The sequence below is a fragment of the Amia ocellicauda genome, chromosome 6, assembly GCF_036373705.1.
Source record: "Amia ocellicauda isolate fAmiCal2 chromosome 6, fAmiCal2.hap1, whole genome shotgun sequence".
Lineage (NCBI taxonomy): Eukaryota > Metazoa > Chordata > Actinopteri > Amiiformes > Amiidae > Amia > Amia ocellicauda.
The window spans coordinates 49,425,265-49,562,920 of NC_089855.1; the positions used below are offsets into that span (position 1 = coordinate 49,425,265).

The following is a 137,656-nucleotide window of genomic DNA, read 5'->3' on the forward strand; positions in this document are numbered from 1 at the left end:
AAATGTGTTATTCAAATCAATATAATCCTCGCCATTGCCTGCTATAAAAAACTCCAGAGTGGCCGTGTCTGAAATTGCTGAAAGAGGGGGAATCTCTACATATATGCTCTTATCTATACTCGTTTGAGTGTATGGAACTGTAAACAGATCCAGTTCTGATTTTATGCATTCTTCTGATAGACTGTGGACAAAAGACATGTTTAAAAGATGTATCCTGAGGCTCTATTTGTCTTTCTTTGAGACTTTCTTTTTGCAGGTTTTTTCTTGTGCTGCTTCCTTCTCCGAGTGTTTCCACGATATGTTGGAGAATGAGCAATTCTTCGTTTTTTGTTAGCCACGGATCTTCGTCGCCCTGGTGGACACCTGCTGTTTCTTCTTTTACCCCCACTCCTCGCCATTACCATGAGACCCGAACCCTCCTGATGCTCAGCTGCCCGGTTCAGCCGCTGATTTCGAGTGGGGTCTGGCTATAGCAAAGCCTCTCTTAAGCAGGGGTACGGCCATTCTAAAGAGACCACGAAAGAGCCCTCCTAGACCGGCACCATACATTGTGGGGGCTCCTACAAAACCGGGCAAGCCGTTCCCGGCTTGCATCTTGAAATAATCCACATAGGCACTAGGATCGACATAACCCCTCGAGGTATCCATTTTAATAATGTACACACTGTTTCAGGGGTCGAAAATGTAGTTTGACAATAACTGTACCGTAGCGATTTTACTTCGATCGTGATGTTGTCAAAGTGGGTCTTTGAGACTAGTACGTAGTGCGGCTTGTCATAAGTAATTGTGACCGTGTCATTGCTTTTACCTTTAATAAGTACTTTTCTCAAAAGGGGGACATAACTATCTCCGTCCCTCTGGTGGGTTATGATATCCGTATACACATAAAGAGTGTAAAAGCCGCCCCTGATGTCAGCCGGGAAGGGGGCCACCACTTCTGAGAACATGCTCTCTGTGTCAGAATAGAACCCTAATATACGGCCCTGTTGGCCGCTGGTTTGAATGCTAATATCCGGTTTTGACACCTTGTACACTCTGTTTTTAATAGGCTTGTAATATAGCTTGAGGTTGGGGGTGCCTTCTGAGAACTGTTTATGCATCTCATCTAATATTTTATCCACATTGTCATAATCTCCTTGTAACGTGAATGTCCATTGACTCTTTTTAACATCATCAAAAATGGCGAAGGTGGCATCCTTATCTTGTAAAACAGACCAATTGTAAGGATACTGTATTTCCGCCAACCCCACTTCCCACGACCCCCTTAGATCTATAGATTTTCCAAATTGTACCGTGTAACTGGATATTTCATTTTTAGGATATTTTTAGGAGAGAGGCGTTACTGGGTAGAGTCACGTAGAAGCCTCCTGATTCCATCTTGAGTATCAAAAGTAATGCCCCCAACACACCCGCGGTCATGTTGTTATAAGGATTGAATATCGCAAACCTGTTGTTCCAGGACCCAACTATTGAACTTTTCAGGCCATCCATGCCATTTCACCAACACATATTTTTTCCGGTTCTGGGTTTTTTCAGCTAATATCTTTTCAACTCTGTATACACTGTCTTTACCAACAATAATTTTTTGTAACTCGGCTTCGTAAAACGTTCATTCTATATCCTCCCCGTCATAGTCTTTTAACCGGTACACGGGGGGGTCTCTAGCCAGCTGTTCGGTAACTGTAAAATATTCGTCAGAAAATGTTTGTTCATAACCTTTGGCAAAAGTACTCCGTAGCTTTGAAACGCAAACCACATCACCGATGTTGAACTTATAAGTAGTTTTTCCCTTCTTAATAAATGGTCCGTATGATTTTTTATAGACCTTAAAATAATTACTTTGATCAACATCTATAGGCTTCATTTTAATACTGGTGTGATACCCTTTGTTGTAAGCATCGATAAAATCCTGAACTTTATCAAAATACTTGAACGTGTTGACCGCTGTAAAATATCTCCACATTTTTGTCTTTATGGTGCGGTTAAACCTCATCACTACCGATGCCTTAAGCTCATTACCGATGGTGAAATGATGTATTTTGTGTCTCTTCAGTAGATTCTGAAATTCTCTGTTGAGAAACTCTTCCTTTATCAGTCTGCAGTTTTTTAAGGACATCGACCCTGTCCCAATATATCCTCAAAGGCCCTTGTCACCGCCCGACCTGTTTTATTATGTAGAATGCGAGCCCAGGCATATTTTGATAACACGTCGATACACATCAACATAAATTTGTGACCATTGTTATGTTTTGATAAATTTGACATATCAACTAGATCCATTTGCCATTGTGAGTCTATGTCAGTTGCATATATGCAGTTTCTGTTAAAGTTAATCCTAAGAGGTTTATGTAAGGTATAGGCGTCTTGTTCCCGTAACCATTCTGAAACAACCACATCATTAGCCTTCACTCCGGCCTCCGCGAGTCCTCTTTGAAAACCCTTCTTACCCGCCAAATCCCCAATCTTGGATGGGTTGTAGTATAGTTCCTGCATTTGGGGAGCTTGCTGAGTCATTCTGTCAAATAACAACACAGACCCACACTATGCGCAAAGTTTTTATACAAGGTTTTTTATTCAACTTCAGGAGAGCAGATACCCCTTTTTAGACAATTTTCTCTACGGTCCAGACAAAAATAAATCAGATGATTGGTTACTTGATCTATATCAACAAATACCTGTTTCTTTATCTTGTAGGCACATACCTCAGTTACATATGTAAATAAAACAACAATATGGCCTATTTTAAAAGTAAACAGAGGTGTATTAAACATGCTCAGTAAAATGTCATACAGATGTTGATGAAATGGCCTAATATCATTCTTGGCCCCCTTGAGCGCTTCATCCCAGTGTTCCTACCACCCGGTCTTTGTTACAGCAGCCATTAACTTTTCCAGGTTTGAAAGTTGATCTTCATCGATGGTTAAATCTGTAGAGAAAAGGCTCGCGTTGGCTACTTTTTTGTCAAGCACATGGTGTAATAGCGCTCTCAGGTTAGCTGCAGAGTGTTGATGACAGAACCAGTTGCAGAAGCAGTCCAGAACATTCCCTTTAGATGTCGAATTCTTCGTCGCCACCCCCAGCTTTAACTTCTTTACGGAAGAATTAAGCTTTTAGCTTGCCAGTGGTTTTTCTACTCGGCTCATCCAGGTCATTGAGCAGCTGCCCAAGTTTCTCTATTATAAACGGCTCCTTTTTCAGCTCCAGCAAAATCTCATCGGTGACATGTATGTGGGAGTAAGACAGCGCCTTGATTAGCGCCGGTTTCAGCCATGGTTTGTTCAGTCTTCTGTAAAACACGTTGAAATAGAACAGGAAATAGTAGCGGTATGGTTCAAACAAACAGCTGTGTCTCAACTGACTGGGGTGATTCACTTCACAGCCCAGACAGACTTCTTTCAGAGCTCGGTCGATGAGAGCACTCAGAATATACACCAGGGTGCTTTTAACCACTCTGCTTACTTGGTCACATACCCCGGGCACAAATCCTGCGTCTTCATCACGCCCCCGGGACAGTCCGATGCTCATTGGGTCGCCTGGTGGTTTGTGGGGTGTTTCTACATCCGACCCCCTCCTGAAACGCACAGACGGTAGACAGTTCGGCAAAATCGAGGCCCTCCATGAGCTCCAGAGGCTGGGGCTCACCCAGACTCATTTGGACATCCATCGCACAGCATGCTGTTTCGTCCTGAGGGACCGGGGACTGAGGTCTTGGAGGGTAGCCGCAGTCAGAGCGTTCCGGAGTGTATACAAAATCTGGGGAATAGAACCAGGGGAAATCCCAGATTTGAAGGTAAGACATTCTCTTTAATTTTAAACCATGCATGAATTGTTGCACCTTTTATTCTATCTCTTCACTACGTCACAACACACCGCCCTCTTAGAAGAGAGTAGCCCCTGAGCCGTCAGACCCCCCTCCAAACCCCCACTGGTCGTCTGTTTTATCATCGTCGTCGTCCTTCAAGGGGGATATATAATCCATAATCCAGCATATTCTCCTTCTAACAGAATCCAGTTGCGAACATTTGATTAAGATGTCAAAACCGACATTTATACAGGTTATGACCTCTTTCAAGAATGGCCAGTCCAAGTCGTCAAACATGATTTAAGTAACCTGTTTTTCTGGCTCCTCCACAACCCGTTCAATAGGGTTTGTAATCAGGGAACTGCTAAACAAAACCTTGCGATCGGTAGTTATCGATAGACTCACCACTCTACCGTAATTCTGCAAGCTTTCCCATTCACACCTTTCAAAACCCGGAGTCGGAGAGCCCATTTCGCATTCTCTTGGGCCCTCTTGCAAGTCTTCTAGAGTCTAATCCACAAGACCCAGATCTCTCCAGGCCATCACCTTCAACCAGTCCTCATAAGAGTATTCAATTACCGTCTCAAAAGGTTCCAACATACCCTCCTTCTCTCCCAAAGCAAAAAGCTACACTCCAACATAGCTGGGGTCACCCTGTCGAGCCCCCCAGAACAGAACCCAGGTGCGTTCAATCTTCAAATTGGTAAGTACAGGAACCCTTGCCCGGGCTTGCTTCTTGCGGGGTTTCATGTTGATGTCGCTGGACATGTTGAAGAAGCTGGATGTTTCAGATGCTGAGAATTAAAGAGGTATTGCCTTAAAGCAGCGCGGGTTCTTAAATAGAGAGGAGAGTTTCGGGGCGGTGCCTTCAGAGGGGTGGGGGTATTTATGGGTGGCCTTGTTGTTCAGGGTTTTATGGGTGTACACTTTCTGACGGATATGGCGTATGAATAATTAAGGAAATAACTCTACCTAAAATTACCCCCCCCAATTATGACGTAGGAATATTAATAAGGCTAGGTCATACGTCATAACAAAATAGGCCGCGCCCATAGGACCCTACTATCTACTAAACATTTTAATGCAACACACATTTATATTTAAGCAAAACTAAATGATATTACACATTCTAGAGTTATGAAACACAGATTAACATTTCTAATTGATTTCTCAAATGTCATGAAAGATGAACTCCAAACTGTTAAAGTTATCTGAACTTCGTCACAGAGAGGCCTCTCTGGCTTCGTGCTCAGATAACAGCACATGGCACGAGGTCCGTGTGGTTTGGAACAAAGGCAGTCCGGTTCGGCTTTGTCCAAGAACTTCCACTCAGTCGATGCACCTGGAAGTTGGGGGTCTTTTCCAAACAGATTTTCCACTGGTTTGAAGGCTCCAAGGTTGTGCACAAAATCTTCTTTGTAAGCAGGGTTTCCACCGTAGTTACTTGAAGACAAAGTCTTTTAGGAAAGCAGGGCCCTGTTCGTTTCCAAGGGTCAAGTTTCTTAAGACTCAATAGCTATTTAAATGACTGACACTTTCGCATTCAGTTGACTTGTCAATTGTCCAGCTGTAAAACTCCACTGATCAGGTGGGTACAGGTGGGCATGCACAGTCTGTAAAGTTCCTTATTTAATAAAGTCCTTTAAAATAATTCTTCGTACAGCTCAATCTCCTTCTCCCAGTTTAACTCTTCTGTTGCAGGTAAAGACTGGTGTCTGGTTCCGGTTCTGGCAACAGAGCTACAGGTTGAGCTGTGGCAGCGAGTTACTGGTTCAGGTGAGAGAGAGGGAGAGAGAGAGAGAGAGATGCCGTGCGCTACCCTTTACCCTTTACCTGTCAGATCAATAGATAATTGGTTCTTGAGTTTGTGAGTTGGATTTCGGTTTCAGCCCCCAGTATCCTATTGGAGGGGGGCTTGATTTGTGACTGATGTCAATCCATGCCATCTTTTGGAAATGCCGCTTGGCCCGGGTTCGTAGCTCTGTGTCGGGATTTCGGCTCTCGTCCACTTCAAAGAGTTTTTATTACCTACAGGCCCCCCTTCCCCAGACATCTCATACCAGGGATTCCAAGCTAATTGGCCTATTCTCGGTGCCATCCTCCCAAGACTGTCACTTTGATGTAAACCATTCCCATGCTTTAAGGAAATCTGATAACTTTGGGGGGGAGAGATCTTCTTTAGATCAGTGCTTCAGCTCAGAGCTAAAATGCTCTTATCAAAATACACCCAACATAACGCTACACAGGCCATAGAGGAGTACATCAAGGAGGCTTTAGCACAAGGCATAATTCAGCCATCCACTTCACCTGTTGCGGCAAGCTTCTTCTTCATGGCAAAGAAGGATGGAGGTTTAAGACCCTGTATTGATTATAGGGGACTTAATGCAATTACAGTCAAATATAGATATCCTTTACCTTTAGTTCCTGCTGCCTTGGCACAGGTAAGAGGAACTCGATACTTTACTAAACTTGATCTGCGTAGTGCTTACAACCTAATCCAAATTCAAAAAGGAGACGAATGAAAGCATTTATTACTAACTCTGGACACTATGAATATTTAGTCATGCCCTTTGGTCTGGTCTACGCACCTTCAGTCTTTCAAGCTTTCGTGAATGAGGTGTTATGTCCTTATTTTCATTGCTTTGTGATAGCCTACATTGATGACATTCTGGTTTACTCCTCTACTCTCTCAGAACACATCTCCCCGGTTCGACAGGTGCTGCAATGTCTGTTGCAAAATGGACTCTATGTCAAAGCTGAGAAATGTGAATTTCATCGACAGCGAGTGGCCTTTCTGGGATACATCATCGATGCCAATGGAGTTCACATGGATCCTGAGAAGGTGAGATCAGTAACTGAGTGGCCTCAGCCTCAAACAATTAAGGAGTTGCAATGCTTCTTGGATTTTGCTAACTTTTATCGTCGCTTCATCTGTAACTTCAGTTCAGTCGCATCTCCTTTAACCTCTTTATTAAAAGGCTCTGCTCGTTGTTTATTATGGACGGATTCTGCTGAGGTCGCCTTCGAGAAACTCAAGTCCCTGTTCATCACTGCTCCAGCCCTCAAGCACCTCCCTTTTATGGTGGAAGTAGATGCTGAAAACGGCGTCGGGGCAGTGCTTTTTCAAAGACACGGTCAACCACCAAAGCTCCATCCCTGTGCGTTATTCTCTAAGAAATTATCACCTGCAGAGAGGAATTATGACATTGGTAACAGGGAACTCTTGGCAGTAAAGTTGGCTTTGAGGAGTGGAGGCATTGGCTGGAAGGATCCAAACATCCATTTCTAGTACTCACGGATCATCGAAATCTGGAATACATTCGAGCAGCAAAACGTCTCAACCCCCGTCAAGCGCACTGGGCATTATTTTTCACCCGTTTCCAATTCATTATGACTTATCGCCCAGGATCCAAAAACATCAAAGCAGACACTCTCTCTCGTCAGTTTGACTCGGTTCATGAACCCCTATCTGATGATCCAATTCTACCCTCTACCTGTATTGTCGCCAAAATGAAATGGAATTTCTTGGATCAACTTCAAAGGGAACTTTCCACTAATCCTACCCCTTCCAATAAAATGTATGTACCTACATCCATACATGTACCTACACTTCTTCAATGGATTTATTCTAATCCCACTTCTGGACATCCAGGAAACCATCGCACCATTGCCTTGATAAAACGGAAATTCTGGTGGCCCATTCTGGCACAAGATACTACCGTTTGTTAACATCTGCTCCATCTGTGCCCAGTCTAAATCTTCACGACATCCCCTCTCTGGTCTCCTGGAACCTCTTCGAATTCCACGGCATCCCTGGTCTCATATTTCTATTGATTTTGTTACTGACCTTCCCAGCTCTCAGGGTTATACTACCATTCTAGTAGCAATAGATTTTTTTCTAAATCATGTCAGCTTATACCGTTACAGAAGCTTCCCACTGCTCTTGAAACTGCAGAAGTTCTGTTCCATCACGTGTTCCGCATTTATGGGATTCCTGAATACATTGTTTCCGACCGAGGCCCTCAATTCACCTCCCGCGTCTGGTCTGCTTTCTTCAAGGCTCTGAATATTAAGGTCAGTCTCACCTCTGGTTACCAGCCACAATCTAATGGTCAAACAGAACATCTTTGCCATGGGCTGAGTACACCAAGAATTCCCTAACCAGTTCTTTCACAGGCCTCACCCCCTTTCAGTGTGTCTTAGGATACCAACCGCCTCTGTTTCCTTGAAATGAGGAGTCTACCAACATCCCAGCAGTCGATTGGTTCTGTCGCAGTGCAGATGTCTGGAATGCTACACACGTCTGTCTCCAAAGAGCTATCTGCCATCAAAAGCTCATCCGACCTTGACTGACCGAAATCGACAACCTGCTCCGTAATTCCACCCAGGATAGTTGGTTTGGCTATCTACTAAAGATATTAAACTTAAACTCCCATCCAAGAAATTGAGCCCTCGCTTTATCGGTCCCTTTCCTGTCCTCCGCCAAATCAATCCAGTTACCTCCTCACTACAAGATAGCTTTATCATTTCATGTTTTCTTTGTTAAAACCTGTATGCCCCGATCCCTCCTCAGGACTCTTCTTCTTCTCCTCCGCCTCCCTTGAATCTAGACGACGGTCCGGCATATGCTGTCAGAACCCTGTTACGGTCTCGTCGCCACAGAGGACGCCTGCAGTACTTGGTCGACTGGGAGGGGTATGGTCCAGAGGAACGTTCTTGGGTTCAGGCCTCGGATATCCTAGATCCGTCTCTCATTCCGGACTTTCACAGGGCTCATCCCACTGCTCCTGCTCCTCGGCCTCGTGGCTGTCCTCACCGCCATCTTCACTACTCTGCAGAGGCCAATTCTGGTCCCTCTCTCCTTCACAGTACTTAAACCCCTCGCCACCGGGGGGCCCCAGCCCTTGGTGTTTCAGGAAGGCGAACGCACCACACCAACCCGGAGGTTTCGCCAATTCGTCTCCAATCCTCCCAAGAGGGATCATAAACAGGCCTTATTCGCAGACACAGGCCCTCACGCAGGGAGACCACCGCTTCCCTGCCACTGCCCCTGCCAAGGGCCCCAGGCCCCACCGAGACTTGAACTCAGATCACTGGATTCAGAGTCCAGAGTGCTAACCATTACACCATGGAACCAAGCCCACTGCCCACCTCTTGCCCGTGACGAAGGTTTCTGCTCTACGCACACGTCTCGCTCTGTCGCACGGCCAAGTCCAGAGTGAGCCAAGTTGCGCCCAGAGTGCTGCGTGTGGCGGGTCACTTTCAGAGCCGTCCCTGGTGGTCTAGTGGTTAGGATTTGGCGCTCTCACCGCCGGGGCCTGGGTTCGATTACCGGTCAGGGAAAGTGGATTTGTTGCTCTTCCCCTAGGACCTGTGTGGTGCATTCTCTATATCTATCTGTGATTAAATCCTTACTTATATACATATGTCCATGAATGTTTCTGGAGCTCATGTAAATCACATCACACGACGGCCCGTGATCTTTTCGGTCACTTTGAAAGTTTTGCTCCTGACAATCCTTTTCTATTGCGGCACGATCGCTGCCACCAAGGAAGGAAATTCGCCCGCAGTTGGCTGCAAGCTTGCCTGAAGCGCAGGAAAGGACTTACTCGCGACGTGCCAGTTAAAGACTGAAGAAGTGGGGGTCAGCCTCACCGAGAGCCGTGGGGATTAGCTCAGGTGGTAGAGCGCTCGCTTAGCATATGAGAGGCAGCAGGATCGATGCCCGCATTCTCCAAGGCCTCAGGTGCTCGTGCCCCAGTTTCAGGGGAGAGTCGCTCACTTTTCTTGCCGCAGACACAGGCGCAAGGCATTGCCTGTTTGCCATAAGGTTATCAGACGCAACGCGCCGGCAACGGCAGCAGCATTAGCACGCCGGCTGGCCCTTCCGAAGTTCCCCAAAAACTACCGAGATGCCGCTTCGACGTCGTAACCCCAGGAACGACCGCAAAGGCACTCCAACCCTCAATCTTCCGATCCGAAGTCAGACCCAAGAGACTGTATGATGTTTTAGATTAAAGATAGTATGCAGACCGAGCAAGTTAGATTTATCGAGCTAGCAAACAGCCATTGAGGCACCTGTTCGGGACGTACCCTGTAGAAATTCCTGTCAACGATAAAAGGATCAAACGGTGGAGAAAAAGCCTGCAGGCTGTTTGTCAAAACTCTGTTTGTGGACTGAATGGCTTTCCCAGATTGGCAGGGACTGTTTTTGGTATTGACTGAGGGACAGTTGTAAAAGACAACCTCTCACCGGACCTCTGGCATACACCACAGAAAGCCACCTCACCTCTCCCCCGGATCTCGCAAAAATAGCTATGAAGTGAAGTTTCATAACAAACAACACCTTTGTGTCTTTATGTCTTCATGTATTTATGACAAAGCCTGCATTTCTTCTAACTATTTTTTTTGCATCCATCTTATCTATCAAGGAAATAGTTATATTTTACTCTGCACCTACAATTTTCTCAGTAATTTCCTTCCTAGTGATAGCACTACCTGGAATAGAATGTCATCATTATACTGAAAATAGTACACTTTTAACATAAGATCTTATGTAGTCCAAAATATTCATAACTTTTTCTTTGAGTCTTCCTCTTTACTAAAAAGCCACACACAAAAAAAAACACATACAGGTATCTATGATTTGTTGTGCATCCTGAGACATGTCAAATTGCCCTAATATATGTGTTTCTCTTTTTCCACGGTACAATCTTCAATAACTTACTTAACTCGACTTACCCATGTAACAAGTTCTTGCCTACAAAAAAAGGACCCTCATGGCTTCATCTTGAAATCAGTTATTCATATATATATATTGCTTAAATAACAGAAGAAGTTTATTTTTCTTGGTTAGCAATTTAAGCTTCATATAACATGGTGACTTCCGTTATCCTTTAGTAAAATCCCCATTTTATTTGTAGTCTTATTTACATGCACACTGTAGACTCATTCATTGTTTTTCCACACGTTGACCTTTCTACTTCTGTGCAATCTGTTCTTGAACATGTAGGAGGATACAGAATTCGTTACAAAACAGTCTTGTGGAAAAAAACACACCTAAGGAACTGCAAGAAGACTTTGCAATTCCAGGAGTAAAATAAAAACAACCGGATTACAAGACAGCCAGTTCTTCCGACATGTACATGTGTTATGCTTTATGTAAAGTTTTGTTGTTTTTGATTGCAGTTTCAGATTAGTAACACAATGAATATTAGACTACTATTTGATCATATATTTATTTTCTTTATATATATGGTGTTGAACTTAATTTTTACTTGGTCTACTACTTTGATAATGCAACTGATAACTGTCTGCTATAATAATAATCATAATAATAATAATATTAATAATAATACAAGACACTGCTCTGATTTGTATGTCGTTATTAGAGAAGCTGTTCATGTATGTCTATTTTAATTCATCATGCATGCTCACAAGTACGTGTAGATATAGTACTGTAATTACACATTTTTTTATTTTCTTCCAATTATTATTTATTATCTTTAAGCCTAATTATAATAATAATAATAATAATAATACAATTTTTAATGTATGTAAAAAGCGGTACATTGTATTTTACTTTTTCATAATAAGTGACTATTGTGAAATTATGACATTGTCCCAATATGTATTGTGTATTCTGCATTTAATTTGACTTTACAGAATTTTCTGAATTTGTCCATAACATGATTTTTAACAAACAAAAAGTTATTATTATTATTATTATTATTATTATTAATAATAATAATAATAATAATAATAATAATAATAATAATCTATTTATTTAGTGTAAATTTTGTATTACATTATTCTTATAATAGAATATATTATTTATTTCTTATTTCTAATGCCTTATGCACTCTATATAGTTAAAGGTTTAGATTCTCATTAATCTGTTGTTAAAACATCAATAACTGTAATTTTAAATATAATTCTGAAAGTATTGGTTACTTCCGTTCTCAGTCTTATTCTGGATTATGCACAATATTAAAAATACAATGCTTACAAAACATAGATGTTTACATGACATAACCTTCATATATATAAAATTATAATATATTGTAGAGCCATTATTAATATATTTATTAATAATAATATGCAGACCAAGCAAAGTAAATGTATTATGCTAGCAACAACCACTTTGCAAGTTGTTCAGGGCATATCCTCTAGACATTCCTGTCAATAATACAAGGATCAAACAGGAGAGAGAGAGAGGGCCCACAACTGTTTGTTAGAAGTCTGTTTGTGGACTTGAACTGTCTTTGTTAATGATTGATTGACAGTTGTTAAAATAAGATCTGTGGGATCGGACCTTTCCAACTATATCAAAGGAAGACATCTGTTCTTTGGATCCCACACCTCTCCCGAGGAAGACTACCATGAACATTACAGGGGTCAGAAATCTGACCTCAAGATAACTGGGAAACAAGTGACTGTAAAATATTTGGACAATATTTTGCACAATGTTCAATATCTTTAAATATGACCAAAATAAATATTCATTGTTTTTTCAGAAAACTGTATTCTGTACAGGGTGGAAAAGCCTCTGAAGCTGCATACTACATTAAGTAGTCTACTAACTGTTTAACTTGCTTCTGAAACCTGGCATCTCTTAGCCTTCACAAGTACATCAATATTAGGTGTCAAATCCTGAGCAGTTGCCAACTTCAGAATTTCATTTAAGTGCTTGTGTGTGAGCCTGGAACTCAGTTTTGTTTTATTGATGCTCATTACAGAAAAAGCTTGCTCACAAAGGTACAGTAAGTAGTCCCAAACATGCACAAAACTTTTGCAGCTAGGGCTGCCAATTTATGGTACCCTGGTAAGAGATACTGATACAATGTGGATGTCCATGGGCAGATCAGAAGCCTTGACTGTGAATGGTGAGCACAATACTAAATTCTGTCTCAAGTACTAGTACTAGTACTTAGCATTGACTGTAGGGAAACGGGTTTAAACAGGGAGCTGAGTGAAGCAGGGAACAGAGATGTGAAGTGCAGTGCCAATGAGGGAGGAGGCTGAAGACTGCATGTGCACATGGTGGTGTGGAATGTAATGGAATGAGTGGAGCTGATGAATGGGAAGGACAGGCTAGAACTCGGGGGATGACATCCTCTTGTGACAAACAGTGGGATGGTGGAGTGAGGATGACACTAATATTCATGTTTACACTTGTTTCATTCCCCTATTGTATGCCTTTTTTTTAGCTTTTTGCTTATTGTAGGCTATATAGTTATTTATATTTTGACTGCAGTGCTCACGTTTAGAAAAAAAAGTGTGTTGTTATTTATAGCAATAATATGAATGTTTTATGATCATATTTCAATTTAAATACTACCTTTTTTGCTATGTAAATGTTGGATTTGATGTTCATTAATAAAACGTCTGAGTTGTACATGATGTTTTGTCTTTGAATATCATATCACAGCTGTTTAAGAGCTATTGGTTACAATGACCAGCTTAGGCGCTTGTAGGTAGTTCGAAATGTCAGTGCTTCTAGTGCTAAACAATGCATATGACAAAGACTTAGCAAGTCTCAGTGTATTAAAGCAAGTAGCTGCAACAGGCATTTGCAGATTGTGGGCTTGTTCTTATGGAGAAGTTGGGGACAAATCTCCTGTACCATCCAACTAGTCCAATGAAGGATTTAACGTCAGTCTTAGTGCGGGGCCGAGGACAATTCCTCACGGCCTATACTTGGTCTTTTTGAGGCAGAATAACTCCATGGCCTAATAGGTAGCCCAAGTATTTAGCCTCTTGTTTAGGAAGAGAACACTTTTTGGCTGAACAGTCAAGCCTGCCTTGTAGAGACTTTGCAACACCTTTAGAGGAAACTGCCGAACCCTTTTCTGACTGGTCAACTGGCACTCGGGGCAGGTCTTATGATACTCCTGCACATCAGTGTATAACCCTGGCCAGTAAAAGTGTTTAACAATGCGGTCTACGTGACCTGCCCAGGGAATGCTATGGCTTAAATACAATAATGGGGCACTACAAGCTGCTCTGAAGCACCCCCCTCTAGCTGATTATATAACAACCCTTCCCGCACTGCGTAACTCTCCCCAGACAAAGTGGGGGCTACATCAGTATTCCCACCGTCTATCTCGGTGACTGTACTAAATGCATTTTGTAAAGTGTGGTCATCTTTCTGTAGCTGGCCTAGATCTCCTGGTACCTTGCACCGATCATCCCCATCTGACTGCACTGGCTCAGGCTCATAGGGATCTAACTCTTTCCCAGCCCTGTCGGTACAGAGTAGCCTCTCTCGTTGCCTCTGACTCCGGCTCTTCTTTGGTCTAGCCCTAGACTCAAGATCAAAGGGAATCTCAGTCTGGTTAAAGGAACTACTGCTGGGGTGACAGACTTGGAGCCTGCCTAACCAGCTGTCTAGCTTGGGATCACCAGCTCTGGGAGGACCAGCACATCTTACCCCAACACCACGGGATGGCTTAGGCCAGCCCCACTGTAAGGAAGTAGGTCTGTCCCACCATTAAATACACCTCAGTTGTGGGGTACTCATGCTCATCTCCATTAACACACCACACCTTTAAACTTCAAACCCCTCTCTGGCCAGACTCAGACCCAGACTCTCTACCAAATAAGGCTTCACTAAAGTCTGAGTACTACCGGTGTCTAGCAAGGCTGTGGTGAGTATATCATTGACCGTGACTGGTAGAATCTGCATCCTATCCAGAATCTCCCTAGTTTCCTCCTCATGGGTGGCTGGCCTGGGAACACAACATAAACTGGTGCCTTTGGCCTTAAGGACAGAACATTCTGGCTTAATGTGGCCCACCTTTCCACAAAAGTAACATATAGGTGGCCCTTGATCTGTTCTACTTGTGGGGATCTCTCTTGCTTTAACTGGCACTAAACATTCTAGAATCAAAATGTCCTCGCCTACAGGACCACTTCCCCCACCAAACACCACAGACAAACCCCTCCCCCTCATCAGAGATGGCTTGGAGATCCTTTCATAGAGGAAGTTCTTTGGACCCCGACGAGCAGAGAGGAATGACTCCACCAGCTCAGCAGCTTGCTGGCTAGTCTGTGGGCTGTGCTCTTTTACCCACACTCTCACTTCAGGAGATGGAGCAGTTTCTCCGCACTCTAAAATCAAAACCTCTCCAACCTGCTACACTGTTTTTCCTGCTGGTTTTAGCCATTTCTGAGTCCTTGAGATGACTGTAAAGTTCACGGGCAGCCAACCCTGGCCGAGTGTCTGGTTCACGGAACCTTTGGCGGTATTCTTCTTCATTAATTTCTTATTTAATCAAGATGGCTTCCTGTAGCAGTCCCTTGTGAGCAGGATGTGGCAAAACAAGGATGTCCCGATCAACTTGAGTTTTTGTAAATAATCAAACAGTTTATTTGAAACAAACACACAAAAAACAAAACAAAACAAAGGAAACAGGATCCCAAAAAAACAAATGATTGGGGCTTCTTTATCTCTCACAGTTTCTGCAGCAAGCTGTCTGCAGGCCCTCACTCTCCGCACATCTGAGGAGACCCATCCATTTACCCATAATTTTCTGCACCTGCAGTTAATACAACAGGCTTCTAATCTTACTGCTATGTAATATTACCATGACAATATCCATTATGTCTTTGAATAACACACAAACCAAAACATGAAAACTGTAGAACCTGTCTCGGAAATAACTGAAAAAGTCGTTGAGATAAAGTAAATAGAACTTTAATCAAGCCGGCTTGGAAGCACCACGTCAGGAAATTCCTTCAGTGAGAACTTAATGTTTACAAACATGAGTGAAGCTTTATAGAAAAATTACGTAGAATCTTGTGGCCATTCATCCAATCAGAAGCTGCAAAAGATGCAAGCACTGGAAAGTTTGTAGGCTGCCCTTCCCAAGGGAGGAGGTCATCATAGAGGCAGATGGCTGGTCTTGTTACAGCATACAAATGGTACAATCTTGTGGTTTTCTTAACAACGAGGTAACATCTTTAATTTTGAGAGGAGAAACAGGAAATACACACATAGACAAACCCATGGGTGGATACATTCGGAAAAAACCCATGGATGATACATTTGGACAAACCCATTTCTCTTATCATACAAAAACAGAAATGGTAAGAGAATTTAAGAAAGGGTATATCGTTAACTGCTTTATTTGGCCTCCCACTAATAAATCCAATTTGCAAAGTCTGCACAAAATGTCAGGTTGCTTTGTGGAGTAGTAGGCGATGTGACGTTAGGGCACTCTTTTAGGTGGGTTGTGGGGGATTTGACCTTTTGACCTTGAACTTGAGTTGAACTCGAGGGCCCCTTCCTAGGGGGAGTGCCCCGTGTCACTAAATATTTTGTGGGCGGAGTTGACAGGGCACTGACATTATAATATTTGTGGGTGGAGCTGACAGGGCCCCGAAGGAATGTACAGGGGGTGGGGTTCTTCAACTGTTTTTCAAACCCTCCAAAAGAGTTGTCTTTAAGCCAGACTGATTCTGTAGTAAATTACATTACCCTGAATGCCTACAGCTTCCAATTTGAGCATCAGTCTTTGGTGTGGAACCTTATCAAAAGCTTTTTGGAAATCTAAGTATATCATATCATATGCTTTCACGTGATCTACAGCTGCAGTTGCATGTTCAAAAAAATTTAGTAAGTTAGTAAGACATGATCTGCCTCATCTAAACCCATGTTGACTATCTCCAAGAATAAGGTTTTCATTGAGATGCTCCTCTATTTTCAGTCTAATCATTTTTTCCAACATTTTACAGGTGATGTAGGTGAGACTGATTGGTCTGTAATTTTCTGGCTCAGTTTTGTCCCCTTTCTTGTGGATTGGTATGACATTTGCTGTCTTCCAGGCAGTGGGCACATCCCCTGTTCTATGTGTCATTTGGAATAATCGAGTTAGCGGCTTATAAATAATTTCCCTCATTTCTTAAGTACTGTTGGAAATATCCCATCTGGCCCAGGTGATTTGTTTGTTTTTAATTCTGCTAGTCCCTTTAGTACCTCCTCCTCATTTATCCTGATCTCTCTTAGGGTTTGACTGGACTGATTGTCAACCTGTGGCATGTCATCTGTTTCTCTTTTGTAAAAACCTCTGTGAAATACTCATTTAGAATATTTGCCACATCTTGTTTGTTTTCCAATATACCTCAATTTTTGCGCTTTATCTGTTTCACCTCCTCCTTTATTAACCGCTTGCTGTTGTAATATTGAATAAAGCTCTTTGCATTGGTTTTAGCTCCAAGAGCTATGTTTCTTTCTATTTCCCTCTTTGCTTTCCTGATCCCTTTCTTAAGATCTCTTTGCAGCTCAACATATTCTATGTATTTTGTTTTGTCACCTTCCCTTTTGTATGCGCTATACAACATTTTCTTCCTGTTTATATTTTTTTGCATACCTCTATTAAATCATTTTGGCCAGTGTTTTTTGTTCCTCAATTTGCTAAGTTTTGGTACAAATTGCTCCTGAGCATCAAGTAGTATATTCTTAAAATATACCCATCCATTTTGTACTGACTCTGTATCCAGTGTACTCCAGTCTACCTCTTCTAAGTGCCGTCTCATACCTTCAAGGTTTGCTTTTCTAAAATTGTAGACCATTGTTTTAGACTTGGACCTTGTTTTTTGAAAGAATGCCTCAAAGCTAACCATATTGTGATCACAGTTTGCCATTGGTTCTCTAACTACTGTCCCCCTGACTCTATCTTGGTCAAGTCAATACATGCGCTCTCTCTGGTTGGTTCCCTGACAAATTGAGTTAGAAAGCAGTCATTTACCATCTCAACCATTTCTATTTCTGCTTCTGTAGTCCCCACTGGGATTTCCCAGTCTAAGTTTGGGAAATTGAAATCCCCCATTATAACAGCCACATCCTTGCTACATGCAGTCCTGATTACACTGTACAATGCAGCATCTTTCTGAATATCTGAGTTTGGTGGCCTGTAACACACACCTACCGCTAATCCTCCAGATCTCTTGTTCAAAAGTTTCACCCACAAAGATTCTGTTCTGCTACTGGGATCTAATACAAGTTCTTCTGCCTCACTGTCATTTTTCACATATAATGCTACCCCACCCCCTCTTCGATTTTGCCTGTCTCTCCTAAACTGTGTGCTCCCTTCCAACTTGTATTCATCCCCATCATTTTCTGTAAGCCATGTTTCTGTCACTCCTACAACATCATAGTCACACGCCAACACTGTGGCTTCCAAGTCTAACATCTTGTTCCTTATACTCCTGGCATTGAGGTACAAACATTTCAGGACTTTCCTACTGGCAGTTTCCCTTGGTTTTCTTTCCTTGGTGGAACATCTCCCATTGTCAGAGCTCCCTGCCCCCCTGGTTCCTAGTTTAAATGATTCTCAATTTCACTGCACATACGCTCTACCAATGCATTAGCCCCCCTTCTGTTTAGATGTAGACCGTCCAGTTTGTACAGGTCCCATCTATCCCAGAATAAAGACCAATGCTCCATAAACCTAAACCCCTCTTCCCTACACCAAGCTTTCAACCACGTGTTAAACTTTCTAATCTCTGCCTGCCTCCCTGGCCTGGCACGTAGTACCGGAAGTATTTCAGAGAAAACTACCATGGAGGTTCTGCTCTTTAGTTTTGTTCCTAACTCTTTAAATTTGTCTTGCAGAACCTCTGTCCTACCTTTTCCTATGTCATTGGTTCCAATGTGTACCATGACCAGTGGATTCCCCCCGGCTTTGGCCAGTAGCCCGTCTACTAGTTTAGGGAGATCTGCAACCTGAGCACCAGGCAGGCAAGATATCATGCGGGTCTCCTTGTCACTAGAACACACTGTGTGATCTACACCTCTAAGAATTGAGTCTCCTACTATAACTACCTCCTTCTTCTGGGGGGGAGTGGGCACCATGGTGCTCTGGTGCTCAACTGCCCCCCCATCACCCTCTGAGCTGTCACTGTCCAAATCGGTGTCCAGCAGTTGGAACCTGTTGGGCAATTCAAGCTCTTGGGGTGTCTCTAGGGGTTGTACACGCCCTTTTCTGTGGTTACGAGCTACTGTAACCCAGCAGTTCTCTATGCTGTCCTTAAGTTCTCAACTCTCTTAGGTTTTGGCATGCACACCATCTCTCTCATGGGCTGATTGACCAATTCTTCTATATCCCTAATACAGCGCAGATCGACAAGCTGAGCCTCAAGATCACGAACCTTGATCTCTAGGATTTCAACCTGCTGACAACGTTCACAAATGAAGCCTTCTTGAATGAGTTCATCCAGGAAGGCAATCATTCTGCAAACCTGACACTGTAGTGGCCACATGCTTCTAGATGTTACTTTTTTTTATTGTCTCTTTATACTTCTCTTGGTTCCTGCTGCTAGTCAACTGTTTAACTTTTGTCAGCGAGAAACAGCACAGCTCTTTCTCAACAGCTGCTTTAAGTAGCTTTTGTCTACCTACCCCCAATTCACACCTAACTGGCCCCACCTGACTCCTCCTGCAACAGAATTCCTGCGAGTCCTAGACAGAAACTCCCTTCTACAACCTGTTTACTTTCACCAACTCAGCAGCTGAACTGAATTGACTTCAATTTAGGAAAACTACAGACAATGCTAACATCAATTTAAGGCAAACTTAAAACACAATGAGCAATGCTAAGACTATTCTGAAACTAGTCAAACAAGATGGCTACCTCTCACCTGTACTCTCCTGTCTCTCTCTGTGGCAACTTGTAAATACTTCTGTTGGTAGTTTGAAAAGCACAAGTAATTTTCCCCAAACAGATTGTATTAGGAACATCTTGTTAAAATAATAAGAAATAACAACATCTATAAAGCATGGAAAAGAAAGAAAGAAACAAAGAATGAAATAAAAGAGAAACTGTATTAAATAAGTAATTTCTTCACACGGCACTACTTAGTCATAATGAGAAATGTCTAGAGATCTCGATTGTTTTAGAAGCGGTCTTCTCCCCAAGAGATGTTGTAAAACATGGGTGACCAGAAATTGAAAGAGAAATAAACAATATAATCAACATAATCTACTGCTCACGATAGCGTACATTTCCAGAAATCACCAGAAATCCTGTACAAATCCAGCAGTCAGGCACTTCTACCGTGTCTGAGTAACATAATTCAGTGACATCTCTAAATGATATTCTGTATAAATTCTATGAAGTTCTTATCTGGGTGTCTGACTTTAAGTTTTCATTTTTATGGTTTTAAACCATTTTTGCAAATAAGTGACTCTTCTAATACAAGTGTGAGAAACAATTCTGATTTTCCAAATCTTTAAAAGACCATTTTTGAACCTTCAAATACAGAGTTCAAAAAATCTTCTTTGTAAGCAGGGTTTCCACCATAGTTACTTGAAGACAAAGTCTTTGAGGAAAGCAGGGCCCTGTTCGTTTCCAAGGGTCAAGTTTCTTAAGACTCAATAGCTATTTAAATGACTGACACTTTCGTATTCAGTCGACTTGTCAATTGTCCAGCTGTAAAACTCCACTGATCAGGTAGGTACAGGTGGGCATGTGCAGTCTGTAAAGTTCCTTATTTAATAAAGTTCTTTAAAATAATTATTCGTACGGCTCAATCTCCTTCTCCCAGTTTAACTCATCTGTTGCCGGCAAAGACTCTATGACTGATGTCAATCCATGCCATCTTTTGGAAATGCTGGTTGGCCCGGGTTCGTAGCTCTATGTCATGCCTACAAAAGTTTTCTTGTTTCAAAACTTTGGAATCTGGATTTCTGGACAAGCTATCCAATAACCATTACAGAAATTACTTATTTTCAGTCTGATTCCTCACACAGGGCACCAATTATATAGCGTAAGGGACAAGTGAATTTATAGTATCACCTTATCACGAATCCTGGAATCTTGTAGAACTTAATTTCCGTAATAATTGGACGCAGACACCAATTCCAAAGATATAAATTGTCAAATGTATTCAAAACAAAGACTAAATGTAGCACTACACTAATTATACAAAAGGGAAAAACTAATTAATATTCAACTCTAGATCAACAAATCAAAGACAAATCACTTCCGTGACCAAATCAAAGACCATGGGATTGCATATGATATCACACAAATCGTTAAACAAAAAAGGTTATAAACACATTGACTACAATACCGGTTAGTAAGACGAAGGTGAGTCTCTCATTAGTATTGTTAGTTGGACATTAAATAACTACGCAGGTTAGTATTTATGTCAGGTAACTTCTCGTTATATATATATCAGTCTCATTTACGTTTAGTTGCCAAGAAAGATCCTATCATTACTTGTTACCATAATTTCCCTTAACTGATTATTATCCAATGATTAAGGATAGGCAGGCCCACCAATAATCTAATGTCTATTAACGAGTGTCAATTTCAGACTAAAAAGTTAAACAGGAATGAAAAGATATTTCTCGGCGTTGACAGATTTTATTTCTAAAATGATCAACAAAAAACAGAATAGATAGTAGGGTCCTATGGGCGTGGTCTATTTTGCTATGACGTATGACCTAACCTTATTAATATTCCTATGTCATAATTGGGGGGCGTGGTTTTAGGTAGAGTTATTTCCTTAATTATTCCTACGTCATATCCGTCAGAAAGTTTACACCCATAAAACCCTGAACAACAAGGCCACCCATAACCTGTTGTTCTGAGTGTGAATGGGTCAGATCCTCCTGTAGTGGTTGGGGGTCTTTTTTAAATATACATGTAATGGTTTAGGAAATCTAAACCATTATAAGATCAACAAGTTCTGTTGTCTGTAATGGTCCCAGGTCCTAACAATGCCTGTTTTGCATAGGGTACTTATGTTATCCACACTGTCTCTGTCTCTGTCTCTCCCCACCAATCTCTGGAAACATCTGAGGATGTTCAGTTTGTTTAAGAATTAGACAAATTTAATTAAAAAATAAAATTAAAAAAGCGTGTGTGTGTGTGTGTCTGTATAGGTTAATTGTTTTTGAAAAAAAAAAAAAGCTGCGGTTATATTTTATTTTATATTATCTCTCACATAATGTGTTCATTCGTTTTACTTAAATACATTCTAGGGTCTTAAAACTCGTAAGAGTTAGACTTAAGATAATGATATGCTTTTTATGTATTTTAGCTGTCTCAATACCTAATGATAAGGAATCATTTAAAAAATAAAAACAACTGATCACTCAATACTAAATAGCTCACATCACTCAATGCTAAATAGATCACATCACTCAAGGCTAAATCACTCACACCGTGAATTAGAACACAGGATGTTGGCAGAAGCCGCTGTCTCTATTGAGGAGGATCTTGACATTAACTGGTTGGATATCTTTGAAGGGCTTTTACAGGCTTTAAATGAGACTCCTCAAAAGGGGGGTTTTGTAGATGGCGGCGGTGGTGGTGTTCGGGATGTGGAGGGTTCTGAGACTGATAAGGCTGTGGAGGACATGCTCTGTGAGAATGTGGGGGGTGACGGTTTTGTTCAAAATGATGATGTGTCCAAGAGTTCCAGTGATCCCGTGATTATAGATAGACCGGCCTATAACAATTTTGAAATTATTCAGCGTTTTAATTTTGCAGAACTTTTAAATTGTGACAATTATGTGGAAATATTTACGAAATACAGGAGGCCTTGCAAAACATGCTTGAACAGGTTGCTGAAAGGGTCAGACCTCGAGATATTGTACAGTTAGAACTCAGAGGGGATGATTTGTTTAGCAACCTGTCTGTAATGCTGAGTGGTGATAATTTAGATGTTGATGAATTTCTGGCTAAAATCGAAGCGTTGTTGCAAAGTAACGCGGCCATCTTAGCTGATGAAAGTCTGTCTCTGGTAATGAATGTGGTTCGTAACCCTGAGGGTGGGGCGCTTAGAAGACTGTCGAAATGCTTGAAGAACGACATAATTAGGACCAAGCTCAGGCAATTAGTGGTGAGTTCCAGTGGGGACAATAAGCTCTGTTTTGCTTACAGTTTAATAAAACTACTCACCCCCGACATGCCTGAACCCCAAGCTCTGCAAGAGGCTTTAATGCTTCATCAGAGTGCCGGCTTAAACTCTCAACAGATGTTTGCCTTTTCAGACATTACCATGTTTGAGGAGTTGTTGTCTTTAAAAATTGTGGTGTGGTATCGTTGTGAGGTAAAGGAAGTATTTGTGAAATTTCAGACACATCCTGAAACCCATACACAGACTCTGTTTCTCTTCCTAAGTGATAGTCATTACTTTGGAATAAAGAGTTTGACGGCTTTTTTGGGTTGTTCGTACATTTGTCCTTGGTGTTATAAGGCCTTCAATGATAAGCTTAAGCACCGCTGTGATGGTTACTGTAACGTCTGTTTCAATCCGCAATGTCGTAAGGGTTTGGCACCCACCATCCGCTGTAAAGATTGCTTAAGGATTTGTCTCTCGGCGTTCTGTTTTTCCGAGCATAAGGTACAGAGGGCAGCTGCTGAGGGGGTTAAAAAATTGAGTTATTGTGATCAAACTAAATATTGCCCGCAGTGTTGCCTCCAGTACCGTTTTCATGAGGTTAAACCACACAAATGTCTGGAGCTGAGATGCAGGATCTGTAATGCTGATTTAACCCCGGGGTCCGAACACCTGTGCTTTATTCAGCCGGTTAAAACGTAGTCGGCGCACAACTGGTATGTCTTTTTAGATTTTGAATGTCGGCAAGAAAACGGGGTCCACATTGATAATTATATCCACTGTATTGATATGTTGGATTGTGAGTGGTCAGCCAGCGGTGAGAGTTGTGTCAGGGATTTCTTTACACGGTATCGCGGTCCAAAATACCTCAATTACACATTTATTGCACACAATGCTAAGGGTTATGATTCTTACATTTTGATGAAGTATCTAGTGGAAAATAGGGTGACCCCAAAAATAATAGCTTAGGGGAGCAAGATCATGTGTTTCACTGACGAAGCTTTCAACCAACGTTACATAGACTCGTTAAATTTCCTCCCCATGAAATTGAGTGCTTTGCCTAAAGCTCTGGGTTTTGAGGCTCAGAAGAAAGGTTGGTTCTGCCATTTTTTTTAAATACCAAGGACACTCAAAATTATCGAGGGTCCTACCCGCCCGCCTCTTATTACGGGGTTGATACTATGATGTCTCATAAGAGGGTGGAATTCTTTAAATGGTACAATACGATTAAGGGAGGTGTTTTTGATTTCAGAGAAGAGTTGGCCGCTTATTGTAAAAATGATGTGGTGATCCTTAAAGAAGCCTGTGTGCGTTTCCACGCTGAGGTTATCAACACCTCAGGTCTCGACCCTTTGCAAAGTGTGACCATAGCGTCTCTCTGCAAGAAAATGTATCGGGCCAATTTCTTGCAGAAAAACACTATTTCTGACAACTATCATGCTAAACAAAAGAACTTTTCGACTGTCTCCATACAGTGGCTGGAATACCTGAGTGTCAGGGATAACATATTCATCAGACATGCTTTAAATCAAGGGGAAGTCAAAATGGGACCTTACTACTTAGACGGTTTTAGCGACGTGTCCGGGAAGCGTACCGCTTATGAGTTTGCTGGTTGTATTTACCATGGCTGTCCGCAGTGCTTCGACCCAAACACCTTTAACCCAGTAACACAAAAACTCTGCGGTGATGTACTATGATTTCCAGGAACGAATTGAAACTTTAAAAAACACCTATGGTTTGAACGTACTGGTGATTTGGGAACACGAGTGGACAGCCCTGAAGCACCAGGATGCGGGGGTACAACGGTTTATGGAAAAATGGATGTGTTATTTGTTATTTGTGTTATCTGTATACATTATGAGGTAAAGGAGGGGGAGAGAGTAGATTACTATGATTTCACCAGTCTGTACCCTTTAGTGAACAAGACCAAAATGTACCCGGTGGGGCATCCAACCATCATTAATCGTGACTTTCTCGAACTCGGTCATTACTTTGGTTTGATCAAGGTCACCATGTACCCTCCTCGCGAGCTGTTCTTACCCATGTTGCCTTACAGGTGTTCGGGAAAATTGATGTTCCCTCTGTGTAGAATGTGTGTGGAAACTGAAAATCAGACTACCTCTTGTCTGCACAGTGATGAAGAGAGAGCGCTGACGGGTGTCTGGTGTAGCATTGAGCTTGACAAGGCGGTGGAGAAAGGTTACAGAGTCGGTAAGGTGTATGAGGGTTGGCATTTTTCTGAAAAATCTGATACTCTTTTTGCTGATTACATTATGACCCATCTGAAAGGGAAACAGGAGGCATCAGGCTATCCCTCATGGTGTGTTGACGCCGTGGCCAAAGAGCGATACGTTCAGCAATATTTTGAAAAGGAAGTGATCCGTCTAGAACCAGGGAACATAACTGTAAACCCCGCCAAGAGACAAATGTACAAACTGATTTTAAACAGTCTATGGGGTAAGTTTGGGGAAAGAAATAACTGTCTAAACACAACCTTGATTAAAACCCCTGAACAGTTTATAGAATTTATGTTTTCCAAACAACATGCTGTATCACACTTTCAATTCTTAAATGACCACGTGGCACATGTCCTGTGGAGGGCCCCTAAAGATTTCCCCACCAAACAGGGCAACATTAAGGGTTTCACTCTGAACCATTGTAACAACAAGCTCATTAACATCAAGTTTCTGACGACCCTGGTACAAAGTTTTGAAACCGAGAAAGACGCACCTCCTCGTGAGGTTATTACTCCCGGAAATCAGATCTATGGCAATAAAAAGGGGTACACGTTGGAAAATAGATCACTAATCAAATGGTTCAGGGTGGTGTACAATAAAAGAGTGTTGAAGACTGATTATAACACTCTGCCTTATGGATATTAGCGGCGGTTTTGATAACAGATTTCAACACCCTTTCTCCTGTATTATAGCCAGTCCCTCCAATTCGGGTAAGAGCTATCTTATAAAGAACATCATAGAAGATGTGGAAGCAACCGTGTCCCAAGCTCTCGACAACATAGTGTGGTGTTACTCTTGCTGGCAACCTCTCTACGATGATTTGGCTTCGAAAAAAAATTATCTGAAATTTGTGCAAGGTCTCCCTGCCTCGTTGTGTGACGATGACTTGTTCCCACCCGGTCAAACTAATCTAGTGATCCTTGATGACCTGATGGAGCAGGCCAGTGACAACAGTGAAGTGGAAAAAGCTTTCGCAAAGTACACTCATCATAGGAATTTAAGTATTATTTATTTAGTTCAAAATTTATCAAGGTAAAAAAAGCCGCACTATTAATTTAAACGCCAATTATATAATTCTTTTTAAAAACCCCAGAGATAAACTACAGGTCACCGTCTTGGCTCGTCAAATGTACCCTAACCAGACCAAGTTCTGTTTGGAGGCATTTGAGGATGCCACCAAAAAACCCTACGGGTACTTGATTGTGGACTTAAAAGCACAAACCCCAGAAGACTTTCGCCTCAGAACAGGTTTGTGCCCGCCCGATTGGCCGGCAGTGTATGTGCTAAAGAAAAGGAAATAAATAAGAATGTCTGTTCGGATTAAAAGAAATCTGCCGCTTTTGCAAATGTTATTTGAGGGGAGCCCGTGCCATAGGAAAGCTGTGCTGGCAGCGGCCCCCTCGGATTTGATCGAGACCCTGTGTGAAATAGCTTTAAACATCTTACGCGGTAATATACCCCTAACCCCTTCTCAACATTCTAAACTCAAAAAACAAAAAGCTGTTATCAAGATCATCGCTAATAAGAAGTATTCTATTAAAAGAAAAAGAAAGAAGATTAATCAAACTGGGGGTTTTATTGGCCCGCTGTTGAGCATAGCTGTGCCTTTCCTAACCAGTCTTCTAGCTTCCAGAGTGGGTTAATAATGGAATATGCTCAGAAAATGTTTTTGATAACTCAGGAGCAGCTTGAGAAACTGAGAAAAAATGTTGTCGGGCCAGAGCCCATTAGACAAATGGCCGAAAACAACCTGGACTCTGAAATGAAAGCTATACTGGCCAGGGCCGATTTAAATCAGTATTCCAAAGCCCAGTTGTATAGCAACACATTACAGCGCTACCTCCGTCTGGTTAGACAGGGTGAAAAAGATCAAAACACTTTAACTTTAACCATGGCCTCTCAAGAAAATGGTTCTTGGGCTGATGCGGGGGCTACGGTTGATAAAGATGTTGCGGTGACCGAACCTGTTGAGAGTTCAGAGGGAGATGTTGTAACTGATGTTTTGAGAAACATGCCTGCCAGAAGCAAAAGACATGCGGAATATATCCTGCACAAAATGGTTCAGAAACCGTGGGTAACGGCTTGGACTGAACAGGGTGAATTTGTTTTTAAAGGACAACTGATCAAAGGTTCACACGTTTGATTTGTTGAAGAGTGTCACTAGCACTAATCAGGTACCCGATAGTCGCCGACCTGTAGGCTGGAATGCTTTCCTACATGTGATGGCCTGTCTGAACATGCCCCAATCAACAGTTCCTAACCAGGAAATGCGACAAAAAATCTGTCTGTGTAAAGAGGGGGAGACTGATGTGACCCCGACATCTCATTACTCTGACCGTGCTGAGCGACTATCCTCAGGATCTATCCACCGTTGGGAAGCTTATTAATCTTGTGTTTTTATTTGTCCCCCCTGTAAATTATGACCCGACAAACAATTTTTTTTAATTTATTTTTTTTATTTTATTTCTTCAAATGTTGTACATTTACTTATAACATAACCCCTGCTTTGTATAAGAATTGTGTTAAATAAAAACAAAACTAATGATTCAAAGGCTGTTTTCATTATTTTTTCACCTTAACACGCATGACATCTTTTAAAATCCTCGCAAGAACACCCCATCTGTATACATGGTTGGCTAGGGCCGTAAGTCAATATGTTATAAGGGGGGGTCCACAGTGTCCTGACAAACTCTGCCACTTTTTTATAATTTTGGCCTAAATCCTCACTGTACAAGGCCATAATATCGGGGTATGGCCTTCTTTAAGATCTATGATATAAGAAAAACACACAGTGTTGACCACAAGTGAAGGTCTGTAGACTTTTTACTTGACAACCGCTGTAAATGGTTTCTTGACAGTTGTTGAGAAGAAAGTTATTGATCTTCCGAGGGAAAGGTCTGAAATCCGGGGGGTTTCCATAGGAATCAAAAAATTCACGACGGTGGTCCTCCCTTAGATAAATAGCCAGCCAATGTTCTCCGGGCATATTTTTAGGGTGTGTGTTGATTATGTACATTGCGGGTAAATTCTTGAATTTAAATTTAGGCAGCTGGTCGCAGGCGTAGACTCCTTGAAACAGTTTCTGTGAGCAGGCCATGGCATTCATGATGTGGTTGAGCTCTCTGGTGTTCATTTTAATAATAATCATACAGAACGTTTCTCCTCTGGTTCACCTCAATAATGTTGTCAAACACAGCGTACACGACCATATTTACAGTGCGTGGTAGAGGCTGCTTGAAACGCATCTCCAAACGTAATATTGCCTGTCTTCATCAGTGAAAAATGTTGTCCACACTCTCCGTCAGGGGTCAGGTTGAAGCCGTACAGGGTGTAACAGCTGCAGTATTCCCGGCGATCGATCAGCAGACGTTGATCCTTGAGATGGCGACCCGTAGCCAATACTAGACTGTAATATTCACGAACAGCATTGCTGTTTTCAAAGTCAGGTTGAAAAGGTCTGGATGGAACCTGCACCCCATCGATGTACAACGCTATAAATTCTGCGTTATAATGTTTAAAGTTAAAGGGATTCTTGTTGTAAACCCCGGTAAATGCATCATTATCCACGAGCCCTATAATAACCTGTTTTGGGAGCTGTCCTAGAAACAGATTTTCCTGGTTCATCACCCGCGTCCCTGCGGGGATACTGTGGACTTTCATATAGACTCTTTCGATCGGGTACTTGGCGTTTGCCATCATTAACGCCTGCGCATGTCCTAGTTTAACTGCCGGGGAGACGGACACTTTTTTCACAAACAGCGAGGCCGATAATATGGTCAGTTTATATTTTTCAGTATCAGGGGTCATCAGACAAAAAGCATTTTTACTACGGATCATTTTAATTTTAATGTCTACCCCGTTGAGCATGAGTTTTTCTTGGAAAAATATGTCTGTATGAATATGCCCCATTAGCTCAAAGGTCCGCCCTTCTGTTGAAAAGGCCGTTCTTTTTTGCAAACCCTTATTGAGTCCCTCTGGATTCTTGTCGTCCATAGCTCCCGGGGTGTCTTTGAAGAAAAGGCTGGGGCTGAACTGTTTGCTTAGGATCTCCTCACTATAATTAAGGATACACTCCATCATGGCTCTATAGGGGTAAGTATTTCTGCTTTGACTAATGAGCCAATCTCCCAGGGTCACATCCACCTGTGAAAACATGGTGGCCACCGGGTAATTGATGACCCCAACGTTGGTCGTCTTCTCGATTGCATCGCCATCCTCATCAGCCACTTTACAGTTCATTAAAATAAATGTGTTATTCAAATCAATATAATCCTCGCCATTGCCTGCTATGAAAAACTCCAGAGGGGCCGTGTCTGAAATTGCTGAAAGAGGGGGAATCTCTACATATATGCTCTTATCTATACTCGTTTGAGTGTATGGAACCGTAAACAGATCCAGTTCTGATTTGACGCATTCTTCCGATAGACTGTGGACAAAAGACATGTTTAAAAGATGTATCCTGAGGCTCTATTTGTCTTTCTTTGAGACTTTTTTGTTGCAGGTTTTTTCTTGTGCTGCTTCCTTCTCCGAGTGTTTCCACGATATGTTGGAGAATGAGCGATTCTTCGTTTTTTGTTAGCCACGGATCTTCCGTCTTGTTACGTCTTGTTCCCGTAACCATTCTGAAACAACCACATCATTAGCCTTCACTCCGGCCTCCGCGAGTGAAAACCCTTCTTACCCGCCAAACCCCCAATCTTGGATGGGTTGTAGTATAGTTCCTGCATTTGGGGAGCTTGCTGAGTCATTCTGTCAAATAACAACACAGACCAACACTATGCGCAAAGTTTTTATACAAGGTTTTTTATTCAACTTCAGCAGAGCAGATACCCCTTTTTAGACATTTGAGAAAAGTATGACATACACAACAATTTTCTCTACGGTCCAGACAAAAATAAATCAGATGATTGGTTACTTGATCTATATCAACAAATACCTGTTTCTTTATCTTGTAGGCACACACCTCAGTTACATATGTAAATAAAACAACAATATGGCCTATTTTAAAAGTAAACAGAGGTGTATTAAACATGCTCAGTAAAAGGTCATACAGATGTTGATGAAATGGCCTAATATCATTCTTGGCCCCCTTGAGCGCTTCATCCCAGTGTTCGTACCCCCGGTCTTTGTTACAGCAGCCATTAACTTTTCCATGTTTGAAAGTTGATCCTCATCGATGGTTAAATCTGTAGAGAAAAGGCTCGCGTTTTTTTTGTCAAACACATGGTGTAATAGCGCTCTCAGGTTAGCTGCAGAGTGTTGATGACAGAACCAGTTGCAGAAGCAGTCCAGAACCTTCCCCATATTCAAAGTCCCTTAGTTCAGGTCAGAGTCTGAATCAGTGGCGTAGATGTCGAATTCTCCGTCGCCGTCGCCAGCTTTAACTTCTTTACGGAAGAAATAAGCTTTTGGCTTGCCAGCGGTTTTTCTACTCGGCTCATCCAGGTCATTGAGCAGCTGACCAAGTTTCTCTATTATAAACGGCTCCTTTTTCAGCTCCAGCAAAATCTCATCTATGATTTTCTGGACTTGCCCCGGGGTGACATGTATGTGGGAGTAAGACAGTGCCTTGATTAGCGCAGGTTTCAGCCACGGTTTGTTCAGTCCTCTGAATTATGACGTAGGAATATTAATAAGGTTAGGTCATACGTCATAACAAAATAGGCCGCGCCCATAGGACCCTACTATCTACTAAACAGTTTAATGCAACACACATTTATATTTAAGCAAAACTAAATGATATTACACATTCTAGAGTTATGAAACACTGATTAACATTTCTAATTGATTTCTCAAATGTCATGAAAGACGAACTCCAAACTGTTAAAGTTATCTGAACTTCGTCACAGAGAGGCCTCTCTGGCTTCGTGCTCAGATAACAGCACATGGCACGAGGTCCATGTGGTTTGGAACAAAGGCAGTCCGGTTCGGCTTTGTCCAAGAACTTCCACTCAGTCGATGCACCTGGAAGTTGGGGGTCTTTTCCAAACAGATTTTCCACTGGTTTGAAGGCTCCAAGGTTGTGCACAAAATCTTCTTTGTAAGCAGGGTTTCCACCATAGTTACTTGAAGACAAAGTCTTTTAGGAAAGCAGGGCCCTGTTCGTTTCCAAGGGTCAAGTTTCTTAAGACTCAATAGCTATTTAAATGACTGACACTTTCGCATTCAGTTGACTTGTCAATTGTCCAGCTGTAAAACTCCACTGATCAGGTGGGTACAGGTGGGCATGCACAGTCTGTAAAGTTCCTTATTTAGTAAAGTCCTTTAAAATAATTCTTCGTACAGCTCAATCTCCTTCTCCCAGTTTAACTCTTCTGTTGCAGGTAAAGACTGGTTTCTGGTTCCGGTTCTGGCAACAGAGCTACAGGTTGAGCTGTGGCAGCGAGTTACTGGTTCAGGTGAGAGAGAGGGAGAGAGAGAGAGAGAGATGCCGTGCGCTACCCTTTATACACCTGTCAGATCAATAGATAATTGGTTCTTGAGTTTGTGAGTTGGATTTCGGTTTCAGTATCCTATTGGAGGGGGGCTTGATTTGTGACTGATGTCAATCCATGCCATCTTTTGGAAATGCCGCATGGCCCGGGTTCGTAGCTCTGTGTCGGGATTTCGGCTCTCGTCCACTTCAAAGAGTTTTTATTACCTACAGGCCCCCCTTCCCCAGACATCTCATACCAGGGATTCCAAGCTATTTGGCCTATTCTCGGTGCCATCCTCCCAAGACTGTCGCTTTGATGTAAACCATTCCCATGCGTTAAGGAAATCTGATAACTTTGGGGGGGAGAGATCTTCTTTAGATCAGTGCTTCAGCTCAGAGCTAAAATGCTCTTATCAAAATACACCCAACATAACACTACACAGGCCATGGAGGAGTACATCAAGGAAGCTTTAGCACAAGGCATAATTCAGCCATCCACTTCACCTGTTGCGGCAAGCTTCTTCTTCGTGGCAAAGAAGGATGGAGGTTTAAGACCCTGTATTGATTATAGGGGACTTTATGCAATTACGGTCAAATATAGATATCCTTTACCTTTAGTTCCTGCTGCCTTGGCACAGGTAAGAGGAGCTCGATACTTTACTAAACTTGATCTGCGTAGTGCTTACAACCTAATCCAAATTCAAAAAGGAGACGAATGAAAGCATTTATTACTAACTTTGGACACTATGAATATTTAGTCATGCCCTTTGGTCTGGTCTACGCACCTTCAGTCTTTCAAGCTTTTGTGAATGAGGTGTTATGTCCTTATTTTCATCGCTTTGTGATAGCCTACATTGATGACATTCTGGTTTACTCCTCTACTCTCTCAGAACACATCTCCCAGGTTCGACTGGTGCTGCAATGTCTGTTGCAAAATGGACTCTATGTCAAAGCTGAGAAATGTGAATTTCATCGACAGCGAGTGGCCTTTCTGGGATACATCATCGATGCCAGTGGAGTTCACATGGATCCTGAGAAGATGAGATCAGTAACTGAGTGGCCTCAGCCTCAAACAATTAAGGAGTTGCAATGCTTCTTGGATTTTGCTAACTTTTATCGTCGCTTCATCTGTAACTTCAGTTCAGTCGCATCTCCTTTAACATCTTTATTAAAAGGCTCTGCTCGTTGTTTATTATGGACGGATTCTGCTGAGGTCGCCTTCGAGAAACTCAAGTCCCTGTTCATCACTGCTCCAGCCCTCAAGCACCTCCCTTTCATGGTGGAAGTAGATGCTGAAAACGGCGTCGGGGCAGTGCTTTCTCAAAGACACGGTCAACCACCAAAGCTCCATCCCTGTGCGTTATTCTCTAAGAAATTATCACCTGCAGAGAGGAATTATGACATTGGTAACAGGGAACTCTTGGCAGTAAAGTTGGCTTTGAGGAGTGGAGGCATTGGCTGGAAGGATCCAAACATCCATTTCTAGTACTCACGGATCATCGAAATCTGGAATACATTCGAGCAGCAAAACGTCTCAACCCCCGTCAAGCGCACTGGGCATTATTTTTCACCCGTTTCCAATTCATCAAAGAATTCATCAAAAAACATCAAAGCAGACACTCTCTCTCATCAGTTTGACTCGGTTCATGAACCCCTATCTGATGATCCAATTCTACCCTCTACCTGTATTGTCGCCCCAATGAAATGGAATTTCTTGGATCAACTTCAAAGGGAACTTTCCACTAATCCTGCCCCTTCCAATAAAATGTATGTACCTACATCCATACATGTACCTACACTTCTTCAATGGATTTATTCTAATCCCACTTCTGGACATCCAGGAAACCATCGCACCATTGCCTTGATAAAACAGAAATTCTGGTGGCCCATTCTGGCACAAGATACTACCGTTTGTTAACATCTGCTCCATCTGTGCCCAGTCTAAATCTTCACGACATCCCCTCTCTGGTCTCCTGGAACCTCTTCGAATTCCACGGCATCCCTGGTCTCATATTTCTATTGATTTTGTTACTGACCTTCCCAGCTCTCAGGGTTATACTACCATTCTAGTAGCAATAGATCTTTTTTCTAAATCATGTCAACTTATACCGTTACAGAAGCTTCCCACTGCTCTTGAAACTGCAGAAGTTCTGTTCCATCACGTGTTCCGCATTTATGGGATTCCTGAAGACATTGTTTCCGACAGAGGCGCTCAGTTCACCTCCCGCGTCTGGTCTGCTTTCTTCAAGGCTCTGAATATTAAGGTCAGTCTCACCTCTGGTTACCGGCCACAATCTAATGGTCAAACAGAACATCTTTGCCATGGGCTGAGTACGCCAAGAATTCCCTAACCAGTTCTTTCACAGGCCTCACCCCCTTTCAGTGTGTCTTAGGATACCAACCGCCTCTGTTTCCTTGGAATGAGGAGTCTACCGACATCCCAGCAGTCGGTTCCGTCGCAGTGCAGATGTCTGGAATGCTACACACGTCTGTCTCCAAAGAGCTATCTGCCATCAAAAGCTCATCCGACCTTGACTGACCGAAATCGACAACCTGCTCCGTAATTCCACCCAGGACAGTTGGTTTGGCTATCTACTAAAGATATTAAACTTAAACTCCCATCCAAGAAATTGAGCCCTCGCTTTATCGGTCCCTTTCCTGTCCTCCGCCAAATCAATCCAGTTACCTATCGTCTCCAGTTACCTCCTCACTACAAGATAGCTTCATCATTTCATGTTTCTTTGTTAAAACCTGTATGCCCCGATCCCTCCTCTCCTTCTGATTCTCCTCAGGACTCTTCTTCTTCTTCTTCTCCTCCGCCTCCTCCTCCCTTGGATCTAGACGACGGTCCGGCATATGCTGTCAGAACCCTGTTACGGTCTCATCACCACAGAGGATGCCTGCAGTACTTGGTCGACTGGGAGGGGTATGGTCCAGAGGAACGTTCTTGGGTTCAGGCCTCGGATATCCTAGATCCGTCTCTCATTCCGGACTTTCACAGGGCTCATCCCACTGCTCCTGCTCCTCGGCCTCGTGGCCGTCCTCGCCGCAATCTTCACTGCTCTGGTCCAGCCGAGGCCAATTCTGGTCCCTCTCTCCTTCACAGTACTTAAACCCCTCTGTTTCATAGATTCATCGTGAAGTCTTGCTTTCTTTCTAGAATCAATTCTGAGCCTTGTTTTGTGTTTGCTTCTCCGTGTTTTTTGACCTCTTGCTAACTTCACTCATTTACCCCTTCTGAATCTCCCCACTAGCCTGTTCGCCTGATCGATTGATCTTTGACTGTCTCTGTTTACTCTCTCTCATTTTGCCCTTATCGGATTATCTGCTTCAACTTCTAGCCTGCACTTGGATCCCTTCCTTTGGTCCTTGTGGACGTGACATGTACACTCTCAGTCTGAGAAATCAGGGTAAAAAAAAAAAAAAAGGTCTGGCCTCTGTGGAGAGCAGCCTGAAAAGCTGTGAGGAATGTGGCCCCCGTACATTCACAGACACTCTCTTATCTTAACGCCATGACATTGTAAGAGAATTTGGAATGCTTGGTCTTTCAGTCAATCTAAATAAATAGTTGAACTGAAAACTCATAGGTCAATTGGTTTCTCTTTTAAGATTCTTTTTAGAGGAAAGATGTGGTCAAGTCACAGATGTGCAATAATAATTTATTTTGACAAAAATAGGAAACTAATATCATTCAATTATATTACTGAAAATAAGTAATATTAAGCTTCTGCTGGATTACGGTAAGAAACAGATAATACCCATTTTCTTCTTTCTCCTCACAGTACAGCTTATAGGCCAGTCTGGTCAGGCAGGAAGTGGTGTGTCTCTCTCTGTCTCTCCTCTCCAGCTCTGTCTTGTGTCTCGTTGCAGGATGAAGAAGTTAAGAGAACTCAAATTCTCTTTGTTTTCCCTTTCATAAGGTTTCCTTCCAACAAATAGCATTTTGCCACCACCATGACCTGGGTGCCTTATGCTAAAGTAATTTAGAAGTGGGGGTCAATTTAAATTTGGCTAGGAGCCAATCAGAGGACAGGTCCCTTTTGGTCTCTGGTCAAAAAGATAGGGTTACCAGGGCTACCAGGGAACATAGATAAAAGGGAGGAGGTCTGTTTCCTCTACCAAAACAGATGGTATAGAACTTCCCATAGAAAAATACATTCTAACAAGTAATATCTTACAGTCCCCACCTTGGGACTGTAATCTGTCAACACAGGCACCTTCTTCTCCGTTAAGCCACGCAGTCGCCACCGGCCACCGCCCCTGCCAAGGACCCCAGGTCCCACCAAGACTTGAACTCGGATCGCTGGATTCAGAGTCCAGAGTGCTAACCATTACATCATGGAACCAAGCTCACTGCCCACTTCTTGCCCGTGATGAAGGTTTCTGCTCTACGCACACGTCTCGCTCTGTCGCACGGCCAAGTCCAGAGTGAGCCAAGTTGCACCCAGAGTGCTGCGTGTGGCGGGTCACTTCTGGAGCCGTCCCTGGTGGTCTAGTGGTGTATTCGGTGCTCTCACCGCCGCGGCCCGGGTTCGATTCCCGGTCAGGGAAAGTGGATCTGTTGCTCTTCTCATAGGACTTGTGTGGTGCATTTTCTCTCTCTCTCTATCTATCTATCTGTGATTAAATCCTTACTTATATACATATGTCCATGAACTTTTCTGGAGCTCATGTAAATCACATCACACGACGGGCCGTGATCTTTTCGGTCACTTTGAAAGTTTTGCTCATGACAATCCTTTTCTATTGCGGCACGATGGCTGCCACCGAGGAAGGAAAGTCGTCCGCAGTTGGCTGCAAGCTTGCCTGAAGCGCAGGAAAGGACTTACTCGCGACGTGCCACTTAAAGACTGAAGAAGTGGGGGTCGGCCTCACCGAGAGCCCTGAGGATTAGCTCACGTGGTAGAGCGCTCGCTTAGCATTGTAGCGTTATGTTGGGTGTATTTGGATAAGAGCATTTGGGCTCTGAGCTGAAGCACTGATCTAAAGAAAACCTCTCCCCCCCAAAGTTATCAGATTCCCTTAGCTCATCAGCTTGGAACTGGTTTGCATCAAATTGACAGTTTTGGGGAGGATGGCACCAAGAAGAGGCCAAATAGTTTGGAATTCTGCTATGAGATGTCTGGACAAAGGGGCCTGTAGGTGATAAAAACTCTTTGAAGTGGACGAGAGCCGAAATCCCGACATAGAGCTACGAACCCAGGCCAACCGGCATTTCCAAAAGATGGCATGGATTGACATCAGTCATAAATCAAGCCCCCCTCCAATAGGACACTGGGGGCTGAAACCGAAATCCAATCTCAAAAACTCAAGAACCAATCACCTCTTGATCTGACAGACTATAAGGAACAGCGGACAGTCTTTCTCGCTCTCTCTCACCTGAACCAGTAACTCGCTGCCACAGCTCAACCTGTAGCTCTGTTGCCAGAACCGGAACCAGAAACCAACTAAGTCTTTGCCGGCAACAGAAGAGTTAAACTGGGAGAAGGAGATTGAGCCGTACGAAGAATTCTTTTAAAGGACTTTATTAAATAAAGAACTTTACAGACTGCGCTGCCCGCTTGTGCCCACCTGATCAGTGCAGTTTTACAGCTGGACAATTGACTAAGTCGACTGTATACGAAAGTGTCAGTCATTTAAATAGCTATTTGAGTCTTAAGAAACTTGACCCTTGGAACAAACATGGCCCTGCTTTCCTCAAAGACTTTGTCTTCAAATAAGTACGGTGAGAGACCCTGCTTGCCAAGAAGATTTTGTGCACAACATTGGAGCCTTCAAACCAGTGGAAAATCTGTTTGGAAACGACTCTACTTTCGCGAAACACCAACTTCCAGGTGTATCGACTGAGTGGAAGTTCTTGGACAAAGCCGAACCGGACTGCCTTTGTTCCAAACCACACGGACCTCGTGCCGTGTGCTGTTATCTGAGCCCGAAGCCAGAGAGGCCTCTCTGCGACGAAGTTCAGATAAGTTTAACAGTTTGGAGTTCATGATTCATGACATTTGAGAAATCAATTAGAAATGTTAATCTGTGATTCATAACTCTAGAATGTGTAATATCATTTAGTTTTCTTAAATATAAATGTGTGTTGCATTAAACTGTTTTGTTGATAATTTTAGAAATAAAATCTGTCAACGCCGAGAAATATCTTCTCATTCCTGTTAAACTGTTTAGTCTGAAATTGACACAAGTTAATAGACATTAGATTATTGGTGGCCCTGCCTATCCTTAATCATTGAATAATAATCAGTTAAGGGAAATTGTGGTAACAAGTAATGATAGGATCTTTCTCGGCACCTAAACGTGAATGAGACTGATATATATATATATAACGAGAAGTTACCTGACATAAATACTAACCTGCGTAGTTATTTAATGTCTGACTAATAATACTAACGAGAGACTCACCTTCGTCTTACTAACCGGTATTGTAGTCAATGTGTTTATAACCTTTTTTGTTTAACGATTTGTGTTATCATATGTGATCCCATGGTCTTTGATTTGGTCACGGAAGTGATTTGTCTTCGATTTTGTTGATCTAGAGTTGAATTGTAATTAGTTTTTCCCTTTTGTATAATTAGTGTAGTGCTACATTTAGTCTTTGTTTTGAATACATTTGACAATTTATATCTTTGGAATTGGTGTCTGCGTCCAATTATTACAGAAATTGAGTTCTACAAGATTCCAGGATTCGTGATAAGGTGATACTATAAATTCACTTCTTTAATTGAAATGTATAAGTGTACCTTACGCTACAGCATGCGAGAGGCAGCGGGATCGATGCCCGCATTCTCCAAGGCCTCAGGCGCTCGTGCCACGGTTTCGGGGGAGAGTCGCTCACCTTTCTTGCCGCAGACACAGGCGCAAGGCATTGCCTGTTTGCCGTAAGGTTATCAGACACAACGCGCCGGCGACGGCTGCAGCATTAGCACGCCGGCTGGCCCTTCCGAAGTTCCCCAAAAACGACCGAGATGCCGCTTCGACGTCGTAACCCCAGGAACGACCGCAAAGGCACTCCAACCCTCAATCTTCCGATCCGAAGTCAGACCGAAGAGACTGTATGATGTTTTAGATTAAAGATAGTATGCAGACCGAGCAAGTTAGATTTATCGAGCTAGCAAACAGCCATTGAGGCACCTGTTCGGGACGTACCCTGTAGAAATTCCTGTCAACGATAAAAGGATCAAACGGTGGAGAAAAAGCCCGCAGGATGTTTGTCAAAACTCTGTTTGTGGACTGAATGGCTTTCCCAGATTGGCAGGGACTGTTTTTGGTATTGACTGAGGGACAGTTGTAAAATACAACCTCTCACCGGACCTCTGGCATACACCAAAGAAAGCCACCTCACCTCTCCCCCGGATCTCACAAAACACAATCCCCCCCGCCCCCAGGGAAGACAGACCGCAATCGGACTCGGGCTTGCACCTTTTGATTGGATGAACGGCCGCAAACATTCTATGTCATTTTCTTTTAAAGCTTCACTCGTGCTTGTAAAAAACTGAGGTCTCACTGAAAGAATGCCCTGACGTGGTTGCTTCCAAGCTAGCTGGTTTACAAAGCTCCTTTTCGCTTTAACGATGATTTCCAAGAAGGGAAATAATCTATCTGTAATCTGTCAACACAGGCACCTTCTTCTCCGTTAAGCCACGCGGTCACCACCAGGAAGGTGAACGCACCAGGCCGACCCGGAGTTTTCGCCAATTCGTCTCCAAGCCTCCCAAGAGGGAACATAAACAGGCCTTATTCGCAGACACAGGCCCTCACGCAGGGAGGCCAAGTCCAGAGTGAGCCAAGTTGCGCCCAGAGTGCTGCATGTGGCGGGTCACTTCCGGAGCCGTCCCTGGTGGTCTAGTGGTCAGGATTCGGCGCTCTCACCGCCGCAGCCCGGGTTCGATTCCCGGTCAGGGAAAGTGGATCTGTTGCTCTTCCCATAGGACCTGTGTGGTGCATTTTCTCTCTCTCTATCTGTGATTGAATCCTTACTTATATACATATGTCCATGAACGTTTCTGGAGCTCATGTAAATCACATCACACGACGGGCCGTCATCTTTTCGCTCACTTTGAAAGTTTTGCTCATGACAATCCTTTTCTATTGCGGCACGATGGCTGCCACCGAGGAAGGAAAGTCGTCCGCAGTTGGCTGCAAGCTTGCCTGAAGCGCAGGAAAGGACTTACTCGCGACGTGCCACTTAAAGACTGAAGAAGTGGGGGTCGGCCTCACCGAGAGCCCTGAGGATTAGCTCACGTGGTAGATCGCTCGCTTAGCATTGTAGCGTTATGTTGGGTGTATTTGGATAAGAGCATTTGGGCTCTGAGCTGAAGCACTGATCTAAAGAAAACCTCTCCCCCCAAAGTTATCAGATTCCCTTAGCTCATCAGCTTGGAACTGGTTTGCATCAAAGTGACAGTTTTGGGGAGGATGGCACCAAGAAGAGGCCAAATAGTTTGGAATTCTGCTATGAGATGTCTGGAGAAAGGGGCCTGTAGGTGATAAAAACTCTTTGAAGTGGACGAGAGCCGAAATCCCGACATAGAGCTACGAACCCAGGCCAACCGGCATTTCCAAAAGATGGCATGGATTGACATCAGTCATAAATCAAGCCCCCCTCCAATAGGACACTGGGGGCTGAAACCGAAATCCAATCTCAAAAACTCAAGAACCAATCACCTCTTGATCTGACAGACTATAAGGAACAGCGGACAGTCTTTCTCGCTCTCTCTCACCTGAACCAGTAACTCGCTGCCACAGCTCAACCTGTAGCTCTGATCAGTGGAGTTTTACAGCTGGACAATTGACTAAGTCGACTGTATACGAAAGTGTCAGTCATTTAAATAGCTATTTGAGTCTTAAGAAACTTGACCCTTGGAACAAACACGGCCCTGCTTTCCTCAAAGACTTTGTCTCCAAATAAGTATGGTGAGAGACCCTGCTTGCCAAGAAGATTTTGTGCACAACCTTGGAGCCTTCAAACCAGTGGAAAATCTGTTTGGAAACGACTCTACTTTCGCGAAACCCCAACTTCCAGGTGTATCGACTGAGTGGAAGTTCTTGGACAAAGCCGAACCGGACTGCCTTTGTTCCAAACCACACGGACCTCGTGCCGTGTGCTGTTATCTGAGCCCGAAGCCAGAGAGGCCTCTCTGCGACGAAGTTCAGATAAGTTTAACAGTTTGGAGTTCATGATTCATGACATTTGAGAAATCAATTAGAAATGTTAATCTGTGATTCATAACTCTAGAATGTGTAATATCATTTAGTTTTCTTAAATATAAATGTGTGTTGCATTAAACTGTTTTGTTGATCATTTTAGAAATAAAATCTGTCAACGCCGAGAAATATCTTCTCATTCCTGTTTAACTGTTTAGTCTGAAATTGACACAAGTTAATAGACATTAGATTATTGGTGGCCCTGCCTATCCTTAATCATTGAATAATAATCAGTTAAGGGAAATTGTGGTAACAAGTAATGATAGGATCTTTCTCGGCACCTAAACGTGAATGAGACTGATATATATATAACGAGAAGTTACCTGACATAAATACTAACCTGCGTAGTTATTTAATGTCTGACTAATAATACTAACGAGAGACTCACCTTCGTCTTACTAACCGGCATTGTAGTCAATGTGTTTATAACCTTTTTTGTTTAACGATTTGTGTTATCATATGTGATCCCATGGTCTTTGATTTGGTCACGGAAGTGATTTGTCTTCGATTTGTTGATCTAGAGTTGAATTGTAATTCGTTTTTCCCTTTTGTATAATTAGTGTAGTGCTACATTTAGTCTTTGTTTTGAATACATTTGACAATTTATATCTTTGGAATTGGTGTCTGCGTCCAATTATTACAGAAATTGAGTTCTACAAGATTCCAGGATTCGTGATAAGGTGATACTATAAATTCACTTCTTTAATTGAAATGTATAAGTGTACCTTACGCTACAGCATGCGAGAGGCAGCGGGATCGATGCCCGCATTCTCCAAGGCCTCAGGCGCTCGTGCCCCGGTTTCGGGGGAGAGTCGCTCACTTTTCTTGCCGCAGACACAGGCGCAAGGCATTGCCTGTTTGCCGTAAGGTTATCAGACACAACGCGCCGGCGACGGCTGCAGCATTAGCACGCCGGCTGGCCCTTCCGAAGTTCCCCAAAAACGACCGAGATGCCGCTTCGACGTCGTAACCCCAGGAACGACCGCAAAGGCACTCCAACCCTCAATCTTCCGATCCGAAGTCAGACCGAAGAGACTGTATGATGTTTTAGATTAAAGATAGTATGCAGACCGAGCAAGTTAGATTTATCGAGCTAGCAAACAGCCATTGAGGCACCTGTTCGGGACGTACCCTGTAGAAATTCCTGTCAACGATAAAAGGATCAAACGGTGGAGAAAAAGCCCGCAGGATGTTTGTCAAAACTCTGTTTGTGGACTGAATGGCTTTCCCAGATTGGCAGGGACTGTTTTTGGTATTGACTGAGGGACAGTTGTAAAAGACAACCTCTCACCGGACCTCTGGCATACACCAAAGAAAGCCACCTCACCTCTCCCCCGGATCTCACAAAACACAATCCCCCCCGCCCCCAGGGAAGACAGACTGCAATCGGACTCGGGCTTGCACCTTTTGATTGGATGAACGGCCGCAAACATTCTATGTCATTTTCTTTTAAAGCTTCACTCGTGCTTGTAAAAAACCGAGGTCTCACTGAAAGAATGCCCTGACGTGGTTGCTTCCAAGCTAGCTGGTTTACAAAGTTCCTTTTCGCTTTAACGATGATTTCCAAGAAGGGAAATAATCTATCTGTAATCTGTCAACACAGGCACCTTCTTCTCCGTTAAGCCACGCGGTCACCACCAGGAAGGTGAACGCACCAGGCCGACCCGGAGTTTTCGCCAATTCGTCTCCAAGCCTCCCAAGAGGGAACATAAACAGGCCTTATTCGCAGACACAGGCCCTCACGCAGGGAGACCACCGCTTCACCGCCGCTGCCCCTGCCAAGGGCCCCAGGTCCCACCGAGACTTGAACTCGGATCGCTGGATTCAGAGTCCAGAGTGCTAACCATTACTCCATGGGACCAAGCCCGCTGCCCTCCTCTTGCCCGTGACGAAGGTTTCTGCTCTACGCACACGTCTCGCTCTGTCGCACGGCCAAGTCCAGATTGAGCCAAGTTGCGCCCAGAGTGCTGCGTGTGGCGGGTCACTTCCGGAGCCGTCCCTGGTGGTCTAGTGGTCAGGATTCGGCGCTCTCACCGCCGCGGCCCGGGTTCGATTCCCGTTCAGGGAAGGTGGATCTGTTGCTCTTCCCCTAAGACCTGTGTGGTGCATTTTCTCTCTCTCTATCTGTGATTAAATCCTTACTTATATACATATGTCCATGAACGTTTCTGGAGCTCATGTACATCACATCACACGACGGGCCGTGATCTTTTCGGTCACTTTGAAAGTTTTGCTCATGACAATCCTTTTCTATTGCGGCACGATGGCTGCCACCGAGGAAGGAAAGTCGTCCGCAGTTGGCTGCAAGCTTGCCTGAAGCGCAGGAAAGGACTTACTCGCGACGTGCCACTTAAAGACTGAAGAAGTGGGGGTCGGCCTCACCGAGAGCCCTGAGGATTAGCTCACGTGGTAGAGCGCTCGCTTAGCATTGTAGCGTTATGTTGGGTGTATTTGGATAAGAGCATTTGGGCTCTGAGCTGAAGCACTGATCTAAAGAAAACCTCTCCCCCTGAAAGTTATCAGATTCCCTTAGCTCATCAGCTTGGAACTGGTTTGCATCAAAGTGACAGTTTCGGGGAGGATGGCACCAAGAAGAGGGCAAATAGTTTGGAATTCTGCTATGAGATGTCTGGAGAAAGGGGCCTGTAGGTGATAAAAACTCTTTGAAGTGGACGAGAGCCGAAATCCCGACATAGAGCTACGAACCCAGGCCAACCGGCATTTCCAAAAGATGGCATGGATTGACATCAGTCATAAATCAAGCCCCCCTCCAATAGGACACTGGGGGCTGAAACCGAAATCCAATCTCAAAAACTCAAGAACCAATCACCTCTTGATCTGACAGACTATAAGGAACAGCGGACAGTCTTTCTCGCTCTCTCTCACCTGAACCAGTAACTCATTGCCACAGCTCAACCTGTAGCTCTGTTGCCAGAACCGGAACCAGAAACCAACTAAGTCTTTGCCGGCAACAGAAGAGTTAAACTGGGAGAAGGAGATTGAGCCGTACGAAGAATTCTTTTAAAGGACTTTATTAAATAAAGAACTTTACAGACTGTGCAGCCCGCCTGTGCCCACCTGATCAGTGGAGTTTTACAGCTGGACAATTGACTAAGTCGACTGTATACGAAAGTGTCAGTCATTTAAATAGCTATTTGAGTCTTAAGAAACTTGACCCTTGGAACAAACACAACCCTGCTTTCCTCAAAGACTTTGTCTTCAAATAAGTACGGTGAGAGACCCTGCTTGCCAAGAAGATTTTGTGCACAACCTTGGAGCCTTCAAACCAGTGGAAAATCTGTTTGGAAACGACTCTACTTTCGCGAAACCCCAACTTCCAGGTGTATCGACTGAGTGGAAGTTCTTGGACAAAGCCGAACCGGACTGCCTTTGTTCCAAACCACACGGACCTCGTGCCGTGTGCTGTTAACTGAGCCCGAAGCCAGAGAGGCCTCTCTGCGACGAAGTTCAGATAAGTTTAACAGTTTGGAGTTCATGATTCATGACATTTGAGAAATCAATTAGAAATGTTAATCTGTGATTCATAACTCTAGAATGTGTAATATCATTTAGTTTTCTTAAATATAAATGTGTGTTGCATTAAACTGTTTTGTTGATCATTTTAGAAATAAAATCTGTCAACGCCGAGAAATATCTTCTCATTCCTGTTTATCTGTTTAGTCTGAAATTGACACAAGTTAATAGACATTAGATTATTGGTGGCCCTGCCTATCCTTAATCATTGAATAATAATCAGTTAAGGGAAATTGTGGTAACAAGTAATGATAGGATCTTTCTCGGCACCTAAACGTGAATGAGACTGATATATATATATATAACGAGAAGTTACCTGACATAAATTCTAACCTGCGTAGTTATTTAATGTCTGACTAATAATACTAACGAGAGACTCACCTTCGTCTTACTAACCGGTATTGTAGTCAATGTGTTTATAACCTTTTTTGTTTAACGATTTGTGTTATCATATGTGATCCCATGGTCTTTGATTTGGTCACGGAAGTGATTTGTCTTCGATTTGTTGATCTAGAGTTGAATTGTAATTAGTTTTTCCCTTTTGTATAATTAGTGTAGTGCTACATTTAGCCTTTGTTTTGAATACATTTGACAATTTATATCTTTGGAATTGGTGTCTGCGTCCAATTATTACAGAAATTGAGTTCTACAAGATTCCAGGATTCGTGATAAGGTGATACTATAAATTCACTTCTTTAATTGAAATGTATAAGTGTACCTTACGCTACAGCATGCGAGAGGCAGCGGGATCGATGCCCGCATTCTCCAAGGCCTCAGGCGCTCGTGCCCCGGTTTCGGGGGAGAGTCGCTCACTTTTCTTGCCGCAGACACAGGCGCAAGGCATTGCCTGTTTGCCGTAAGGTTATCAGACACAACGCGCCGGCGACGGCTGCAGCATTAGCACGCCGGCTGGCCCTTCCGAAGTTCCCCAAAAACGACCGAGATGCCGCTTCGACGTCGTAACCCCAGGAACGACCGCAAAGGCACTCCAACCCTCAATCTTCCGATCCGAAGTCAGACCGAAGAGACTGTATGATGTTTTAGATTAAAGATAGTATGCAGACCGAGCAAGTTAGATTTATCGAGCTAGCAAACAGCCATTGAGGCACCTGTTCGGGACGTACCCTGTAGAAATTCCTGTCAACGATAAAAGGATCAAACGGTGGAGAAAAAGCCCGCAGGATGTTTGTCAAAACTCTGTTTGTGGACTGAATGGCTTTCCCAGATTGGCAGGGACTGTTTTTGGTATTGACTGAGGGACAGTTGTAAAAGACAACCTCTCACCGGACCTCTGGCATACACCAAAGAAAGCCACCTCACCTCTCCCCCGGATCTCACAAAACACAATCCCCCCCGCCCCCAGGGAAGACAGACCGCAATCGGACTCGGGCTTGCACCTTTTGATTGGATGAACGGCCGCAAACATTCTATGTCATTTTCTTTTAAAGCTTCACTCGTGCTTGTAAAAAACCGAGGTCTCACTGAAAGAATGCCCTGACGTGGTTGCTTCCAAGCTAGCTGGTTTACAAAGTTCCTTTTCGCTTTAACGATGATTTCCAAGATCTATCTATCTGTAATCTGTCAACACAGGCACCTTCTTCTCCGTTAAGCCACGCGGTCACCACCAGGATGATGAACGCACCAGGCCGACCCAGAGTTTTCGCCAATTCGTCTCCAAGCCTCCCAAGAGGGAACATAAACAGGCCTTATTCGCAGACACAGGCCCTCACGCAGGGAGACCACTGCTTCACCGCCGCTGCCCCTGCCAAGGGCCCCAGGTCCCACCGAGACTTGAACTCGGATCGCTGGATTCAGAGTCCAGAGTGCTAACCATTACACCATGGAACCAAGCCGGCTGCCCACCTCTTGCCCGTGACGAAGGTTTCTGCTCTACGCACACGTCTCGCTCTGTCGCACGGCCAAGTCCAGAGTGAGCCAAGTTGCGCCCAGTAGTGGTCAGGATTTGGCGCTCTCACCGCCGCGGCCCGGGTTCGATTCCCGGTCAGGGAAGGTGGATCTGTTGCTCTTCCCCTAGGACCTGTGAGTAGATAGTAGGGTTTTTTGGGCGCGGCCTATTTTGTTATGACGTATGCCCTAAGCTTATTAATATTCCTACGTCATAATTGGGGGGCGTGATTTTAGAGTTATTTCCTTAATTATTCCTACGTCATATCCGTCAGAAAGTGTACACCCCAAAAACCCTGAACAACAAGGCCACCCATAAAGACCCCCCCCCCCCCCCCTGAAGGCAACGCCCCGAAACTCTCCTCTCTATTTAAGACCCCGCGCTGCTTTTAGGCAATACCTCTTTAATTCTCAGCATCTGAAACATCCCGCTTCTTCAACATGTCCAGCGACATCAACATGAAACCCCTCAAGAAACAATCCCGGGCAAGGGTTCCTGTACTCACCAATTTGAAGATTGAACGCTCCTGGGTGTTGTTCTGGGGGGGTCGACGGGGTTACCGCTTTAAAAGGGATCCCAGCTATGTTGGAGTGGAGCTTTTTGCTTTGGGAGAGAAGGAGGGTACGTTGGAAGCTTTTGAGACGGTGAATGAATACTCTTTTGAGGACTGGTTGAAGGTGATGGCATGGAGAGACCTGGGGCTTGTGGATAAGACTCTAGAAGGCTTGCAAGAGGGTCCAAGAGAAGGCGAAACGGAGTCTCCGACTCAGAGTTTTGAAAGGTGTGAATGGGAAAGCTTGCAGAACTACGGTACAGTGGTGAAGAGTCTATCTCTAACTACTGATCGTAAGGTTTTGTTTAGCAGTACCCTGATTACAAACCCTATTGAAGGGGTTGTGGAGGATCCAGAATAACAGGTTACTGAAATTATGTTTGACGCCGTGGACTGGCCGTTCTTGAAAGAGGTCATAAACTGTATAAATGATGGTTTTGACATCTTGACCAAATGTTCACAACTGGATTCTGTTAGAAGGAGAATATGCTGGATTATGGATTATATATCCCCCTTGAATGACGACGACGATGATAAAACAGACGACCTGTGGGGGGTTGGAGGGGGGTCTGACGGCTCAGGGTCTACTCTCTTCTAAGAGGGCGGTGTGTCGTGACGTAGTGAAGAGATAGGATAAAAGGCGCAACAATTCATTCATGGTTTAAAATTAAAGAGAATGTCTTACCCGAAAGCTGCGGACGTCGACAGGCTCTACAGGCCTCTTCAAACCCGGGATCACCCCTGGTTCTATTCCCCAGATTTTGTATACACTCCGGAACCCTCTGACTGCGGTTACCCTCCAAGACCTCAGACCCCGGTCCCTCAGGACGAAACAACATGCGGAGCGATGGATGTCCAAATGAGTCTCGGGGATCCCCAGCCTCTGGAGCTCATGGAGGGCCTCGATTTTGCCGAACTGTCTACCGTCTGTGCGTCTCAGGAGGGGGTCAGTCCAATGGATGTAGAAACACCCCACAAACCACCAGGCGACCCAATGAGCATCGGACGGTCTCGGGGGCGTGATGAAGACGCAGGATTTATGCCCGGGGTAGGTGTCCAAGTAAGCAGAGTGGTTAAAAGCACCCTGGTGTATATTCTGAGTGCTCTCATCGACCGAGCTCTGAAAGAAGTCTGTCGGGGGTGTGAAGTGAATCACCCCAGTCAGTTGAGACACAGTTGTTTGTTTGAACCAGACCGTTACTATTTCCTGTTCTATTTCAACGTGTTTTACAGAAGACTGAACAAACCGTGGCTGAAACCGGCACTAATCAAGGCTCTGTCTTACTCCCACATACATGTCACTGCTGGACAAGTCCAGAAAATCATAGATGAGATTTTGCTGGAGCTGAAAAAGGAGCCGTTTATAATAGAGAAACTTGGGCAGCTGCTCAATGACCTGGATGAGCCAAGTAGAAAAACCGCTGGCAAGCTAAAAGCTTATTTCTTCCGTAAAGAAGTTAAAGCTGGGGGCAGCGACGAAGAATTCGACATCTACGCCACTGATTCAGACTCTGACCTGAACTAAGGGACTTTGAACATGGGGAATGTTCTGGACTGCTGCTGCAACTGGTTCTGTCATCAACACTCTGCAGCTAACCTGAGAGCGCTATTACACCATGTGCTTGACAGAAAAGTAGCCAACGCGAGCCTTTTCTCTACAGATTTAACCATCGATGAGGATCAACTTTCAAACCTGGAAAAGTTAATGGTTGCTGTAACAAAGACCGGGGGGTACGAACACTGGGATGAAGCGCTCAAGGGGGCCAAGAATGATATTAGGCCATTTCATCAACATCTGTATGACCTTTTACTGAGCATGTTTAATACCCCTCTGTTTACTTTTAAAATAGGTCATATTGTTGTTTTATTTACATATGTAACTGAGGTGTGTGCCTACAAGATAAAGAAACAGGTATTTGTTGATATAGATCAAGTAACCAATCATCTGATTTCTTTTTGTCTGGACCGTAGAAAAAATTGTTGTGTATGTTATACTTTTCTCAAATGTCTAAAAAGGGGTATCTGCTCTCCTGAAGTTGAATAAAAAACCTTGTATAAAAACTTTGCGCATAGTGTGGGTCTGTGTGTTTATTTGGCAGAATGACTCGGCAAGCTCCCCAAATGCATGAACTATACTACAACCCAGCCAAGATTGGGGGTTTGGCGGGTAAGAAGGGTTTTCAAAGAGGACTCGCTGAGGCCGGCGTGAAGGTTAATGATGTGGTTGTTTCAGAATGGTTACGGGAACAAGACGCCTATACCTTACATAAACCTCTCAGGATTAACTTTAAAAGAAACCGTGTATATGCAACTGACATAGACTCACAATGGCAAATGGATCTAGTCGATATGTCAAATTTATCAAAACATAACAATGGTCACAAATTTATGTTGATGTGTATCGATGTGTTATCAAAATATGCCTGGGCTCGCATTCTACATAATAAAACAGGTCGGGCGGTGACAAGGGCCTTTGAGGATATATTGTCCCAGGGACGATGTCCTAAAAAACTGCAGACTGATAAAGGAAAAGAGTTTCTCAACAGAGAATTTCAGAATCTACTGAAGAGACACAAAATACATCATTTCACCACCGGTAATGAGCTTAAGGCATCGGTGGTGGAGAGGTTTAACCGCACCATAAAGACCAAAATGTGGAGATATTTTACAGCGGTCAACACGTTCAAGTATTTTGATAAAGTTCAGGATTTTATCGATGCTTACAACCAAGGGTATCACGCCAGTATAAAAATGAAGCCTATAGATGTTGATCAAAGTAATTCTTTTAAGGTCTATAAAAAATTATACGGCCCATTTATTAAGAAGGGGAAAACTACTTATAAGTTCAACATCGGTGATGTGGTTCGCGTTTCAAAGCTAAGGAGTACTTTTGCCAAAGGTTATGAACAAACATTTTCTGACGAATATTTTACAGTTACCGAACAGGTGGCTAGAGACCCCCCCGTGTACCGGTTAAAAGACTATGACGGGGAGGATATAGAAGGAACGTTTTACGAAGCCGAGTTACAAAAAATTATTGTGGGTAAAGACATTGTATACAGAGTTGAAAAGATATTAGCTGAGAAAACCCAGAACCGGAAAAAATATGTGTTGGTGAAATGGCTTGGATGGCCTGAAAAGTTCAATAGTTGGGTCCCGGAACAACAGGTTTGTGATATTCAAGCCTTATAACAACATGCCCGCTGGTGTGATGGGGTCATTACTTTCGATACTCAAGATGGAATCAGGAGGCTTCTACGTGACTCTACCCAGTAACGCCTCTCTCGATATATACCCTAAAAATGAAATATCCAGTTACACGGTACAATTTGGAAAATCTATAGATCTAAGGGGGTCGTGGGAAGTGGGGTTGGCGGAAATACAGTATCCTTACACTTGGGCTGTTTTACAAGATAAGGATGCCACCTTCGCCATTTTTGACGATGTTAAAAAGAGTCAATGGACATTCACGATGCAAGGAGGTTATTATGACAATGTGGATACAATATTAGATGAGATGCATAAACAGTTCTCAGAAGGCACCCCCAACATCAAGCTATATTACAACCCTATTAAAAACAGAGTGTACAAGGTGTCAAAACCTGGTATTAGCATTCAAACCAAAGGACAACTGGGGCGTATATTAGGGTTCTATTCTGACACAGAGAGCAGGTTCTCAGAAGTGGTGGCACCCTTCCCGGCTGACATCAGTGGCGGCTTTTACACTCTTTATGTGTATACGGATATCATAACACACCAGAGGGTCGGGGATAGCTATGTCCCCCTTTTGAGAAATGTACTTATTAAAGGTAAAAGCAATGACATGGTCACAATTACTTATGACAAGCCACACTACGTACCAGTCTCAAAGACCCACTTTGACAACATCACGATCGAAGTAAAATCGGATCAGAATATCAACGTACCCTTCCGCTTCGGGAAAGTTATTGTCAAACTACATTTTCGACCCCTGAAACAGTGTGTACATTATTAAAATGGCTACCTCGAGGGGTTATGTAGATCCTAGCGCCTATGTGGATTATTACAAGATGCAAGCCGTGAACGGCTTGCCCGGTTTTGTAGGAGCCCCCACAATGTATGGAGCCGGTCTAGGAGGACTCTTTCGTGGTCTCTTTAGAATGGCCGTACCCCTGCTTAAGAGAGGCTCTGCTATAGCCAGACCCCACTTGAAATCAGCGGCTAAAAATATTGTTAGTGACGTGTTCACCAATGTTATGAACCGGGCAGCTAGCCATGAGCAGCAGGAGGGTTCGGGTCTCATGGTAATGGCGAGGAGGGGGGGTAAAAGAAGAAACAGTATGTGTCCACCAGGGCGACGAAGATCCGTGGCTAACAAAAAACGAAGAAGCTCTCATTCTCCAACATATCGTGGAAACACTCGGAGAAGGAAGCAGCACAAGAAAAAACCTGCAAAAAGAAAGTCTCAAAGAAAGACAAATAGAGCCTCAGGATACATCTTTTAAAAATGTCTTTTGTCCACAGTCTATCGGAAGAATGCGTCAAATCAGAACTGGATCTGTTTACAGTTCCATACACTCAAACGAGTATAGATAAGAGCATATATGTAGAGATACCCCCTCTTTCCGCAATTTCAGATACGGCCCCTCTGGAGTTTTTTATTGCTGGCAATGGCGAGGATTATATTGATTTGAATAACACATTTATTTTAATGAACTGTAAAGTGACTGATGAGGATGGCGATGCAATCGAGAAGACGGCCAACGCTGGGGTCATCAATTACCCGGTGGCCACCATGTTTTCACAGGTGGATGTGACCCTGGGAGATCGGCTCATTAGTCAAAGCAGCAATACTTACCCCTATAGGGCCATGATGGAGTGTATCCTTAATTATAGTGAGGAGACCCTAAGCAAACAGTTCAGCCCCGGCCTTTTCTTCAAAGACACCCCGGAAGCTATGGACGACCAGGATCCAGAGGGACTCAATAAGGGTTTGCAAAAAAGAACGGCCTTTTCAACAGAAGGGAGGACCTTTGAGCTAATGGGACATATTCATGCAGACATATTTTTCCAAGAAAAACTCATGCTCAACGGGGTAGACATTAAAATTAAAATGATCCGTAGTAAAAGTGCTTTTTGTCTGATGACCCCTGATACTGAAAAATATAAACTGACCATATTATCGGCCTCGCTGTTTGTGAAAAAAGTATCCGTCTCCCCGGCGGTTAAACTAGGACATGCGCAGGCTTTAATGACGGCAAACGCCAAGTACCCGATCGAAAGAGTCTATATGAAAGTCCACAGTATCCCCGCAGGGACACGGGTGATGAACCAGGAAAATCTGTTTCTAGGCCAGCTCCCAAAACAGGTTATTATAGGTCTCGTGGATAATGATGCATTTACCGGGGTTTACAACAAGAACCCCTTTAACTTTAAACATTATAACGCGGAATTTATAGCACTGTACGTCGATGGTGTGCAGGTTCCATCCAGACCTTTTCAACCTGACTTTGAAAACGGCAACGCGGTTCGTGAATATTACAGTCTAGTACTGGCTACGGGTCGCCATCTCAAGGATCAACCTCTGCTGATCGATCGCCGGGAATACTGCAGCGGTTACACCCTGTACGGTTTCAACCTGACCCCTGACGAAGAGTGTGGACAACATTTTTCACTGATGAAGACGGGCAATATGCGTTTGGAGATGCGTTTCAAGCAGCCTCTACCACGCACTGTAAATATGGTCGTGTATGCTGTGTTTGACAACATTATTGAGGTGAATCAGAGGAGAAACGTTCTGTATGATTATTATTAAAATGAACACCAGAGAGCTCAACCACATCATGAATGCCCTGGACGGCTCACGGAAAGTGTTTCAAGGAGTCTACGCCTGCGACCAGCTGCCTAAATTTAAGATCAAGAATTTACCTGCAATGTACATAATCAACACACACCCTAAAAATATGCCCGGAGAACATTGGCTGGCTATTTATCTAAGGGAGGACCGCCGTGGGGAATTTTTTGATTCCTATGGAAACCCCCCGGATTTCAGACCTTTCCCTCGGAAGATCAATAACTTTCTGCTCAACAACTGTCAAGAAACCATTTACAGCGGTCGTCAAGTACAAAGTCTTCAGACCTTCACTTGTGGTCAACACTGTGTGTTTTTCTTATATCATAGATCTAAAGGAAGGTCATACCCCGATATTATGTCCTTGTACAGTGAGGATTTAGGCCAAAATGATAAAAAAGTGGCAGAGTTTGTCAGGACACTGTGGACCCCCCCTTATAACACAATTACTTACGACCCTAGCCAGCCATGTATACAGATGGGGTGTTCTTGTGAGGATTTTAAAAGATGTCATGCGTGTTAAAGTGAAAAAATAATGAAAACAGCCTTTGAATCATTAGTTTTGTTTTTATTCAACACAAATCTTATACAAAGCAGGGTTATGTTATAAATAAATGTACAACATTTGAAAATAAAAATAAAAAATAAAAAAATTGTTTGTCGGTTCCTTATTTACAGGGGAGACAAATAAAAACATGAGATTAATAAGCTTCCCAACGATGGATAGATCCTGAGGAGGGTTGCTCAACACGGTCAGAGTAATGAGATATCGGCGTCAGATCAGTCACCACCTCTTTACACAGACGGATTTTTTGTCGCGTTTCCTGGTTAGGGACTGTTGATTGGGGCATGTTCAGACAGGCCATCGCCTGTAGGAAAGCATTCCAGCCTACAGGTCGGCGACTATCGGGTACCTTATTAGTGCTAGTGACACTCTTCAACAAATCAAACATGTGTGAACCTTTGATCAGTTGTCCTTTAAAAACAAATTCACCCTGTTCATTCCAAGTCGTTACCCGCGGTTTCTGAACCATTTTGTGCAGAATATATTCTGCATGTCTTTTGCTTCTGGCCGGCATGTTTCTCAAAACATCCGTTACAACATCTCCCTCTGAACTCTCAACAGGTTCAGGCACCGCAACATCTTTATCAACCGTACCCCCCGCATCAGTCCCAGAACCATTTTCTTGAGAGGCCATGGTTAAAGTTAAAATGTTTTGATCTTTTTCACCCTGTCTAACCAGACGGAGGTAGCGCTGTAACGTGTTGCTATACATCTGGGCTTTGGAATACTGATTTAAATCGGCCCTGGCCAGTATAGCTTTCATTTCAGAGTCCAGGTTGTTTTCGGCCATTTGTCTAATGGGCTCTGGCCCGACAACATTTTTTCTCAGTTTCTCAAGCTGCTCCTGAGGGATCAAAAACATTTTCTGAGCATATTCCATTATTAACCCACTCTGGAAGCTAGAAGACTGGTTAGGAAAGGCACGGCTATGCTCAACAGCGGTCCTATAAAACCTCCGGTTTGATTAATCTTCTTTCTTTTTCTTTTAATAGAATACTTCTTATTAGCGATGATCTTGATAACCGCTTTTTGTTTTTTGAGTTTAGAATGTTGAGAAGGGGTTAGGGGTATATTACCGCGTAAGATGTTAAAAGCTATTTCACACAGGGTCTCGATCAAATCCGAGGGGGCCCCTGCCAGCACAGCTTTCCTATGGCGCGGGCTCCCCTCAAATAACATTTGCAAAAGCGGCAGATTTCTTTTAATCCGAACAGACATTCTTATTTATTTCCTTTTCTTTAGCACATACACTGCCGGCCAATCGGGCGGGCACAAACCTGTTCTGAGGCGAAAGTCTTCTGGGGTTTGTGCTTTTAAGTCCACAATCAAGTACCCGTAGGGTTTTTTGGTGGCATCCTCAAATGCCTCCAAAAAGAATTTGGTCTGGTTAGGGTACATTTGACGAGCCAAGACGGTGACCTGTAGTTTATCTCTGGGGTTTTTAAAAAGAATTATATATTTGGCATTTAAATTAATAGTGCGGCTTTTTTTACCTTGAAAAAATAGATTTTGAACTAAATAAATAATACTTAAATTCCTATGATGAGTGTACTTTGTGAAAGCTTTTTCCACTTCACTGTTGTCACCGGCCTGCTCCATCAGGTCATCAAGGATCACTAGATTAGTTTGTCCGGGCGGGAACAGGTCATCGTCACACAACGAGGCGGGGAGACCTTGCACAAATTTCAGATTATTTTTTTTTGATGCCAAATCATCGTAGAGAGGTTGCCAGCAAGAGTAACACCACACTATGTTGTCAAGAGCTTGGGACACGGTTGCGTCCACATCTTCTATGATGTTCTTTATAAGATAGCTCTTACCCGAATTGGAGGGACCGGCTATAATACAGGAGAAAGGGTGTTGAAGTCTGTTATCAAAACCACTGCTAATATCCATAAGGCAGAGTGGTATAATCAGTCTTCAACACTCTTTTATTGTACACCACCCTGAACCGTTTGTTTAGTGATCTATTTTCCAATGTGTACCCCTTTTTATTGTGATAGATCTGATTTCCGGCTGTAATAATCTCGCGAGGAGGCGCGTCTTTCTCGGTTACAAAACTTTGTACCAGGGTCGTCAGAGACTTGATGTTAATGAGCTTGTTGTTACAATGGTTCAGAGTGAAACCCTTAACTTTCATACAGGTCTTACCCGCAGCCGTTCTGTATGCGTAAGTCTTAGGACCCCCTGAAACAAACTCCACTATGTGGTCCTGAGGATCTAGCTCGCTCGTTAACTCCCCAAGGTAGTCCCCGAGGGGAGGGACCCAATCCCCTGGCCTGGTGACAAAGATTACAGAGTCAGTATCATGATAGAGCGTGCGTTCCTGCAGCTGATCCATTAAGTTGTACAGTTCAAGCTGGGCGTAAGCCGTGGTAAAAACCGCTATGAAAACATTAACGTTTCCCTGTTTGGTGGGGAAATCTTTAGGGGCCCTCCACTGGACCTGTGCCACGTGGTCATTTAAGAATTGAAAGTGTGATACTGCATGTTGTTTGGAAAAGATAAATTCTATAAACTGTTCAGGGGTTTTAATCAAGGTTGTGTTTAGACGGTTATTTCTTTCCCCAAACTTACCCCACAGACTGTTTAAAATCAGTTTGGACATTTGTCTCTTGGCGGGGTTTACAGTTATGTTCCCCGGCTCTAGACGGATCCCTTCCTTTTCAAAATATTGCTGAACGTACCGCTCTTTGGCAGCGGAGTCAACACACCATGAGGGATAGCCCGATGCCTCCTGTTTCCCTTTCAGATGGGTCATAATGTACTCAGCAAAAAGAGTATCAGATTTTTCAGAAAAATGCCAAACCTCATACACCTTACCGACTCTGTAACCTTTCTCCACCGCCTTGTCAAGCTCAATGCTACACCAGACACCCGTCAGCGCTCTCTCGTCATCACTGTGCAGACAAGAGGTATTTTGATTTTCAGTTTCCACACACGTTCTACACAGAGGGAACATCAATTTTCCCGAACACCTGTAAGGCAACACGGGTAGGAACAGCTCACGAGGAGGGTACATGGTGACTTTGATCAAACCAAAGTACTGTCCGATTTCGAGAAAGTCACGATAAACAATGGTTGGATGCCCCACCGGGTACATTTTGGTCTTGTTGACATAAGGGTACAGACTGGTGAAATCATAGTAATCTACTCTCTCACCCTCCTTTACCTCATAATGTAAACAGAGGGCGTTGGTACGACCCCCAAATAACGCATCCCTGGGCTCTAGACGTTCAGGAAAGTCCAAGGTTTCCATAAACCGTTGTACCCCCACATCCTGTTGCTTCAGGGTCGTCCACGCGTGTTCCCAAATCACCAGTACATTCAAACCATAGGTGTTTTTTAAAGTTTCAATTCGTTCCTGGAAATCATAGTACATATCACCGCAGAGTTTTTGTGTTACGGGGTTAAAGGTGTTTGGGTCGAAGCACTGAGGACAGCCATGGTAAATACAACCAGCAAACTCATAAGCGGTACGCCGCCCGGACACGTCGCTAAAACCGTCTAAGTAGTAAGGACCCATTTTGACTTCCCCTTGATTTAAAGCATGTCTGATGAAGATGTTATCCCGGGCACTCAGATATTCCAGCCACTGTATGGAGACAGTCGAAAAGTTCTTTTGTCTAGCACGATAGTTGTCAGAAGTGGTGTCCGCTATAGTGTTTTTCTGCAAGAAATTGGATCGATACATTTTCATGCAGAGAGACGCTATGGTCACACTTTGCAAAGGGTCGAGACCCGACGTGTTGATAACCTCGGTGCGGAAACGCAAACAGGCTTCTTTAAGGATCACCACATCATTTTTACAATAAGCGGCCATCTCTTCTCGGAAATCAAAAACACCCCCCTTAACCGTATTGTACCATTTAAAGAATTCCTCCCTCTCATGAGACATCATAGTATCAACCCCATAATAAGAGGCGGGCGGGTAGGACCCTCGATAATTTTGAGTGTCCTTAGTATTAAAAAAATGGCAGAACCAACCTTTCTTCTGAGCCTCAAAACCCAGAGCTTTAGGCAAAGCGCTCAATTTCATGGGGAGGAAATTTAACGAGTCTATGTAACGTTGGTTGAAAGCCTCGTCGGTGAAACACATGATCTTGCTACCCTGAGCTATTATTTTTGGGGTCACCCCATTTTCCACCAGATACTTCATCAATATGTAAGAATCATAACCCTTAGCATTGTGGGCAATAAATGTGTAATTGAGGTATTTTGGACCGCCGCGTAAAGAAATCCCTGACACAACTCTCACCGCTAGCTGACCACTCACAATCCAACATGTCAATACAGTGTATATAATTAGCAACATGGACCCCGTTTTCTTGCCGGCATTCAAAATCAAAAAAGACATACCGGTTGTGCGGCGGCTCCTTTTTAACCGGCTGAATAAAGCACTGGTGTTCAGACCCCGGGGTTAAATCCGCATTACAGATCCTACATCTCGGTTCCAGACATTTGTGTGGTTTAACCTCATGAAAACGGTACTGGAGGCAACACTGCGGGCAATATTTAGTTTGATCACAATAACTCCGTTTTTTAACCCCCTCAGCAGCGGCCCTCTGCACCTTATGTTCGGAAAAACAGAACGCGGAGAGACAAATCCTTAAGCAATCTTTACATCGGATGGTAGGGGCCAAACCCTTACGACATTGCGGATTGAAACAGACGTTACAGTAACCGTCACAGCGGTGCTTAAGCTTATCATTGAAGGCCTTATAACACCAATGACAAACATACGAACAACCCAAAAAAGCCGTCAAACTCTTTATTCCAAAGTAATGACTATCACTTAGGAAGAGAAACAGTGTCTGTGTATGGGTTTCAGGATGTGTCTGAAATTTCACAAATACTTCCTTTACCTCACAACGGTACCACACAACAATTTTTAAAGACAACAACTCCTCAAACATGGCAATGTCTGAAAAGGCAACCATCTGTTGAGAGTTTAAGCCGGCCCTCTGATGAAGCATTAAAGCCTCTTGCATAGCTTGGGGTTCAGGCATGTCGGGGGTGAGTAGTTTTATTAAACTGTAAGCAAAACAGAGCTTATTGTCCCCATTGGAACTCACCACTAATTGCCTGAGCTTGTTCCTAATTATGTCGTTCTTCAAGCATTTCGACAGTCTTCTAAGCGCCCCACCCTCAGGGTTAGGAACCACATTCATTACCAGAGACAGACTTTCATCAGCTAAGATGGATGCGTTACTTTGCAATAACGCTTCGATTTTAGCCAGAAATTCATCAACATCTAAATTATCTCCACTCAGCATTACAGATAGGTTGCTAAACAAATCATCCCCTCTGAGTTCTAACTGTACAACATCTCGAGGTCTGACCCTTTCAGCAACCTGTTCAAGCATGTTTTGCAAGGCCTCGTGTATGTTGACAAATATTTCTGCATAATTGTCACAATTTAAAAGTTCTGCAAAATTAAAACGCTGAATCATTTCAAAATTGTTATAGGCCGGTCTATCTATAATCACGGGATCACTGGTACTTTTGGACACATCATCATTTTGAACAAAGCCTTCAACCCCTACATTCTCACAGAGCATGTCATCCACAGCCTTATCAGTCTCAGAACCCTCCACATTCCGAACACCCCCACCGCTGACATCTACAAAACCCCCTTTTTGAGGAGGCTCATTTAAAGCCTGTAAAAGTCCTTCAAAGATATCCACCCTGTTAATGTCAAGACCCTCCTCTATAGTGACGGCTGCTTCTTCCGCCGTACTGTGTTCTAATTGTCTCAAATCATTTATAATAGGGGCAGAATTTGGTCGGGGTAGCGTCTCCAAAGCCTCCACCATTTCAAACAAATCGGGGTGAACTAGGGGTTGAACCTCTATAAGCGCTACCGTTGGGAGGTGGTTATTTAGATCATTGACCATCTGTAACAGGTCGGGGTTCACGGTAAGTCTGGTAATTCACATTCTATCGGTGGTGATTGGGGGTTATTTAAATCATTTATCATTTGTAATAGTTCCTGGTTCATTGGGACATCAGAGGAGTTCACAACAGGGCCGAGGGTGTTCTCTCGGGAAGGTCTTTTTGGGGCCCTAACTTGTTCATAATCCTTTAGTTTGTGAGTTCTTTTACCAAGTCCGGACATTTTTTTTATTTTTTATTTTTCCAACAACCCACAATAGTAAGGCGTTTTGTATCTATTAAAACATTAAATACGGTACAATTCGTTAGTAAGGGTATTAATAAGGGTGTTTTGGCTCTCTATCACAAGGTTTTGCCCCACTAACACAAGTCTTTGATTTAGTAACAAGGTATGTAGCAACTCATGCCGACCTTCAGGAAGTAGCTCCGGGGGATGGTGTCCTGGCTCAGCTGCAAAGGATGGTCGCTCCGGTAAATCTCGGTCGAAGGAGGCAGGGAGCGAGCGTATACTCACGGACGGAGACCAAGAAGGCCTTTGCGGTGACACCCTGGCCAATCGCGGTGTACTGTTCAGCGTTTCTGTAGCCAAGAAACGGGGCTGGGGGGACGATGTTGAAACCAGTCCGTCGTTGGGTGGTGTGTCAACCCTGACTGACGGCGACCCCTGAGGTTGTTGGTTGCCTGTATTTGTTCCGCCCGACAATGCGGCGGGCTGAATCTGGATTGTTGAATTACCCCCAGAAGGCTGTGGCCTGAGTAGATGTTGGGGGGTCTCCAAGACCACCGTGGGGGATCCTCTCGGTGATCTCTCCGGGGAAGATGTTTGATCCCACTTAGACGGGGTAATTGTCCTCAATAGCTCATCCACAGAATGACTATCCCAAGAGTCTTGGGAAGAATAAAAATATACATTACATTTACATCTTTAAACGGCGACAGAAATCAAACTTAAAACAACATGTCCAGGACCTTCAAAACCTTTAGCTTTTTTAGACCTTTGAAAATAGGCTTAGACATTCACTACAACGCCTTATTATTTACAGACAATATATTTATTAGGACTTGATAATAAATGTAAAACAGAGAAGCCTCTGTAAATAAACTGTTTCTTAAATGTAATATTGTTAATAAAACACTTTTTATACACACACACACCACATTTCATTTTTAAACGAACCTTCCAAGTGTAAACGCTTCCTGATCCCGGGACTTCCTGTTTCACAAACGTTTTCACGATCTGTTTAAATATTAAATACAATGAACACCTTCAAGCCTTTTCCTACAGCCACTTTAAAACAGAAGTATAATTGCGGGAGATAAGCCAAACAACTTACTAAAACCTTTCGGACAGCTTTACTTCCTAACCAGACGGTCGGGCAATCGGTCATTTCTAAACACATGCCCCAGAAACAAGCCTAGACCTGTCCGGACTTCTAAAGATCTTTCCCAGAACCCCCAAGACCTACAGGAAATGGGCACCCCTCGCTTAAATATTAGCCCTCAACGGGCAAACAAAACCCTTTTAAAAACATTAAAGTTTGAAAGATCTTACTTACCTCCAAAGAATAATCGTTTCTTATGTTTTTCAGCTGGTTTAGCTTTTTGCACTTCTGTGAAGGTAAGAGACATGTTTAACCTTTAACCACCCCGCTTTATAAAAAGCTTTAACCTCTTACAAGCGGCAGATATATACTCACCGCTATCAGATACAGGGGCTGACGGCCTTTCAGATTCTTGAAAGGTGACGGTTCTCGAAGGTAAAACTAAACAAGCCCTCGCTGTGGAAGGCCTTTCGTTGTCTCGAACCACGTTTCTTAATACTGTTAGAAAGGATATTTTTTTAAATTAACAAGACGGGCCTCAAACATCTTACAGAAACGTTATACAAACAAACAGGGGTTTAGTTCTTACCCGGTCGGCAGACAGCCTGTCTAGGGACAACCACTTCTCTTGGTTGATCCTCGGAGACATTAATCACAGGCCTTTCGATAGTTTCTGTGTAATTAAAGAGACCGCCATTAATATATATTAAAACGTTTTCATAACTCTAATGAGCCGCTTCAAAACACAACCACACACCCATACATAAGAACCCTTGAGCGCAAACACAAAAATCTTACCGTCGTTGTTCCAGATGATCTCCTCAGCGTTGGGAATTAACTCCTGTTGACTGGCTGAAAAATAATTTTACAGAACTTAAAACAGATGTTATAACCTTATTTACAATACATGCCCACAACCCGCTCTGAGTCAATGAAAATAATCTGAAGACTTACCTAAAAACTCGTTTAAATCGAAGTCGTTGATGTTGTTTCCGGACATTGTTGATCTTTAGGCTTAAATCGAAAGGTCAGTATGAGTCTGTCGAGCTGAAGACCAGACCTTCATACTTATACTGATGGCCGGATGCCGGATCTGCTTGTAAGGCATTGTTCTGGGCTGGCCTTTGTGCCGTCCTGTTACCAATTAACATATCAAAACCAACCAATAAAATGACCCTGCATCAATTTCAAATAGAAACCAAGATGGCGACGATCTCTCTCCTCTCTACTCTAAACTTTTATTAGAACCTTTTGGTCTCTCAAAAAAACATTTTTAAGCATCAAGACCTATAGTCAATAAACACTAAGAATATTTCAGGCCTTTATACGCGCTAAAAAACAACCTGAGCCAAGAAAATAACTATAAAGATCTAAAATAAGTAGCGCTTTTACAGTGATTTTTTTTTTTTTTTTAATAGCGATGCTTTGTTTGGTATTAAACAAGTCACAAACTACTCAGAACAGCGTTTATCCCCACAAAAGAGATATTTGGGTTTATTTTACAAAGCTTATAAATTATATAGTATAAAAGTATTCTGAATGTTTTGAGACCACACGCCATGCCTACGTTTGTCTGAGCCCACCCCCGTCCCCCGTGGTGTGAGTGATTTAGCCTTGAGTGTTGTGATCTATTTAGCATTGAGTGATCAGTTGTTTTTATTTTTTAAATGATTCCTTATCATCAGGGATTGAGCCTGCTAAAATACCTTAAAAACATATCCTTATCTTAAGTCTAACTCTTATGAGCTTTAAGACCCTAGAATGTATTTAAGTAAAACGAATGAACACATTATGTGTGAGATAAAATATAACCACAGCTTTTTTTTTTTTTTTTTTTTTTTTTACAAAAACAATTAACCTATACCCACAAACACCCACACACACACACACACCCTCTTTTTTTAAATTTTATTTTTAATTAAATTTGAGGGGAGAGACAGAGCCATATACATTGGGGTTAACATAAGTACCCTATGCAAAACAGGAATTGTTAGGACCTGTGACCATTACAGACAACAGAACTTGTTGATCTTATAAAATGATTGGGCGAGAGAGACAGAGAGAGAGAGACAGACAGAGACAGAGACAGAGACAGTGTGAATATGATAAACGCACTATTCAAAATGGCATTGTTAAGACCTGGGCCCCTTACATGTATATTTAAAAAAGACCCCCAACCACTACAGGAAGAGCCGACCCATTCACACTCTACAGTTGACCAACAAGAACAACAAGAACAACCGGTTATGGGTGGCCTTGTTGTTCAGGGTTTTAGGGGTGTACACTTTCTGACGGATATGACGTAGGAATAATTAAGGAAATAACTCTAAAATCACGCCCCCCAATTATGACGTAGGAATATTAATAAGCTTAGGGCATACGTCATAACAAAATAGGCCGCGCCCAAAAAACCCTACTATCTACTCCTGTGTGGTGCATTTTCTCTCTCTCTATCTGTGATTAAATCCTTACTTATATACATATGTCCATGAACGTTTCTGGAGCTCATGTAAATCACATCACACGACGGGCCGTGGTCTTTTCGGTCACTTTGAAAGTTTTGCTCATGACAATTCTTTTCTATTGCGGCACGATGGCTGCCACCGAGGAAGGAAAGTCGTCCGCAGTTGGCTGCAAGCTTGCCTGAAGCGCAGGAAAGGACTTACTCGCGACGTGCCACTTAAAGACTGAAGAAGTGGGGGTCGGCCTCACCGAGAGCCCTGAGGATTAGCTCACGTGGTAGAGCGCTCGCTTAGCATTGTAGCGTTATGTTGGATGTATTTGGATAAGAGCATTTGGGCTCTGAGCTGAAGCACTGATCTAAAGAAAACCTCTCCCCCCCAAAGTTATCAGATTCCCTTAGCTCATCAGCTTGGAAGTGGTTTGCATCAAAGTGACAGTTTTGGGGAGGATGGCACCAAGAAGAGGCCAAATAGTTTGGAATTCTGCTATGAGATGTCTGGAGAAAGGGGCCTGTAGGTGATAAAAACTCTTTGAAGTGGACGAGAGCCGAAATCCCGACATAGAGCTACGAACCCAGGCCAACCGGCATTTCCAAAAGATGGCATGGATTGACATCAGTCATAAATCAAGCCCCCCTCCAATCGGACACTGGGGGCTGAAACCGAAATCCAATCTCAAAAACTCAAGAACCAATCACCTCTTGATCTGACAGACTATAAGGAACAGCGGACAGTCTTTCTCGCTCTCTCTCACCTGAACCAGTAACTCGCTGCCACAGCTCAACCTGTAGCACTGTTGCCAGAACCGGAACCAGAAACCAACTAAGTCTTTGCCGGCAACAGAAGAGTTAAACTGGGAGAAGGAGATTGAGCTGTACGAAGAATTCTTTTAAAGGACTTTATTAAATAAAGAACTTTACAGACTGCGCTGCCCGCCTGTGCCCACCTGATCAGTGGAGTTTTACAGCTGGACAATTGACTAAGTCGACTGTATACGAAAGTGTCAGTCATTTAAATAGCTATTTGAGTCTTAAGAAACTTGACTCTTGGAACAAACACGGCCCTGCTTTCCTCAAAGACTTTGTCTTCAAATAAGTACGGTGAGAGACCCTGCTTGCCAAGAAGATTTTGTGCACAACCTGGAGCCTTCAAACCAGTGGAAAATCTGTTTGGAAACGACTCTACTTTCGCGAAACCCCAACTTCCAGGTGTATCGACTGAGTGGAAGTTCTTGGACAAAGCCAAACCGGACTGCCTTTGTTCCAAACCACACGGACCTCGTGCCGTGTGCTGTTATCTGAGCCCGAAGCCAGAGAGGCCTCTCTGCGACGAAGTTCAGATAAGTTTAACCGTTTGGAGTTCATGATTCATGACATTTGAGAAATCAATTAGAAATGTTAATCTGTGATTCATAACTCTAGAATGTGTAATATCATTTAGTTTTCTTAAATATAAATGTGTGTTGCATTAAACTGTTTTGCTGATAATTTTAGAAATAAAATCTGTCAACGCCGAGAAATATCTTCTCATTCCTGTTTAACTGTTTAGTCTGAAATTGACACAAGTTAATAGACATTAGATTATTGGTGGCCCTGCCTATCCTTAATCATTGAATAATAATCAGTTAAGGGAAATTGTGGTAACAAGTAATGATAGGATCTTTCTCGGCACCTAAACGTGAATGAGACTGATATATATGTAACGAGAAGTTACCTGACATAAATACTAACCTGCGTAGTTATTTAATGTCTGACTAATAATACTAACGAGAGACTCACCTTCGTCTTACTAACCGGTATTGTAGTCAATGTGTTTATAACCTTTTTTGTTTAACGATTTGTGTTATCATATGAGATCCCATGGTCTTTGTTTTGGTCACGGAAGTGATTTGTCTTCGATTTGTTGATCTAGAGTTGAATTGTAATTAGTTTTTCCCTTTTGTATAATTAGTGTAGTGCTACATTTAGTCTTTGTTTTGAATACATTTGACAATTTATATCTTTGGAATTGGTGTCTGCGTCCAATTATTACAGAAATTGAGTTCTACAAGATTCCAGGATTCGTGATAAGGTGATACTATAAATTCACTTCTTTAATTGAAATGTATAAGTGTACCTTACGCTACAGCATGCGAGAGGCAGCGGGATCGATGCCCGCATTCTCCAAGGCCTCAGGCGCTCGTGCCCCGGTTTCGGGGGAGAGTCGCTCACTTTTCTTGCCGCAGACACAGGCGCAAGGCATTGCCTGTTTGCCGTAAGGTTATCAGACACAACGCGCCGGCGACGGCTGCAGCATTAGCACGCCGGCTGGCCCTTCCGAAGTTCCCCAAAAACGACCGAGATGCCGCTTCGACGTCGTAACCCCAGGAACGACCGCAAAGGCACTCCAACCCTCAATCTTCCGATCCGAAGTCAGACCGAAGAGACTGTATGATGTTTTAGATTAAAGATAGTATGCAGACCGAGCAAGTTAGATTTATCGAGCTAGCAAACAGCCATTGAGGCACCTGTTCGGGACGTACCCTGTAGAAATTCCTGTCAACGATAAAAGGATCAAACGGTGGAGAAAAAGCCCGCAGGATGTTTGTCAAAACTCTGTTTGTGGACTGAATGGCTTTCCCAGATTGGCAGGGACTGTTTTTGGTATTGACTGAGGGACAGTTGTAAAAGACAACCTCTCACCGGACCTCTGGCATACACCAAAGAAAGCCACCTCACCTCTCCCCCGGATCTCACAAAACACAATCCCCCCCGCCCCCAGGGAAGACAGACCGCAATCGGACTCGGGCTTGCACCTTTTGATTGGATGAACGGCCGCAAAACATTCTATGTCATTTTCTTTTAAAGCTTCACTCGTGCTTGTAAAAAACCGAGGTCTCACTGAAAGAATGCCCTGACGTGGTTGCTTCCAAGCTAGCTGGTTTACAAAATTCCTTTTCGCTTTAACGATGATTTCCAAGAAGGGAAATAATCTATCTGTAATCTGTCAACACAGGCACCTTCTTCTCCATTAAGCCACGCGGTCACCACCAGGAAGATGAACGCACCAGGCCGACCCGGAGTTTTCGCCAATTCGTCTCCAAGCCTCCCAAGAGGGAACATAAACAGGCCTTATTCGCAGACACAGGCCCTCACACAGGGAGACCACCGCTTCACCGCCGCTGCCCCTGCCAAGGGCCCCAGGTCCCACCGAGACTTGAACTCGGATCGCTGGATTCAGAGTCCAGAGTGCTAACCATTACACCATGGAACCAAGCCCGCTGCCCACCTCTTGCCCGTGATGAAGGTTTCTGCTCTACGCACACGTCTCGCTCTGTCGCACGGCCAAGTCCAGAGTGAGCCAAGTTGCGCCCAGAGTGCTGCGTGTGGCGGGTCACTTCCGGAGCCGTCCCTGGTGGTCTAGTGGTCAGGATTCGGCGCTCTCACCGCCGCGCCCCGGCTTCGATTCCCGGTCAGGGAAGGTGGATCTGTTGCTCTTCACCTAATACCTGTATGGTGTGTTTTCTCTCTCTCTATCTGTGATTTAATCCTTACTTATATACATATGTCCATGAACGTTTCTGGAGCTCATGTAAATCACATCACACGACGGGCCGTGATCTTTTCGGTCACTTTGAAAGTTTTGCTCATGACAATCCTTTTCTATTGCGGCACGATGGCTGCCACCGAGGATGGAATGTCGTCCGCAGTTGGCTGCAAGCTTGCCTGAAGCGCAGGAAAGGACTTACTCGCGACGTGCCACTTAAAGACTGAAGAAGTGGGGGTCGGCCTCACCAAGAGCCCTGAGGATTAGCTCACGTGGTAGAGCGCTCGCTTAGCATTGTAGCGTTATGTTGGGTGTATTTGGATAAGAGCATTTGGGCTCTGAGCTGAATCACTGATCTAAAGAAAACCTCTCCCCCCCAAAGTTATCAGATTCCCTTAGCTCATCAGCTTGGAACTGGTTTGCATCAAAGTGACAGTTTTGGGGAGGATGGCACCAAGAGGAGGCCAAAAAGTTTGGAATTCTGCTATGAGATGTCTGGAGAAAGGGGCCTGTAGGTGATAAAAACTCTTTGAAGTGGACGAGAGCCGAAATCCCGACATAGAGCTACGAACCCAGGCCAACCGGCATTTCCAAAAGATGGCATGGATTGACATCAGTCATAAATCAAGCCCCCCTCCAATAGGACACTGGGGGCTGAAACCGAAATCCAATCTCAAAAACTCAAGAACCAATCACCTCTTGATCTGACAGACTATAAGGAACAGCGGACAGTCTTTCTCGCTCTCTCTCACCTGAACCAGTAACTCGCTGCCACAGCTCAACCTGTAGCTCTGTTGCCAGAACCGGAACCAGAAACCAACTAAGTCTTTGCCGGCAACAGAAGAGTTAAACTGGGAGAAGGAGATTGAGCCGTACGAAGAATTCTTTTAAAGGACTTTATTAAATAAAGAACTTTACAGACTGCGCTGCCCGCCTGTGCCCACCTAATCAGTGGAGTTTTACAGCTGGACAAATGACTAAGTCGACTGTATACAAAAGTGTCAGTCATTTAAATAGCTATTTGAGTCTTAAGAAACTTGACCCTTGGAACAAACACGGCCCTGCTTTCCTCAAAGATGTTGTCTTCAAATAAGTACGGTGAGAGACCCTGCTTGCCAAGAAGTTTTTGTGCACAACCTTGGAGCCTTCGAACCAGTGGAAAATCTGTTTGGAAACGACTCTACTTTCGCGAAACCCCAACTTCCAGGTGTATCGACTGAGTGGAAGTTCTTTGACAAAGCCGAACCAGACTGCCTTTGTTCCAAACCACACGGACCTCGTGCCGTGTGCTGTTATCTGAGCCCGAAGCCAGAGAGGCCTCTCTGCGACGAAGTTCAGATAAGTTTAACAGTTTGGAGTTCATGATTCATGACATTTGAGAAATCAATTAGAAATGTTAATCTGTGATTCATAACTCTAGAATGTGTAATATCATTTAGTTTTCTTAAATATAAATGTGTGTTGCATTAAACTGTTTTGTTGATAATTTTAGAAATAAAATCTGTCAACGCCGAGAAATATCTTCTCATTCCTGTTTAACTGTTTAGTCTGAAATTGACACAAGTTAATAGACATTAGATTATTGGTGGCCCTGCCTATCCTTAATCATTGAATAATAATCAGTTAAGGGAAATTGTGGTAACAAGTAATGATAGGATCTTTCTCGGCACCTAAACGTGAATGAGACTGATATATATATAACGAGAAGTTACCTGACATAAATACTAACCTGCGTAGTTATTTAATGTCTGACTAATAATACTAACGAGAGACTCACCTTCGTCTTACTAACCGGTATTGTAGTCAATGTGTTTGTAACCTTTTTTGTTTAACGATTTGTGTTATCATATGTGATCCCACGGTCTTTGATTTGGTCACGGAAGTGATTTGTCTTCGATTTGTTGATCTAGAGTTTAATTGTAATTAGTTTTTCCCTTTTGTATAATTAGTGTAGTGCTACATTTAGTCTTTGTTTTGAATACATTTGACAATTTATATCTTTGGAATTGGTGTCTGCGTCCAATTATTACAGAAATTGAGTTCTACAAGATTCCAGGATTCGTGATAAGGTGATACTATAAATTCACTTCTTTAATTGAAATGTATAAGTGTACCTTACGCTACAGCATGCGAGAGGCGGCGGGATCGATGCCCGCATTCTGCAAGGCCTCAGGCGCTCGTGCCCCGGTTTCGGGGGAGAGTCGCTCACTTTTCTTGCCGCAGACACAGGCGCAAGGCATTGCCTGTTTGCCGTAAGGTTATCAGACACAACGCGCCGGCGACGGCTGCAGCATTAGCACGCCGGCTGGCCCTTCCGAAGTTCCCCAAAAACGACCGAGATGCCGCTTCGACGTCGTAACCCCAGGAACGACCGCAAAGGCACTCCAACCCTCAATCTTCCGACCCGAAGTCAGACCGAAGAGACTGTATGATGTTTTAGATTAAAGATAGTATGCAGACCGAGCAAGTTAGATTTATCGAGCTAGCAAACAGCCATTGAGGCACCTGTTCGGGACGTACCCTGTAGAAATTCCTGTCAACGATAAAAGGATCAAACGGTGGAGAAAAAGCCCACAGGATGTTTGTCAAAACTCTGTTTGTGGACTGAATGGCTTTCCCAGATTGGCAGGGACTGTTTTTGGTATTGACTGAGGGACAGTTGTAAAAGACAACCTCTCACCGGACCTCTGGCATACACCAAAGAAAGCCACCTCACCTCTCCCCCGGATCTCACAAAACACAATCCCCCCCGCCCCCAGGGAAGACAGACCGCAATCGGACTCGGGCTTGCACCTTTTGATTGGATGAACGGCCGCAAACATTCTATGTCATTTTCTTTTAAAGCTTCACTCGTGCTTGTAAAAAACCGAGGTCTCACTGAAAGAATGCCCTGACGTGGTTGCTTCCAAGCTAGCTGGTTTACAAAGTTCCTTTTCGCTTTAACGATGATTTCCAAGAAGGGAAATAATCTATCTGTAATCTGTCAACACAGGCACCTTCTTCTCCGATAAGCCACGCGGTCACCACCAGGAAGGTGAACGCACCAGGCCGACCTGGAGTTTTCGCCAATTCGTCTCCAAGCCTCCCAAGAGGGAACATAAACAGGCCTTATTCGCAGACACAGGCCCTCACGCAGGGAGACCACCGCTTCACCGCCGCTGCCCCTGCCAAGGGCCCCAGGTCCCACCGAGACTTGAACTCGGATCGCTGGATTCAGAGTCCAGAGTGCTAACCATTACACCATGGAACCAAGCCCGCTGCCCACCTCTTGCCCGTGACGAAGGTTTCTGCTCTACGCACACGTCTCGCTCTGTCGCACGGCCAAGTCTAGAGTGAGCCAAGTTGCGCCCAGAGTGCTGCGTGTGGCGGGTCACTTCAGGAGCCGTCCCTGGTGGTCTAGTGGTCAGGATTCGGCGCTCTCACCGCCGCGGCCCGGGTTCGATTCCCGGTCAGGGAAAGTGGATCTGTTGCTCTTCCCCTAGGACCTGTGTGGTGCATTTTCTCTCTCTCTATCTGTGATTAAATCCTTACTTATATACATATGTCCATGAACGTTTCTGGTAACTCATGTAAATCACGTCACACGACGGGCCGTGATCTTTTCGGTCACTTTGAAAGTTTTGCTCATGACAATCCTTTTCTATTGCGGCACGATGGCTGCCACCGAGGAAGGAAAGTCGTCCGCAGTTGGCTGCAAGCTTGCCTGAAGCGCAGGAAAGGACTTACTCGCGACGTGCCACTTAAAGACTGAAGAAGTGGGGGTCGGCCTCACCGAGAGCCCTGAGGATTAGCTCACGTGGTAGAGTGCTCGCTTAGCATTGTAGCGTTATGTTGGGTGTATTTGGATAAAAGCATTTGGGCTCTGAGCTGAAGCACTGATCTAAAGAAAACCTCTCCCCCCCAAAGTTATCAGATTCCCTTAGCTCATCAGCTTGGAAGTGGTTTGCATCAAAGTGACAGTTTTGGGGAGGATGGCACCAAGAAGAGGCCAAATAGTTTGGAATTCCGCTATGAGATGTCTGGAGAAAGGGGCCTGTAGGTGATAAAAACTCTTTGAAGTGGACGAGAGCCGAAATCCCGACATAGAGCTACGAACCCAGGCCAACCGGCATTTCCAAAAGATGGCATGGATTGACATCAATCAAAAATCAAGCCCCCCTCCAATAGGACACTGGGGGCTGAAACCGAAATCCAATCTCAAAAACTCAAGAACCAATCACCTCTTGATCTGACAGACTATAAGGAACAGCGGACAGTCTTTCTCGCTCTCTCTCACCTGAACCAGTAACTCGCTGCCACAGCTCAACCTGTAGCTCTGTTGCCAGAACCGGAACCAGAAACCAACTAAGTCTTTGCCGGCAACAGAAGAGTTAAACTGGGAGAAGGAGATTGAGCCGTACGAAGAATTCTTTTAAAGGACTTTATTAAATAAAGAACTTTACAGACTGCGCTGCCCGCCTGTGCCCACCTGATCAGTGGAGTTTTACAGCTGGACATTTGACTAAGTCGACTGTATACGAAAGTGTCAGTCATTTAAATAGCTATTTGAGTCTTAAGAAACTTGACCCTTGGAACAAACACGGCCCTGCTTTCCTCAAAGACTTTGTCTTCAAATAAGTACGGTGAGAGACCCTGCTTGCCGAGAAGATTTTGTGCACAACCTTGGAGCCTTCAAACCAGTGGAAAATCTGTTTGGAAACGACTCTACTTTCGCGAAACCCCAACTTCCAGGTGTATCGACTGAGTGGAAGTTCTTGGACAAAGCCGAACCGGACTGCCTTTGTTCCAAACCACACGGACCTCGTGCCGTGTGCTGTTATCTGAGCCCGAAGCCAGAGAGGCCTCTCTGCGACGAAGTTCAGATAAGTTTAACAGTTTGGAGTTCATGATTCATGACATTTGAGAAATCAATTAGAAATGTTAATCTGTGATTCATAACTCTAGAATGTGTAATATCATTTAGTTTTCTTAAATATAAATGTGTGTTGCATTAAACTGTTTTGTTGATCATTTTAGAAATAAAATCTGTCAACGCCGAGAAATATCTTCTCATTCCTGTTTAACTGTTTAGTCTGAAATTGACACAAGTTAATAGACATTAGATTATTGGTGGCCCTGCCTATCCTTAATCATTGAATAATAATCAGTTAAGGGAAATTGTGGTAACAAGTAATGATAGGATCTTTCTCGGCACCTAAACGTGAATGAGACTGATATATATATAACGAGAAGTTTCCTGACATAAATACTAACCTACGTAGTTATTTAATGTCTGACTAATAATACTAACGAGAGACTCACCTTCGTCTTAGTAACCGGTATTGTAGTCAATGTGTTTATAACCTTTTTTGTTTAACGATTTGTGTTATCATATGTGATCCCATGGTCTTTGATTTGGTCACGGAAGTGATTTGTCTTCGATTTGTTGATCTAGAGTTGAATTGTAATTAGTTTTTCCCTTTTGTATAATTAGTGTAGTGCTACATTTAGTCTTTGTTTTGAATACATTTGACAATTTATATCTTTGGAATTGGTGTCTGCGTCCAATTATTACAGAAATTGAGTTCTACAAGATTCCAGGATTCGTGATAAGGTGATACTATAAATTCACTTCTTTAATTGAAATGTGTAAGTGTACCTCACGCTACAGCATGCGAGAGGCAGCGGGATCGATGCCCGCATTCTCCAAGGCCTCAGGCGCTCGTGCCCCGGTTTCGGGGGAGAGTCGCTCACTTTTCTTGCCGCAGACACAGGCGCAAGGCATTGCCTGTTTGCCGTAAGGTTATCAGACACAACGCGCCGGCGACGGCTGCAGCATTAGCACGCCGGCTGGCCCTTCCGAAGTTCCCCAAAAAACGACCGAGATGCCGCTTCGACGTCGTAACCCCAGGAACGACCGCAAAGGCACTCCAACCCTCAATCTTCCGATCCGAAGTCAGACCGAAGAGACTGTATGATGTTTTAGATTAAAGATAGTATGCAGACCGAGCAAGTTAGATTTATCGAGCTAGCAAACAGCCATTGAGGCACCTGTTCGGGACGTACCCTGTAGAAATTCCTGTCAACAATAAAAGGATCAAACGGTGGAGAAAAAGCCCGCAGGATGTTTGTCAAAACTCTGTTTGTGGACTGAATGGCTTTCCCAGATTGGCAGGGACTGTTTTTGGTATTGACTGAGGGACAGTTGTAAAAGACAACCTCTCACCGGACCTCTGGCATACACCAAAGAAAGCCACCTCACCTCTCCCCCGGATCTCACAAAACACAATCCCCCCCGCCCCCAGGGAAGACAGACCGCAATCGGACTCGGGCATGCACCTTTTGATTGGATGAACGGCCGCAAACATTCTATGTCATTTTCTTTTAAAGCTTCACTCGTGCTTGTAAAAAACCGAGGTCTCACTGAAAGAATGCCCTGACGTGGTTGCTTCCAAGCTAGCTGGTTTACAAAGTTCCTTTTCGCTTTAACGATGATTTCCAAGAAGGGAAATAATCTATCTGTAATCTGTCAACACAGGCACCTTCTTCTCCGTTAAGCCACGCGGTCACCACCAGGAAGATGAACGCACCAGGCCGACCCGGAGTTTTCGCCAATTCGTCTCCAAGCCTCCCAAGAGGGAACATAAACAGGCCTTATTCGCAGACACAGGCCCTCACGCAGGGAGACCACCGCTTCACCGCCGCTGCCCCTGCCAAGGGCCCCAGGTCCCACTGAGACTTGAACTCGGATCGCTGGATTCAGAGTCCAGAGTGCTAACCATTACACCATGGAACCAAGCCGGCTGCCCACCTCTTGCCCGTGACGAAGGTTTCTGCTCTACGCACACGTCTCGCTCTGTCGCACGGCCAAGTCCAGAGTGAGCCAAGTTGCGCCCAGAGTGCTGCGTGTGGCGGGTCACTTCCGGAGCCGTCCCTGGTGGTCTAGTGGTCAGGATTCGGCGCTCTCACCGCCGCGGCCCGGGTTCGATTCCCGTTCAGGGAAGGTGGATCTGTTGCTCTTCCCCTAGGACCTGTGAGTAGATAGTAGGGTTTTTTGGGCGCGGCCTATTTTGTTATGACGTATGTCCTAAGCTTATTAATATTCCTACGTCATAATTGGGGGGCATGATTTTAGAGTTATTTCCTTAATTATTCCTACGTCATATCCGTCAGAAAGTGTACACCCCTAAAACCCTGAACAACAAGGCCACCCATAAAGACCCCCCCCCCCCCCCCCCTGAAGGCAACGCCCCGAAACTCTCCTCTCTATTTAAGACCCCGCGCTGCTTTTAGGCAATACCTCTTTAATTCTCAGCATCTGAAACATCCCGCTTCTTCAACATGTCTAGCGACATCAACATGAAACCCCGCAAGAAACAATCCCGGGCAAGGGTTCCTGTACTCACCAATTTGAAGATTGAACGCTCCTGGGTGTTGTTCTGGGGGGGTCGACGGGGTTACCGCTTTAAAAGGGATCCCAGCTATGTTGGAGTGGAGCTTTTTGCTTTGGGAGAGAAGGAGGGTACGTTGGAACCTTTTGAGACGGTGATTGAATACTCTTATGAGGACTGGTTGAAGGTGATGGCATGGAGAGACCTGGGGCTTGTGGATAAGACTCTAGAAGGCTTGCAAGAGGGTCCAAGAGAAGGCGAAACGGAGTCTCCGACTCAGAGTTTTGAAAGGTGTGAATGGGAAAGCTTGCAGAACTACGGTACAGTGGTGAAGAGTCTATCTCTAACTACTGATCGTAAGGTTTGTTTAGCAGTACCCTGATTACAAACCCTATTGAATGGGTTGTGGAGGATCCAGAACAACAGGTTACTGAAATTATGTTTGACGCCGTGGACTGGCCGTTCTTGAAAGAGGTCATAAACTGTATAAATGATGGTTTTGACATCTTGACCAAATGTTCACAACTGGATTCTGTTAGAAGGAGAATATGCTGGATTATGGATTATATATCCCCCTTGAATGACGACGACGATGATAAAACAGACGACCTGTGGGGGGTTGGAGGGGGGTCTGACGGCTCAGGGTCTACTCTCTTCTAAGAGGGCGGTGTGTCGTGACGTAGTGAAGAGATAGGATAAAAGGCGCAACAATTCATTCATGGTTTAAAATTAAAGAGAATGTCTTACCCGAAAGCTGCGGACGTCGACAGGCTCTACAGGCCTCTTCAAACCCGGGATCACCCCTGGTTCTATTCCCCAGATTTTGTATACACTCCGGAACCCTCTGACTGCGGTTACCCTCCAAGACCTCAGACCCCGGTCCCTCAGGACGAAACAACATGCGGAGCGATGGATGTCCAAATGAGTCTCGGGGATCCCCAGCCTCTGGAGCTCATGGAGGGCCTCGATTTTGCCGAACTGTCTACCGTCTGTGCGTCTCAGGAGGGGGTCAGTCCAATGGATGTAGAAACACCCCACAAACCACCAGGCGACCCAATGAGCATCGGACGGTCTCGGGGGCGTGATGAAGACGCAGGATTTATGCCCGGGGTAGGTGTCCAAGTAAGCAGAGTGGTTAAAAGCACCCTGGTGTATATTCTGAGTGCTCTCATCGACCGAGCTCTGAAAGAAGTCTGTCGGGGGTGTGAAGTGAATCACCCCAGTCAGTTGAGACACAGTTGTTTGTTTGAACCAGACCGTTACTATTTCCTGTTCTATTTCAACGTGTTTTACAGAAGACTGAACAAACCGTGGCTGAAACCGGCACTAATCAAGGCTCTGTCTTACTCCCACATACATGTCACTGCTGGACAAGTCCAGAAAATCATAGATGAGATTTTGCTGGAGCTGAAAAAGGAGCCGTTTATAATAGAGAAACTTGGGCAGCTGCTCAATGACCTGGATGAGCCAAGTAGAAAAACCGCTGGCAAGCTAAAAGCTTATTTCTTCCGTAAAGAAGTTAAAGCTGGGGGCAGCGACGAAGAATTCGACATCTACGCCACTTATTCAGACTCTGACCTGAACTAAGGGACTTTGAACATGGGGAATGTTCTGGACTGCTGCTGCAACTGGTTCTGTCATCAACACTCTGCAGCTAACCTGAGAGCGCTATTACACCATGTGCTTGACAGAAAAGTAGCCAACGCGAGCCTTTTCTCTACAGATTTAACCATCGATGAGGATCAACTTTCAAACCTGGAAAAGTTAATGGTTGCTGTAACAAAGACCGGGGGGTACGAACACTGGGATGAAGCGCTCAAGGGGGCCAAGAATGATATTAGGCCATTTCATCAACATCTGTATGACCTTTTACTGAGCATGTTTAATACCCCTCTGTTTACTTTTAAAATAGGTCATATTGTTGTTTTATTTACATATGTAACTGAGGTGTGTGCCTACAAGATAAAGAAACAGGTATTTGTTGATATAGATCAAGTAACCAATCATCTGATTTCTTTTTGTCTGGACCGTAGAAAAAATTGTTGTGTATGTTATACTTTTCTCAAATGTCTAAAAAGGGGTATCTGCTCTCCTGAAGTTGAATAAAAAACCTTGTATAAAAACTTTGCGCATAGTGTGGGTCTGTGTGTTTATTTGGCAGAATGACTCGGCAAGCTCCCCAAATGCATGAACTATACTACAACCCAGCCAAGATTGGGGGTTTGGCGGGTAAGAAGGGTTTTCAAAGAGGACTCGCTGAGGCCGGCGTGAAGGTTAATGATGTGGTTGTTTCAGAATGGTTACGGGAACAAGACGCCTATACCTTACATAAACCTCTCAGGATTAACTTTAAAAGAAACCGTGTATATGCAACTGACATAGACTCACAATGGCAAATGGATCTAGTCGATATGTCAAATTTATCAAAACATAACAATGGTCACAAATTTATGTTGATGTGTATCGATGTGTTATCAAAATATGCCTGGGCTCGCATTCTACATAATAAAACAGGTCGGGCGGTGACAAGGGCCTTTGAGGATATATTGTCCCAGGGACGATGTCCTAAAAAACTGCAGACTGATAAAGGAAAAGAGTTTCTCAACAGAGAATTTCAGAATCTACTGAAGAGACACAAAATACATCATTTCACCACCGGTAATGAGCTTAAGGCATCGGTGGTGGAGAGGTTTAACCGCACCATAAAGACCAAAATGTGGAGATATTTTACAGCGGTCAACACGTTCAAGTATTTTGATAAAGTTCAGGATTTTATCGATGCTTACAACCAAGGGTATCACGCCAGTATTAAAATGAAGCCTATAGATGTTGATCAAAGTAATTCTTTTAAGGTCTATAAAAAATTATACGGCCCATTTATTAAGAAGGGGAAAACTACTTATAAGTTCAACATCGGTGATGTGGTTCGCATTTCAAAGCTAAGGAGTACTTTTGCCAAAGGTTATGAACAAACATTTTCTGACGAATATTTTACAGTTACCGAACAGGTGGCTAGAGACCCCCCCGTGTACCGGTTAAAAGACTATGACGGGGAGGATATAGAAGGAACGTTTTATGAAGCCGAGTTACAAAAAATTATTGTGGGTAAAGACATTGTATACAGAGTTGAAAAGATATTAGCTGAGAAAACCCAGAACCGGAAAAAATATGTGTTGGTGAAATGGCTTGGATGGCCTGAAAAGTTCAATAGTTGGGTCCCGGAACAACAGGTTTGTGATATTCAAGCCTTATAACAACATGCCCGCTGGTGTGATGGGGTCATTACTTTCGATACTCAAGATGGAATCAGGAGGCTTCTACGTGACTCTACCCAGTAACGCCTCTCTCGATATATACCCTAAAAATGAAATATCCAGTTACACGGTACAATTTGGAAAATCTATAGATCTAAGGGGGTCGTGGAAAGTGGGGTTGGCGGAAATACAGTATCCTTACACTTGGGCTGTTTTACAAGATAAGGATGCCACCTTCGCCATTTTTGACGATGTTAAAAAGAGTCAATGGACATTCACGATGCAAGGAGGTTATTATGACAATGTGGATACAATATTAGATGAGATGCATAAACAGTTCTCAGAAGGCACCCCCAACATCAAGCTATATTACAACCCTATTAAAAACAGAGTGTACAAGGTGTCAAAACCTGGTATTAGCATTCAAACCAAAGGACAACTGGGGCGTATATTAGGGTTCTATTCTGACACAGAGAGCAGGTTCTCAGAAGTGGTGGCACCCTTCCCGGCTGACATCAGTGGCGGCTTTTACACTCTTTATGTGTATACGGATATCATAACACACCAGAGGGTCGGGGATAGCTATGTCCCCCTTTTGAGAAATGTACTTATTAAAGGTAAAAGCAATGACATGGTCACAATTACTTATGACAAGCCACACTACGTACCAGTCTCAAAGACCCACTTTGACAACATCACGATCGAAGTAAAATCGGATCAGAATATCAACGTACCCTTCCGCTTCGGTAAAGTTATTGTCAAACTACATTTTCGACCCCTGAAACAGTGTGTACATTATTAAAATGGCTACCTCGAGGGGTTATGTAGATCCTAGCGCCTATGTGGATTATTACAAGATGCAAGCCGTGAACGGCTTGCCCGGTTTTGTAGGAGCCCCCACAATGTATGGAGCCGGTCTAGGAGGACTCTTTCGTGGTCTCTTTAGAATGGCCGTACCCCTGCTTAAGAGAGGCTCTGCTATAGCCAGACCCCACTTGAAATCAGCGGCTAAAAATATTGTTAGTGACGTGTTCACCAATGTTATGAACCGGGCAGCTAGCCATGAGCAGCAGGAGGGTTCGGGTCTCATGGTAATGGCGAGGAGGGGGGGTAAAAGAAGAAACAGTATGTGTCCACCAGGGCGACGAAGATCCGTGGCTAACAAAAAACGAAGAAGCTCTCATTCTCCAACATATCGTGGAAACACTCGGAGAAGGAAGCAGCACAAGAAAAAACCTGCAAAAAGAAAGTCTCAAAGAAAGACAAATAGAGCCTCAGGATACATCTTTTAAAAATGTCTTTTGTCCACAGTCTATCGGAAGAATGCGTCAAATCAGAACTGGATCTGTTTACAGTTCCATACACTCAAACGAGTATAGATAAGAGCATATATGTAGAGATACCCCCTCTTTCCGCAATTTCAGATACGGCCCCTCTGGAGTTTTTTATTGCTGGCAATGGCGAGGATTATATTGATTTGAATAACACATTTATTTTAATGAACTGTAAAGTGACTGATGAGGATGGCGATGCAATCGAGAAGACGGCCAACGCTGGGGTCATCAATTACCCGGTGGCCACCATGTTTTCACAGGTGGATGTGACCCTGGGAGATCGGCTCATTAGTCAAAGCAGCAATACTTACCCCTATAGGGCCATGATGGAGTGTATCCTTAATTATAGTGAGGAGACCCTAAGCAAACAGTTCAGCCCCGGCCTTTTCTTCAAAGACACCCCGGAAGCTATGGACGACCAGGATCCAGAGGGACTCAATAAGGGTTTGCAAAAAAGAACGGCCTTTTCAACAGAAGGGAGGACCTTTGAGCTAATGGGACATATTCATGCAGACATATTTTTCCAAGAAAAACTCATGCTCAACGGGGTAGACATTAAAATTAAAATGATCCGTAGTAAAAGTGCTTTTTATCTGATGACCCCTGATACTGAAAAATATAAACTGACCATATTATCGGCCTCGCTGTTTGTGAAAAAAGTATCCGTCTCCCCGGCGGTTAAACTAGGACATGCGCAGGCTTTAATGACGGCAAACGCCAAGTACCCGATCGAAAGAGTCTATATGAAAGTCCACAGTATCCCCGCAGGGACACGGGTGATGAACCAGGAAAATCTGTTTCTAGGCCAGCTCCCAAAACAGGTTATTATAGGTCTCGTGGATAATGATGCATTTACCGGGGTTTACAACAAGAACCCCTTTAACTTTAAACATTATAACGCGGAATTTATAGCACTGTACGTCGATGGTGTGCAGGTTCCATCCAGACCTTTTCAACCTGACTTTGAAAACGGCAACGCGGTTCGTGAATATTACAGTCTAGTACTGGCTACGGGTCGCCATCTCAAGGATCAACCTCTGCTGATCGATCGCCGGGAATACTGCAGCGGTTACACCCTGTACGGTTTCAACCTGACCCCTGACGAAGAGTGTGGACAACATTTTTCACTGATGAAGACGGGCAATATGCGTTTGGAGATGCGTTTCAAGCAGCCTCTACCACGCACTGTAAATATGGTCGTGTATGCTGTGTTTGACAACATTATTGAGGTGAATCAGAGGAGAAACGTTCTGTATGATTATTATTAAAATGAACACCAGAGAGCTCAACCACATCATGAATGCCCTGGACGGCTCACGGAAAGTGTTTCAAGGAGTCTACGCCTGCGACCAGCTGCCTAAATTTAAGATCAAGAATTTACCTGCAATGTACATAATCAACACACACCCTAAAAATATGCCCGGAGAACATTGGCTGGCTATTTATCTAAGGGAGGACCGCCGTGGGGAATTTTTTGATTCCTATGGAAACCCCCCGGATTTCAGACCTTTCCCTCGGAAGATCAATAACTTTCTGCTCAACAACTGTCAAGAAACCATTTACAGCGGTCGTCAAGTACAAAGTCTTCAGACCTTCACTTGTGGTCAACACTGTGTGTTTTTCTTATATCATAGATCTAAAGGAAGGTCATACCCCGATATTATGTCCTTGTACAGTGAGGATTTAGGCCAAAATGATAAAAAAGTGGCAGAGTTTGTCAGGACACTGTGGACCCCCCCTTATAACACAATTACTTACGACCCTAGCCAGCCATGTATACAGATGGGGTGTTCTTGTGAGGATTTTAAAAGATGTCATGCGTGTTAAAGTGAAAAAATAATGAAAACAGCCTTTGAATCATTAGTTTTGTTTTTATTCAACACAAATCTTATACAAAGCAGGGTTATGTTATAAATAAATGTACAACATTTGAAAATAAAAATAAAAAATAAAAAAATTGTTTGTCGGTTCCTTATTTACAGGGGAGACAAATAAAAACATGAGATTAATAAGCTTCCCAACGATGGATAGATCCTGAGGAGGGTTGCTCAACACGGTCAGAGTAATGAGATATCGGCGTCAGATCAGTCACCACCTCTTTACACAGACGGATTTTTTGTCGCGTTTCCTGGTTAGGGACTGTTGATTGGGGCATGTTCAGACAGGCCATCGCCTGTAGGAAAGCATTCCAGCCTACAGGTCGGCGACTATCGGGTACCTTATTAGTGCTAGTGACACTCTTCAACAAATCAAACATGTGTGAACCTTTGATCAGTTGTCCTTTAAAAACAAATTCACCCTGTTCATTCCAAGTCGTTACCCGCGGTTTCTGAACCATTTTGTGCAGAATATATTCTGCATGTCTTTTGCTTCTGGCCGGCATGTTTCTCAAAACATCCGTTACAACATCTCCCTCTGAACTCTCAACAGGTTCAGGCACCGCAACATCTTTATCAACCGTACCCCCCGCATCAGTCCCAGAACCATTTTCTTGAGAGGCCATGGTTAAAGTTAAAATGTTTTGATCTTTTTCACCCTGTCTAACCAGACGGAGGTAGCGCTGTAACGTGTTGCTATACATCTGGGCTTTGGAATACTGATTTAAATCGGCCCTGGCCAGTATAGCTTTCATTTCAGAGTCCAGGTTGTTTTCGGCCGTTTGTCTAATGGGCTCTGGCCCGACAACATTTTTTCTCAGTTTCTCAAGCTGCTCCTGAGGGATCAAAAACATTTTCTGAGCATATTCCATTATTAACCCACTCTGGAAGCTAGAAGACTGGTTAGGAAAGGCACGGCTATGCTCAACAGCGGTCCTATAAAACCTCCGGTTTGATTAATCTTCTTTCTTTTTCTTTTAATAGAATACTTCTTATTAGCGATGATCTTGATAACCGCTTTTTGTTTTTTGAGTTTAGAATGTTGAGAAGGGGTTAGGGGTATATTACCGCGTAAGATGTTAAAAGCTATTTCACACAGGGTCTCGATCAAATCCGAGGGGGCCCCTGCCAGCACAGCTTTCCTATGGCGCGGGCTCCCCTCAAATAACATTTGCAAAAGCGGCAGATTTCTTTTAATCCGAACAGACATTCTTATTTATTTCCTTTTCTTTAGCACATACACTGCCGGCCAATCGGGCGGGCACAAACCTGTTCTGAGGCGAAAGTCTTCTGGGGTTTGTGCTTTTAAGTCCACAATCAAGTACCCGTAGGTTTTTTTGGTGGCATCCTCAAATGCCTCCAAAAAGAATTTGGTCTGGTTAGGGTACATTTGACGAGCCAAGACGGTGACCTGTAGTTTATCTCTGGGGTTTTTAAAAAGAATTATATAATTGGCATTTAAATTAATAGTGCGGCTTTTTTTACCTTGAAAAAATAGATTTTGAACTAAATAAATAATACTTAAATTCCTATGATGAGTGTACTTTGTGAAAGCTTTTTCCACTTCACTGTTGTCACCGGCCTGCTCCATCAGGTCATCAAGGATCACTAGATTAGTTTGTCCGGGCGGGAACAGGTCATCGTCACACAACGAGGCGGGGAGACCTTGCACAAATTTCAGATTATTTTTTTTTGATGCCAAATCATCGTAGAGAGGTTGCCAGCAAGAGTAACACCACACTATGTTGTCAAGAGCTTGGGACACGGTTGCGTCCACATCTTCTATGATGTTCTTTATAAGATAGCTCTTACCCGAATTGGAGGGACCGGCTATAATACAGGAGAAAGGGTTTTGAAGTCTGTTATCAAAACCACTGCTAATATCCATAAGGCAGAGTGGTATAATCAGTCTTCAACACTCTTTTATTGTACACCACCCTGAACCGTTTGTTTAGTGATCTATTTTCCAATGTGTACCCCTTTTTATTGTGATAGATCTGATTTCCGGCTGTAATAATCTCGCGAGGAGGCGCGTCTTTCTCGGTTACAAAACTTTGTACCAGGGTCGTCAGAGACTTGATGTTAATGAGCTTGTTGTTACAATGGTTCAGAGTGAAACCCTTAACTTTCATACAGGTCTTACCCGCAGCCGTTCTGTATGCGTAAGTCTTAGGACCCCCTGAAACAAACTCCACTATGTGGTCCTGAGGATCTAGCTCGCTCGTTAACTCCCCAAGGTAGTCCCCGAGGGGAGGGACCCAATCCCCTGGCCTGGTGACAAAGATTACAGAGTCAGTATCATGATAGAGCGTGCGTTCCTGCAGCTGATCCATTAAGTTGTACAGTTCAAGCTGGGCGTAAGCCGTGGTAAAAACCGCTATGAAAACATTAACGTTTCCCTGTTTGGTGGGGAAATCTTTAGGGGCCCTCCACTGGACCTGTGCCACGTGGTCATTTAAGAATTGAAAGTGTGATACTGCATGTTGTTTGGAAAAGATAAATTCTATAAACTGTTCAGGGGTTTTAATCAAGGTTGTGTTTAGACGGTTATTTCTTTCCCCAAACTTACCCCACAGACTGTTTAAAATCAGTTTGGACATTTGTCTCTTGGCGGGGTTTACAGTTATGTTCCCCGGCTCTAGATGGATCCCTTCCTTTTCAAAATATTGCTGAACGTACCGCTCTTTGGCAGCGGAGTCAACACACCATGAGGGATAGCCCGATGCCTCCTGTTTCCCTTTCAGATGGGTCATAATGTACTCAGCAAAAAGAGTATCAGATTTTTCAGAAAAATGCCAAACCTCATACACCTTACCGACTCTGTAACCTTTCTCCACCGCCTTGTCAAGCTCAATGCTACACCAGACACCCGTCAGCGCTCTCTCGTCATCACTGTGCAGACAAGAGGTATTTTGATTTTCAGTTTCCACACACGTTCTACACAGAGGGAACATCAATTTTCCCGAACACCTGTAAGGCAACACGGGTAGGAACAGCTCACGAGGAGGGTACATGGTGACTTTGATCAAACCAAAGTACTGTCCGATTTCGAGAAAGTCACGATAAACAATGGTTGGATGCCCCACCGGGTACATTTTGGTCTTGTTGACATAAGGGTACAGACTGGTGAAATCATAGTAATCTACTCTCTCACCCTCCTTTACCTCATAATGTAAACAGAGGGCGTTGGTACGACCCCCAAATAACGCATCCCTGGGCTCTAGACGTTCAGGAAAGTCCAAGGTTTCCATAAACCGTTGTACCCCCACATCCTGTTGCTTCAGGGTCGTCCACGCGTGTTCCCAAATCACCAGTACATTCAAACCATAGGTGTTTTTTAAAGTTTCAATTCGTTCCTGGAAATCATAGTACATATCACCGCAGAGTTTTTGTGTTACGGGGTTAAAGGTGTTTGGGTCGAAGCACTGAGGACAGCCATGGTAAATACAACCAGCAAACTCATAAGCGGTACGCCGCCCGGACACGTCGCTAAAACCGTCTAAGTAGTAAGGACCCATTTTGACTTCCCCTTGATTTAAAGCATGTCTGATGAAGATGTTATCCCGGGCACTCAGATATTCCAGCCACTGTATGGAGACAGTCGAAAAGTTCTTTTGTCTAGCACGATAGTTGTCAGAAGTGGTGTCCGCTATAGTGTTTTTCTGCAAGAAATTGGATCGATACATTTTCATGCAGAGAGACGCTATGGTCACACTTTGCAAAGGGTCGAGACCCGACGTGTTGATAACCTCGGTGCGGAAACGCAAACAGGCTTCTTTAAGGATCACCACATCATTTTTACAATAAGCGGCCATCTCTTCTCGGAAATCAAAAACACCCCCCTTAACCGTATTGTACCATTTAAAGAATTCCTCCCTCTCATGAGACATCATAGTATCAACCCCATAATAAGAGGCGGGCGGGTAGGACCCTCGATAATTTTGAGTGTCCTTAGTATTAAAAAAATGGCAGAACCAACCTTTCTTCTGAGCCTCAAAACCCAGAGCTTTAGGCAAAGCGCTCAATTTCATGGGGAGGAAATTTAACGAGTCTATGTAACGTTGGTTGAAAGCCTCGTCGGTGAAACACATGATCTTGCTACCCTGAGCTTCTATTTTTGGGGTCACCCCATTTTCCACCAGATACTTCATCAATATGTAAGAATCATAACCCTTAGCATTGTGGGCAATAAATGTGTAATTGAGGTATTTTGGACCGCGATACCGCGTAAAGAAATCCCTGACACAACTCTCACCGCTAGCTGACCACTCACAATCCAACATGTCAATACAGTGTATATAATTAGCAACATGGACCCCGTTTTCTTGCCGGCATTCAAAATCAAAAAAGACATACCGGTTGTGCGGCGGCTCCTTTTTAACCGGCTGAATAAAGCACTGGTGTTCAGACCCCGGGGTTAAATCCGCATTACAGATCCTACATCTCGGTTCCAGACATTTGTGTGGTTTAACCTCATGAAAACGGTACTGGAGGCAACACTGCGGGCAATATTTAGTTTGATCACAATAACTCCGTTTTTTAACCCCCTCAGCAGCGGCCCTCTGCACCTTATGTTCGGAAAAACAGAACGCGGAGAGACAAATCCTTAAGCAATCTTTACATCGGATGGTAGGGGCCAAACCCTTACGACATTGCGGATTGAAACAGACGTTACAGTAACCGTCACAGCGGTGCTTAAGCTTATCATTGAAGGCCTTATAACACCAATGACAAACATACGAACAACCCAAAAAAGCCGTCAAACTCTTTATTCCAAAGTAATGACTATCACTTAGGAAGAGAAACAGTGTCTGTGTATGGGTTTCAGGATGTGTCTGAAATTTCACAAATATGCCCTCAACGGGCAAACAAAACCCTTTTAAAAACATTAAAGTTTGAAAGATCTTACTTACCTCCAAAGAATAATCGTTTCTTATGTTTTTCAGCTGGTTTAGCTTTTTGCACTTCTGTGAAGGTAAGAGACATGTTTAACCTTTAACCACCCCGCTTTATAAAAAGCTTTAACCTCTTACAAGCGGCAGATATATACTCACCGCTATCAGATACAGGGGCTGACGGCCTTTCAGATTCTTGAAAGGTGACGGTTCTCGAAGGTAAAACTAAACAAGCCCTCGCTGTGGAAGGCCTTTCGTTGTCTCGAACCACGTTTCTTAATACTGTTAGAAAGGATATTTTTTTAAATTAACAAGACGGGCCTCAAACATCTTACAGAAACGTTATACAAACAAACAGGGGTTTAGTTCTTACCCGGTCGGCAGACAGCCTGTCTAGGGACAACCACTTCTCTTGGTTGATCCTCGGAGACATTAATCACAGGCCTTTCGATAGTTTCTGTGTAATTAAAGAGACCGCCATTAATATATATTAAAACGTTTTCATAACTCTAATGAGCTGCTTCAAAACACAACCACACACCCATACATAAGAACCCTTGAGCGCAAACACAAAAATCTTACCGTCGTTGTTCCAGATGATCTCCTCAGCGTTGGGAATTAACTCCTGTTGACTGGCTGAAAAATAATTTTACAGAACTTAAAACAGATGTTATAACCTTATTTACAATACATGCCCACAACCCGCTCTGAGTCAATGAAAATAATCTGAAGACTTACCTAAAAACTCGTTTAAATCGAAGTCGTTGATGTTGTTTCCGGACATTGTTGATCTTTAGGCTTAAATCGAAAGGTCAGTATGAGTCTGTCGAGCTGAAGACCAGACCTTCATACTTATACTGATGGCCGGATGCCGGATCTGCTTGTAAGGCATTGTTCTGGGCTGGCCTTTGTGCCGTCCTGTTACCAATTAACATATCAAAACCAACCAATAAAATGACCCTGCATCAATTTCAAATAGAAACCAAGATGGCGACGATCTCTCTCCTCTCTACTCTAAACTTTTATTAGAACCTTTTGGTCTCTCAAAAAAACATTTTTAAGCATCAAGACCTATAGTCAATAAACACTAAGAATATTTCAGGCCTTTATACGCGCTAAAAAACAACCTGAGCCAAGAAAATAACTATAAAGATCTAAAATAAGTAGCGCTTTTACAGTGATTTTTTTTTTTTTTTTAATAGCGATGCTTTGTTTGGTATTAAACAAGTCACAAACTACTCAGAACAGCGTTTATCCCCACAAAAGAGATATTTGGGTTTATTTTACAAAGCTTATAAATTATATAGTTTAAAAGTATTCTGAATGTTTTGAGACCACACGCCATGCCTACGTTTGTCTGAGCCCACCCCCGTCCCCCGTGGTGTGAGTGATTTAGCCTTGAGTGTTGTGATCTATTTAGCATTGAGTGATCAGTTGTTTTTATTTTTTAAATGATTCCTTATCATCAGGGATTGAGCCTGCTAAAATACCTTAAAAACATATCCTTATCTTAAGTCTAACTCTTATGAGCTTTAAGACCCTAGAATGTATTTAAGTAAAACGAATGAACACATTATGTGTGAGATAAAATATAACCACAGCTTTTTTTTTTTTTTTTTTTTTTTTACAAAAACAATTAACCTATACCGACAAACACCCACACACACACACACTCTCTTTTTTTAAATTTTATTTTTAATTAAATTTGAGGGGAGAGACAGAGCCATATACATTGGGGTTAACATAAGTACCCTATGCAAAACAGGAATTGTTAGGACCTGTGACCATTACAGACAACAGAACTTGTTGATCTTATAAAATGATTGGGCGAGAGAGAGAGATATAGAGACAGACAGAGACAGAGCCAGTGTGAATATGATAAACACACTATTCAAAATGGCATTGTTAAGACCTGGGACCATTACAGACAACAGAACTTGTTGATCTTATAAAATGCTTGGGCGAGAGAGACAGAGAGAGAGAGACAGACAGAGACAGAGACAGAGACAGTGTGAATATGATAAACGCACTATTCAAAATGGCATTGTTAAGACCTGGGCCCCTTACATGTATATTTAAAAAAGACCCCCAACCACTACAGGAAGAGCCGACCCATTCACACTCTACAGTTGACCAACAAGAACAACAAGAACAACCGGTTATGGGTGGCCTTGTTGTTCAGGGTTTTAGGGGTGTACACTTTCTGACGGATATGACGTAGGAATAATTAAGGAAATAACTCTAAAATCACGCCCCCCAATTATGACGTAGGAATATTAATAAGCTTAGGGCATACGTCATAACAAAATAGGCCGCGCCCAAAAAACCCTACTATCTACTCCTGTGTGGTGCATTTTCTCTCTCTCTATCTGTGATTAAATCCTTACTTATATACATATGTCCATGAACGTTTCTGGAGCTCATGTACATCACATCACACGACGGGCCGTGATCTTTTCGGTCACTTTGAAAGTTTTGCTCATGACAATCCTTTTCTATTGCGGCACGATGGCTGCCACCGAGGAAGGAAAGTCGTCCGCAGTTGGCTGCAAGCTTGCCTGAAGCGCAGGAAAGGACTTACTCGCGACGTGCCACTTAAAGACTGAAGAAGTGGGGGTCGGCCTCACCGAGAGCCCTGAGGATTAGCTCACGTGGTAGAGCGCTCGCTTAGCATTGTAGCGTTATGTTGGGTGTATTTGGATAAGAGCATTTGGGCTCTGAGCTGAAGCACTGATCTAAAGAAAACCTCTCCCCCCCAAAGTTATCAGATTCCCTTAGCTCATCAGCTTGGAACTGGTTTGCATCAAAGTGACAGTTTTGGGGAGGATGGCACCAAGAAGAGGCCAAATAGTTTGGAATTCTGCTATGAGATGTCTGGACAAAGGGGCCTGTAGGTGATAAAAACTCTTTGAAGTGGACGAGAGCCGAAATCCCGACATAGAGCTACGAACCCAGGCCAACCGGCATTTCCAAAAGATGGCATGGATTGACATCAGTCATAAATCAAGCCCCCCTCCAATAGGACACTGGGGGCTGAAACCGAAATCCAATCTCAAAAACTCAAGAACCAATCACCTCTTGATCTGACAGACTATAAGGAACAGCGGACAGTCTTTATCGCTCTCTCTCACCTGAACCAGTAACTCGCTGCCACAGCTCAACCTGTAGCTCTGTTGCCAGAACCGGAACCAGAAACCAACTAAGTCTTTGCCGGCAACAGAAGAGTTAAACTGGGAGAAGGAGATTGAGCCGTACGAAGAATTCTTTTAAAGGACTTTATTAAATAAAGAACTTTACAGACTGCGCTGCCCGCCTGTGCCCACCTGATCAGTGGAGTTTTACAGCTGGACAATTGACTAAGTCGACTGTATACGAAAGTGTCAGTCATTTAAATAGCTATTTGAGTCTTAAGAAACTTGACCCTTGGAACAAACACGGCCCTGCTTTCCTCAAAGACTTTGTCTTCAAATAAGTACGGTGAGAGACCCTGCTTGCCAAGAAGATTTTGTGCACAACCTTGGAGCCTTCAAACCAGTGGAAAATCTGTTTGGAAACGACTCTACTTTCGCGAAACCCCAACTTCCAGGTGTATCGACTGAGTGGAAGTTCTTGGACAAAGCCGAACCGGACTGCCTTTGTTCCAAACCACACGGACCTCGTGCCGTGTGCTGTTATCTGAGCCCGAAGCCAGAGAGGCCTCTCTGCGACGAAGTTCAGATAAGTTTAACAGTTTGGAGTTCATGATTCATGACATTTGAGAAATCAATTAGAAATGTTAATCTGTGATTCATAACTCTAGAATGTGTAATATCATTTAGTTTTCTTAAATATAAATGTGTGTTGCATTAAACTGTTTTGTTGATAATTTTAGAAATAAAATCTGTCAACGCCGAGAAATATCTTCTCATTCCTGTTTAACTGTTTAGTCTGAAATTGACACAAGTTAATAGACATTAGATTATTGGTGGCCCTGCCTATCCTTAATCATTGAATAATAATCAGTTAAGGGAAATTGTGGTAACAAGTAATGATAGGATCTTTCTCGGCACCTAAACGTGAATGAGACTGATATATATATAACGAGAAGTTACCTGACATAAATACTAACCTGCGTAGTTATTTAATGTCTGACTAATAATACTAACGAGAGACTCACCTTCGTCTTACTAACCGGTATTGTAGTCAATGTGTTTATAACCTTTTTTATTTAACGATTTGTGTTATCATATGTGATCCCATGGTCTTTGATTTGGTCACGGAAGTGATTTGTCTTCGATTTGTTGATCTAGAGTTGAATTGTAATTAGTTTTTCCCTTTTGTATAATTAGTGTAGTGCTACATTTAGTCTTTGTTTTGAATACATTTGACAATTTATATCTTTGGAATTGGTGTCTGCGTCCAATTATTACAGAAATTGAGTTCTACAAGATTCCAGGATTCGTGATAAGGTGATACTATAAATTCACTTCTTTAATTGAAATGTATAAGTGTACCTTACGCTACAGCATGCGAGAGGCAGCGGGATCGATGCCCGCATTCTCCAAGGCCTCAGGCGCTCGTGCCCCGGTTTCGGGGGAGAGTCGCTCACTTTTCTTGCCGCAGACACAGGCGCAAGGCATTGCCTGTTTGCCGTAAGGTTATCAGACACAACGCGCCGGCGACGGCTGCAGCATTAGCACGCCGGCTGGCCCTTCCGAAGTTCCCCAAAAACGACCGAGATGCCGCTTCGACGTCGTAACCCCAGGAACGACCGCAAAGGCACTCCAACCCTCAATCTTCCGATCCGAAGTCAGACCGAAGAGACTGTATGATGTTTTAGATTAAAGATAGTATGCAGACCGAGCAAGTTAGATTTATCGAGCTAGCAAACAGCCATTGAGGCACCTGTTCGGGACGTACCCTGTAGACATTCCTGTCAACGATAAAAGGATCAAACGGTGGAGAAAAAGCCCGCAGGATGTTTGTCAAAACTCTGTTTGTGGACTGAATGGCTTTCCCAGATTGGCAGGGACTGTTTTTGGTATTGACTGAGGGACAGTTGTAAAAGACAACCTCTCACCGGACCTCTGGCATACACCAAAGAAAGCCACCCCACCTCTCCCCCGGATCTCACAAAACACAATCCCCCCCGCCCCCAGGGAAGACAGACCGCAATCGGACTCGGGCTTGCACCTTTTGATTGGATGAACGGCCGCAAACATTCTATGTCATTTTCTTTTAAAGCTTCACTCGTGCTTGTAAAAAACCGAGGTCTCACTGAAAGAATGCCCTGACGTGGTTGCTTCCAAGCTAGCTGGTTTACAAAGTTCCTTTTCGCTTTAACAATGATTTCCAAGAAGGGAAATAATCTATCTGTAATCTGTCAACACAGGCACCTTCTACTCCGTTAAGCCACGCGGTCACCACCAGGAAGATGAACGCACCAGGCCGACCCGGAGTTTTCGCCAATTCGTCTCCAAGCCTCCCAAGAGGGAACATAAACAGGCCTTATTCGCAGACACAGGCCCTCAGGCAGGGAGACCACCGGGTCACCGCTGCTGCCCCTGCCAAGAGCCACCGAAACTTGAACTCGGATCGCTGGATTCAGAGTCCAGAGTGCTAACCATTACACCATGGAACCAAGCCCACTGCCCACTTCTTGCCCGTGACGAAGGCTTCTGCTCTACGCACACGTCTCGCTCTGTCGCACGGCCAAGTCCAGAGTGAGCCAAGTTGCGCCCAGAGTGCTGCGTGTGGCGGGTCACTTCCGGAGCCGTCCCTGGTGGTCTAGTGGTCAGGATTCGGCGCTCTCACCGCCGCGGCCCGGGTTCGATTCCCGGTCAGGGAAAGTGGATCTGTTGCTCTTCCCCTAGGACCTGTGTGGTTCATTTTCTCTCTCTCTCTATCTGTGATTAAATCCTTACTTATATACATATGTCCATGAACGTTTCTGGAGCTCATGTAAATCACATCACATGACGGGCCGTGATCTTTTCGGTCACTTTGAAAGTTTTGCTCATGACAATCCTTTTCTATTGCGGCACGATGGCTGCCACCGAGGAAGGAAAGTCGTCCGCAGTTGGCTGCAAGCTTGCCTGAAGCGCAGGAAAGGACTTACTCGCGACGTGCCACTTAAAGACTGAAGAAGTGGGGGTCGGCCTCACCGAGAGCCCTGAGGATTAGCTCACGTGGTAGAGTGCTCGCTTAGCATTGTAGCGTTATGTTGGGTGTATTTGGATAAGAGCATCTGGGCTCTGAGCTGAATCACTGATCTAAAGAAAACCTCTCCCCCCCAAAGTTATCAGATTCCCTTAGCTCATCAGCTTGGAACTGGTTTGCATCAAAGTGACAGTTTTGGGGAGGATGGCACCAAGAAGAGGCCAAATAGTTTGGAATTCTGCTATGAGATGTCTGGAGAAAGGGGCCTGTAGGTGATAAAAACTCTTTGAAGTGGACAAGAGCCGAAATCCCGACATAGAGCTACGAACCCAGGCCAACCGGCATTTCCAAAAGATGGCATGGATTGACATCAGTCATAAATCAAGCCCCCCTCCAATAGGACACTGGGGGCTGAAACCGAAATCCAATCTCAAAAACTCAAGAACCAATCACCTCTTGATCTGACAGACTATAAGGAACAGCGGACAGTCTTTCTCGCTCTCTCTCACCTGAACCAGTAACTCGCTGCCACAGCTCAACCTGTAGCTCTGTTGCCAGAACCGGAACCAGAAACCAACTAAGTCTTTGCCGGCAACAGAAGAGTTAAACTGGGAGAAGGAGATTGAGCCGTACGAAGAATTCTTTTAAAGGACTTTATTAAATAAAGAACTTTACAGACTGCGCTGCCCGCCTGTGCCCACCTGATCAGTGGAGTTTTACAGCTGGACAATTGACTAAGTCGACTGTATACGAAAGTGTCAGTCATTTAAATAGCTATTTGAGTCTTAAGAAACTTGACCCTTGGAACAAACACGGCCCTGCTTTCCTCAAAGACTTTGTCTTCAAATAAGTACGGTGAGAGACCCTGCTTGCCAAGAAGTTTTTGTGCACAACCTTGGAGCCTTCAAACCAGTGGAAAATCTGTTTGGAAACGACTCTACTTTCGCGAAACCCCAACTTCCAGGTGTATCGACTGAGTGGAAGTTCTTGGACAAAGCCGAACGGGACTGCCTTTGTTCCAAACCACACGGACCTCGTGCCGTGTGCTGTTATCTGAGCCCGAAGCCAGAGAGGCCTCTCTGCGACGAAGTTCAGATAAGTTTAACCGTTTGGAGTTCATGATTCATGACATTTGAGAAATCAATTAGAAATGTTAATCTGTGATTCATAACTCTAGAATGTGTAATATCATTTAGTTTTCTTAAATATAAATGTGTGTTGCATTAAACTGTTTTGCTGATAATTTTAGAAATAAAATCTGTCAACGCCGAGAAATATCTTCTCATTCCTGTTTAACTGTTTAGTCTGAAATTGACACAAGTTAATAGACATTAGATTATTGGTGGCCCTGCCTATCCTTAATCATTGAATAATAATCAGTTAAGGGAAATTGTGGTAACAAGTAATGATAGGATCTTTCTCGGCACCTAAACGTGAATGAGACTGATATATATGTAACGAGAAGTTACCTGACATAAATACTAACCTGCGTAGTTATTTAATGTCTGACTAATAATACTAACGAGAGACTCACCTTCGTCTTACTAACCGGTATTGTAGTCAATGTGTTTATAACCTTTTTTGTTTAACGATTTGTGTTATCATATGTGATCCCACGGTCTTTGATATTGTCACGGAAGTGATTTGTCTTCGATTTGTTGATCTAGAGTTGAATTGTAATTAGTTTTTCCCTTTTGTATAATTAGTGTAGTGCTACATTTAGTCTTTGTTTTGAATACATTTGACAATTTATATCTTTGGAATTGGTGTCTGCGTCCAATTATTACAGAAATTGAGTTCTACAAGATTCCAGGATTCGTGATAAGGTGATACTATGAATTCACTTCTTTAATTGAAATGTATAAGTGTACCTTACGCTACAGCATGCGAGAGGCAGCGGGATCGATGCCCGCATTCTCCAAGGCCTCAGGCGCTCGTGCCCCGGTTTCGGGGGAGAGTCGCTCACTTTTCTTGCCGCAGACACAGGCACAAGGCATTGCCTGTTTGCCGTAAGGTTATCAGACACAACGCGCCGGCAACGGCTGCAGCATTAGCACGCCGGCTGGCCCTTCCGAAGTTCCCCAAAAACGACCGAGATGCCGCTTCGACGTCGTAACCCCAGGAACGACCGCAAAGGCACTCCAACCCTCAATCTTCCGATCCGAAGTCAGACCGAAGAGACTGTATGATGTTTTAGATTAAAGATAGTATGCAGACCGAGCAAGTTAGATTTATCGAGCTAGCAAACAGCAATTGAGGCACCTGTTCGGGACGTACCCTGTAGAAATTCCTGTCAACGATAAAAGGATCAAACGGTGGAGAAAAAGCCCGCAGGATGTTTGTCAAAACTCTGTTTGTGGACTGAATGGCTTTCCCAGATTGGCAGGGACTGTTTTTGGTATTGACTGAGGGACAGTTGTAAAAGACAACTTCTCACCGGACCTCTGGCATACACCAAAGAAAGCCACCTCACCTCTCCCCCGGATCTCACAAAACACAATCCCCCCCGCCCCCAGGGAAGACAGACCGCAATCGGACTCGGGCTTGCACCTATTGATTGGATGAACGGCCGCAAACATTCTATGTCATTTTCTTTTAAAGCTTCACTCGTGCTTGTAAAAAACCGAGGTCTCACTGAAAGAATGCCCTGACGTGGTTGCTTCCAAGCTAGCTGGTTTACAAAGTTCCTTTTCGCTTTAACGATGATTTCCAAGAAGGGAAATAATCTATCTGTAATCTGTCAACACAGGCACCTTCTTCTCCATTAAGCCACGCGGTCACCACCAGGAAGATGAACGCACCAGGCCGACCCGGAGTTTTCGCCAATTCGTCTCCAAGCCTCCCAAGAGGGAACATAAACAGGCCTTATTCGCAGACACAGGCCCTCACGCAGGGAGACCACCGCTTCACCGCCGCTGCCCATGCCAAGGGCCCCAGGTCCCACCGAGACTTGAACTCGGATCGCTGGATTCAGAGTCCAGAGTGCTAACCATTACACCATGGAACCAAGCCCGCTGCCCACCTCTTGTCACTTCCGGAGCCGTCCCTGGTGGTCTAGTGGTCAGGATTCGGCGCTCTCACCGCCGCGGCCCGGGTTCGATTCCCGGTCAGGGAAAGTGGATCTGTTGCTCTTCCCCTAGGACCTGTGAGTAGATAGTAGGGTTTTTTGGGCGCGGCCTATTTTGTTATGACGTATGCCCTAAGCTTATTAATATTCCTACGTCATAATTGGGGGGCGTGATTTTAGAGTTATTTCCTTAATTATTCCTACGTCATATCCGTCAGAAAGTGTACACCCCTAAAACCCTGAACAACAAGGCCACCCATAAAGACCCCCCCCCCTGAAGGCAACGCCCCGAAACTCTCCTCTCTATTTAAGACCCCGCGCTGCTTTTAGGCAATACCTCTTTAATTCTCAGCATCTGAAACATCCCGCTTCTTCAACATGTCTAGCGACATCAACATGAAACCCCGCAAGAAACAATCCCGGGCAAGGGTTCCTGTACTCACCAATTTGAAGATTGAACGCTCCTGGGTGTTGTTCTGGGGGGGTCGACGGGGTTACCGCTTTAAAAGGGATCCCAGCTATGTTGGAGTGGAGCTTTTTGCTTTGGGAGAGAAGGAGGGTACGTTGGAACCTTTTGAGACGGTGATTGAATACTCTTTTGAGGACTGGTTGAAGGTGATGGCATGGAGAGACCTGGGGCTTGTGGATAAGACTCTAGAAGGCTTGCAAGAGGGTCCAAGAGAAGGCGAAACGGAGTCTCCGACTCAGAGTTTTGAAAGGTGTGAATGGGAAAGCTTGCAGAACTACGGTACAGTGGTGAAGAGTCTATCTCTAACTACTGATCGTAAGGTTTTGTTTAGCAGTACCCTGATTACAAACCCTATTGAAGGGGTTGTGGAGGATCCAGAAAAACAGGTTACTGAAATTATGTTTGACGCCGTGGACTGGCCGTTCTTGAAAGAGGTCATAAACTGTATAAATGATGGTTTTGACATCTTGACCAAATGTTCACAACTGGATTCTGTTAGAAGGAGAATATGCTGGATTATGGATTATATATCCCCCTTGAATGACGACGACGATGATAAAACAGACGACCTGTGGGGGGTTGGAGGGGGGTCTGACGGCTCAGGGTCTACTCTCTTCTAAGAGGGCGGTGTGTCGTGACGTAGTGAAGAGATAGGATAAAAGGCGCAACAATTCATTCATGGTTTAAAATTAAAGAGAATGTCTTACCCGAAAGCTGCGGAAGTCGACAGGCTCTACAGGCCTCTTCAAACCCGGGATCACCCCTGGTTCTATTCCCCAGATTTTGTATACACTCCGGAACCCTCTGACTGCGGTTACCCTCCAAGACCTCAGACCCCGGTCCCTCAGGACGAAACAACATGCGGAGCGATGGATGTCCAAATGAGTCTCGGGGATCCCCAGCCTCTGGAGCTCATGGAGGGCCTCGATTTTGCCGAACTGTCTACCGTCTGTGCGTCTCAGTCCAATGGATGTAGAAACACCCCACAAACCACCAGGCGACCCAATGAGCATCGGACGGTCTCGGGGGCGTGATGAAGACGCAGGATTTATGCCCGGGGTAGGTGTCCAAGTAAGCAGAGTGGTTAAAAGCACCCTGGTGTATATTCTGAGTGCTCTCATCGACCGAGCTCTGAAAGAAGTCTGTCGGGGGTGTGAAGTGAATCACCCCAGTCAGTTGAGACACAGTTGTTTGTTTGAACCAGACCGTTACTATTTCCTGTTCTATTTCAACGTGTTTTACAGAAGACTGAACAAACCGTGGCTGAAACCGGCACTAATCAAGGCTCTGTCTTACTCCCACATACATGTCACTGCTGGACAAGTCCAGAAAATCATAGATGAGATTTTGCTGGAGCTGAAAAAGGAGCCGTTTATAATAGAGAAACTTGGGCAGCTGCTCAATGACCTGGATGAGCCAAGTAGAAAAACCGCTGGCAAGCTAAAAGCTTATTTCTTCCGTAAAGAAGTTAAAGCTGGGGGCAGCGACGAAGAATTCGACATCTACGCCACTGATTCAGACTCTGACCTGAACTAAGGGACTTTGAACATGGGGAATGTTCTGGACTGCTGCTGCAACTGGTTCTGTCATCAACACTCTGCAGCTAACCTGAGAGCGCTATTACACCATGTGCTTGACAGAAAAGTAGCCAACGCGAGCCTTTTCTCTACAGATTTAACCATCGATGAGGATCAACTTTCAAACCTGGAAAAGTTAATGGTTGCTGTAACAAAGACCGGGGGGTACGAACACTGGGATGAAGCGCTCAAGGGGGCCAAGAATGATATTAGGCCATTTCATCAACATCTGTATGACCTTTTACTGAGCATGTTTAATACCCCTCTGTTTACTTTTAAAATAGGTCATATTGTTGTTTTATTTACATATGTAACTGAGGTGTGTGCCTACAAGATAAAGAAACAGGTATTTGTTGATATAGATCAAGTAACCAATCATCTGATTTCTTTTTGTCTGGACCGTAGAAAAAATTGTTGTGTATGTTATACTTTTCTCAAATGTCTAAAAAGGGGTATCTGCTCTCCTGAAGTTGAATAAAAAACCTTGTATAAAAACTTTGCGCATAGTGTGGGTCTGTGTGTTTATTTGGCAGAATGACTCGGCAAGCTCCCCAAATGCATGAACTATACTACAACCCAGCCAAGATTGGGGGTTTGGTGGGTAAGAAGGGTTTTCAAAGAGGACTCGCTGAGGCCGGCGTGAAGGTTAATGATGTGGTTGTTTCAGAATGGTTACGGGAACAAGACGCCTATACCTTACATAAACCTCTCAGGATTAACTTTAAAAGAAACCGTGTATATGCAACTGACATAGACTCACAATGGCAAATGGATCTAGTCGATATGTCAAATTTATCAAAACATAACAATGGTCACAAATTTATGTTGATGTGTATCGATGTGTTATCAAAATATGCCTGGGCTCGCATTCTACATAAAAAAACAGGTCGGGCGGTGACAAGGGCCTTTGAGGATATATTGTCCCAGGGACGATGTCCTAAAAAACTGCAGACTGATAAAGGAAAAGAGTTTCTCAACAGAGAATTTCAGAATCTACTGAAGAGACACAAAATACATCATTTCACCACCGGTAATGAGCTTAAGGCATCGGTGGTGGAGAGGTTTAACCGCACCATAAAGACCAAAATGTGGAGATATTTTACAGCGGTCAACACGTTCAAGTATTTTGATAAAGTTCAGGATTTTATCGATGCTTACAACCAAGGGTATCACGCCAGTATTAAAATGAAGCCTATAGATGTTGATCAAAGTAATTCTTTTAAGGTCTATAAAAAATTATACGGCCCATTTATTAAGAAGGGGAAAACTACTTATAAGTTCAACATCGGTGATGTGGTTCGCGTTTCAAATCTAAGGAGTACTTTTGCCAAAGGTTATGAACAAACATTTTCTGACGAATATTTTACAGTTACCGAACAGGTGGCTAGAGACCCCCCCGTGTACCGGTTAAAAGACAATGACGGGGAGGATATAGAAGGAACGTTTTACGAAGCCGAGTTACAAAAAATTATTGTGGGTAAAGACATTGTATACAGAGTTGAAAAGATATTAGCTGAGAAAACCCAGAACCGGAAAAAATATGTGTTGGTGAAATGGCTTGGATGGCCTGAAAAGTTCAATAGTTGGGTCCCGGAACAACAGGTTTGTGATATTCAAGCCTTATAACAACATGCCCGCTGGTGTGATGGGGTCATTACTTTCGATACTCAAGATGGAATCAGGAGGCTTCTACGTGACTCTACCCAGTAACGCCTCTCTCGATATATACCCTAAAAATGAAATATCCAGTTACACGGTACAATTTGGAAAATCTATAGATCTAAGGGGGTCGTGGGAAGTGGGGTTGGCGGAAATACAGTATCCTTACACTTGGGCTGTTTTACAAGATAAGGATGCCACCTTCGCCATTTTTGACGATGTTAAAAAGAGTCAATGGACATTCACGATGCAAGGAGGTTATTATGACAATGTGGATACAATATTAGATGAGATGCATAAACAGTTCTCAGAAGGCACCCCCAACATCAAGCTATATTACAACCCTATTAAAAACAGAGTGTACAAGGTGTCAAAACCTGGTATTAGCATTCAAACCAAAGGACAACTGGGGCGTATATTAGGGTTCTATTCTGACACAGAGAGCAGGTTCTCAGAAGTGGTGGCACCCTTCCCGGCTGACATCAGTGGCGGCTTTTACACTCTTTATGTGTATACGGATATCATAACACACCAGAGGGTCGGGGATAGCTATGTCCCCCTTTTGAGAAATGTACTTATTAAAGGTAAAAGCAATGACATGGTCACAATTACTTATGACAAGCCACACTACGTACCAGTCTCAAAGACCCACTTTGACAACATCACGATCGAAGTAAAATCGGATCAGAATATCAACGTACCCTTCCGCTTCGGGAAAGTTATTGTCAAACTACATTTTCGACCCCTGAAACAGTGTGTACATTATTAAAATGGCTACCTCGAGGGGTTATGTAGATCCTAGCGCCTATGTGGATTATTACAAGATGCAAGCCGTGAACGGCTTGCCCGGTTTTGTAGGAGCCCCCACAATGTATGGAGCCGGTCTAGGAGGACTCTTTCGTGGTCTCTTTAGAATGGCCGTACCCCTGCTTAAGAGAGGCTCTGCTATAGCCAGACCCCACTTGAAATCAGCGGCTAAAAATATTGTTAGTGACGTGTTCACCAATGTTATGAACCGGGCAGCTAGCCATGAGCAGCAGGAGGGTTCGGGTCTCATGGTAATGGCGAGGAGGGGGGGTAAAAGAAGAAACAGTATGTGTCCACCAGGGCGACGAAGATCCGTGGCTAACAAAAAACGAAGAAGCTCTCATTCTCCAACATATCGTGGAAACACTCGGAGAAGGAAGCAGCACAAGAAAAAACCTGCAAAAAGAAAGTCTCAAAGAAAGACAAATAGAGCCTCAGGATACATCTTTTAAAAATGTCTTTTGTCCACAGTCTATCGGAAGAATGCGTCAAATCAGAACTGGATCTGTTTACAGTTCCATACACTCAAACGAGTATAGATAAGAGCATATATGTAGAGATACCCCCTCTTTCCGCAATTTCAGATACGGCCCCTCTGGAGTTTTTTATTGCTGGCAATGGCGAGGATTATATTGATTTGAATAACACATTTATTTTAATGAACTGTAAAGTGACTGATGAGGATGGCGATGCAATCGAGAAGACGGCCAACGCTGGGGTCATCAATTACCCGGTGGCCACCATGTTTTCACAGGTGGATGTGACCCTGGGAGATCGGCTCATTAGTCAAAGCAGCAATACTTACCCCTATAGGGCCATGATGGAGTGTATCCTTAATTATAGTGAGGAGACCCTAAGCAAACAGTTCAGCCCCGGCCTTTTCTTCAAAGACACCCCGGAAGCTATGGACGACCAGGATCCAGAGGGACTCAATAAGGGTTTGCAAAAAAGAACGGCCTTTTCAACAGAAGGGAGGACCTTTGAGCTAATGGGACATATTCATGCAGACATATTTTTCCAAGAAAAACTCATGCTCAACGGGGTAGACATTAAAATTAAAATGATCCGTAGTAAAAGTGCTTTTTGTCTGATGACCCCTGATACTGAAAAATATAAACTGACCATATTATCGGCCTCGCTGTTTGTGAAAAAAGTATCCGTCTCCCCGGCGGTTAAACTAGGACATGCGCAGGCTTTAATGACGGCAAACGCCAAGTACCCGATCGAAAGAGTCTATATGAAAGTCCACAGTATCCCCGCAGGGACACGGGTGATGAACCAGGAAAATCTGTTTCTAGGCCAGCTCCCAAAACAGGTTATTATAGGTCTCGTGGATAATGATGCATTTACCGGGGTTTACAACAAGAACCCCTTTAACTTTAAACATTATAACGCGGAATTTATAGCACTGTACGTCGATGGTGTGCAGGTTCCATCCAGACCTTTTCAACCTGACTTTGAAAACGGCAACGCGGTTCGTGAATATTACAGTCTAGTACTGGCTACGGGTCGCCATCTCAAGGATCAACCTCTGCTGATCGATCGCCGGGAATACTGCAGCGGTTACACCCTGTACGGTTTCAACCTGACCCCTGACGAAGAGTGTGGACAACATTTTTCACTGATGAAGACGGGCAATATGCGTTTGGAGATGCGTTTCAAGCAGCCTCTACCACGCACTGTAAATATGGTCGTGTATGCTGTGTTTGACAACATTATTGAGGTGAATCAGAGGAGAAACGTTCTGTATGATTATTATTAAAATGAACACCAGAGAGCTCAACCACATCATGAATGCCCTGGACGGCTCACGGAAAGTGTTTCAAGGAGTCTACGCCTGCGACCAGCTGCCTAAATTTAAGATCAAGAATTTACCTGCAATGTACATAATCAACACACACCCTAAAAATATGCCCGGAGAACATTGGCTGGCTATTTATCTAAGGGAGGACCGCCGTGGGGAATTTTTTGATTCCTATGGAAACCCCCCGGATTTCAGACCTTTCCCTCGGAAGATCAATAACTTTCTGCTCAACAACTGTCAAGAAACCATTTACAGCGGTCGTCAAGTACAAAGTCTTCAGACCTTCACTTGTGGTCAACACTGTGTGTTTTTCTTATATCATAGATCTAAAGGAAGGTCATACCCCGATATTATGTCCTTGTACAGTGAGGATTTAGGCCAAAATGATAAAAAAGTGGCAGAGTTTGTCAGGACACTGTGGACCCCCCCTTATAACACAATTACTTACGACCCTAGCCAGCCATGTATACAGATGGGGTGTTCTTGTGAGGATTTTAAAAGATGTCATGCGTGTTAAAGTGAAAAAATAATGAAAACAGCCTTTGAATCATTAGTTTTGTTTTTATTCAACACAAATCTTATACAAAGCAGGGTTATGTTATAAATAAATGTACAACATTTGAAAATAAAAATAAAAAATAAAAAAATTGTTTGTCGGTTCCTTATTTACAGGGGAGACAAATAAAAACATGAGATTAATAAGCTTCCCAACGATGGATAGATCCTGAGGAGGGTTGCTCAACACGGTCAGAGTAATGAGATATCGGCGTCAGATCAGTCACCACCTCTTTACACAGACGGATTTTTTGTCGCGTTTCCTGGTTAGGGACTGTTGATTGGGGCATGTTCAGACAGGCCATCGCCTGTAGGAAAGCATTCCAGCCTACAGGTCGGCGACTATCGGGTACCTTATTAGTGCTAGTGACACTCTTCAACAAATCAAACATGTGTGAACCTTTGATCAGTTGTCCTTTAAAAACAAATTCACCCTGTTCATTCCAAGTCGTTACCCGCGGTTTCTGAACCATTTTGTGCAGAATATATTCTGCATGTCTTTTGCTTCTGGCCGGCATGTTTCTCAAAACATCCGTTACAACATCTCCCTCTGAACTCTCAACAGGTTCGGGCACCGCAACATCTTTATCAACCGTACCCCCCGCATCAGTCCCAGAACCATTTTCTTGAGAGGCCATGGTTAAAGTTAAAATGTTTTGATCTTTTTCACCCTGTCTAACCAGACGGAGGTAGCGCTGTAACGTGTTGCTATACATCTGGGCTTTGGAATACTGATTTAAATCGGCCCTGGCCAGTATAGCTTTCATTTCAGAGTCCAGGTTGTTTTCGGCCGTTTGTCTAATGGGCTCTGGCCCGACAACATTTTTTCTCAGTTTCTCAAGCTGCTCCTGAGGGATCAAAAACATTTTCTGAGCATATTCCATTATTAACCCACTCTGGAAGCTAGAAGACTGGTTAGGAAAGGCACGGCTATGCTCAACAGCGGTCCTATAAAACCTCCGGTTTGATTAATCTTCTTTCTTTTTCTTTTAATAGAATACTTCTTATTAGCGATGATCTTGATAACCGCTTTTTGTTTTTTGAGTTTAGAATGTTGAGAAGGGGTTAGGGGTATATTACCGCGTAAGATGTTAAAAGCTATTTCACACAGGGTCTCGATCAAATCCGAGGGGGCCCCTGCCAGCACAGCTTTCCTATGGCGCGGGCTCCCCTCAAATAACATTTGCAAAAGCGGCAGATTTCTTTTAATCCGAACAGACATTCTTATTTATTTCCTTTTCTTTAGCACATACACTGCCGGCCAATCGGGCGGGCACAAACCTGTTCTGAGGCGAAAGTCTTCTGGGGTTTGTGCTTTTAAGTCCACAATCAAGTACCCGTAGGGTTTTTTGGTGGCATCCTCAAATGCCTCCAAAAAGAATTTGGTCTGGTTAGGGTACATTTGACGAGCCAAGACGGTGACCTGTAGTTTATCTCTGGGGTTTTTAAAAAGAATTATATATTTGGCATTTAAATTAATAGTGCGGCTTTTTTTACCTTGAAAAAATAGATTTTGAACTAAATAAATAATACTTAAATTCCTATGATGAGTGTACTTTGTGAAAGCTTTTTCCACTTCACTGTTGTCACCGGCCTGCTCCATCAGGTCATCAAGGATCACTAGATTAGTTTGTCCGGGCGGGAACAGGTCATCGTCACACAACGAGGCGGGGAGACCTTGCACAAATTTCAGATTATTTTTTTTTGATGCCAAATCATCGTAGAGAGGTTGCCAGCAAGAGTAACACCACACTATGTTGTCAAGAGCTTGGGACACGGTTGCGTCCACATCTTCTATGATGTTCTTTATAAGATAGCTCTTACCCGAATTGGAGGGACCGGCTATAATACAGGAGAAAGGGTGTTGAAGTCTGTTATCAAAACCACTGCTAATATCCATAAGGCAGAGTGGTATAATCAGTCTTCAACACTCTTTTATTGTACACCACCCTGAACCGTTTGTTTAGTGATCTATTTTCCAATGTGTACCCCTTTTTATTGTGATAGATCTGATTTCCGGCTGTAATAATCTCGCGAGGAGGCGCGTCTTTCTCGGTTACAAAACTTTGTACCAGGGTCGTCAGAGACTTGATGTTAATGAGCTTGTTGTTACAATGGTTCAGAGTGAAACCCTTAACTTTCATACAGGTCTTACCCGCAGCCGTTCTGTATGCGTAAGTCTTAGGACCCCCTGAAACAAACTCCACTATGTGGTCCTGAGGATCTAGCTCGCTCGTTAACTCCCCAAGGTAGTCCCCGAGGGGAGGGACCCAATCCCCTGGCCTGGTGACAAAGATTACAGAGTCAGTATCATGATAGAGCGTGCGTTCCTGCAGCTGATCCATTAAGTTGTACAGTTCAAGCTGGGCGTAAGCCGTGGTAAAAACCGCTATGAAAACATTAACGTTTCCCTGTTTGGTGGGGAAATCTTTAGGGGCCCTCCACTGGACCTGTGCCACGTGGTCATTTAAGAATTGAAAGTGTGATACTGCATGTTGTTTGGAAAAGATAAATTCTATAAACTGTTCAGGGGTTTTAATCAAGGTTGTGTTTAGACGGTTATTTCTTTCCCCAAACTTACCCCACAGACTGTTTAAAATCAGTTTGGACATTTGTCTCTTGGCGGGGTTTACAGTTATGTTCCCCGGCTCTAGACGGATCCCTTCCTTTTCAAAATATTGCTGAACGTACCGCTCTTTGGCAGCGGAGTCAACACACCATGAGGGATAGCCCGATGCCTCCTGTTTCCCTTTCAGATGGGTCATAATGTACTCAGCAAAAAGAGTATCAGATTTTTCAGAAAAATGCCAAACCTCATACACCTTACCGACTCTGTAACCTTTCTCCACCGCCTTGTCAAGCTCAATGCTACACCAGACACCCGTCAGCGCTCTCTCGTCATCACTGTGCAGACAAGAGGTATTTTGATTTTCAGTTTCCACACACGTTCTACACAGAGGGAACATCAATTTTCCCGAACACCTGTAAGGCAACACGGGTAGGAACAGCTCACGAGGAGGGTACATGGTGACTTTGATCAAACCAAAGTACTGTCCGATTTCGAGAAAGTCACGATAAACAATGGTTGGATGCCCCACCGGGTACATTTTGGTCTTGTTGACATAAGGGTACAGACTGGTGAAATCATAGTAATCTACTCTCTCACCCTCCTTTACCTCATAATGTAAACAGAGGGCGTTGGTACGACCCCCAAATAACGCATCCCTGGGCTCTAGACGTTCAGGAAAGTCCAAGGTTTCCATAAACCGTTGTACCCCCACATCCTGTTGCTTCAGGGTCGTCCACGCGTGTTCCCAAATCACCAGTACATTCAAACCATAGGTGTTTTTTAAAGTTTCAATTCGTTCCTGGAAATCATAGTACATATCACCGCAGAGTTTTTGTGTTACGGGGTTAAAGGTGTTTGGGTCGAAGCAGTGAGGACAGCCATGGTAAATACCACCAGCAAACTCATAAGCGGTACGCCGCCCGGACACGTCGCTAAAACCGTCTAAGTAGTAAGGACCCATTTTGACTTCCCCTTGATTTAAAGCATGTCTGATGAAGATGTTATCCCGGGCACTCAGATATTCCAGCCACTGTATGGAGACAGTCGAAAAGTTCTTTTGTCTAGCACGATAGTTGTCAGAAGTGGTGTCCGCTATAGTGTTTTTCTGCAAGAAATTGGATCGATACATTTTCATGCAGAGAGACGCTATGGTCACACTTTGCAAAGGGTCGAGACCCGACGTATTGATAACCTCGGTGCGGAAACGCAAACAGGCTTCTTTAAGGATCACCACATCATTTTTACAATAAGCGGCCATCTCTTCTCGGAAATCAAAAACACCCCCCTTAACCGTATTGTACCATTTAAAGAATTCCTCCCTCTCATGAGACATCATAGTATCAACCCCATAATAAGAGGCGGGCGGGTAGGACCCTCGATAATTTTGAGTGTCCTTAGTATTAAAAAAATGGCAGAACCAACCTTTCTTCTGAGCCTCAAAACCCAGAGCTTTAGGCAAAGCGCTCAATTTCATGGGGAGGAAATTTAACGAGTCTATGTAACGTTGGTTGAAAGCCTCGTCGGTGAAACACATGATCTTGCTACCCTGAGCTATTATTTTTGGGGTCACCCCATTTTCCACCAGATACTTCATCAATATGTAAGAATCATAACCCTTAGCATTGTGGGCAATAAATGTGTAATTGAGGTATTTTGGACCGCGATACCGCGTAAAGAAATCCCTGACACAACTCTCACCGCTAGCTGACCACTCACAATCCAACATGTCAATACAGTGTATATAATTAGCAACATGGACCCCGTTTTCTTGCCGGCATTCAAAATCAAAAAAGACATACCGGTTGTGCGGCGGCTCCTTTTTAACCGGCTGAATAAAGCACTGGTGTTCAGACCCCGGGGTTAAATCCGCATTACAGATCCTACATCTCGGTTCCAGACATTTGTGTGGTTTAACCTCATGAAAACGGTACTGGAGGCAACACTGCGGGCAATATTTAGTTTGATCACAATAACTCCGTTTTTTAACCCCCTCAGCAGCGGCCCTCTGCACCTTATGTTCGGAAAAACAGAACGCGGAGAGACAAATCCTTAAGCAATCTTTACATCGGATGGTAGGGGCCAAACCCTTACGACATTGCGGATTGAAACAGACGTTACAGTAACCGTCACAGCGGTGCTTAAGCTTATCATTGAAGGCCTTATAACACCAATGACAAACATACGAACAACCCAAAAAAGCCGTCAAACTCTTTATTCCAAAGTAATGACTATCACTTAGGAAGAGAAACAGTGTCTGTGTATGGGTTTCAGGATGTGTCTGAAATTTCACAAATACTTCCTTTACCTCACAACGGTACCACACAACAATTTTTAAAGACAACAACTCCTCAAACATGGCAATGTCTGAAAAGGCAACCATCTGTTGAGAGTTTAAGCCGGCCCTCTGATGAAGCATTAAAGCCTCTTGCATAGCTTGGGGTTCAGGCATGTCGGGGGTGAGTAGTTTTATTAAACTGTAAGCAAAACAGAGCTTATTGTCCCCATTGGAACTCACCACTAATTGCCTGAGCTTGTTCCTAATTATGTCGTTCTTCAAGCATTTCGACAGTCTTCTAAGCGCCCCACCCTCAGGGTTAGGAACCACATTCATTACCAGAGACAGACTTTCATCAGCTAAGATGGATGCGTTACTTTGCAATAACGCTTCGATTTTAGCCAGAAATTCATCAACATCTAAATTATCTCCACTCAGCATTACAGATAGGTTGCTAAACAAATCATCCCCTCTGAGTTCTAACTGTACAACATCTCGAGGTCTGACCCTTTCAGCAACCTGTTCAAGCATGTTTTGCAAGGCCTCGTGTATGTTGACAAATATTTCTGCATAATTGTCACAATTTAAAAGTTCTGCAAAATTAAAACGCTGAATCATTTCAAAATTGTTATAGGCCGGTCTATCTATAATCACGGGATCACTGGTACTTTTGGACACATCATCATTTTGAACAAAGCCTTCAACCCCTACATTCTCACAGAGCATGTCATCCACAGCCTTATCAGTCTCAGAACCCTCCACATTCCGAACACCCCCACCGCTGACATCTACAAAACCCCCTTTTTGAGGAGGCTCATTTAAAGCCTGTAAAAGTCCTTCAAAGATATCCACCCGGTTAATGTCAAGACCCTCCTCTATAGTGACGGCTGCTTCTGCCGCCGTACTGTGTTCTAATTGTCTCAAATCATTTATAATAGGGGCAGAATTTGGTCGGGGTAGCGTCTCCAAAGCCTCCACCATTTCAAACAAATCGGGGTGAACTAGGGGTTGAACCTCTATAAGCGCTACCGTTGGGAGGTGGTTATTTAGATCATTGACCATCTGTAACAGGTCGGGGTTCACGGTAAGTCTGGTAATTCACATTCTATCGGTGGTGATTGGGGGTTATTTAAATCATTTATCATTTGTAATAGTTCCTGGTTCATTGGGACATCAGAGGAGTTCACAACAGGGCCGAGGGTGTTCTCTCGGGAAGGTCTTTTTGGGGCCCTAACTTGTTCATAATCCTTTAGTTTGTGAGTTCTTTTACCAAGTCCGGACATTTTTTTTATTTTTTATTTTTCCAACAACCCACAATAGTAAGGCGTTTTGTATCTATTAAAACATTAAATACGGTACAATTCGTTAGTAAGGGTATTAATAAGGGTGTTTTGGCTCTCTATCACAAGGTTTTGCCCCACTAACACAAGTCTTTGATTTAGTAACAAGGTATGTAGCAACTCATGCCGACCTTCAGGAAGTAGCTCCGGGGGATGGTGTCCTGGCTCAGCTGCAAAGGATGGTCGCTCCGGTAAATCTCGGTCGAAGGAGGCAGGGAGCGAGCATATACTCACGGACGGAGACCAAGAAGGCCTTTGCGGTGACACCCTGGCCAATCGCGGTGTACTGTTCAGCGTTTCTGTAGCCAAGAAACGGGGCTGGGGGGACGATGTTGAAACCAGTCCGTCATTGGGTGGTGTGTCAACCCTGACTGACGGCGACCCCTGAGGTTGTTGGTTGCCTGTATTTGTTCCGCCCGACAATGCGGCGGGCTGAATCTGGATTGTTGAATTACCCCCAGAAGGCTGTGGCCTGAGTAGATGTTGGGGGGTCTCCAAGACCACCGTGGGGGATCCTCTCGGTGATCTCTCCGGGGAAGATGTTTGATCCCACTTAGACGGGGTAATTGTCCTCAATAGCTCATCCACAGAATGACTATCCCAAGAGTCTTGGGAAGAATAAAAATATACATTACATTTACATCTTTAAACGGCGACAGAAATCAAACTTAAAACAGCATGTCCAGGACCTTCAAAACCTTTAGCTTTTTTAGACCTTTGAAAATAGGCTTAGACATTCACTACAACGCCTTATTATTTACAGACAATATATTTATTAGGACTTGATAATTAATGTAAAACAGAGAAGCCTCTGTAAATAAACTGTTTCTTAAATGTAATATTGTTAATAAAACACTTTTTATACACACACACACCACATTTCATTTTTAAACGAACCTTCCAAGTGTAAACGCTTCCTGATCCCGGGACTTCCTGTTTCACAAACGTTTTCACGATCTGTTTAAATATTAAATACAATGAACACCTTCAAGCCTTTTCCTACAGCCACTTTAAAACAGAAGTATAATTGCGGGAGATAAGCCAAACAACTTACTAAAACCTTTCGGACAGCTTTACTTCCTAACCAGACGGTCGGGCAATCGGTCATTTCTAAACACATGCCCCAGAAACAAGCCTAGACCTGTCCGGACTTCTAAAGATCTTTCCCAGAACCCCCAAGACCTACAGGAAATGGGCACCCCTCGCTTAAATATTAGCCCTCAACGGGCAAACAAAACCCTTTTAAAAACATTAAAGTTTGAAAGATCTTACTTACCTCCAAAGAATAATCGTTTCTTATGTTTTTCAGCTGGTTTAGCTTTTTGCACTTCTGTGAAGGTAAGAGACATGTTTAACCTTTAACCACCCCGCTTTATAAAAAGCTTTAACCTCTTACAAGCGGCAGATATATACTCACCGCTATCAGATACAGGGGCTGACGGCCTTTCAGATTCTTGAAAGGTGACGGTTCTCGAAGGTAAAACTAAACAAGCCCTCGCTGTGGAAGGCCTTTCGTTGTCTCGAACCACGTTTCTTAATACTGTTAGAAAGGATATTTTTTTAAATTAACAAGACGGGCCTCAAACATCTTACAGAAACGTTATACAAACAAACAGGGGTTTAGTTCTTACCCGGTCGGCAGACAGCCTGTCTAGGGACAACCACTTCTCTTGGTTGATCCTCGGAGACATTAATCACAGGCCTTTCGATAGTTTCTGTGTAATTAAAGAGACCGCCATTAATATATATTAAAACGTTTTCATAACTCTAATGAGCCGCTTCAAAACACAACCACACACCCATACATAAGAACCCTTGAGCGCAAACACAAAAATCTTACCGTCGTTGTTCCAGATGATCTCCTCAGCGTTGGGAATTAACTCCTGTTGACTGGCTGAAAAATAATTTTACAGAACTTAAAACAGATGTTATAACCTTATTTACAATACATGCCCACAACCCGCTCTGAGTCAATGAAAATAATCTGAAGACTTACCTAAAAACTCGTTTAAATCGAAGTCGTTGATGTTGTTTCCGGACATTGTTGATCTTTAGGCTTAAATCGAAAGGTCAGTATGAGTCTGTCGAGCTGAAGACCAGACCTTCATACTTATACTGATGGCCGGATGCCGGATCTGCTTGTAAGGCATTGTTCTGGGCTGGCCTTTGTGCCGTCCTGTTACCAATTAACATATCAAAACCAACCAATAAAATGACCCTGCATCAATTTCAAATAGAAACCAAGATGGCGACGATCTCTCTCCTCTCTACTCTAAACTTTTATTAGAACCTTTTGGTCTCTCAAAAAAACATTTTTAAGCATCAAGACCTATAGTCAATAAACACTAAGAATATTTCAGGCCTTTATACGCGCTAAAAAACAACCTGAGCCAAGAAAATAACTATAAAGATCTAAAATAAGTAGCGCTTTTACAGTGATTTTTTTTTTTTTTTTAATAGCGATGCTTTGTTTGGTATTAAACAAGTCACAAACTACTCAGAACAGCGTTTATCCCCACAAAAGAGATATTTGGGTTTATTTTACAAAGCTTATAAATTATATAGTATAAAAGTATTCTGAATGTTTTGAGACCACACGCCATGCCTACGTTTGTCTGAGCCCACCCCCGTCCCCCGTGGTGTGAGTGATTTAGCCTTGAGTGTTGTGATCTATTTAGCATTGAGTGATCAGTTGTTTTTATTTTTTAAATGATTCCTTATCATCAGGGATTGAGCCTGCTAAAATACCTTAAAAACATATCCTTATCTTAAGTCTAACTCTTATGAGCTTTAAGACCCTAGAATGTATTTAAGTAAAACGAATGAACACATTATGTGTGAGATAAAATATAACCACAGCTTTTTTTTTTTTTTTTTTTTTTTTTACAAAAACAATTAACCTATACCCACAAACACCCACACACACACACACACCCTCTTTTTTTAAATTTTATTTTTAATTAAATTTGAGGGGAGAGACAGAGCCATATACATTGGGGTTAACATAAGTACCCTATGCAAAACAGGAATTGTTAGGACCTGTGACCATTACAGACAACAGAACTTGTTGATCTTATAAAATGATTGGGCGAGAGAGACAGAGAGAGAGAGACAGACAGAGACAGAGACAGAGACAGTGTGAATATGATAAACGCACTATTCAAAATGGCATTGTTAAGACCTGGGCCCCTTACATGTATATTTAAAAAAGACCCCCAACCACTACAGGAAGAGCCGACCCATTCACACTCTACAGTTGACCAACAAGAACAACAAGAACAACCGGTTATGGGTGGCCTTGTTGTTCAGGGTTTTAGGGGTGTACACTTTCTGACGGATATGACGTAGGAATAATTAAGGAAATAACTCTAAAATCACGCCCCCCAATTATGACGTAGGAATATTAATAAGCTTAGGGCATACGTCATAACAAAATAGGCCGCGCCCAAAAAACCCTACTATCTACTCCTGTGTGGTGCATTTTCTCTCTCTCTATCTGTGATTAAATCCTTACTTATATACATATGTCCATGAACGTTTCTGGAGCTCATGTAAATCACATCACACGACGGGCCGTGGTCTTTTCGGTCACTTTGAAAGTTTTGCTCATGACAATCCTTTTCTATTGCGGCACGATGGCTGCCACCGAGGAAGGAAAGTCGTCCGCAGTTGGCTGCAAGCTTGCCTGAAGCGCAGGAAAGGACTTACTCGCGACGTGCCACTTAAAGACTGAAGAAGTGGGGGTCGGCCTCACCGAGAGCCCTGAGGATTAGCTCACGTGGTAGAGCGCTCGCTTAGCATTGTAGCGTTATGTTGGGTGTATTTGGATAAGAGCATTTGGGCTCTGAGCTGAAGCACTGATCTAAAGAAAACCTCTCCCCCCCAAAGTTATCAGATTCCCTTAGCTCATCAGCTTGGAACTGGTTTGCATCAAAGTGACAGTTTTGGGGAGGATGGCACCAAGAAGAGGCCAAATAGTTTGGAATTCTGCTATGAGATGTCTGGAGAAAGGGGCCTGTAGGTGATAAAAACTCTTTGAAGTGGACGAGAGCCGAAATCCCGACATAGAGCTACGAACCCAGGCCAACCGGCATTTCCAAAAGATGGCATGGATTGACATCAGTCATAAATCAAGCCCCCCTCCAATCGGACACTGGGGGCTGAAACCGAAATGCAATCTCAAAAACTCAAGAACCAATCACCTCTTGATCTGACAGACTATAAGGAACAGCGGACAGTCTTTCTCGCTCTCTCTCACCTGAACCAGTAACTCGCTGCCACAGCTCAACCTGTAGCACTGTTGCCAGAACCGGAACCAGAAACCAACTAAGTCTTTGCCGGCAACAGAAGAGTTAAACTGGGAGAAGGAGATTGAGCTGTACGAAGAATTCTTTTAAAGGACTTTATTAAATAAAGAACTTTACAGACTGCGCTGCCCGCCTGTGCCCACCTGATCAGTGGAGTTTTACAGCTGGACAATTGACTAAGTCGACTGTATACGAAAGTGTCAGTCATTTAAATAGCTATTTGAGTCTTAAGAAACTTGACCCTTGGAACAAACACGGCCCTGCTTTCCTCAAAGACTTTGTCTTCAAATAAGTACGGTGAGAGACCCTGCTTGCCAAGAAGATTTTGTGCACAACCTTGGAGCCTTCAAACCAGTGGAAAATCTGTTTGGAAACGACTCTACTTTCGCGAAACCCCAACTTCCAGGTGTATCGACTGAGTGGAAGTTCTTGGACAAAGCCAAACCGGACTGCCTTTGTTCCAAACCACACGGACCTCGTGCCGTGTGCTGTTATCTGAGCCCGAAGCCAGAGAGGCCTCTCTGCGACGAAGTTCAGATAAGTTTAACCGTTTGGAGTTCATGATTCATGACATTTGAGAAATCAATTAGAAATGTTAATCTGTGATTCATAACTCTAGAATGTGTAATATCATTTAGTTTTCTTAAATATAAATGTGTGTTGCATTAAACTGTTTTGCTGATAATTTTAGAAATAAAATCTGTCAACGCCGAGAAATATCTTCTCATTCCTGTTTAACTGTTTAGTCTGAAATTGACACAAGTTAATAGACATTAGATTATTGGTGGCCCTGCCTATCCTTAATCATTGAATAATAATCAGTTAAGGGAAATTGTGGTAACAAGTAATGATAGGATCTTTCTCGGCACCTAAACGTGAATGAGACTGATATATATGTAACGAGAAGTTACCTGACATAAATACTAACCTGCGTAGTTATTTAATGTCTGACTAATAATACTAACGAGAGACTCACCTTCGTCTTACTAACCGGTATTGTAGTCAATGTGTTTATAACCTTTTTTGTTTAACGATTTGTGTTATCATATGAGATCCCATGGTCTTTGTTTTGGTCACGGAAGTGATTTGTCTTCGATTTGTTGATCTAGAGTTGAATTGTAATTAGTTTTTCCCTTTTGTATAATTAGTGTAGTGCTACATTTAGTCTTTGTTTTGAATACATTTGACAATTTATATCTTTGGAATTGGTGTCTGCGTCCAATTATTACAGAAATTGAGTTCTACAAGATTCCAGGATTCGTGATAAGGTGATACTATAAATTCACTTCTTTAATTGAAATGTATAAGTGTACCTTACGCTACAGCATGCGAGAGGCAGCGGGATCGATGCCCGCATTCTCCAAGGCCTCAGGCGCTCGTGCCCCGGTTTCGGGGGAGAGTCGCTCACTTTTCTTGCCGCAGACACAGGCGCAAGGCATTGCCTGTTTGCCGTAAGGTTATCAGACACAACGCGCCGGCGACGGCTGCAGCATTAGCACGCCGGCTGGCCCTTCCGAAGTTCCCCAAAAACGACCGAGATGCCGCTTCGACGTCGTAACCCCAGGAACGACCGCAAAGGCACTCCAACCCTCAATCTTCCGACCCGAAGTCAGACCGAAGAGACTGTATGATGTTTTAGATTAAAGATAGTATGCAGACCGAGCAAGTTAGATTTATCGAGCTAGCAAACAGCCATTGAGGCACCTGTTCGGGACGTACCCTGTAGAAATTCCTGTCAACGATAAAAGGATCAAACGGTGGAGAAAAAGCCCGCAGGATGTTTGTCAAAACTCTGTTTGTGGACTGAATGGCTTTCCCAGATTGGCAGGGACTGTTTTTGGTATTGACTGAGGGACAGTTGTAAAAGACAACCTCTCACCGGACCTCTGGCATACACCAAAGAAAGCCACCTCACCTCTCCCCCGGATCTCACAAAACACAATCCCCCCCGCCCCCAGGGAAGACAGACCGCAATCGGACACGGGCTTGCACCTTTTGATTGGATGAACGGCCGCAAACATTCTATGTCATTTTCTTTTAAAGCTTCACTCGTGCTTGTAAAAAACCGAGGTCTCACTGAAAGAATGCCCTGACGTGGTTGCTTCCAAGCTAGCTGGTTTACAAAGTTCCTTTTCGCTTTAACGATGATTTCCAAGAAGGGAAATAATCTATCTGTAATCTGTCAACACAGGCACCTTCTTCTCCGATAAGCCACGCGGTCACCACCAGGAAGGTGAACGCACCAGGCCGACCTGGAGTTTTCGCCAATTCGTCTCCAAGCCTCCCAAGAGGGAACATAAACAGGCCTTATTCGCAGACACAGGCCCTCACGCAGGGAGAACACCGCTTCACCGCCGCTGCCCCTGCCAAGGGCCCCAGGTCCCACCGAGACTTGAACTCGGATCGCTGGATTCAGAGTCCAGAGTGCTAACCATTACACCATGGAACCAAGCCCGCTGCCCACCTCTTGCCCGTGACGAAGGTTTCTGCTCTACGCACACGTCTCGCTCTGTCGCACGGCCAAGTCTAGAGTGAGCCAAGTTGCGCCCAGAGTGCTGCGTGTGGCGGGTCACTTCAGGAGCCGTCCCTGGTGGTCTAGTGGTCAGGATTCGGCGCTCTCACCGCCGCGGCCCGGGTTCGATTCCCGGTCAGGGAAAGTGGATCTGTTGCTCTTCCCCTAGGACCTGTGTGGTGCATTTTCTCTCTCTCTATCTGTGATTAAATCCTTACTTATATACATATGTCCATGAACGTTTCTGGTAACTCATGTAAATCACGTCACACGACGGGCCGTGATCTTTTCGGTCACTTTGAAAGTTTTGCTCATGACAATCCTTTTCTATTGCGGCACGATGGCTGCCACCGAGGAAGGAAAGTCGTCCGCAGTTGGCTGCAAGCTTGCCTGAAGCGCAGGAAAGGACTTACTCGCGACGTGCCACTTAAAGACTGAAGAAGTGGGGGTCGGCCTCACCGAGAGCCCTGAGGATTAGCTCACGTGGTAGAGCGCTCGCTTAGCATTGTAGCGTTATGTTGGGTGTATTTGGATAAAAGCATTTGGGCTCTGAGCTGAAGCACTGATCTAAAGAAAACCTCTCCCCCCCAAAGTTATCAGATTCCCTTAGCTCATCAGCTTGGAAGTGGTTTGCATCAAAGTGACAGTTTTGGGGAGGATGGCACCAAGAAGAGGCCAAATAGTTTGGAATTCCGCTATGAGATGTCTGGAGAAAGGGGCCTGTAGGTGATAAAAACTCTTTGAAGTGGACGAGAGCCGAAATCCCGACATAGAGCTACGAACCCAGGCCAACCGGCATTTCCAAAAGATGGCATGGATTGACATCAATCAAAAATCAAGCCCCCCTCCAATAGGACACTGGGGGCTGAAACCGAAATCCAATCTCAAAAACTCAAGAACCAATCACCTCTTGATCTGACAGACTATAAGGAACAGCGGACAGTCTTTCTCGCTCTCTCTCACCTGAACCAGTAACTCGCTGCCACAGCTCAACCTGTAGCTCTGTTGCCAGAACCGGAACCAGAAACCAACTAAGTCTTTGCCGGCAACAGAAGAGTTAAACTGGGAGAAGGAGATTGAGCCGTACGAAGAATTCTTTTAAAGGACTTTATTAAATAAAGAACTTTACAGACTGCGCTGCCCGCCTGTGCCCACCTGATCAGTGGAGTTTTACAGCTGGACAATTGACTAAGTCGACTGTATACGAAAGTGTCAGTCATTTAAATAGCTATTTGAGTCTTAAGAAACTTGACCCTTGGAACAAACACGGCCCTGCTTTCCTCAAAGACTTTGTCTTCAAATAAGTACGGTGAGAGACCCTGCTTGCCGAGAAGATTTTGTGCACAACCTTGGAGCCTTCAAACCAGTGGAAAATCTGTTTGGAAACGACTCTACTTTCGCGAAACCCCAACTTCCAGGTGTATCGACTGAGTGGAAGTTCTTGGACAAAGCCGAACCGGACTGCCTTTGTTCCAAACCACACGGACCTCGTGCCGTGTGCTGTTATCTGAGCCCGAAGCCAGAGAGGCCTCTCTGCGACGAAGTTCAGATAAGTTTAACAGTTTGGAGTTCATGATTCATGACATTTGAGAAATCAATTAGAAATGTTAATCTGTGATTCATAACTCTAGAATGTGTAATATCATTTAGTTTTCTTAAATATAAATGTGTGTTGCATTAAACTGTTTTGTTGATCATTTTAGAAATAAAATCTGTCAACGCCGAGAAATATCTTCTCATTCCTGTTTAACTGTTTAGTCTGAAATTGACACAAGTTAATAGACATTAGATTATTGGTGGCCCTGCCTATCCTTAATCATTGAATAATAATCAGTTAAGGGAAATTGTGGTAACAAGTAATGATAGGATCTTTCTCGGCACCTAAACGTGAATGAGACTGATATATATATAACGAGAAGTTTCCTGACATAAATACTAACCTACGTAGTTATTTAATGTCTGACTAATAATACTAACGAGAGACTCACCTTCGTCTTAGTAACCGGTATTGTAGTCAATGTGTTTATAACCTTTTTTGTTTAACGATTTGTGTTATCATATGTGATCCCATGGTCTTTGATTTGGTCACGGAAGTGATTTGTCTTCGATTTGTTGATCTAGAGTTGAATTGTAATTAGTTCTTCCCTTTTGTATAATTAGTGTAGTGCTACATTTAGTCTTTGTTTTGAATACATTTGACAATTTATATCTTTGGAATTGGTGTCTGCGTCCAATTATTACAGAAATTGAGTTCTACAAGATTCCAGGATTCGTGATAAGGTGATACTATAAATTCACTTCTTTAATTGAAATGTGTAAGTGTACCTCACGCTACAGCATGCGAGAGGCAGCGGGATCGATGCCCGCATTCTCCAAGGCCTCAGGCGCTCGTGCCCCGGTTTCGGGGGAGAGTCGCTCACTTTTCTTGCCGCAGACACAGGCGCAAGGCATTGCCTGTTTGCCGTAAGGTTATCAGACACAACGCGCCGGCGACGGCTGCAGCATTAGCACGCCGGCTGGCCCTTCCGAAGTTCCCCAAAAAACGACCGAGATGCCGCTTCGACGTCGTAACCCCAGGAACGACCGCAAAGGCACTCCAACCCTCAATCTTCCGATCCGAAGTCAGACCGAAGAGACTGTATGATGTTTTAGATTAAAGATAGTATGCAGACCGAGCAAGTTAGATTTATCGAGCTAGCAAACAGCCATTGAGGCACCTGTTCGGGACGTACCCTGTAGAAATTCCTGTCAACAATAAAAGGATCAAACGGTGGAGAAAAAGCCCGCAGGATGTTTGTCAAAACTCTGTTTGTGGACTGAATGGCTTTCCCAGATTGGCAGGGACTGTTTTTGGTATTGACTGAGGGACAGTTGTAAAAGACAACCTCTCACCGGACCTCTGGCATACACCAAAGAAAGCCACCTCACCTCTCCCCCGGATCTCACAAAACACAATCCCCCCCGCCCCCAGGGAAGACAGACCGCAATCGGACTCGGGCATGCACCTTTTGATTGGATGAACGGCCGCAAACATTCTATGTCATTTTCTTTTAAAGCTTCACTCGTGCTTGTAAAAAACCGAGGTCTCACTGAAAGAATGCCCTGACGTGGTTGCTTCCAAGCTAGCTGGTTTACAAAGTTCCTTTTCGCTTTAACGATGATTTCCAAGAAGGGAAATAATCTATCTGTAATCTGTCAACACAGGCACCTTCTTCTCCGTTAAGCCACGCGGTCACCACCAGGAAGATGAACGCACCAGGCCGACCCGGAGTTTTCGCCAATTCGTCTCCAAGCCTCCCAAGAGGGAACATAAACAGGCCTTATTCGCAGACACAGGCCCTCACGCAGGGAGACCACCGCTTCACCGCCGCTGCCCCTGCCAAGGGCCCCAGGTCCCACTGAGACTTGAACTCGGATCGCTGGATTCAGAGTCCAGAGTGCTAACCATTACACCATGGAACCAAGCCGGCTGCCCACCTCTTGCCCGTGACGAAGGTTTCTGCTCTACGCACACGTCTCGCTCTGTCGCACGGCCAAGTCCAGAGTGAGCCAAGTTGCGCCCAGAGTGCTGCGTGTGGCGGGTCACTTCCGGAGCCGTCCCTGGTGGTCTAGTGGTCAGGATTCGGCGCTCTCACCGCCGCGGCCCGGGTTCGATTCCCGTTCAGGGAAGGTGGATCTGTTGCTCTTCCCCTAGGACCTGTGAGTAGATAGTAGGGTTTTTTGGGCGCGGCCTATTTTGTTATGACGTATGTCCTAAGCTTATTAATATTCCTACGTCATAATTGGGGGGCATGATTTTAGAGTTATTTCCTTAATTATTCCTACGTCATATCCGTCAGAAAGTGTACACCCCTAAAACCCTGAACAACAAGGCCACCCATAAAGACCCCCCCCCCCCCCCCTGAAGGCAACGCCCCGAAACTCTCCTCTCTATTTAAGACCCCGCGCTGCTTTTAGGCAATACCTCTTTAATTCTCAGCATCTGAAACATCCCGCTTCTTCAACATGTCTAGCGACATCAACATGAAACCCCGCAAGAAACAATCCCGGGCAAGGGTTCCTGTACTCACCAATTTGAAGATTGAACGCTCCTGGGTGTTGTTCTGGGGGGGTCGACGGGGTTACCGCTTTAAAAGGGATCCCAGCTATGTTGGAGTGGAGCTTTTTGCTTTGGGAGAGAAGGAGGGTACGTTGGAACCTTTTGAGACGGTGATTGAATACTCTTATGAGGACTGGTTGAAGGTGATGGCATGGAGAGACCTGGGGCTTGTGGATAAGACTCTAGAAGGCTTGCAAGAGGGTCCAAGAGAAGGCGAAACGGAGTCTCCGACTCAGAGTTTTGAAAGGTGTGAATGGGAAAGCTTGCAGAACTACGGTACAGTGGTGAAGAGTCTATCTCTAACTACTGATCGTAAGGTTTTGTTTGAAATACTGAAATTATGTTTGACGCCGTGGACTGGCCGTTCTTGAAAGAGGTCATAAACTGTATAAATGATGGTTTTGACATCTTGACCAAATGTTCACAACTGGATTCTGTTAGAAGGAGAATATGCTGGATTATGGATTATATATCCCCCTTGAATGACGACGACGATGATAAAACAGACGACCTGTGGGGGGTTGGAGGGGGGTCTGACGGCTCAGGGTCTACTCTCTTCTAAGAGGGCGGTGTGTCGTGACGTAGTGAAGAGATAGGATAAAAGGCGCAACAATTCATTCATGGTTTAAAATTAAAGAGAATGTCTTACCCGAAAGCTGCGGACGTCGACAGGCTCTACAGGCCTCTTCAAACCCGGGATCACCCCTGGTTCTATTCCCCAGATTTTGTATACACTCCGGAACCCTCTGACTGCGGTTACCCTCCAAGACCTCAGACCCCGGTCCCTCAGGACGAAACAACATGCGGAGCGATGGATGTCCAAATGAGTCTCGGGGATCCCCAGCCTCTGGAGCTCATGGAGGGCCTCGATTTTGCCGAACTGTCTACCGTCTGTGCGTCTCAGGAGGGGGTCAGTCCAATGGATGTAGAAACACCCCACAAACCACCAGGCGACCCAATGAGCATCGGACGGTCTCGGGGGCGTGATGAAGACGCAGGATTTATGCCCGGGGTAGGTGTCCAAGTAAGCAGAGTGGTTAAAAGCACCCTGGTGTATATTCTGAGTGCTCTCATCGACCGAGCTCTGAAAGAAGTCTGTCGGGGGTGTGAAGTGAATCACCCCAGTCAGTTGAGACACAGTTGTTTGTTTGAACCAGACCGTTACTATTTCCTGTTCTATTTCAACGTGTTTTACAGAAGACTGAACAAACCGTGGCTGAAACCGGCACTAATCAAGGCTCTGTCTTACTCCCACATACATGTCACTGCTGGACAAGTCCAGAAAATCATAGATGAGATTTTGCTGGAGCTGAAAAAGGAGCCGTTTATAATAGAGAAACTTGGGCAGCTGCTCAATGACCTGGATGAGCCAAGTAGAAAAACCGCTGGCAAGCTAAAAGCTTATTTCTTCCGTAAAGAAGTTAAAGCTGGGGGCAGCGACGAAGAATTCGACATCTACGCCACTGATTCAGACTCTGACCTGAACTAAGGGACTTTGAACATGGGGAATGTTCTGGACTGCTGCTGCAACTGGTTCTGTCATCAACACTCTGCAGCTAACCTGAGAGCGCTATTACACCATGTGCTTGACAGAAAAGTAGCCAACGCGAGCCTTTTCTCTACAGATTTAACCATCGATGAGGATCAACTTTCAAACCTGGAAAAGTTAATGGTTGCTGTAACAAAGACCGGGGGGTACGAACACTGGGATGAAGCGCTCAAGGGGGCCAAGAATGATATTAGGCCATTTCATCAACATCTGTATGACCTTTTACTGAGCATGTTTAATACCCCTCTGTTTACTTTTAAAATAGGTCATATTGTTGTTTTATTTACATATGTAACTGAGGTGTGTGCCTACAAGATAAAGAAACAGGTATTTGTTGATATAGATCAAGTAACCAATCATCTGATTTCTTTTTGTCTGGACCGTAGAAAAAATTGTTGTGTATGTTATACTTTTCTCAAATGTCTAAAAAGGGGTATCTGCTCTCCTGAAGTTGAATAAAAAACCTTGTATAAAAACTTTGCGCATAGTGTGGGTCTGTGTGTTTATTTGGCAGAATGACTCGGCAAGCTCCCCAAATGCATGAACTATACTACAACCCAGCCAAGATTGGGGGTTTGGCGGGTAAGAAGGGTTTTCAAAGAGGACTCGCTGAGGCCGGCGTGAAGGTTAATGATGTGGTTGTTTCAGAATGGTTACGGGAACAAGACGCCTATACCTTACATAAACCTCTCAGGATTAACTTTAAAAGAAACCGTGTATATGCAACTGACATAGACTCACAATGGCAAATGGATCTAGTCGATATGTCAAATTTATCAAAACATAACAATGGTCACAAATTTATGTTGATGTGTATCGATGTGTTATCAAAATATGCCTGGGCTCGCATTCTACATAATAAAACAGGTCGGGCGGTGACAAGGGCCTTTGAGGATATATTGTCCCAGGGACGATGTCCTAAAAAACTGCAGACTGATAAAGGAAAAGAGTTTCTCAACAGAGAATTTCAGAATCTACTGAAGAGACACAAAATACATCATTTCACCACCGGTAATGAGCTTAAGGCATCGGTGGTGGAGAGGTTTAACCGCACCATAAAGACCAAAATGTGGAGATATTTTACAGCGGTCAACACGTTCAAGTATTTTGATAAAGTTCAGGATTTTATCGATGCTTACAACCAAGGGTATCACGCCAGTATTAAAATGAAGCCTATAGATGTTGATCAAAGTAATTCTTTTAAGGTCTATAAAAAATTATACGGCCCATTTATTAAGAAGGGGAAAACTACTTATAAGTTCAACATCGGTGATGTGGTTCGCATTTCAAAGCTAAGGAGTACTTTTGCCAAAGGTTATGAACAAACATTTTCTGACGAATATTTTACAGTTACCGAACAGGTGGCTAGAGACCCCCCCGTGTACCGGTTAAAAGACTATGACGGGGAGGATATAGAAGGAACGTTTTATGAAGCCGAGTTACAAAAAATTATTGTGGGTAAAGACATTGTATACAGAGTTGAAAAGATATTAGCTGAGAAAACCCAGAACCGGAAAAAATATGTGTTGGTGAAATGGCTTGGATGGCCTGAAAAGTTCAATAGTTGGGTCCCGGAACAACAGGTTTGTGATATTCAAGCCTTATAACAACATGCCCGCTGGTGTGATGGGGTCATTACTTTCGATACTCAAGATGGAATCAGGAGGCTTCTACGTGACTCTACCCAGTAACGCCTCTCTCGATATATACCCTAAAAATGAAATATCCAGTTACACGGTACAATTTGGAAAATCTATAGATCTAAGGGGGTCGTGGAAAGTGGGGTTGGCGGAAATACAGTATCCTTACACTTGGGCTGTTTTACAAGATAAGGATGCCACCTTCGCCATTTTTGACGATGTTAAAAAGAGTCAATGGACATTCACGATGCAAGGAGGTTATTATGACAATGTGGATACAATATTAGATGAGATGCATAAACAGTTCTCAGAAGGCACCCCCAACATCAAGCTATATTACAACCCTATTAAAAACAGAGTGTACAAGGTGTCAAAACCTGGTATTAGCATTCAAACCAAAGGACAACTGGGGCGTATATTAGGGTTCTATTCTGACACAGAGAGCAGGTTCTCAGAAGTGGTGGCACCCTTCCCGGCTGACATCAGTGGCGGCTTTTACACTCTTTATGTGTATACGGATATCATAACACACCAGAGGGTCGGGGATAGCTATGTCCCCCTTTTGAGAAATGTACTTATTAAAGGTAAAAGCAATGACATGGTCACAATTACTTATGACAAGCCACACTACGTACCAGTCTCAAAGACCCACTTTGACAACATCACGATCGAAGTAAAATCGGATCAGAATATCAACGTACCCTTCCGCTTCGGTAAAGTTATTGTCAAACTACATTTTCGACCCCTGAAACAGTGTGTACATTATTAAAATGGCTACCTCGAGGGGTTATGTAGATCCTAGCGCCTATGTGGATTATTACAAGATGCAAGCCGTGAACGGCTTGCCCGGTTTTGTAGGAGCCCCCACAATGTATGGAGCCGGTCTAGGAGGACTCTTTCGTGGTCTCTTTAGAATGGCCGTACCCCTGCTTAAGAGAGGCTCTGCTATAGCCAGACCCCACTTGAAATCAGCGGCTAAAAATATTGTTAGTGACGTGTTCACCAATGTTATGAACCGGGCAGCTAGCCATGAGCAGCAGGAGGGTTCGGGTCTCATGGTAATGGCGAGGAGGGGGGGTAAAAGAAGAAACAGTATGTGTCCACCAGGGCGACGAAGATCCGTGGCTAACAAAAAACGAAGAAGCTCTCATTCTCCAACATATCGTGGAAACACTCGGAGAAGGAAGCAGCACAAGAAAAAACCTGCAAAAAGAAAGTCTCAAAGAAAGACAAATAGAGCCTCAGGATACATCTTTTAAAAATGTCTTTTGTCCACAGTCTATCGGAAGAATGCGTCAAATCAGAACTGGATCTGTTTACAGTTCCATACACTCAAACGAGTATAGATAAGAGCATATATGTAGAGATACCCCCTCTTTCCGCAATTTCAGATACGGCCCCTCTGGAGTTTTTTATTGCTGGCAATGGCGAGGATTATATTGATTTGAATAACACATTTATTTTAATGAACTGTAAAGTGACTGATGAGGATGGCGATGCAATCGAGAAGACGGCCAACGCTGGGGTCATCAATTACCCGGTGGCCACCATGTTTTCACAGGTGGATGTGACCCTGGGAGATCGGCTCATTAGTCAAAGCAGCAATACTTACCCCTATAGGGCCATGATGGAGTGTATCCTTAATTATAGTGAGGAGACCCTAAGCAAACAGTTCAGCCCCGGCCTTTTCTTCAAAGACACCCCGGAAGCTATGGACGACCAGGATCCAGAGGGACTCAATAAGGGTTTGCAAAAAAGAACGGCCTTTTCAACAGAAGGGAGGACCTTTGAGCTAATGGGACATATTCATGCAGACATATTTTTCCAAGAAAAACTCATGCTCAACGGGGTAGACATTAAAATTAAAATGATCCGTAGTAAAAGTGCTTTTTATCTGATGACCCCTGATACTGAAAAATATAAACTGACCATATTATCGGCCTCGCTGTTTGTGAAAAAAGTATCCGTCTCCCCGGCGGTTAAACTAGGACATGCGCAGGCTTTAATGACGGCAAACGCCAAGTACCCGATCGAAAGAGTCTATATGAAAGTCCACAGTATCCCCGCAGGGACACGGGTGATGAACCAGGAAAATCTGTTTCTAGGCCAGCTCCCAAAACAGGTTATTATAGGTCTCGTGGATAATGATGCATTTACCGGGGTTTACAACAAGAACCCCTTTAACTTTAAACATTATAACGCGGAATTTATAGCACTGTACGTCGATGGTGTGCAGGTTCCATCCAGACCTTTTCAACCTGACTTTGAAAACGGCAACGCGGTTCGTGAATATTACAGTCTAGTACTGGCTACGGGTCGCCATCTCAAGGATCAACCTCTGCTGATCGATCGCCGGGAATACTGCAGCGGTTACACCCTGTACGGTTTCAACCTGACCCCTGACGAAGAGTGTGGACAACATTTTTCACTGATGAAGACGGGCAATATGCGTTTGGAGATGCGTTTCAAGCAGCCTCTACCACGCACTGTAAATATGGTCGTGTATGCTGTGTTTGACAACATTATTGAGGTGAATCAGAGGAGAAACGTTCTGTATGATTATTATTAAAATGAACACCAGAGAGCTCAACCACATCATGAATGCCCTGGACGGCTCACGGAAAGTGTTTCAAGGAGTCTACGCCTGCGACCAGCTGCCTAAATTTAAGATCAAGAATTTACCTGCAATGTACATAATCAACACACACCCTAAAAATATGCCCGGAGAACATTGGCTGGCTATTTATCTAAGGGAGGACCGCCGTGGGGAATTTTTTGATTCCTATGGAAACCCCCCGGATTTCAGACCTTTCCCTCGGAAGATCAATAACTTTCTGCTCAACAACTGTCAAGAAACCATTTACAGCGGTCGTCAAGTACAAAGTCTTCAGACCTTCACTTGTGGTCAACACTGTGTGTTTTTCTTATATCATAGATCTAAAGGAAGGTCATACCCCGATATTATGTCCTTGTACAGTGAGGATTTAGGCCAAAATGATAAAAAAGTGGCAGAGTTTGTCAGGACACTGTGGACCCCCCCTTATAACACAATTACTTACGACCCTAGCCAGCCATGTATACAGATGGGGTGTTCTTGTGAGGATTTTAAAAGATGTCATGCGTGTTAAAGTGAAAAAATAATGAAAACAGCCTTTGAATCATTAGTTTTGTTTTTATTCAACACAAATCTTATACAAAGCAGGGTTATGTTATAAATAAATGTACAACATTTGAAAATAAAAATAAAAAATAAAAAAATTGTTTGTCGGTTCCTTATTTACAGGGGAGACAAATAAAAACATGAGATTAATAAGCTTCCCAACGATGGATAGATCCTGAGGAGGGTTGCTCAACACGGTCAGAGTAATGAGATATCGGCGTCAGATCAGTCACCACCTCTTTACACAGACGGATTTTTTGTCGCGTTTCCTGGTTAGGGACTGTTGATTGGGGCATGTTCAGACAGGCCATCGCCTGTAGGAAAGCATTCCAGCCTACAGGTCGGCGACTATCGGGTACCTTATTAGTGCTAGTGACACTCTTCAACAAATCAAACATGTGTGAACCTTTGATCAGTTGTCCTTTAAAAACAAATTCACCCTGTTCATTCCAAGTCGTTACCCGCGGTTTCTGAACCATTTTGTGCAGAATATATTCTGCATGTCTTTTGCTTCTGGCCGGCATGTTTCTCAAAACATCCGTTACAACATCTCCCTCTGAACTCTCAACAGGTTCAGGCACCGCAACATCTTTATCAACCGTACCCCCCGCATCAGTCCCAGAACCATTTTCTTGAGAGGCCATGGTTAAAGTTAAAATGTTTTGATCTTTTTCACCCTGTCTAACCAGACGGAGGTAGCGCTGTAACGTGTTGCTATACATCTGGGCTTTGGAATACTGATTTAAATCGGCCCTGGCCAGTATAGCTTTCATTTCAGAGTCCAGGTTGTTTTCGGCCGTTTGTCTAATGGGCTCTGGCCCGACAACATTTTTTCTCAGTTTCTCAAGCTGCTCCTGAGGGATCAAAAACATTTTCTGAGCATATTCCATTATTAACCCACTCTGGAAGCTAGAAGACTGGTTAGGAAAGGCACGGCTATGCTCAACAGCGGTCCTATAAAACCTCCGGTTTGATTAATCTTCTTTCTTTTTCTTTTAATAGAATACTTCTTATTAGCGATGATCTTGATAACCGCTTTTTGTTTTTTGAGTTTAGAATGTTGAGAAGGGGTTAGGGGTATATTACCGCGTAAGATGTTAAAAGCTATTTCACACAGGGTCTCGATCAAATCCGAGGGGGCCCCTGCCAGCACAGCTTTCCTATGGCGCGGGCTCCCCTCAAATAACATTTGCAAAAGCGGCAGATTTCTTTTAATCCGAACAGACATTCTTATTTATTTCCTTTTCTTTAGCACATACACTGCCGGCCAATCGGGCGGGCACAAACCTGTTCTGAGGCGAAAGTCTTCTGGGGTTTGTGCTTTTAAGTCCACAATCAAGTACCCGTAGGTTTTTTTGGTGGCATCCTCAAATGCCTCCAAAAAGAATTTGGTCTGGTTAGGGTACATTTGACGAGCCAAGACGGTGACCTGTAGTTTATCTCTGGGGTTTTTAAAAAGAATTATATAATTGGCATTTAAATTAATAGTGCGGCTTTTTTTACCTTGAAAAAATAGATTTTGAACTAAATAAATAATACTTAAATTCCTATGATGAGTGTACTTTGTGAAAGCTTTTTCCACTTCACTGTTGTCACCGGCCTGCTCCATCAGGTCATCAAGGATCACTAGATTAGTTTGTCCGGGCGGGAACAGGTCATCGTCACACAACGAGGCGGGGAGACCTTGCACAAATTTCAGATTATTTTTTTTTGATGCCAAATCATCGTAGAGAGGTTGCCAGCAAGAGTAACACCACACTATGTTGTCAAGAGCTTGGGACACGGTTGCGTCCACATCTTCTATGATGTTCTTTATAAGATAGCTCTTACCCGAATTGGAGGGACCGGCTATAATACAGGAGAAAGGGTTTTGAAGTCTGTTATCAAAACCACTGCTAATATCCATAAGGCAGAGTGGTATAATCAGTCTTCAACACTCTTTTATTGTACACCACCCTGAACCGTTTGTTTAGTGATCTATTTTCCAATGTGTACCCCTTTTTATTGTGATAGATCTGATTTCCGGCTGTAATAATCTCGCGAGGAGGCGCGTCTTTCTCGGTTACAAAACTTTGTACCAGGGTCGTCAGAGACTTGATGTTAATGAGCTTGTTGTTACAATGGTTCAGAGTGAAACCCTTAACTTTCATACAGGTCTTACCCGCAGCCGTTCTGTATGCGTAAGTCTTAGGACCCCCTGAAACAAACTCCACTATGTGGTCCTGAGGATCTAGCTCGCTCGTTAACTCCCCAAGGTAGTCCCCGAGGGGAGGGACCCAATCCCCTGGCCTGGTGACAAAGATTACAGAGTCAGTATCATGATAGAGCGTGCGTTCCTGCAGCTGATCCATTAAGTTGTACAGTTCAAGCTGGGCGTAAGCCGTGGTAAAAACCGCTATGAAAACATTAACGTTTCCCTGTTTGGTGGGGAAATCTTTAGGGGCCCTCCACTGGACCTGTGCCACGTGGTCATTTAAGAATTGAAAGTGTGATACTGCATGTTGTTTGGAAAAGATAAATTCTATAAACTGTTCAGGGGTTTTAATCAAGGTTGTGTTTAGACGGTTATTTCTTTCCCCAAACTTACCCCACAGACTGTTTAAAATCAGTTTGGACATTTGTCTCTTGGCGGGGTTTACAGTTATGTTCCCCGGCTCTAGATGGATCCCTTCCTTTTCAAAATATTGCTGAACGTACCGCTCTTTGGCAGCGGAGTCAACACACCATGAGGGATAGCCCGATGCCTCCTGTTTCCCTTTCAGATGGGTCATAATGTACTCAGCAAAAAGAGTATCAGATTTTTCAGAAAAATGCCAAACCTCATACACCTTACCGACTCTGTAACCTTTCTCCACCGCCTTGTCAAGCTCAATGCTACACCAGACACCCGTCAGCGCTCTCTCGTCATCACTGTGCAGACAAGAGGTATTTTGATTTTCAGTTTCCACACACGTTCTACACAGAGGGAACATCAATTTTCCCGAACACCTGTAAGGCAACACGGGTAGGAACAGCTCACGAGGAGGGTACATGGTGACTTTGATCAAACCAAAGTACTGTCCGATTTCGAGAAAGTCACGATAAACAATGGTTGGATGCCCCACCGGGTACATTTTGGTCTTGTTGACATAAGGGTACAGACTGGTGAAATCATAGTAATCTACCCTCTCACCCTCCTTTACCTCATAATGTAAACAGAGGGCGTTGGTACGACCCCCAAATAACGCATCCCTGGGCTCTAGACGTTCAGGAAAGTCCAAGGTTTCCATAAACCGTTGTACCCCCACATCCTGTTGCTTCAGGGTCGTCCACGCGTGTTCCCAAATCACCAGTACATTCAAACCATAGGTGTTTTTTAAAGTTTCAATTCGTTCCTGGAAATCATAGTACATATCACCGCAGAGTTTTTGTGTTACGGGGTTAAAGGTGTTTGGGTCGAAGCACTGAGGACAGCCATGGTAAATACAACCAGCAAACTCATAAGCGGTACGCCGCCCGGACACGTCGCTAAAACCGTCTAAGTAGTAAGGACCCATTTTGACTTCCCCTTGATTTAAAGCATGTCTGATGAAGATGTTATCCCGGGCACTCAGATATTCCAGCCACTGTATGGAGACAGTCGAAAAGTTCTTTTGTCTAGCACGATAGTTGTCAGAAGTGGTGTCCGCTATAGTGTTTTTCTGCAAGAAATTGGATCGATACATTTTCATGCAGAGAGACGCTATGGTCACACTTTGCAAAGGGTCGAGACCCGACGTGTTGATAACCTCGGTGCGGAAACGCAAACAGGCTTCTTTAAGGATCACCACATCATTTTTACAATAAGCGGCCATCTCTTCTCGGAAATCAAAAACACCCCCCTTAACCGTATTGTACCATTTAAAGAATTCCTCCCTCTCATGAGACATCATAGTATCAACCCCATAATAAGAGGCGGGCGGGTAGGACCCTCGATAATTTTGAGTGTCCTTAGTATTAAAAAAATGGCAGAACCAACCTTTCTTCTGAGCCTCAAAACCCAGAGCTTTAGGCAAAGCGCTCAATTTCATGGGGAGGAAATTTAACGAGTCTATGTAACGTTGGTTGAAAGCCTCGTCGGTGAAACACATGATCTTGCTACCCTGAGCTTCTATTTTTGGGGTCACCCCATTTTCCACCAGATACTTCATCAATATGTAAGAATCATAACCCTTAGCATTGTGGGCAATAAATGTGTAATTGAGGTATTTTGGACCGCGATACCGCGTAAAGAAATCCCTGACACAACTCTCACCGCTAGCTGACCACTCACAATCCAACATGTCAATACAGTGTATATAATTAGCAACATGGACCCCGTTTTCTTGCCGGCATTCAAAATCAAAAAAGACATACCGGTTGTGCGGCGGCTCCTTTTTAACCGGCTGAATAAAGCACTGGTGTTCAGACCCCGGGGTTAAATCCGCATTACAGATCCTACATCTCGGTTCCAGACATTTGTGTGGTTTAACCTCATGAAAACGGTACTGGAGGCAACACTGCGGGCAATATTTAGTTTGATCACAATAACTCCGTTTTTTAACCCCCTCAGCAGCGGCCCTCTGCACCTTATGTTCGGAAAAACAGAACGCGGAGAGACAAATCCTTAAGCAATCTTTACATCGGATGGTAGGGGCCAAACCCTTACGACATTGCGGATTGAAACAGACGTTACAGTAACCGTCACAGCGGTGCTTAAGCTTATCATTGAAGGCCTTATAACACCAATGACAAACATACGAACAACCCAAAAAAGCCGTCAAACTCTTTATTCCAAAGTAATGACTATCACTTAGGAAGAGAAACAGTGTCTGTGTATGGGTTTCAGGATGTGTCTGAAATTTCACAAATATGCCCTCAACGGGCAAACAAAACCCTTTTAAAAACATTAAAGTTTGAAAGATCTTACTTACCTCCAAAGAATAATCGTTTCTTATGTTTTTCAGCTGGTTTAGCTTTTTGCACTTCTGTGAAGGTAAGAGACATGTTTAACCTTTAACCACCCCGCTTTATAAAAAGCTTTAACCTCTTACAAGCGGCAGATATATACTCACCGCTATCAGATACAGGGGCTGACGGCCTTTCAGATTCTTGAAAGGTGACGGTTCTCGAAGGTAAAACTAAACAAGCCCTCGCTGTGGAAGGCCTTTCGTTGTCTCGAACCACGTTTCTTAATACTGTTAGAAAGGATATTTTTTTAAATTAACAAGACGGGCCTCAAACATCTTACAGAAACGTTATACAAACAAACAGGGGTTTAGTTCTTACCCGGTCGGCAGACAGCCTGTCTAGGGACAACCACTTCTCTTGGTTGATCCTCGGAGACATTAATCACAGGCCTTTCGATAGTTTCTGTGTAATTAAAGAGACCGCCATTAATATATATTAAAACGTTTTCATAACTCTAATGAGCCGCTTCAAAACACAACCACACACCCATACATAAGAACCCTTGAGCGCAAACACAAAAATCTTACCGTCGTTGTTCCAGATGATCTCCTCAGCGTTGGGAATTAACTCCTGTTGACTGGCTGAAAAATAATTTTACAGAACTTAAAACAGATGTTATAACCTTATTTACAATACATGCCCACAACCCGCTCTGAGTCAATGAAAATAATCTGAAGACTTACCTAAAAACTCGTTTAAATCGAAGTCGTTGATGTTGTTTCCGGACATTGTTGATCTTTAGGCTTAAATCGAAAGGTCAGTATGAGTCTGTCGAGCTGAAGACCAGACCTTCATACTTATACTGATGGCCGGATGCCGGATCTGCTTGTAAGGCATTGTTCTGGGCTGGCCTTTGTGCCGTCCTGTTACCAATTAACATATCAAAACCAACCAATAAAATGACCCTGCATCAATTTCAAATAGAAACCAAGATGGCGACGATCTCTCTCCTCTCTACTCTAAACTTTTATTAGAACCTTTTGGTCTCTCAAAAAAACATTTTTAAGCATCAAGACCTATAGTCAATAAACACTAAGAATATTTCAGGCCTTTATACGCGCTAAAAAACAACCTGAGCCAAGAAAATAACTATAAAGATCTAAAATAAGTAGCGCTTTTACAGTGATTTTTTTTTTTTTTTTAATAGCGATGCTTTGTTTGGTATTAAACAAGTCACAAACTACTCAGAACAGCGTTTATCCCCACAAAAGAGATATTTGGGTTTATTTTACAAAGCTTATAAATTATATAGTTTAAAAGTATTCTGAATGTTTTGAGACCACACGCCATGCCTACGTTTGTCTGAGCCCACCCCCGTCCCCCGTGGTGTGAGTGATTTAGCCTTGAGTGTTGTGATCTATTTAGCATTGAGTGATCAGTTGTTTTTATTTTTTAAATGATTCCTTATCATCAGGGATTGAGCCTGCTAAAATACCTTAAAAACATATCCTTATCTTAAGTCTAACTCTTATGAGCTTTAAGACCCTAGAATGTATTTAAGTAAAACGAATGAACACATTATGTGTGAGATAAAATATAACCACAGCTTTTTTTTTTTTTTTTTTTTTTTACAAAAACAATTAACCTATACCGACAAACACCCACACACACACACACTCTCTTTTTTTAAATTTTATTTTTAATTAAATTTGAGGGGAGAGACAGAGCCATATACATTGGGGTTAACATAAGTACCCTATGCAAAACAGGAATTGTTAGGACCTGTGACCATTACAGACAACAGAACTTGTTGATCTTATAAAATGATTGGGCGAGAGAGAGAGATATAGAGACAGACAGAGACAGAGCCAGTGTGAATATGATAAACACACTATTCAAAATGGCATTGTTAAGACCTGGGACCATTACAGACAACAGAACTTGTTGATCTTATAAAATGCTTGGGCGAGAGAGACAGAGAGAGAGAGACAGACAGAGACAGAGACAGAGACAGTGTGAATATGATAAACGCACTATTCAAAATGGCATTGTTAAGACCTGGGCCCCTTACATGTATATTTAAAAAAGACCCCCAACCACTACAGGAAGAGCCGACCCATTCACACTCTACAGTTGACCAACAAGAACAACAAGAACAACCGGTTATGGGTGGCCTTGTTGTTCAGGGTTTTAGGGGTGTACACTTTCTGACGGATATGACGTAGGAATAATTAAGGAAATAACTCTAAAATCACGCCCCCCAATTATGACGTAGGAATATTAATAAGCTTAGGGCATACGTCATAACAAAATAGGCCGCGCCCAAAAAACCCTACTATCTACTCCTGTGTGGTGCATTTTCTCTCTCTCTATCTGTGATTAAATCCTTACTTATATACATATGTCCATGAACGTTTCTGGAGCTCATGTACATCACATCACACGACGGGCCGTGATCTTTTCGGTCACTTTGAAAGTTTTGCTCATGACAATCCTTTTCTATTGCGGCACGATGGCTGCCACCGAGGAAGGAAAGTCGTCCGCAGTTGGCTGCAAGCTTGCCTGAAGCGCAGGAAAGGACTTACTCGCGACGTGCCACTTAAAGACTGAAGAAGTGGGGGTCGGCCTCACCGAGAGCCCTGAGGATTAGCTCACGTGGTAGAGCGCTCGCTTAGCATTGTAGCGTTATGTTGGGTGTATTTGGATAAGAGCATTTGGGCTCTGAGCTGAAGCACTGATCTAAAGAAAACCTCTCCCCCCCAAAGTTATCAGATTCCCTTAGCTCATCAGCTTGGAACTGGTTTGCATCAAAGTGACAGTTTTGGGGAGGATGGCACCAAGAAGAGGCCAAATAGTTTGGAATTCTGCTATGAGATGTCTGGACAAAGGGGCCTGTAGGTGATAAAAACTCTTTGAAGTGGACGAGAGCCGAAATCCCGACATAAGGCTACGAACCCAGGCCAACCGGCATTTCCAAAAGATGGCATGGATTGACATCAGTCATAAATCAAGCCCCCCTCCAATAGGACACTGGGGGCTGAAACCGAAATCCAATCTCAAAAACTCAAGAACCAATCACCTCTTGATCTGACAGACTATAAGGAACAGCGGACAGTCTTTATCGCTCTCTCTCACCTGAACCAGTAACTCGCTGCCACAGCTCAACCTGTAGCTCTGTTGCCAGAACCGGAACCAGAAACCAACTAAGTCTTTGCCGGCAACAGAAGAGTTAAACTGGGAGAAGGAGATTGAGCCGTACGAAGAATTCTTTTAAAGGACTTTATTAAATAAAGAACTTTACAGACTGCGCTGCCCGCCTGTGCCCACCTGATCAGTGGAGTTTTACAGCTGGACAATTGACTAAGTCGACTGTATACGAAAGTGTCAGTCATTTAAATAGCTATTTGAGTCTTAAGAAACTTGACCCTTGGAACAAACACGGCCCTGCTTTCCTCAAAGACTTTGTCTTCAAATAAGTACGGTGAGAGACCCTGCTTGCCAAGAAGATTTTGTGCACAACCTTGGAGCCTTCAAACCAGTGGAAAATCTGTTTGGAAACGACTCTACTTTCGCGAAACCCCAACTTCCAGGTGTATCGACTGAGTGGAAGTTCTTGGACAAAGCCGAACCGGACTGCCTTTGTTCCAAACCACACGGACCTCGTGCCGTGTGCTGTTATCTGAGCCCGAAGCCAGAGAGGCCTCTCTGCGACGAAGTTCAGATAAGTTTAACAGTTTGGAGTTCATGATTCATGACATTTGAGAAATCAATTAGAAATGTTAATCTGTGATTCATAACTCTAGAATGTGTAATATCATTTAGTTTTCTTAAATATAAATGTGTGTTGCATTAAACTGTTTTGTTGATAATTTTAGAAATAAAATCTGTCAACGCCGAGAAATATCTTCTCATTCCTGTTTAACTGTTTAGTCTGAAATTGACACAAGTTAATAGACATTAGATTATTGGTGGCCCTGCCTATCCTTAATCATTGAATAATAATCAGTTAAGGGAAATTGTGGTAACAAGTAATGATAGGATCTTTCTCGGCACCTAAACGTGAATGAGACTGATATATATATAACGAGAAGTTACCTGACATAAATACTAACCTGCGTAGTTATTTAATGTCTGACTAATAATACTAACGAGAGACTCACCTTCGTCTTACTAACCGGTATTGTAGTCAATGTGTTTATAACCTTTTTTATTTAACGATTTGTGTTATCATATGTGATCCCATGGTCTTTGATTTGGTCACGGAAGTGATTTGTCTTCGATTTGTTGATCTAGAGTTGAATTGTAATTAGTTTTTCCCTTTTGTATAATTAGTGTAGTGCTACATTTAGTCTTTGTTTTGAATACATTTGACAATTTATATCTTTGGAATTGGTGTCTGCGTCCAATTATTACAGAAATTGAGTTCTACAAGATTCCAGGATTCGTGATAAGGTGATACTATAAATTCACTTCTTTAATTGAAATGTATAAGTGTACCTTACGCTACAGCATGCGAGAGGCAGCGGGATCGATGCCCGCATTCTCCAAGGCCTCAGGCGCTCGTGCCCCGGTTTCGGGGGAGAGTCGCTCACTTTTCTTGCCGCAGACACAGGCGCAAGGCATTGCCTGTTTGCCGTAAGGTTATCAGACACAACGCGCCGGCGACGGCTGCAGCATTAGCACGCCGGCTGGCCCTTCCGAAGTTCCCCAAAAACGACCGAGATGCCGCTTCGACGTCGTAACCCCAGGAACGACCGCAAAGGCACTCCAACCCTCAATCTTCCGATCCGAAGTCAGACCGAAGAGACTGTATGATGTTTTAGATTAAAGATAGTATGCAGACCGAGCAAGTTAGATTTATCGAGCTAGCAAACAGCCATTGAGGCACCTGTTCGGGACGTACCCTGTAGACATTCCTGTCAACGATAAAAGGATCAAACGGTGGAGAAAAAGCCCGCAGGATGTTTGTCAAAACTCTGTTTGTGGACTGAATGGCTTTCCCAGATTGGCAGGGACTGTTTTTGGTATTGACTGAGGGACAGTTGTAAAAGACAACCTCTCACCGGACCTCTGGCATACACCAAAGAAAGCCACCCCACCTCTCCCCCGGATCTCACAAAACACAATCCCCCCCGCCCCCAGGGAAGACAGACCGCAATCGGACTCGGGCTTGCACCTTTTGATTGGATGAACGGCCGCAAACATTCTATGTCATTTTCTTTTAAAGCTTCACTCGTGCTTGTAAAAAACCGAGGTCTCACTGAAAGAATGCCCTGACGTGGTTGCTTCCAAGCTAGCTGGTTTACAAAGTTCCTTTTCGCTTTAACGATGATTTCCAAGAAGGGAAATAATCTATCTGTAATCTGTCAACACAGGCACCTTCTTCTCCGTTAAGCCACGCGGTCACCACCAGGAAGATGAACGCACCAGGCCGACCCGGAGTTTTCACCAATTCGTCTCCAAGCCTCCCAAGAGGGAACATAAACAGGCCTTATTCGCAGACACAGGCCCTCAGGCAGGGAGACCACCGCTTCACCGCCGCTGCCCCTGCCAAGGGTCCCAGGTCCCACCGAAACTTGAACTCGGATCGCTGGATTCAGAGTCCAGAGTGCTAACCATTACACCATGGAACCAAGCCCGCTGCCCACCTCTTGCCCGTGACGAAGGTTTCTGCTCTACGCACACGTCTCGCTCTGTCGCACGGCCAAGTCCAGAGTGAGCCAAGTTGCGCCCAGAGTGCTGCGTGTGGCGGGTCACTTCCGGAGCCGTCCCTGGTGGTCTAGTGGTCAGGATTCGGCGCTCTCACCGCCGCGGCCCGGGTTCGATTCCCGGTCAGGGAAAGTGGATCTGTTGCTCTTCCCCTAGGACCTGTGTGGTGCATTTTCTCTCTCTCTATCTGTGATTAAATCCTTACTTATATACATATGTCCATGAACGTTTCTGGAGCTCATGTAAATCACATCACACGACGGGCCGTGATCTTTTCGGTCACTTTGAAAGTTTTGCTCATGACAATCCTTTTCTATTGCGGCACGATGGCTGCCACCGAGGAAGGAAAGTCGTCCGCAGTTGGCTGCAAGCTTGCCTGAAGCGCAGGAAAGGACTTACTCGCGACGTGCCACTTAAAGACTGAAGAAGTGGGGGTCGGCCTCACCGAGAGCCCTGAGGATCAGCTCACGTGGTAGAGTGCTCGCTTAGCATTGTAGCGTTATGTTGGGTGTATTTGGATAAGAGCATTTGGGCTCTGAGCTGAAGCACTGATCTAAAGAAAACCTCTCCCCCCCAAAGTTATCAGATTCCCTTAGCTCATCAGCTTGGAACTGGTTTGCATCAAAGTGACAGTTTTGGGGAGGATGGCACCAAGAAGAGGCCAAATAGTTTGGAATTCTGCTATGAGATGTCTGGAGAAAGGGGCCTGTAGGTGATAAAAACTCTTTGAAGTGGACGAGAGCCGAAATCCCGACATAGAGCTACGAACCCAGGCCAACCGGCATTTCCAAAAGATGGCATGGATTGACATCAGTCATAAATGAAGCCCCCCTCCAATAGGACACTGGGGGCTGAAACCGAAATCCAATCTCAAAAACTCAAGAACCAATCACCTCTTGATCTGACAGACTATAAGGAACAGCGGACAGTCTTTCTCGCTCTCTCTCACCTGAACCAGTAACTCGCTGCCACAGCTCAACCTGTAGCTCTGTTGCCAGAACCGGAACCAGAAACCAACTAAGTCTTTGCCGGCAACAGAAGAGTTAAACTGGGAGAAGGAGATTGAGCCGTACGAAGAATTCTTTTAAAGGACTTTATTAAATAAAGAACTTTACAGACTGCGCTGCCCGCCTGTGCCCACCTGATCAGTGGAGTTTTACAGCTGGACAATTGACTAAGTCGACTGTATACGAAAGTGTCAGTCATTTAAATAGCTATTTGAGTCTTAAGAAACTTGACCCTTGGAACAAACACGGCCCTGCTTTCCTCAAAGACTTTGTCTTCAAATAAGTACGGTGAGAGACCCTGCTTGCCAAGAAGATTTTGTGCACAACCTTGGAGCCTTCAAACCAGTGGAAAATCTGTTTGGAAACGACTCTACTTTCGCGAAACCCCAACTTCCAGGTGTATCGACTGAGTGGAAGTTCTTGGACAAAGCCGAACCGGACTGCCTTTGTTCCAAACCACACGGACCTCGTGCCGTGTGCTGTTATCTGAGCCCGAAGCCAGAGAGGCCTCTCTGCGACGAAGTTCAGATAAGTTTAACAGTTTGGAGTTCATGATTCATGACATTTGAGAAATCAATTAGAAATGTTAATCTGTGATTCATAACTCTAGAATGTGTAATATCATTTAGTTTTCTTAAATATAAATGTGTGTTGCATTAAACTGTTTTGTTGATCATTTTAGAAATAAAATCTGTCAACGCCGAGAAATATCTTCTCATTCCTGTTTAACTGTTTAGTCTGAAATTGACACAAGTTAATAGACATTAGATTATTGGTGGTTCTGCCTATCCTTAATCATTGAATAATAATCAGTTAAGGGAAATTATGGTAACAAGTAATGATAGGATCTTTCTCGGCACCTAAACGTGAATGAGACTGATATATATATATAACGAGAAGTTACCTGACATAAATACTAACCTGCGTAGTTATTTAATGTCTGACTAATAATACTAACGAGAGACTCACCTTCGTCTTACTAACCGGTATTGTAGTCAATGTGTTTATAACCTTTTTTGTTTAACGATTTGTGTTATCATATGTGATCCCATGGTCTTTGATTTGGTCACGGAAGTGATTTGTCTTCGATTTGTTGATCTAGAGTTGAATTGTAATTAGTTTTTCCCTTTTGTATAATTAGTGTAGTGCTACATTTAGTCTTTGTTTTGAATACATTTGACAATTTATATCTTTGGAATTGGTGTCTGCGTCCAATTATTACAGAAATTGAGTTCTACAAGATTCCAGGATTCGTGATAAGGTGATACTCTAAATTCACTTCTTTAATTGAAATGTATAAGTGTACCTTACGCTACAGCATGCGAGAGGCAGCGGGATCGATGCCCGCATTCTCCAAGGCCTCAGGCGCTCGTGCCCCGGTTTCGGGGGATAGTCGCTCACTTTTCTTGCCGCAGACACAGGCGCAAGGCATTGCCTGTTTGCCGTAAGGTTATCAGACACAACGCGCCGGTGACGGCTGCAGCATTAGCACGCCGGCTGGCCCTTCCGAAGTTCCCCAAAAACGACCGAGATGCCGCTTCGACGTCGTAACCCCAGGAACGACCGCAAAGGCACTCCAACCCTCAATCTTCCGATCCGAAGTCAGACCGAAGAGACTGTATGATGTTTTAGATTAAAGATAGTATGCAGACCGAGCAAGTTAG

General features: G+C 43.8%; 21 non-coding genes across 21 annotated transcripts; 11 read left to right on the top strand and 10 right to left on the bottom strand.

Moving 5' to 3' along the window:
* Positions 1–8,866: 8,866 nt before the first annotated feature.
* On the bottom strand, positions 8,867–8,938 carry trnaq-cug (transfer RNA glutamine (anticodon CUG)). Its single transcript has one exon. It is a non-coding gene; the product is annotated as a tRNA-Gln (tRNA).
* Positions 8,939–9,073: 135 nt separating this feature from the next.
* trnae-cuc (transfer RNA glutamic acid (anticodon CUC)) lies at positions 9,074–9,145 on the top strand. The gene has a single exon. It is a non-coding gene; the product is annotated as a tRNA-Glu (tRNA).
* A 30,001-nt stretch (positions 9,146–39,146) lies between these two features.
* Positions 39,147–39,218, top strand: trnae-cuc (transfer RNA glutamic acid (anticodon CUC)). Its single transcript has one exon. It is a non-coding gene; the product is annotated as a tRNA-Glu (tRNA).
* A 3,090-nt stretch (positions 39,219–42,308) lies between these two features.
* On the bottom strand, positions 42,309–42,380 carry trnaq-cug (transfer RNA glutamine (anticodon CUG)). Its single transcript has one exon. It is a non-coding gene; the product is annotated as a tRNA-Gln (tRNA).
* Positions 42,381–42,515: 135 nt separating this feature from the next.
* Positions 42,516–42,587, top strand: trnae-cuc (transfer RNA glutamic acid (anticodon CUC)). The gene has a single exon. It is a non-coding gene; the product is annotated as a tRNA-Glu (tRNA).
* A 3,242-nt stretch (positions 42,588–45,829) lies between these two features.
* trnaq-cug (transfer RNA glutamine (anticodon CUG)) lies at positions 45,830–45,901 on the bottom strand. Its single transcript has one exon. It is a non-coding gene; the product is annotated as a tRNA-Gln (tRNA).
* A 19,865-nt stretch (positions 45,902–65,766) lies between these two features.
* On the bottom strand, positions 65,767–65,838 carry trnaq-cug (transfer RNA glutamine (anticodon CUG)). Its single transcript has one exon. It is a non-coding gene; the product is annotated as a tRNA-Gln (tRNA).
* A 135-nt stretch (positions 65,839–65,973) lies between these two features.
* trnae-cuc (transfer RNA glutamic acid (anticodon CUC)) lies at positions 65,974–66,045 on the top strand. The gene has a single exon. It is a non-coding gene; the product is annotated as a tRNA-Glu (tRNA).
* Positions 66,046–69,289: 3,244 nt separating this feature from the next.
* On the bottom strand, positions 69,290–69,361 carry trnaq-cug (transfer RNA glutamine (anticodon CUG)). Its single transcript has one exon. It is a non-coding gene; the product is annotated as a tRNA-Gln (tRNA).
* Positions 69,362–69,496: 135 nt separating this feature from the next.
* On the top strand, positions 69,497–69,568 carry trnae-cuc (transfer RNA glutamic acid (anticodon CUC)). The gene has a single exon. It is a non-coding gene; the product is annotated as a tRNA-Glu (tRNA).
* A 3,246-nt stretch (positions 69,569–72,814) lies between these two features.
* On the bottom strand, positions 72,815–72,886 carry trnaq-cug (transfer RNA glutamine (anticodon CUG)). The gene has a single exon. It is a non-coding gene; the product is annotated as a tRNA-Gln (tRNA).
* A 135-nt stretch (positions 72,887–73,021) lies between these two features.
* trnae-cuc (transfer RNA glutamic acid (anticodon CUC)) lies at positions 73,022–73,093 on the top strand. Its single transcript has one exon. It is a non-coding gene; the product is annotated as a tRNA-Glu (tRNA).
* Positions 73,094–90,596: 17,503 nt separating this feature from the next.
* On the top strand, positions 90,597–90,668 carry trnae-cuc (transfer RNA glutamic acid (anticodon CUC)). The gene has a single exon. It is a non-coding gene; the product is annotated as a tRNA-Glu (tRNA).
* Positions 90,669–93,914: 3,246 nt separating this feature from the next.
* Positions 93,915–93,986, bottom strand: trnaq-cug (transfer RNA glutamine (anticodon CUG)). The gene has a single exon. It is a non-coding gene; the product is annotated as a tRNA-Gln (tRNA).
* Positions 93,987–94,022: 36 nt separating this feature from the next.
* On the top strand, positions 94,023–94,094 carry trnae-cuc (transfer RNA glutamic acid (anticodon CUC)). Its single transcript has one exon. It is a non-coding gene; the product is annotated as a tRNA-Glu (tRNA).
* Positions 94,095–113,785: 19,691 nt separating this feature from the next.
* On the bottom strand, positions 113,786–113,857 carry trnaq-cug (transfer RNA glutamine (anticodon CUG)). Its single transcript has one exon. It is a non-coding gene; the product is annotated as a tRNA-Gln (tRNA).
* Positions 113,858–113,992: 135 nt separating this feature from the next.
* Positions 113,993–114,064, top strand: trnae-cuc (transfer RNA glutamic acid (anticodon CUC)). Its single transcript has one exon. It is a non-coding gene; the product is annotated as a tRNA-Glu (tRNA).
* A 3,246-nt stretch (positions 114,065–117,310) lies between these two features.
* Positions 117,311–117,382, bottom strand: trnaq-cug (transfer RNA glutamine (anticodon CUG)). The gene has a single exon. It is a non-coding gene; the product is annotated as a tRNA-Gln (tRNA).
* A 135-nt stretch (positions 117,383–117,517) lies between these two features.
* Positions 117,518–117,589, top strand: trnae-cuc (transfer RNA glutamic acid (anticodon CUC)). The gene has a single exon. It is a non-coding gene; the product is annotated as a tRNA-Glu (tRNA).
* A 17,248-nt stretch (positions 117,590–134,837) lies between these two features.
* On the bottom strand, positions 134,838–134,909 carry trnaq-cug (transfer RNA glutamine (anticodon CUG)). The gene has a single exon. It is a non-coding gene; the product is annotated as a tRNA-Gln (tRNA).
* Positions 134,910–135,044: 135 nt separating this feature from the next.
* trnae-cuc (transfer RNA glutamic acid (anticodon CUC)) lies at positions 135,045–135,116 on the top strand. Its single transcript has one exon. It is a non-coding gene; the product is annotated as a tRNA-Glu (tRNA).
* The last annotated feature ends 2,540 nt before the right edge of the window (positions 135,117–137,656 follow it).